At 41.3% G+C, this 114,665-nt stretch overlaps 5 protein-coding genes and 1 long non-coding RNA gene across 8 annotated transcripts; 4 read left to right on the forward strand and 2 right to left on the reverse strand.

The window, feature by feature from the left end:
• Nucleotides 1-348: 348 nt before the first annotated feature.
• Nucleotides 349-5,889, forward strand: LOC136714385 (mediator of RNA polymerase II transcription subunit 26). Its single transcript, XM_066691865.1, has 3 exons — nucleotides 349-552; nucleotides 1,867-1,941; nucleotides 2,302-5,889. Exons 1-3 carry the CDS (start codon nucleotides 472-474, stop codon nucleotides 3,724-3,726), a joined length of 1,581 nt encoding a protein of 526 aa, XP_066547962.1. The 5' UTR covers nucleotides 349-471; the 3' UTR covers nucleotides 3,727-5,889.
• A 129-nt stretch (nucleotides 5,890-6,018) lies between these two features.
• stil (STIL centriolar assembly protein) lies at nucleotides 6,019-18,502 on the reverse strand. Its single transcript, XM_066691864.1, has 17 exons — nucleotides 18,251-18,502; nucleotides 17,226-17,314; nucleotides 16,712-16,819; nucleotides 16,427-16,542; nucleotides 15,936-16,123; nucleotides 14,568-14,815; nucleotides 14,126-14,209; nucleotides 13,726-13,812; nucleotides 13,270-13,417; nucleotides 12,744-12,853; nucleotides 12,201-12,315; nucleotides 10,792-11,844; nucleotides 10,352-10,520; nucleotides 9,992-10,184; nucleotides 9,529-9,682; nucleotides 8,750-9,015; nucleotides 6,019-8,128 (listed from the first exon to the last, which is right to left on the reverse strand). The coding sequence occupies exons 2-17, from the start codon at nucleotides 17,309-17,311 to the stop codon at nucleotides 7,351-7,353; spliced, it is 3,903 nt and encodes a 1,300-aa protein (XP_066547961.1). The 5' UTR covers nucleotides 17,312-17,314; nucleotides 18,251-18,502; the 3' UTR covers nucleotides 6,019-7,350.
• Nucleotides 18,503-28,528: 10,026 nt separating this feature from the next.
• kiaa1614 (KIAA1614 ortholog) lies at nucleotides 28,529-66,554 on the forward strand. 2 transcript variants are annotated; one of them, XM_066691860.1, is made up of 10 exons: nucleotides 28,529-28,950; nucleotides 35,733-36,695; nucleotides 40,736-40,805; nucleotides 46,594-46,737; nucleotides 50,459-51,981; nucleotides 55,559-55,715; nucleotides 56,697-56,919; nucleotides 57,188-57,312; nucleotides 61,094-61,266; nucleotides 63,287-66,554. In XM_066691860.1, the coding sequence occupies exons 2-10, from the start codon at nucleotides 35,759-35,761 to the stop codon at nucleotides 63,478-63,480; spliced, it is 3,546 nt and encodes a 1,181-aa protein (XP_066547957.1). In that variant the 5' UTR covers nucleotides 28,529-28,950; nucleotides 35,733-35,758; the 3' UTR covers nucleotides 63,481-66,554. The 2 variants fall into 2 exon arrangements, with proteins under 2 accessions (XP_066547957.1, XP_066547958.1); XM_066691861.1 differs by having other exon boundaries at nucleotides 46,597-46,737.
• Nucleotides 66,555-77,187: 10,633 nt separating this feature from the next.
• On the reverse strand, nucleotides 77,188-94,210 carry stx6 (syntaxin 6). 2 transcript variants are annotated; one of them, XM_066692608.1, is made up of 9 exons: nucleotides 94,029-94,210; nucleotides 89,735-89,904; nucleotides 88,353-88,447; nucleotides 87,356-87,418; nucleotides 85,601-85,729; nucleotides 84,375-84,481; nucleotides 82,456-82,550; nucleotides 81,977-82,021; nucleotides 77,188-81,140 (listed from the first exon to the last, which is right to left on the reverse strand). In XM_066692608.1, exons 1-8 carry the CDS (start codon nucleotides 94,061-94,063, stop codon nucleotides 81,978-81,980), a joined length of 738 nt encoding a protein of 245 aa, XP_066548705.1. In that variant the 5' UTR covers nucleotides 94,064-94,210; the 3' UTR covers nucleotides 77,188-81,140; nucleotide 81,977. The 2 variants fall into 2 exon arrangements, with proteins under 2 accessions (XP_066548705.1, XP_066548704.1); XM_066692607.1 differs by lacking the exon at nucleotides 81,977-82,021.
• Nucleotides 94,211-94,259: 49 nt separating this feature from the next.
• LOC136714960 (uncharacterized) lies at nucleotides 94,260-114,172 on the forward strand. Its single transcript, XR_010805072.1, has 2 exons — nucleotides 94,260-94,363; nucleotides 113,120-114,172. It is a non-coding gene; the product is annotated as an uncharacterized LOC136714960 (long non-coding RNA).
• ier5 (immediate early response 5) lies at nucleotides 99,965-102,002 on the forward strand. The gene has a single exon (XM_066692204.1). It carries the CDS (start codon nucleotides 100,345-100,347, stop codon nucleotides 101,248-101,250), a length of 906 nt encoding a protein of 301 aa, XP_066548301.1. The 5' UTR covers nucleotides 99,965-100,344; the 3' UTR covers nucleotides 101,251-102,002.
• Nucleotides 114,173-114,665: the final 493 nt, after the last annotated feature.

Below are 114,665 nucleotides of genomic sequence, written 5' to 3' on the forward strand. Positions count from 1 at the left end.
TTTAAGAAATGTAAGAAACAGGTTACTGTACAATGTAAGACAGTGCATTTCGGTCATTATTTCATATGTAGACGTTAACTTTAAATTCAATTTGAGAATGTTTTAAATAATGAATAACATTCGAACTATCGAGTCTACCCTTCGTCGTTGGTCGTGTTCGTGTAGCGCAGATGTCAGCAGATCTGCGCGGCTCCACCAATGGGATCGGCGGGATTCTACAAATCTGCGCAGAACTGCGGGAATCTGCGCTGCGAGAATGTGCCCGTAGCTCTTGGCCTTACTGGACCGGCCCTGGGAGGCAGATGACGGCGCGTACGTACGGGGGGGTTATGGGCGTGGCTGCGGCGGTACGGAAGTTGTTTATGAAACTGTAACAGTGGACTGAAGAGACAATTTCATGGGTGACGGCAAGTTGCGCTTTATTTTTTTCCCCCAAGTTTATTTCTGTCTTCAGGTTTAAGACCGAGTTAGATGGCCATGTTGACGAGAGACTGCTCTTCTCCCCAGCAGATGAAGGATCTACTACTTCAGTCCATAGACCGGGATGCAAATGTAAGCTCACTGGGGGTTTCTGAATATTAAAATAATGTATTTCCAATTTAAGTTACGCGATGCTTTACCTGCTGATATTCAAATAATGTTGAATCACACATTATTTTCTGAAGGGTAATCTTACGTGATGCAACTACTTATACAAACTCAATTATTTCAGACCTAGGAAACACGTTGTGATACGCTTACCTCCATGTGTCGAGGAAGCGAATTCAAAAATACTATTGAAATAAATAAATAAAAGTATTAATCTAAGCCGACATTTAACATGCCAAGGATCACATTAGTTGACCTTTCTTGCTGATCATAACTAACTTATTTTTAGTAGGATTAGCAAATTCAATTTTCTTTGATGGCTTCCCTGCTAATGTACGTTGTCACAACGCTGTGGCAACGTTGTGTGTTAGCTGGGGTACTGCCTGTGGTTGGCTAAAATACATTTGCATTTGTTGTGAAATTGAATCATTGTGTCACATTATGTGTAAAAGTTGGGTATGTTATCACTTTGAAATCAACTTAATCTACCGCTCTTTCTTAGCTGAAGGTGGGATTTAGCAAGACAGATATTTGTCACTAATAGCATCTAATGGGACATTTCTTTATCAATACACATGCATACAATTGTAGTAGTTTGTGTTCTGTAACTATCTCTAATTGATCATGTTTGCAACACTGCATTCTGGGACAACATTGTGCAACTAACATATGGGACATTAGTAGCCATAGAAATGCAGGCCTATCCGTTTATTTAAAGGGTGAAACTGGAAGTGTAGGCTCAATTGTAGAACTCTGCTAATTGACTATTTTAAGTTAACCCAACCCCCTGAATTATACATTTGTGTTGCAGACACCGGTTTTATTTTATTTTTAAACAATTTATATATGGCTGTTTTTCTTCTCTGTTTTGCAAGGCTCACATTTCAGTATTTTTATTATACACACTCATTGTAGAAAATATAAAGATTAAAATAGAAGAGCTGAAAAATGAATTGAAGAGAGGGATGTTGAGGGTGTCTTAATGGAACAGTTAAATTAGTCAATACAGATCAATACAGAGAAGTGGCAGATTATAAAATCAATTGGTCAATTAATAAATTATGTAAAGAAGGAGGTCACAGACGAGCTGGGATAAAATTATTAAACTTTGGTAAATTATGTAGAAAGAATCACACAATGTTTTTATGCAAACTGGTAACTAGAGACTTCAAACTGGGGTCTAATTTGATTTCAATTGTTTGTTCTAAGTAGGGGCTGTTGGATTGACCAAACACTTTCCAGTGCATTCTGCTTATAATAACAAGATCTTTCATTTAGGTGATCAACATGGAGAGGGTGCTAGAAGTTATATCAGTGCTGGAGGATTACCCAATCACCAAAGAGGCCCTCGAGGTGTGTTTGTGAGGCTGTGGCTTTCCTCTACCAACATTTTATTCCTTTATCAATGTTGATAAACTTTAATAATAATAATAAAACATCTATTGAACCACTCAGAAAGCAAGCCAGTACATTTGAAGTTTCACCTTCCAGTATATGTGCTTTGTTTTGTGGAAATAACTTAATTAGTTGTTTAAAAAATCTGGCATTTAGAATGGAAATAAAAAGAAAGCAAACCTGAATGTACAAGGACCAACTATAGTACCAGCCTGATCTTGTATCATTAAGCAGCTGGAAAATAGTGCCATAGCATTTATTTAATTTTTTTCATGATTTTATAAAGTATCAATTTGCATCACATCTTTTTTCAAACAGGAGACCAGGCTGGGAAAATACATCAACAACTTGAGGAAGAAGACCCTAAACCAAGAACTATCGAGAAGAGCAAAGAAGCTGGTCAAAAGCTGGCGTGAGATAGCCCTGACTGAGCAGGAACCTGCACCAGCTGGGAAAAAGGACTCTTCCCAGAAGCTATGGGACAAAACAGTTTTAAGAGGGAAGGAAGCATTTTCAAAAAGCCTTGCTGAAGCCCTTCTGAGCAGGCCTGTGGACTCGGACAATCGCAATGTTCCACCTTCGGTAGCCGAGACACCCCTCGTGTCACACCATGCCTGTGTGAAAGTGGAGGAAACGGGAGCAGGAAGCCTGGATGTCATTCCTAGTCCCACCCCCAAGTCCACCGGCCTTTCGAGCTACAGGCATTTTGTCCGAGAAGTACCTCTGCAAAGGGATGGACAGAGAAGCCCCAGTTCGGGTTTCTCAATTCCTCGCCGGGAGAAACCTCAATCACAAGCAAAGGTTTATCACGAGCCAGGCAGCTTAGAGACCATTTCCCCTGCCAGCTGCAGCACCCCTCCCCACAGCCCCACCACAACCATGTTGGACTACTCCCCAACACACAGCCTGCCTTTACCAGCATTGCCCGTTTCCCACAACCCAGCAGCTAGCTCTCCTCAGATCAGTACTGTAGGGCAACAGAGGGTGTGTGCGTTCCCTACAGAGATTCACAGCTCTGCTAGCCCACCTACAACCCAATCAAAGTCCCCAGCGCTCTCACGGTCTGGCTCTGTAGAGGAAGGAAAGTCTGAACTAAAAAGCAAACCGAAAAGGGGTAGGAAGAAGGGCAGTAAAGGCCGTAAAGACTGCAGCTCCCATCTTTTAAGCCAGCAGCTGGACCCAGGGCCTGGGAAGATCAAGGAACGACGAATAACGTACGATGCGCTGACGGGACAAATTGTGCTGGCCACACCCAAGAAGTCTGTGTGTCCGAGGGCTGAGCCTGCTTCATTGCCCCTACAGGGCACTGACAGCATTGCTGAGCTCAAGGAGAGGAACCTCCAAATCTGGGACAGCGTGAACAAAGCTGACTGGAAAGAGCTAGCCAAGAACAAAATCATTCAGAAGTATTTTAGTAGCCAGTGTGAGAGACTGTCCATTTCAAGACTGGAGACTCAGGAATACATTGAACAACTCCAGGATATTGTTCCACAGGACTCCTCCACTTCCAAGGCACATCAGCCTTGGGTTGTCCTGCCAACAGAGCCCAGCTCCCGTTTATCGGGGATCCACCAAGAGGCGTCCGCAGAAGATCTGGATGCAATGCACAATCGGTACTGGCCAGGGGTTAATGGCTGTTATGACAACAAAGGCAACTGGTATAACTGGGCCCAGTGCATTTCATTAGAACCTTACCAAAGTGAAGGAAAGCTGCATATTTTACCTTATGTTTGCTTGGAGTAAGTAATCTTTCTCTGTATTGATGATGTAAAAATCTGAAGACTACTTATTTTTTTAAGTAGGCTGCTGAAGCACAAATAATCTGGAAAGCTTGAAAATTACTGCAGTGGCACTTGCATTCTTGGGTCAAACATGGTCTGTAATGTGATCAACTGGGTTCAGTGGGATCAAGTGAGGTGATACTGGCTGCTGGAACTGCTACAGCACATTCTAGCATAATAAAACAAAGGATATTTTAATTTAAAATTCTGTAAATAAATGAAATGGAGCAGGGTTGGAAATATTTCCTAATGTATGTAACGTTTAGGAAAACTTGTATTGCAATAGTTTTCTGGGTAAAGACCAGATTCATTGACTCTTATTTTGAAATAAATACTGTGGAATGTAGTTATTTAAAGGCTTACAGTGAGGGGAAAAACTATTTGATCCCCTGCTGATTTTGTATGTTTGGCCACGAACAAAGAAATGATCAGTCTATAATTTTAATGGTAGGTGTATTTTAACAGTGAGAGACAGAATAACAACAAAAAAATCCAGAAAAACAAAAAAGTTATAAATTGAATTGCATGTTAATGAGGGAAATAAGTATTTGACACCTTCAACTTAGTACTTGGTGACAAAACCTTTGTTGGCAATCACAGAGGTCAGACGTTTCTTGTAGTTGGCCACCAGGTTTGCACACATCTCAGGAGGGATTTTGTCCCACTCCTCTTTGCAGAACCTCTCCAAGTCATTAAGGTTTCGAGGCTGACGTTTGGCAACTCGAACCTTCAGCTCCCTCCACAGATTTTCTATGGGATTAAGGTCTGGAGACTGGCAAGGCCACTCCAGGACCTTAATGTGCTTCTTCTTGAGCCACTCCTTTGTTGCCTTGGCTGTGTGTTTTGGGTCATTGTCATGCTGGAATACCCATCCACGACCCATTTTCAATGCCCCGGCTGAGGGAAGGAGGTTCTCACCCAAGATTTGACGGTACATGGCCCCATCCATCGTCCCTTTGATGCGGTGCAGTTGTCCTGTCCCCTTAGCAGAAAAACACCCCTAAAGCATAATGTTTCCACCTCCATGTTTGACAGTGGGGATGGTGTTCTTGAGGTCATAGGCAGCATTCCTCCTCCTTCAAACATGGCGAGTTGAGTTGATGCCAAAGAGCTCAATTTTGGTCTCATCTGAGCACAACACTTTCACCCAGTTCTCCTCTGAATCATTCAGATGTTCATCGGCAAACTTCAGACGGGCCTGTACATGTGCTTTCTTGAGCAGGGGGACCTTGCGGGCGCTGCAGGATTTCAGTCCTTCATGGCGTAGTGTGTTACCAACTGTTTTCTTGGTGACTATGGTCCCAGCTGCCTTGAGATTATTAACAAGATCCTCCCATGTAGTTCTGGGCTGATTCCTCACTGTTCTCATGATCATTGAAACTCCACAAGGTGAGATCTTGCATGGAGCCCCAGACCGAGGGAGACTGACAGTTATTTTGTGTTTCTTCCATTTGCGAATAATCACACCAACTGTTGTCACCTTCTCACCAAGCTGCTTGGCGATGGTCTTGTAGCACATTCCAGCCTTGTGTAGGTCTACAGTCTTGTCCCTGACATCCTTGGACAGCTCTTTGGTCTTGGCCATGGAAGAGTGTTTGGAATCTGATTGATTGATTGCTTCTGTGGACAGGTGTCTTTTATACAGGTAACGAGCTGAGATTAGGAGCACTCCCTTTTAAGAGAGTGCTCCTAATCTCAGCTCGTTACCTGTATAAAACACACCTGGGAGCCAGAAATCTTGCTGATTGATAGGGGATCAAATACTTATTTCCCTCAATAGCATGCAAATCAATTTATAACTTTTTTGAAATGCGTTTTTCTGAATTTTGTTTGTTGTTATTCTGTCTCTCACTGTTAAAATACACCTACCATTAAAATTATAGACTGATCATTTCTTTGTCAGTGGGCAAACGTACAAAATCAGCAGGTGATCAAATACTTTTTTCCCCTCACTGTAGTTTCCAGTACCTTTATTTATTTAAAGCATTTTTACAAGTGTTCTTAATTGCATTTTATGAAATAGCTCTAAAGTATAGTACTGGACTTGATTTGTGGTTTCAATTAAAGTTCTGAACAGGTGCCATCTTTATTTATTGTTAAGCTCAATAAACCAGTTTGAGTTTTACCCATCAGTCTACTTCAGTTTGCTTTAAGTAAAAAACACTTTCCAGTTATGTAATCCTATTTTATAAAGTCAATTATTTACCATTGTATATACCATCAGATTTTTCATATGAAACATGTCAAGTACAGATAAAATCAAAGATCTTTATTATAAAAAAAACAAATATATATAAAAAATAAAAATGTCCAATAAATCTGTGACAAACCCCCAAAACCAATCCAGGTTAATCTTTGCACACATTCATTGTCATTTAAATAAATTCAGCTTTTTATAAATTAAATATATACAATTTAAATCAATAACACTGATTTTGTTCAAAACAACCAGATGCAGAGGAATGAACAGAGAGATGAAGCAGAAGAGGATTGTTTCTGTAGATTAGTTACCGTTGTCAAGATCGTTTACTGGGCTTGCCTGATGAGTCATGTTAAATTACAACATATCTGAAACAAGAGAACCACTTTGCATACAATGCCTTGGGGGTTGTGCAAGGAATGTTTGAGGTCATGGGTTAAAACCATATTTTAAATAATATTTAAACTGTGCACATGTGAATTAATCTCAGTGGAAATACTTCCTGTCAGATCAGGGTGTTAGGATCACAGCTAGGATAACTGAATGACTACTAAAACATGCGACTACCTGACTGCTTCACCTACTGCAGCACAGTGGAAAATTGACACAGATAGCACACAAACAATCGAAATGCACACCACACCCTAGACATTAAGGCACACAGTGGGTATTAAAAGTGTTGGAAGACTACAATTGTGACCATATAACCTTCACTGAAAACATTGGCTTTCCTCTGACGAATCATGTTTTGATTGTCTGATTTCTCTACATTCTTAAAAAAATATATATATCACAGGGTAAAGCTCTCTCTTATTCTATTAAGTGTCATAGAGAGTCCAGCAGCCTGCAAAGCATAAAATAGCCTTAGTATGAAGTAACCAGGTGATACAAATAGGGACTACACAGAATACAGCTGTGAGTAGATTTGTTTTTGGTGAAAATGTGATCGGAGCCTGTTTATCTGGGCTATAAGTTTTTTAAATCTAGAACTGTATTAAAAAATATGATGCAAGTCCATAACAGGTTCCAACTACTCTTGTGGCCTTAGACAACACAAATATATTTATGTTGTCTAACTAATCACTGTCCATAGTAAACACCCAGGGAGATCTTACACAGACCTATAAAATGAGGTACTGAATTAATGAAGCCCTGTAGATCAGAGATTTTAAGTTTTTATGTCTTGTGCACTGTATCCTGAATAAAAACTGCATTGATGTTCTCTGCGCAGTCACAAATAAAATCAGGTGCAATACTTCGGAACCTTAAAGCAAAAGAAAGTTATAAAAATATTTGGAGTTAACCCAAGATAAGAAAACTTTGTTATTGTCATTGCACACAGATGCCACACTCAGTTCCTATGGGAGAGAGATGTCTTTGTCCTTTTTAAAACAGTTTGGGGAGCTGGCGTAACCGACTCACATCCAAGAAATTCCCCACAGATTCTTGGGTGCTGGGCCTCAACATTTCGGACAAAGCCGGGTGCAGTTTCTCGGGAAAGAGCTGAATGCCATTCTCCTTCTCGCGGTTCTGGGAAGCCTGATCAGCCAAGAGCTTCATTTTGGGTCGGAGTTCCCTGAGCAGCTGGCTCTGGGAGTCCTGGTTCAGAGTCTGGGGGGGATGTACCTCGTTGGTGATGTTCTTAAGAACCTGACCCCCACTTCCCTCCCCAGTCGGTCCTGAGGCAGTAAGTCTGATCTGGGCATCAGCTGTGCTCTCCAGGTTCTCAGCCCTGAAGCTCAGCCTTCCCAGTACGGGCAAGATAAACTCATTGTCCTCTACCATGGGTTTTCTATCCCACTGCCTCCCTTCCTCCTCCACCTTGTCCTCCTCCTCTTCACTACTGTCCCCTGCCTCGATGAGTCCATACCTCTTCATGTATTTCCTGGTGGCGATTGACATGTTGTTGGGCGACATGACACTGAGTCCCACCATGCTCCTCTCAGCGTGGCTGGGCTGCAGGAGGGCAGCAGGCAGCGGACCGTCTCCTCTCCTCACTGACAGCTGAGTCAACTGGGAGTCGCTCAGGTACTTCAGGGCAATGGCATTGGCCTCCAAGCTCAAGTCTGGGCCACTGGGGCAGAGGCCACTGGCTCCCACATTGCTGAAGGACATGTAACTGAGTCTTGGGATGACCGCCTCTGGGTTTATGCAGGCCAGTGTGCTGGGAAGAGAGAGAAGCATAAGTTAAGGCTGCAACCCTTACTAGGAGTAAGTTAGATCCTGCTTATGCTTAATCATTTGCATTTCTATTCAGCAGCAACACAAGCATCGCTCGGTGAAGTCCCGGTGACAGCAACATACATAAGAATTGCCTTAGGCTTTACACTCTGTAAGTAATGTAGAGTACTGAGATTTGATACTGTGCTAAAGCATATGCCAGATTTGTGACAAATTCTAAAACAGGATTTATAAAGGGCAGCGATAACAAAATATACAACAGTATTCTCTGGTGCAATCCATAAAACCAGTATAATCCGATTTCTGTTAAGAAAGAATAAATGCACACCCATTTGCTATCCCCCTGCCTCCCTTCCTTAGGTTTTTCACCAAGCTATGTGTTGTAGTTCAGCTTATTATCTCACACACAGAGGTTGGCAAATAAGGTCAAAAGTCAAATGTAAAAAAATTAAGAAAGAAACATAAGAGTCTAAGAGTTCAATTGGAACAATTTCTTATACCCAGTGATGTAAGTCAGCACTTTAAAGTGAGGGATTGGTAGAGGAAGCCCGTACCCAAACGAATGAGGTTCATCGAGCTGAGGCAAGCATAAAAGGGCGATTACCTGGCGCTCTCCACCGTGGTCTTGGTGGCCTTGCCTGCGAGGGAGCCGAGGTCCACTGTGACCCCCAGCTGCTGCAGCTGTCTGAGAGTGGCCCGGAGGACGTCATCCTGCCATGGAAGTTGCTTGCTGCCCGAAGGCTTCCTTCGGTTGGTGTCACGAGATGCAGGGGGGGACTTCGGGGGCAGTGAGTCTGGAAGGGCAGCCTGTCTCTCTCGCTCCGGCTCAGCTTCGGGGACAGAGGCTTCCAGACGGCTGTTCACCTGGCCCTTGATGGAACAGAGCTGTGCATTAGGAGAGCTGTGGCACTGTTTGCACTTGAATATAAGAGTGGGAATGACCTGCAGCACCAAGTACAGAGCATGTAGCAAGTGGTAGGGGAAAAAATAAATAGTGCCAGCCATGTGATCACTTCTTTTGATTGTTTGGGGTTAAATCACTTGAGAAAACATCTGTTGCATGAATACATTTTGAGGTATGAACCGAATGCTTTCAAGTCACAATTGTTAATTGTGTGTGTGGACATACAAGCCAAGGATTTTTCACCCTGATCATAGCTTTGTATGTCAGTGTTTATAAAACAATGCCTCTTGTAAATTACTTAATATTATTTATAGAGGCAGTGAAAAACCTAGGCAAAGGACTTTAATTTAATATTATATACATTTAAACACAAGCAAACTTATATCTCCTCAGGCCTATTTGTTCACAGACTAGAATTGAAAAGGTATACTAAACAATAAATGAATGAATGAATGAATGAATGAATGAATGAAACTTACCAATAAATCTTGATAAAACTTCTGTTCATCTTGCACACTATTGATCTGCAGGCAACTGTCCTGCTCAGTTATTTCCAGATGGTGTTGACTAGCACCGCCCTCCTCAAGCACGGGGCTTTGAAATAATGTCTGAGGCCGGGCTCTTGGAGGTGAACTATATAACAAACAATAATAAATAAAACAAAAACAAACCTTTCTAGTCTCTCTTTGGCTATGAAATCAAATTAAAAATAAAAACATAATACCCCACCATCCTCTTTAAAACCTTTACATGTATATATTAAAAGCTTTACAGCCCAGGAATATTACTACATCCAATTAAACACATTGTGAATGGCTGCATTTTGTCAGTTGTTTACTGCCAAAATACTACTTCCAGAAAAGTTATCTATGGTGCTAAAAAATCAGCAAAACCAAAGCCTTGTGCTGGTCTCTGAAATAAAGGAGAAATAGTCAGGCTCACCTGTGCGTGTCTGAGGACAAGGTGTCTTTGTGTGCCGTGCTCTCAGAGTAGCTGGGGGCGACCACAGGCCTGAGGGAGGAGGCAACACTGTCCTCTTCTGTGGAGGTGGAGACAGCGGACACAGAGGGGGTCTGACATTCAGTCACCTGGGCTTCCTCCTGCTCTGAAGATGGGCTCCAGAACAAGCTAGCACCTAAAAACAAACCATTGGCAGGAACTGTAGGTAAGGGATCATCTAGTCAAGACTGCAACACTGAGGCCAAAGAATGGCGGAATGGAGAGCCATGTGTGGAAACTGCCATGAGCTGACAGAATGACAGGTGTGAGAAGAGGACTGGGGCTGGGGGTTAGTTTACATACCTGTGCTCACTGCAATGCTGACACTCTTCCTCAACTGCACACCAGGGCCCATCTGAGTCTCTGTGGCCACCACCTCCACCTGCGTCTCGGATTGCTGTGGAGGAGTGTGTGTGCAGGGCCCTTTAGAGGAGCACTGGTGATTGCTCTGGGCCTCCAGCAGCTTCTGAATCTGAGAAGTGAATAAAACAGACTTGGTGAAGACAGATAGCACAGAAAACGATTAACTGAAGCCTCTCAAGAGCCTGTTCTATAAAATCCCATTTTCCTGAATTCAAGTGGGGAGAAACAAGCTTAACAGAGGCTTGGGAAGGGCAGACAGCAATAAATAAATATTTAACAAACACAAGAGAGTTGAATATTCATACCTCCCCCTTTTAAGCTGCAAATACTTTTCTCCCTGTACCACTGCCAATGAGCCACACAAAACACAAAAAACAAACCTGAGCATGCATTAGTTTCAGCTGCCGATCCTGCTCCACCAGAATCCTGTAAGCATCAGCTGGCAACAGCCCCACGGCATTGTCCAGAGGAGGGCAGGAAGTGGGCACAGCCCTGTAGCTGGACTGGGCCAGGCAGCAGTGCCCTTTACAGGGACTGGTCTTCTGTCCTGCGGGCAATGCCACAACACTGGGTTCCTGTACAGGGGGGCAGGTCCCGTGGTTTGGCTGGTCTACAGGACTGCTGGTCATGTAGACCGGGCCACACTGCCCCAGGGAATGGCGGCCGACACCTTGCGTGAAAGGAGGGAAACTGCAGTCTCCAGTGCTGTCAGAGGGGCAGCAGGGACCGGGACTTGCGGGCACAGCACTGGGCTGACCTTGCCATGAGTTTGACCGATAGTAAGGACCACTACCATGTTGGGGTCGACAACTGCAGCCGCTGCCAGGGTTGGGGCCAGGATACGGAGTGTGAAAGTTGGCCGCCTGGACATGTAGGTGGGGGACACTAGCACTGTGCTTAAGGCCACGACAGCCAGGGGGCTGGGCAGGAGAGGGTGGTCTGTGGGTACTGGGCTGCCCCATTCTGGCCACAGGAGAAATGCCCCTCTTAGAGGTGGAGATGGGCGGCTGAGATCTGAGCTGGAGAATGGAGCTGTTGGGAGATGGTCCACTCCTTGGGGTAGAAGAGGAGGAAGAGGAGGATGTGGATGAAGCAGAAGACCCCGAGCTCTTTATGGCGGGAGGGCCTCCTTTCCGGCTGGTAGGCAAATGCTGTCCAGGACTGAGTCGCCCTTTGCAGCCCTTTTCTGTCAGGATCGCAGGAGTGAGTGGCCTCCTGATGGCAGGAGGGCCTGCGAAGGGGCCCTGGCTGGGCAGTTTTGCCCCTGGATGAGCACTGTGGGGCGGTGGTGGAAAAGCACCTTTTGCAAAATGGGGGGCTGTAGTGGGGGGTGGATTGTTTGCAGGAGCCTCTAGCCCCACTTTTCTTGCTTCGACAAAATTACCATCAAACACTAGGGAGAGTTCCGGAACTGAAGGGTGAATCCGTCGTAGCTGTGCAAAAACAGATTAATTCAATATTAAACACGTTTTATATATTAACTATAAAATGGAGCTCTAGGTAAACAACGCAGTAAAGCAAAATAAAATGGGCATTTTATGTAATTTTAACATTGAAAAAGCTACACAAAGTTAAGTGGCAATTATTTCAAAGAGACCTTTCAATAATTTAACCTTAGATTTAATTATTAGTTGCAAGAACAAGGTACACATGCAGTTTGCATTTATAGTACTTTAAGGTAGAATACTTGCAGCAACATCCAAGGGGAAGGGGGGGTGGAAATGACCTATGTTTGACACTATGAATATCAGCAGTACAGCAATAGCATTACAACTGAACCCTGGCTTACCTGCTGGCTGAGGGGATGTGGGCTGGGGGATGGTCTTGGAGAAAGATCTTCATCCTCCACACCTGAGTCTTGGTCAGTGACAGAGAGCTTGTTCTGCGGAGAATTCACACCAGCGCTGAGGGAGGAACACACGCAGGTTGTTAGCTTTTCCAGGATTCAATCTGCCTTCACCTGTGGAGTCATGGCCAGCATTCCATTACCCTGCAATTAAAGAATGCAGCAGCAACCCAAAACCCAGATATGGCTCATCCTTTTTTCAGAAATACTTCAACAAAAGTCTAATAGATGTACAGAATGGATCACTTGAACCTTTTACCTCACTTGAACCTGTAATGTGTGTAAAGATGGAAGGCAATGTTTATAAAAAATAAAAATAAAAAACACTAACATCTCTTCCTTGGTTAAAACTAGCTAATGAATACTTTGTAAATGACATGAAGCTATGCTGTTAACGTGTTGCTTTTGTTCACAGGTTGTTACTCCTGGACTGTGACTGTAATCCGCAGTGTGTTGATGCAGCATGACACTCCGACCCCTCCATACCTAGAGAAGGACACGCGTGATGCAACCTCCTGGAAGAACTCCCTCTCCTGGTTCTGGCTTTCTGCACTGAGCTCGAACTGTAACGGACGGCTCTCAGATGGCTCCACGTTCTTCACAGATTAAAAAAAGGGTTAAAAACTGACAAATGACAGACATTTTCCCTGTGTCCGCATCCCAGGGCTCCATTGACAGCATTGTTGCAATTTAAAAGGAACCTCTTATAAAACGGAGTATACCCCACCTAAGAAGCAGCATACTCTTAGATAATAGCCAAAGATATTACATTTTTACAGTTCAAACTCCATGCAACTCTATTGGTTATTTTATCTTATTCAAATCAATTATGCATTTTTATTTCACACTGAGTCAAAACTTAATGCTACTAAGCTATTCTTGGTTAGTTTACCATCATGCACATCAGTCACGGTAAGAAAATACTATCTTATGAACTTATATCTCAGGTCAGACTTCACAGAACAGTGTTTCTGCTTTCGAAATGACTTTCCTGAAGCCACAGACAGCACACCTTATAAAGATTGATGGACTCGGTGCTTGTGAGTAGCTGGAAGCCCAGCTCCTTCTGTCCACTGTAGAGCTGACACTGGTAGAACTCGGGCTCCCTGTGCGTCAGGGAGTACAGGACCACGAGGAAAGCGCCCCTCTCGGACATCACCCTGCAACAGCAGCCATGTCACTTCCCTCCATCATGTCAATACACATGGTTAAAAATAATAATAATATAGGCATTAATCCTTTTTTTTTTTTTTTCCTGTGTAGGACTAGAACAGATTAATTCCCAACCCCAAACTGTACAGATATGAAAACTCAGATCACATTCCTCGATGGTTCATGCAGCTTGCCGACTTATTCATGGTTGACGGTATAAATACAAATACATTTTTTTTTTTTAACTAAAACTATAAAGAAGAGCCTTGAAGACCACTATCATAGCAATACTTAATGGCCTCAGCACTTTCCTCACCTGTCATGCAGTGAAGAGCTGAACAGGTACCTCAGACAACACGTCCACACCTGGGGGCTATGAATGTGTGTGATCCCACTCAGCCATCTGTGAGGGGAATTGGGAAAGAACAGGAATCAACAACTGATACCAACACACACTTATCGTGGATTTAACATCAACAGAGGAAAAGTAAGAAATCAGTCAATCGAAAGTGACTATCATATCTATCCTTTAATCCCTACGAAATTAGTTATACAAAAGATATGATCAGTCTCAACTTTAACAAAGGCAGAGCCGTACTAGGCTTGGAAATAGTTGCTAATGCCATTCCCCACAGTGTGAAAGTGTTTTAAGGCAATTGCACAAACGGCTTTGATGGCACTACTCATTTATACAATTTGAATAAAAACTCACTTACATCCCTACAAGTGGTAAAGTGTATGCTTTAGGATCAGACTCCAGTATCAGGAGCAGTTTGCGCGTCTGGTCCATAGTCAGAAACCTGCACACAAAAAGCAGTGACAAGATAAGCAAACGAACAGACACATCTTCCAAGATAAGCAGCCTTGTGGAGATTAAAGGAATAGAGGCACCAATTACTTTACGGAAGTTTCTAAACAATCAGGTGCTCCAAAATAAGAGTGCCCTGCTGAGTGTGTAGAGAAAAGGCTGGGATTGTTAACAGGCATTTACTTAGGCCAAAACATAAATCAAACAAATGAAGAGTTTTAACAGCTACATTATAGTCAAAGGCTTAATGCAGACAGACCTGATAAAGTAAGCTAGTGCTTCCTATTGAAATGTAGACAAGTGAAAAGCAAACAATGTCTACAAGAAGAAGGCTAATAAAATCACCTCACCCATATTTGCAGGTGTTTTGAACCTGTGCCAGGCTCATTGGGCTGGATAAGTTCCTGGCCAGAGCAGTGGGAATGACGGGCACTGGTCTGATGGGGGTTGCGTCCAGAGTGTTTGCGAGTGTAACAGCGGCCCAGTGAAGGTTGAGGCGCACATTGTCCATGTGCTCTGTGCAGTTCAGATGCACTTTCATTGTAAGAAGTTTGGAGGACTCCAGAGGTTCTCTACTACAGCAGCAATGTTGAAGCATCTGTTGGTAAAGAAGTAGACAAACATAGACAAATAAATGGCTCATCTTAACCCAGACCCATTCAAGAGAAACAACAATTAATCCAAGGACTCATTACCATGTGAACACTGAAATAAACCCTACAGCAAAGGTAACATAAGATAAAGACAGGAAACAGGTTTCAAGCACCCCCCCCCCCAACTATGAATATCATAAACAGATGTAAACAACAGAACAATTTGAAATTGTAGCTTTAATAATTGGCCAGGATAATTCAAGTTGTGTGCAATATTAAGCTCTTGCTAACTGAGGGTTGGGTTAGACCATCTGCTGGTGACAGGCTGGAATAACGGCTGTGGAAAAGCAAGTAAAGCCTCTTCAGGTTTCCCTGGAGACAGAAATAACGCACAATGAGCAGTGTGGTGTGCATGTTGTGAAGGGGAGGGGTGGAGGTACAGGTTTTACACAGGTGTTGATTAACTTCATGCATAGGTGGGTGTTATGGGAGTTATAAGCACAGACAGAAATAAGTTATTATCAGGAAAAGGAATTATTGGAAGGGAAACCAGAAACCTTCAGGATTGTAAAACACAACAAGTGAAAAATCAGTTTCACAGAATTTAAATATACACTTACAAGGTATTAGTAAACCTGGCATAATTTACCCTTGTGCAGTAAGCAAAAGCCTATTTACAGTTTGAAAGCCACGCTGAATATCACCTAAAAGTTTTTTGTTTTTTTCAGGGAACATCTGTTATTCTGTGCTTAAGTTACTGCAAGTTAATGGCTTATATTTGCACTTGCAACTACTATAAATTAAGAACCTCCTTATTGAAATCTGAGTTCAATATGGCAGGGATTCATAATGTTAATGTGCAATAAACACCTATCATTAAGGTCGACAATACTTTACAAGTCTTGCACATTGATCCAATAAATCTGGATGCGTTAGTGGGTTTTATTTTACAGTAAAAAAACAGATTAAAACCGATGCTTTAATTTGCTTATCAGACTAAACAGATCTGGGGCAAAGTGATCACAGCAGATGGAGATTTGTTAAGGACAAATCCTTTGAAAAACACCAGCTTCTTATACAGCACAAACAACCTTGAGGAGCAGAGTTACACTTCCCATGCATTACCTTGAATGCAATGTGGAAGTCTTCTGCAGAGTGCACAATGGTGTCTGCTAAAGCTGGGCCCTGGGTGCTCACTGTACAGGGTACCAAGAAGTCACCAGGCAAGAGGGCAGTGGGTACCTTCCCGGGGGAGCCCTGCCCTTCTCGCCCTGGATCAAACCGGTCCACTGTAATTGTAACACCTTCCTCATCTGCAACACCACACATGAAGAGCAGGGAGAGGAGAATTAACAGTATTAAACACCAGCGGAAGATCATTACTGAAATCATTGCTGAAAGGTCAAGAGGGTTTAAGACACTATGGTAAAACCCCAGCAGGGTTAGGAGTATTTTTCATGGATCTATTTTTTTTTATATAATTTAAACAATTATAAATCAGCACTTCATAGAGAAAACATTGGCATGTAGCAAAAAAACTTCAGTTATTTTCATTTTGTGAATATGACAAGTCTGATATGAAGGTGAAACTTGGGAAGGCTATTTGGTACTCTTACCATCATCCACTATGACTGAACCCAGGAAGAAACAGGAAAAGAGGGGTTTGTTGTTTTGTCTAGCGTGGCGGTGAGCCAAACGAAGTGCTTTCTCCAAGACCAGCAGTCTAGGGTTCCTGAAAACACAAGAGAGGCAATTCGACTGTTGTACTACCACAGGCCTCAAAGCTCTGGTGCTCATGATACGAAAAATGTGACTGGTTCCTGTTAATGTATGTAGTGATTCCAAAACAAACTGGGAAAGATAGCATTTCCTGGTTATTCTGATCCACATAATCCACATACCTGTAATAAGAGAGATGGAGACTGACAACATCTCCAGTTGGTGTTGGATCCCACAGTGCAATTTTGGATTTAGGAAAACTGAGTCGGGTTAGAACATTCTCAGGAGACCTGGGACAAAAGCAAAATATTGATTCCATTACACCATACAAACTCTTCCTGTTCAGACACAAAGGATTCCCAGGAGAATCTACACTTCCTTTTACATCGTTTCCTGTTATCCAACTGTACGGTTAAGGCTCTATGCCGTTTCTTCTGAGAGTTCTTTGGCTGTTTAACTCAGATTCCCAATGTTGGTAACTAATCCTACATTGAAGAAAAATGTTTCAGAAAAGCCTTCCATATCAGAACTGTGAAAACAGTCATAGCCAACCCAGAGAAGCCATACAATGACATTAGAATATGTATATGATCGGTGTCATAATCCCAGTCTACAACAATCCGCTTTTTTCAACAAAGGGGTGTGTGTAGATATATTGTTAATAAAGTGCAATTGGAAAACGTTTGCTGGTATTACCTGTTAACCCTTTGCTTGTCTGTTTTTGTGCAAGTACTTTCCATCATGTGAGGAGGAAATTTCTTGAAATTCACTGCAACACTCATTTCCTGCAATTAATAACAAGATGACAGTTCAATCGTTTTCATTTATGAAGTAACTCATTACACAAACCCATAGCACTACATAAAACAATAAAGGAGAATACAGGTTCATTGAAATCGAATAATTGAAAAATGCATACAATTTTTACAGCAAGTAAAACTCACAATGACTGACTGAAATCAAGAAACTAGAATAATCAAGAAGAATTCACGTCCACAGTTTTGTATCATTTGAAGTGTGTGTGTATATATATATATATATATATATATGCGCAAGGGGTTTTTCCTGTGAATGCAGATCCCGAACATTTATATGAATTGATCATAATTATTCCAGGTGTAAGGGGTATCTTTTTAAATTTACACGTATACAATCAGGCACATTACACTGTTTAATGCACCAAGAACTGTCTGACAGAATATTACCAGATTATATAATCAAATTGATGTACTTGTTTTGTCATAAGAAACTCATTACGTTTCTTATTAAATCATTAAACACAGCCTACTACTACAATTACTACTACTACTACTACATTGTAATAGCCACCACATCGAGGCATGTGTAAGTATTGAACAATGAGTACATTGTTGTATGTTGTTCAAGGTCCACCTCATACAATTAGAAAATAAAGAAATGCATAAATCACTGGTGTATTGGAGAGCTTTACAGAAACCTGCATAGATAACCTCAGTGTTTATTGGAAAAGTTTTTATTTCCTTAAAACTGCAGCTGCCTGTAGTGTAGTATAACATAAGTGATACTCCGAGATCGCAGGGTTGACGCTACCATCAATGGGCTCTTTAACACATCCCCACGCAATGAACTTTGAATCGGTCTAAAATTAGATATTTAAGGAGAGCTTTAACAAGCATCCACACGAAAACACGCGTAAAAACAAATAATATATTGGATTAACTCAAAAAGAAAGCCGAACTTACTCGCTGATGTCCAGTTTAATGCATCCCTCCGACGCTGCAGGCTATGCACCACAGTTGGTATCCACAGTTGCTTTTGCACCCCGCCGCAACAAAAAAAAAAACGGGTCCACAGTTTACCTGAGACAAAGACACGGTGTGATTTCCCACCAATCCGTAGTATAAGGCGGTATGAGACGCGGCAGGGTTTTGTTGACTAAATTGCATTTTAATCACATGGGACACTCCTCAGTCGGGTCGTACACAACATGGAGATTTCTGGGAAAAAGTCAAATGTAAATTCTGGCGCTGTTTCCAAGTTGCAAGGGCGCGGGCGTCAGCCAATGAGTCTCCAGCAGCGGCTGCCTCTCGACCAATCAGCGTTGCGGATGTAACCCTCCCGGCCCACCCGGTCTTTTCGAATAGGGAGGCTAACTGTCATCCCTTCCAGGTGCGCATGCGCTCTGGAGACCTTGTGCTCAGGTTCTTGTAGCGCAAATTTCCGCAGTTCTGCAGGATTCAAGCGACGCCATTGGTGGCGCGGTGCAGATCTGCGCAGAGCTGCGGGAACCAGCGATACACCGACGTGGCCTGTGCTTCCTGAACAGCTGTAGCTCAGTTGACATCATAAGTCTGACGCGGCTGACTGTTTAAAGGGCAGGTAGGTATTAACTCAGGTCTGAAAGTGATATTATATGTAGCTCACTGCATCGCCGGAAAAAATAAATACATTTTAATAATCCCAGTAAAGGTTTTACTACAAAATATTGGAATACAGAAGATACATTACATTTACACTTATAGATTCTCAGTTAAACAAACAAACAAACATGAAATAGTTTAATCATACAACAACCGCCAGAATTGAATGTTCCCGTCCCTGTTAAAAGCCGGCAGAAATAAATAGGTGAACAGGTGTTTCAAGCGCTATTTATATTAACCATCGTGGGTTTCTCAAAGTCCTGACGGCTTAGCGCTCATAATTATACCCAGCGTCGGTAAAACACTGCCGAGACAGTGGATGAAACTGCCCAGACAGATGGCATTCAGCTTAGAAATATGTAAGCACAACCCCACACATAACCACATAACCCCAGACTCAAAAACGTAGATCTCTATGTGTGAGTCTTTCCAGTGATCTGATGATGCATGCTGCGACTGTAAATTGACTGTATATTTTAGTTACATTTGTAAGAAGATTGGCATATTGGCACTCTCTCCTGCACCGATGTAAGTGTGTACCTCCAGTGTAGATATAATCGATTATGTATTTATTGTTTGTTTATTTATCTATTCCAAGTTTGGCTTGATCGCTGATTTGTGGGGGGCTTGAAGGTTATTTTCCCCAGCGATGCAGTGAGCTTTGACACCCATGTGCAGAAGGTGTTACAGAAAGAAGTGAATGATACAAAGTTCGGCAGGTCTGCGCTGCTCCGCGAATGGGATCGGTGGAACTGTGCAGATCTGCGCAGAACTGCGGAAATCTGCGCTGCGGGTTCAGCACAGCATACAGCACACCCAACATGGATAGTAAACTCCGTCACTCCACTAACACGAGAGGGAGCTGTTTTATAATAATTGTGAGACTGGGTACAGGGAAACAGATTAGGCTTTCAACCCGTTCTGATTTTACTGGGATTGTTCTCTTTTATAGGCAAACACTATGTAATATGTATGTCCGGGGAAATATGTAATATTGTCGGGGACATTAAATAATCAGTCTCCCAAGTTCAGCATCCCTTAGTTGTTCTTCACTCTTCGTGAAACTTTGTAACTATTCTGTTACTGCTTTGCAGAACTTGACATCTGAGGATATGTTGATTGATGGTATGTGTCAATTTCTTAATGTTTAGTTTATGCTCCTTATCGAAAAGTAATTCATCATGTCACCATGGCTTCTTTGAATGACCAGAAAGCGTCATCATCACATCGCCAGGCATGCCGGTCTGCAGTTCATGTAAGTGGTCTATATCATTGTAATAATTTCCGAAATACCTTGTATTTAGTAAGTGTATAGTATTAACGTAAGTAAAAAGTTAGTTGTAACAATCCTACATGTATTTTAGGGAAATCGGTCAACAACCTGAATAAACAACAGTACTTACTAAATATAGTATAAGTATTAATATACTTATATAAATACATATATGAGTATTCCTGCAAATGTAACGTTAGACCTTTTTAAATAAGGTTATTCATACACTACTATATTTATTTTTATATTATTTTACGAAATGGCTCTAGTCCTTTTTTGTGTGTGTGTAAGAGGTGCCAATGCAAAATGTTTTTGCACCCTTTAATCGCTAAAGAAATTGTCAATTTCGCTGGGAAAGCCACACCTCTCTGGAAAAACGTAGGACTCTTCATGTATAAAACACTGTTTTTATTTTTTATTTATTTATTATTTTACATACAAAGTGATTTTTCTGAATTTATTGTCACTATTGTCCAGTTCTGCAGTCCTACATACATCGTGTTTGTTATTTGTATGTGTTTAATTATTAGTCTTTTAAAATCTTTTTTGTCTTCACCTTTAATACCGTTGCATGTACGATGCAACATTACAAAATAAAAACAAATCCTTTGGACATTTGCGCAATTGAAGCCTGATCCGCACACCTGAACATTTTGATCAGTTAGATAAGCTGAGTGTCAGTGAGCCAGATTGGAAATATTGGAAATTGAATTTTTGCCTTGCTGTCATTTCCACTTACGGTGTCTGTAATTTTATGTTTAGTTATTTTTCTTTAATTGTTAAGTCATTATATAAGACTGACTAAGAATAAAGAATTACTGTGCAATATAGCAATATAGCACGATCACATTGAGAAATCATGATTTTCCCATCCCCATAATTTAATAACATAAAACAACATAGGAATGTAGACAAAGGTTAAACAAAAAAAAATAAAGTTATTATTTTGATTGTATTATAAAATTATGCATATTTTGCATATCTTATAGATTTAAATGTTTACAAAAATACTTCTAACTTTCTAAGTTATTAAAGTGGAAATCCAGGACTTATTTTTAAATTATTTTTCAGTACTATGTGATCTGTTGTTCACTAAGGTGTCCTACCTGTGTGTTTTCTCCTCTTGTTTATGTAGTCAGATTAGTCCTAATCAAGCAACAAAAGAATACAGCCTTCAGTAGTGCAAAATGTAATTATAATACCATTCTATTTTCAGAGGTTTAAAAAGGTTAAACATATAAGCATCACTAAGGTACACCTAGGTAAAAAATATTATGAAAAAAGTACATGCATTGTATAATCTCTATAGGGCCGGGATTAACACAATAATGTAAATCTGCCCTATTTCTGAGCCAGGATACATTACAAATACATTTTCATTTACTAAAGCCCATGAGATTTATCTGCCATAGATTCTCCATCATTACAATGCCTGCTCAGAGTCCTGACCTCAATCTCATAGAACACCTCTGGGTCAGCTGTGAATACCCTGTTGAATTTCTGTCACGGGAATGTCATTGGTTAGAAAAAGCTTCAGTGATACATTATGAGTATCCATTCTCAAAATTCTCTGACTTTGTGTTGCTCTGGCCAACTCTCTTTGGCTTGATGACACGTTCAGCTGTACCAAGAGTATTCCCAGAAGCTCAAACATGCCTCCGAATGATCAAATTTGCCCTGTTTCTTTGGCGTCCAGAACCATTTGTGCACCGGACTACCAGACCATGGAGGTTTTCCACCTCACACCTGGCAAGTTACTTACATTCCTGGAACAGGGGCCACAACTCCCAGGCTCTGAGTGTGTGAACAGACCTGCATTCAGGGCAGAATCAGAAAACAATCCTGTCAGCATGACATTTGGAAAGGTGTAGAAGGTGGCAACGGGTGGGTGCATAGTTAAACAGTTACATTGTATTCATGTACTTTTTTAAAGGATAATTATAAGGTTGGCTTTAAGGCCTATATAAGGCCTGTCCAGCACCAGAGTTGAAGACCACTGAAAAAGGAAGTGGGGGGCAGAAGGGAATGAGAATTTTAGCAGATTGAATTGTGATTCTCTACCTGTGGGCTCCAGAAAGAGCTATGGGAATTGCTAAAATGATTATCTAAATCATAAAAGTCCCTTAACACAGAGTTTATGGGTATTTTAATATGTTTATCTGTGTAGGCCTATAGATTGAAGATTTATTAGATTGTAATTTCAGCGTGTGACTGCTCAAGACTGACTGCGTGTGTCTGTCTTGTCAAAAGAGAGAGTGAGCTTCTGTCTCCATTGTAATCTGTCCAGCACTTTAATACACAATTGCAAGAAGTTTTCCTCATGCTAAAACAGTCCCACCAGAAAGACAGCCCATCAGTGTTTACATAAACCCTCACCCACTCTCCACACTGGTCACATTGTTCCCCACTCACAACCATACCTTGATGCAGTGCTGTAAAAGGGTGGTTTGTCATGTAAAAAGCTCTGGCATTGTCTCAGTACACATGAGAAAGGCATGCTGGGCCTGGTGTGAAGAATCCTCGGTCCACGTGCCAGTGCCACCTCAGGATGTTATGGAGGATGATGTCAGGGGCTGGGATGTACTATGGGGTGGCTCATGGCCTGACACACTCCTGCTGGCTCAGGAACAGCGAAAGGATCCCAGATTGCGAGGATTTATGCAATTCCTGCAGCACTGTCCACTCCCAGAGTTGAGTGGAATTAAACCGCCGTTTTAATCCACCTGATTTTGAAAGGATTAACAAACCAATCATGAATATTGAGAGGGAAAGGGTGAAAACGCAAGTTGGATGGAGGAGATAGTTTCAGCAGAAACCACAGACAGCCGGCTGCTTTCAAGAACCAGATGCAAAGTTGCGATATAGTTGCGATATAGTCGGAGTCTATATGCCAGACGTGAAATGGACCGTGTTGCAGAGGTACTGTCGTGACAACCTATGAGACTCTTCATATATTGCTGCCTTAAACTGAGCCGGGAAAAGATAGGGTAGGTGGTGACCTGTTTTACTCTCTATGCCAAGACTACTCAGTGCTCTTACCTTACCAAGTGGAGAAAGGCACCATATTCAATAGCCTGACAAGTAAGTTACTCCCTTCTTACTAATATGCACAATATTATTTGTTTATATTTCATAGAGTTCCATTTACAGAGCTATAGTTGATCCTTAATGTTCTGCAGGTCATTGTACGAATTCACAGGTACAAAACTAGTAATTTATCATGTTTTATATTTAGGCGGACTAGAACATAGATCAGGATAATTAGATTAAGTTTATTTGGAGTTAGAAAGAAGTTGAAACTCTTAGCATGACAATATATAAAAATAATATTGAAATTGCTTGTAGGTGTGCTTACAGACTTGGCACCCTGAAAGAGTTAAGGGACACTTTGCAATGTCATTGGGTTTACTAGAGAAAAGGCATAAACTTAACATAATGTCAGGGTTACTGACCCAGTCGCTGGTTTTCCTGGAGGTCCTATAATTACTAAGGCTTCTTGAAACCTACTGGTTTCAGAAATACTGTGTACTGTTGTCAAGCAGTTTAACAAACAGATCATTCTTCTATCTGTCCTCCACCTGTTTTCTAAATTGTTTCTCCCTCACCTGCCTAAAGATCTCTTAACACCGACTAAAAATGCAAAGACACAGATGGTTACACATATGCATAATAAGCTGTGTTCGTTTTTCTTGGGTCCAATTTGCCCAAATTGTTGACACCTGCCCATGGAAGCAATACACTTAAACAAAGTGAATTCTGCTATGAAGCATTTTAGTTAATGCTTGTATCTAACCACAGCCTTTAAAGGGTGGAAAACATAGGAAAGGACTAGTCAAGCAAGAACCTCAACCTAACAATTCTAGACGCAATCTCAGTGGGAACAAAAGTCAGGAGACACAGACCCACTTTGAACCCCTGTTGAAAAGCCAGTCCTAGAATGTTATACAATTGTATTTTGTACATTGCTTTGTCAGAGCTACACATTACTGCTTTTACTTCCTGCAGGGTTATTTTTTGTAGTAAAGACATGCAAAGAAACATGTATACTAAGATACAATTGATGGTATGAATTTATGCAGTCTAGTATTGTCTGCAATCAAGTGAAGTAATCTTTTCTTCCAGTAATAATGTCAGTTTCAAAAACTGGCAAAAACTACAGATTCTCTTGACATACTGTGGTGGGTTATATTTTAGCTGCTCTTGTCACCAGTTACTTCTTGCAAAAAATACCCCAAAAAAGTAAATTTTACAAAAAGCTCCACTGGACATTCGAGCAAACAGGTGCAGTTATCACGGCCTGACCTATATTGATGTAGTTTCAGAGGACACCATTCATATTTAAACAGTTATACTTTTTAAAACATATATATTTTTAAACATTCTGGGAGGGATATCTGGTCATCTGAAAATAGCTGCAATTCTGAATTGTATTCATCCATTCAGTGTGCCCATACATTTTTGTCATTCCAGGGAAAATAAACAGAACAACATACATATCTGCAGTTGATAGTCTGTCTTCAGAATGCTACAGTTCTAGATGACACTCTGAAAGCCTATGATCTGATGTGTTTTTAGCTCTTTAGCTCCATATTGACAGGCTGACGTAATCTGCCCCTACAGATTGCCTGCCTCTCCATCTTTGTGCAAGAGCTGTACATTGTGTCATTGTGGGCTCAGCAGTGAGTGGCAAGGCAATTGAACTCAAGAAAGCTTGAATTTTGGCACTCAGGGAGTTTTCATGACCTGTAGCATTCCAGTCTAGTAACCCTGACTGTTTTACACACAGAACCTGTTGGAATAATGGCCTATTTTTTTATAGATTGGGATAAGAAAAAAAAAACAAAAACACTTTGGCCCTCACAAAACAGTCGATAGTGTAATTTTGTGAGAATATTCTGATTATAGGATTATTAAAGTCCTGTTACATGTACTGTAATTGTCTCCAGTTGAATGAACGGCTTCTTCATTATTTCAGTGATCTGTGTTGTCATGTTCAGTTCTTTCATAACTGCTTAGTACACATGGATTCACCAATTTGAGGATTTGTATATATGGGCAATGTGATTTATACATGCTGAAATAAATAGTTGTGCTAGGAGCCCTACATAGTACTGTCCATATGTGAGTGGGGATAATACTTTGTGATGTTGCCCTTTACCATATGTAAGGGAGCATAGTACCAACACATCGTGGCCAAACACAGCAAATCCTTGTCTACGGGTCTGCAGCCCACCCCTGGCACAAACTATATTGGGGAGTCCAGGAATCAGATTTACTGACAAGCAGGGACTGTCCAGATGCATGCTGGGAGGTCCAGGCCTTGTGATTGGCTGGGCTGTGGTAGTGGTAGTGCCTATTTTAGAGTCAAGTAAGGCATGGGTCATCTGAAGATAGAAGGAAAAAAAGATCAGAAAACATTCCATTGTTTAATCAAGAATATGTAGCATGAAAATGACAGCTGAAAGGAACAGGCCTGCACACTCCGGACCCAGTATAGTGTTCTGTGTTCTAAGCCGGCTATACAGGTGTGCTGCCGATCAGGAGATTAGGGGAGTGGTTGTGTAATATGATTTCACATTCTGTTCCCTTTCTTCCATGGGACCAGGTTTTTGATAGCATTAAAACAGCTGATGTCTCTCTACACATTCACTGGGATTTTGTACTTAAGCCTTTGCAGTAATTTCCTGACAGACATACAGTCAACAGATGAACATGTATACATTTTGTTTGTTTTTTTAGACTTTGAAAAGGTGCCGGGATTCAATTAGTTTAATTTTGAGAGGGTTTAATTCATATTTGTGTGTGTGTGTGTCAGTCAGAAAGTTATTTGTCACCCACAGCTATAATATTAATAAGCTTATTATAGTGCATATCCTGCAGTGAAATTAAGTATCTTGCTGTTTTAAATAATTTTCCTTATCAGTGTATAGAAGGAAGATGTCTTTTGGGTATGGGACTGATTTCAAGAACGTCTATTATTGAAATGTGGCTTAAACCATGATCAGAGGCTTTAAAGAGAAAGCATTTCAGACATCACTGTATATTGTTTCCATTATTATTATTATTTGTAGTAGTAGTAGTATCAGTATTATGTTGATGATTGATTACTATTATTATTTTAAGTAGTAGTTGTTGTAATAGTTGTACTGATTCTTTAGCAGCCCTTACTCAGGGTGACTTACAGTTGTCGCACAAAATATTTATCAAAAGTATTACATTATATGTTATAATACAATAAGTACAACATACGACAATATGCTGCATAAGTCCTATCTGATGCAAGCTCAGGACAAGTACAGAACAATTTAGTTTTCACTTACTCAATTGTAATACCTCCCACCCCCCAACACCCTCCAGGCAAGAGTCAAATCACAACTGAGAGGTGTGAGAGTCATCTTGAACAAAAAAAAAAAGTGCAGGCAACTCTTTTGTAATGTAACCTAAACTAATATAGTATATATACATCTCATTAATAGAATATGGCAGGATTAAATTTACAGAGTTACCATTATAGATTACAATAGTCAGTGGTGAAACACACAAACCACTTTCAAGATGCACATAAATGCTGAAGCAACCATACATCCCTAAAATTAATTAATTAAAATATCATTTGGCTGATGCTTTTATCCGAAGGGTACCCATTTACCCTAGCCACTATTCCACAATGCACCCGTGATGTATGAGTACTGAGATTAGAAGCTATGAGTTGAGCTATGATGGACAGAACAGTCAGTTCTCATTTCAGCCAGTGTATCTGTATTTCTGAGAGGCTTTAATCCTCCACTTTAGTTCTCCCTACGAGGAGGCAGCTGCACTGTCCAATTTGTTAGCATCTATCCTGCAGTGCTTTCGCAAAAGATCAAACGAAAGAGGAGCACCACACGATACAGTCAGAGGGAGGATCCTCTCAGGCAGGTACAAATCTAGTGTAAAGCACATAGAGGGGTTTTAACTTTTGTGCCACTGTGGTTGACGGAAATGATCCACCCATTACTCGATAGAGCCTGGTATAAATAAGTAATCGAAAATAAATCCCAATTTCTCAAGACTCGCTCAATAAGGATATTACCATTGAAACAGCACACTGACAGGTTTTCATGTAGGTCCCTGTTTTAGCTGTATTGTGATGCTATCGGGCTCCGCCTTCCATTGAAAACAAACTCAGATAAGCAATCTAAACAAACCGAGGCAAGCAAGACCCATCTACAAACATTCTTACCCCATTTCCGCAAGCCTATCTGTTATATAAAATGGCATTGTATCTGTTTCTTTTAAATTATTTCCAAATTACCTAATTTAGCAATACATCTAAACTGTACAGAATGAAGCGTTTGCAAGTCTGTCTAAATGTACAATTTCAGCGTTACCTTAAACAGCTGCTGGATTTGGGCTTTGATCTGACATGCCTTCATTCATATTCTATACATTTATTTGCCTTCAGTTCTCTAAAGTTTAATAACTCTGTATAAATCCCTCTATGGGCAGAATCTTTGGTCCTAATTTAGTTTCTTTGTGCTTTTCTGGTTTCTATGATTATATTTCCTTGTCATTCAGTGTTTATGTACTAGTATATAGAAAACTTACAATATATAGGACATATTGTTGTGTTTAGTTTTTTTTACAGGCACTACATGTAGAAGCAGTTTGTTTCTCTACAGTAATGGTATACAGTCCAAAATGAGTGTCATTAACATTCTAGAAAAAACACTTTACAGATTTCAGTTTGAATTTTATGAGTCATGCTTCCAAACTTGAGGATGACCTGGTGTTTTTCCTCTTGGTGTTTTGACAGGTTATTTTTGTGTCCTAGTTTAGGCATGTGCAAAGTACTCTTGCTGAAACAGTACTGAGCAAGAAACATCTTAATTGCTCACTATTTCTGGCCTCTTAGGGTATCTTACATTTCCTTCAGCACTGCTTCCAAACAGTCCTAAATTTTTTTTGAGAAAAATAATCCCCCAGAATTTTAAAAATGGTCTTAATATGGAGAACCAAGTGAATTGATTTGTTGTTTTACTTTAACTTCGAAAAATAAGGTATTCTATGGAGTTGGATCATAGTGGATGAGAATTTAGCGAATCAGCCATTTAAGAATCCACAATAAACAAAGGAAATTCCTGGGCTGCTGTAAAGTGTGCTTGGAGACTTCTGAACTTCCTTTTAGCCGTGCTTTCGAGATTCCTTTTTTCTTTCTTTCTCAAATTCAAGTATAGAGTTACAAAGACCCTCCCTCTAGGGAAGTCCAAACAGGCTCTCCACCAGTCAGACTCTTCTTGTGCTCCAACAGGCACTTTCGGGTAACCAATCTGGTTCGGCTGCATATGCCTGTCTCCTGGGCAACCGTGAGGGCTCACACATGTGGATCACCTTTTACAGTCAGCTGCCTTTAGCTTGTGGGAGATGTTTTTTGGAAAGGAATGGGAGGAAAGGAGACAGTAGGGGGAGGTTGGTGTGAAGCCCAGGTATGCGAGAGAGCCTAACACAAGCAGTCCCCACTCTGCAGTGCTCAAACACAGCTGGAGTGGAGCGGAGAGAGAAGGAAACTGAGACTAATTGAAGGCATACAGCAGAAAAGTTATGAGGCACTCTGCCTTTGGCTGCGAATCGTGTGTTCCAATGATGTGCTGTAAGAAACAGGAAGCCGCAGATGGAGCCGTGAAGCTGTGCAAAGTTTGGAATCACTGATCAAATCAGTCGTAGATGGAGGGATCAGAGGAGACTCGGCTTCTGTAGTTGGGAGAGAGTGGTAAGAGCATGCATTGTCATCTAAGTTTTGTTTTTTTACCGTCTTTTTTGTTTGTTTCGTTGGTTCATGTCTCTTGGCAGCATTTCCAGAATGGGATGAACAAATCAAACCAAAACTGGGCTGGCCAGGAATTCAAAGCCGTTTCCCATTTTAGTTCAAAGTCTCAAACAGATTTGGTGCTGTAGCAGATGTGGATAACACTGGCTTGGAGTAAGGGGTTGGTACATAATGTGAAGTTAAAAGCTTGCTAGGGCAGCATGATAGTGTACGTTTCAGCCTTATTGAATTCTGCTGTTTTCCTTTTTTCCACTGTGAAATACTATTGGCACAATAGAATGCAGTAATCAAGGATGTTTTGCAAGTTTTGTAAGTCCACAAAACACACTCCAACACACACACATAGTTGTCCCTACCTATATTCCTCACTTTGCATCTCACAGTATGTGAATCCCGCCACCAGATTGGGAAAGACTTCCCACGAGCAAGAAGTTAAAAAGTGTGCCTGAGTTAATTCAGACCTATTGATATGAGAAATGCATCACTGGTTCACTTCAAGGCAGAGGCATTCCAGACTACTTGCAGCAGATCCCACACCAAAAACAGTCGGCTCCGGAACCACACAGGCAGCGCTCAATCAAACACCTTCCTACACTTTCCTATCATTGGGGAGTTTCATAGCCCCCGTTCAAGGAAGATTCTGCAGAGAGTGTTTTCTCATTCGTTGGAGATTCGCCCTTTCTGTTCTCCAGGCTCAGCTCTAAAGGGCAGTGTTTGGTTCAGTCCTGGTCTTGTTAATTTGTAGGAAAGAATGTCAGAGCAGCTGGCAAAGCAATGCTCCTAGAGGACTGTGCAGAAATTAGGAAATTTTCAAATTCCTTGGGTGCGGCTGGGCAGCTGAAAAATAAATACAGCCCTTCTAAGCTTCTAGAGCAATCTGGTTCGGTTTATAAGAAATCCCGGACTGGTTAGGCATTAAACTTGCTTACATATGGTACGTGCTTTGTGTGTGCTGCTAATGATTCAGAAATATCCTGTTCGCATTCTCAGAGAACTTCAAGAAAAGGCATCATCCAGTAGCAAACTGGACGAGTGTGACTGGCCATCCCTGGTTTGTCACTTTTTGATTTATGTTTTAGATGCTTTATATAAGGGTCTAGAGACTTGCAGTGAGAAGAAGCGGCATGTGGGGAGGTGAGTGCTAAGTGGGTGTTCCAGAAGCATCCAATTGTCCAATGAGAGGCACGAATCTAGTTATATGCCTTTCTTGTCTTTTATACAGCCTCTGTTTGCACTGTTTCCCCTATCCCTACCTATATTCCTCACTCTGCATCTCACATGCATCTCTGAGTCCCACCAAAAGATTGGGAAAGACCTCCCACGAGCAAGAAGTTAAAAAGTGTGCCTGAGTTAATTCAGACCTATTGATATGAGAAATCCATCATTGGCTCACTTCAAGGCAGATGCATTCCAGACTACTTGCAGCAGAACACACGAAAAACGGTGTAGTAAATGTATATGGACCATTTCGAAAAAATGATTCCTGATATTTCAAACTATTAAAACTATAATTGGACTGAGTTCTGATACGCCTTCCATGTTCTTGGTACTAAGCATGATTGGTCTGTGCCTGAACGATACTAATTTCCAATGGCTACCAATTTCTGGCCCACAGTAGAAAATACCAAGACTGCAGTTTTCCATCATCTTCAAGGACTTTGCTTGGGAAAAGCAGGGCAAGGTCTCGGTGGGTTAATTTTCCATGTCATTAATTAAATGGGGGAAACAAAACACACAAACAAGCCAACAATTAATCTGATTTGGAATGAAGCAGTGAGAGATGACAGAATGAAAGCCCTTAAGCTTCTAGAGCCACAGGAGACGAGATGTGATCATCGGGATTTGAGAGCGATGTTTTCTTGCATAATCTTGACTAGGATTAGCAGACACGTTAAATAGGAAATTTGCACTGGACTCCAATTTTAGATGTTACAGCACATTAGGTGTGAGCACATCATTTAACAAAGATCAGTCTGAAGTTTCATTTTTGTACCTCACAACTTTGCTTGATTGGGATTGATTGGGATACTGTTTTTTTCCACTATATATTTCATTATCTGGGAATGGGATTTTTTCCAGTAATACTATTTTTTCTTATATCAAAGAATGCTTCATTTCTAAGATAGTTGCTACCCTGGCTAGGTGTGTTGTTCTTTTGTCTCTACATTTTTAAAGATTCACTCCCCAAAAACATGTCTGTATTTGAGCTTGCTGTGTTGGACAATCTGTGCTTTTCGAAAGGTGCTCCTGGAAATTTAGCCAGGAAATTAGGACATTCTGAGAAGAAATTTGTAAAATCAACTCACTGACCAGTTACACAGCTGTTGGAAGAGAACAAACAGACTCAAAAGCAATTCTGCATCCTCCTTCCAAAAGCAATACTCACCTGCTTTCTAACACAGGATGCACCATAGATTGAAACGCAAATAACAGTCAATTGACATTCGACAGACAATCAAACAGATTTGCATTGAATAATGGTGGGACGTATTAATTTGGCTGAGATAATACATCAAGACAGAGCCAAAAAGTAATGAGATGAAAACAGTTTATTCAACTAGCAAAATCACAAGCCACATTACTGAGTGTCCGAAAAGGACAAACAGAGTAAACAACAACCACAACAAGAATTAATAATTCAACAGCAGTCAGTCATGAGTAATTTCAAATCAGTTTAGGGGATTTACTTCCTGAAAATGCATTCTTGACAAAGTCCTGGTGTTAAAATGTTCAACACAGAGAACCATGCTGGTGTCAAGTTTTATTTCACACAAACAGCCCTGAGGTCTTATGCTGGTTCCACAATCCAGACAATAATGTGTGTGTGGGGAGTTCACTATAATAATAATAATAATAATAATAATAATAATAATAATAATAATAATAATAATAATGAGAGAGAGCCTAATAATAATAATAGAGATAGAACTTCATCTACCCCATAATAATCACATGCCTGACTGGAATGCAATTGAATTTATGTGGTCAAAGTCAACATACAGATGGTTAGATATTGTTAATTTATGTATTACAAATATTTTAACAAGGTATATGTAATCCAGGTGGAACTGGTGAAAGAGTAATGTGGTCTTATTACCACATTTTTAAAACATTTGTTTACTGAGAAATATTTTTTATGGTTGGTATTTTCCAAATTAAGTTTAGTCCAAGCTACAGTCAAGAGGTTCCAGTTCGTATAATTCAGAGTTTATGTAGATATTACAGACAATGCACCTGCACTTCTAGTTTCTGTCCTTGTTATATTTTAGTATTTTTCATAAATGACGCACAGGATATTAAATGACCTGGAATGGTTTGGTTTGTTTGCATCCCACAATGTGTCTGGGGAGACTAGGGAATGTATGTTCCTGTATCAACTCTTGAGTAGTGACTGAGCTCATAGTAGCGTTTAGTCAGCCATCAAGAGTAGTAAAATTTGTGTCAGACTTGGAGCAAAGGGATCTTTAGCTCAGTTCAAGTTTCTAGAAATAATTCCACCAAGTTGGAGACCACAGTTGCAAAAAAATGGATAAAGTGGAGGGTTCATTCATTTGAATTTTCCGTGTTCGAGATATCATGTTCGAACAAGGAAGTAAAACTCTCCCATTTTCATGGCTGTTGGCACCAACAGACCTTCAGTCTGACCTCAGCTTTGATCACAGGGAGCAGTAATTAGTACAGAGTAGTGCACTGTACTTATTTGCTATGTAGACTTAGAAAGAAGGCCAAACATATATTTTCCCAGGAAGAAAGATATATACTTTTAAACAGGGAATTCAAATACAACAAAATAGATATACTGCTCATAAAAGCATTATTTTCATTCTTAAATATATTCTATTTGTATAGCAATATGAAAGCCTTACTTTGTTAGGTAGATTCAGAAGTGAAGCAAGTTATTTGTTTTATTTTTTAGTGTAGTTCTTCATAAGCTTCGATAGTATCATTTGACCATGAAACAGAAATGCTGTTTATTAAAACTAAAGTGTAAATACAGAATATTTCAAAAAATGCCCCTTTGTAGGATCAAGATATTTCCTTTCATTCTGTAAAGTTGACTGTTTATTCTGCAAATCACTTTACCACCCAGAAGTGTGGTCAATGCTATCCAGTTTTCTCCATGTCACTTCGGTTTAGTAGGCCAAATCATGAGAATCAAGGCAAATCAAGGCAACTATCATGAGAATCTAGTACAACGAGCAATGGACAATGCACAGCCTATAGCCTACGTATTTCTGCTTAAATCTCAGCCAGTTAATTTACTTCCAGTTTCGGTCTCTACATATCTGTGATAGATATTGTCGCTAGCAAAAATGTTTACTAACACTGATATGATTTCAATAGATAACATATTTACATTATTAATCTTTCAAATTACCGTTATAGTGAGTCATCATGAGTTTCAGAAAAGCTGTGTCCCATTGTGTGAGGCTTCCTCTGTGTTGATCTTTCATACTTGCCCTACCATGGAAGACATCGCAAAAAGTGGTTACGAAATATTCGGCATTCGAATTCGAATTTCAATAGGAAGATTTGGTCGAGCCTTCAACTCCCACCGTCCTGAATTAATTGTTCAGCTTAATGCACATACAATAATAAGATACCTGATATTCTGTACAACATGAAAAACAACAGGTAAAAAAAAAAAAAAAAAAAAAAAATATATATATATATATATATATATATATATATATATATATATATATCCACTGTGCCGTCACCAATAAGAAAGTTTACAAACGAGAGGAGGCCATTCGACCCATCGCGGTGAAGGTGACCTGAACTGGACCGCATAATCAGTGGGGCAAAACTGTATTGTGCTCAGTTGCACTTCACCTGTCATAGTCTCCAGTGCACAGGACCGCACAACAGCTGTCTTCCTGCTCTACGTTTGTCTCCTCTGCCTCAACTCCACATGCTCACAAATGCATAGAAGATCAGTTATATGAATGAACAATGATTAGCCCTGTTAATGCTTTGTCTTACAGTGCATAAGAGCGCACTCTCTTCCCCGCATCCTGTCCATTTAAAACTCCTGTTAAAAACTCTTAGCGCTGTATTTGTCTCAGCTTCAGTTGTATATGCAATGTTATAAGTTTACAGCTGAAGATGAACAGCATCCTCTATTGGAAATAAATACCCCTTTCACTATATACTGCTTTGTCCATTATTATCACTAACAAACTTACAGGTTTTTCAAAACATTTGAAAGCACTATAATTTCAGAATAACAAAAAATACATTCTTAGAATCAGGAAAGAAAAGCTTAACTTTGTTGCTTTAATAAATGTTTTATAGGCTTTTGCGTCATAACCGCAGGAAATGCAATATGTTAGAAATAACCACCAGAACTCACAGATATAAGGATGTATGGAAGTGTTTTTAATCTTATAATGAATAATGATCTTAATCTTAAACAACATGTAATCACAGTTGGATGACCCCCAGTAACACCGACTATTTTAAATTTCTCCACACTTTTCTGTATAGGTTTTGGTATTTTGGTGAGCCGATCTTGAATCCTTTTTGTTGATGAAGCAACAGATGACGCTCTTACATACGATGGAAATCATTCACCGTTATCCCGGGGAGCTTTGTAGGCAATGGGTGTAGAAACTAATTTTCACTTATACTGACAGCAGTCGCTTCTAGCACTACATCGGAACTTTTGGGGCTAGCTGAGATCAAATTCGGAAGTGGCTGTGCATAGAGCCTGTTCAGTTGAAATTGCCTCAAAATACTTTCTGTCATCATACAACTTACTAATTATAAAGTAAGTTGGTAATTTAGACTTCCAGAACATCTGAAGTGTAGATGATGTGGGTGTACAGTATCAACTAAAAACATACAAGGTATCAGAGCTGGGATTGGATCAAAGAGGCCACTAGTTTTAAAAAGCAGTCAGAACCAACTAAGTCATAGCTGCTTCAACTCTGTATAAAGTTTTCTAGGCATGACAAGTGTGGCCAGTTCAATGTCAAAGCAGCACAGATCTTGCCCTCCAAATACCATCACCCCAAAACCCATTTGATTACAAGGTACAATAAAACAGAAAAATAATAACTGATACAGTACAATACAGGTAATACCAGTTCTAAAATACAAATAATAACAATGTGAATACAGAAAAAAGTGTTCCACAGTGTTCCACTGCCTAGTTATCTCCATCCAATTTATATCAAAGAGCATCTCCACTGCCTTCCCATGGCTTATTATGTTTACAAGCCAATGCCCTGACATTATATGCTCAGTATATCTAAAAATAAAGTTTGCTACTCAGAAGGTCAGTAATAGGTGATTGGGGGAAAGAGCCAAGTTTTGAGATTCAAAGATTAGATTTGATTTAAGGCAAGGAGATTGGCCTTTGCTTTCTAACCAATAGACCAATAACTCCCGAGCTGTAAGTAAACACATCTGTGACTTGTTGTCCAGCTAAAGTTAATCCTAGGATGTAACAAGTTCAGTCATGTAGAGTTTAAATACCCTGGTTTTTACTATTCATTTTCTGTGGAAGCCAATGGTCTTTTACATTCTGTGTGTGAATAGGTGAATTTCCTGCCTGAACCATTGCTTTGCTTAATGAATTCAATTATAGGTTAGTTTCAACAGGATAGGATCAATAAATGGTTATCTTTTATAGTTTGAGGTTATGTGTAGATTTAATTTTCAGTCAAACACTTCTGAATTTTAATTCAAATAGATGATTTGTGGGTACTCTCTTACAGGAGTGGTCCTGGAGTAGTGGAGCAGCATGGAGGAGGTTGCTGTAGCTGAAAGCATCTGCCCATCCAACGTGCCGCACAGGGCAGGTGTGTGGAAGAAATGTGATGCTGCCCTGCCACTGGTGGACAGCAGCCCCTCCCCGGAGCCTGTGCTGTGTTCCCCTGTCCTCCATCAGGCACCAGGCTCGGCCGTATCAGCACTGCAGTCTAAAGTGAAAGCCCTGTCTGAGCGCAGAGCTGCAGGCAAGGAAGAGAAGGGAGCATCACTGTGCACACAGAGAAGCCACAGCGTGGCCCCCACTGGGCGACAGGTTCCGGGACAGCAGGTCTGCAACGATGAAGAGGTAGACCCCAAGTTCCAGGTTCACACCTACCTGACAGACAACGTCCTGCACAGCGAGCAGGAGGAGCAGAACAGGGACTCGGACGAGATGGGCACTCTATCCAGCTTGGCCCTGCCCAGAGGCCTGGGGGAGGGGGCCAGTCTGGAGAACCTGTCCAATGGGAACGGCCTCCTCGAGGAGCCGCCCACCAAGCCCTGGGCCCCCCCTAAGGGCTTCTGGAAAGCCACCCGGCCAGAGACCCTCCTCCTGAGCGATAGCCCTCAGAAACCCAGTGATTGGTCTCTCAGTGCCGAGCCTCAGGACCAGCTGTGGGGGCTCTCTGGCCACAGGAAGCCCCGGCCAGGGGGACCTCAAATCCGAAGGGAGCTGCAGAGGTCTGACAGCTTGGAGAGTCACCTGAGGAGGGCTGTGAGGCAGGGGCCACCGCTAGGGGGTTTATGGAGAGCAGACAGCTGGGAGAGCGTGTGCAGCAACAGTAGCGCACTGTCCCTGGCTGAGAGGGTGGAGATGAACAGGGGCATCCTCAAGCAGATGCTCAACAAGCCAAAGTGCAAGGAGCCTGAGACTGGGCTGCACAGCCCTGAGCATAAGGTCGACGATCTTTCTGAATGCAACGGAAGAGGTAAAAATAACATATCTGGGGGATTTCTGGGATCATAATGGTCCCCCAAAATAAAATTTCTAAAACCTTTACAACCAGGATTCTAGTGCTAGAGCACTATAATGCCTCGGTTCCACTGGTTTAAGCGTCCGTGCCGTGCCGGAGGCGTCCGTCCTCAGACGCGTCCCAGAGCTTTTTTTGTTTGTGTTTCGTTTTAAAAACCGAGACAGGAAACACTACGAGCGACACAGTATGACGTGGAGAGCACTTTTGTGTGTGTTTATTCTTTGTGCTTTACATGATTTTAAACAGCGTAATAAATACACGTTTCTGCTAAGAGATATCAGGAAGAGCTAAACGTGTATAGACAACATTATATTCAGACAAGCACGTCCCCATAAGAATACGTTTCCATGCGAAACAATAACAATAATGACTCCCTTCATTTATTACTCTTACTACAGATTTGTAACTGCAAACGATACTATTTGCCGTATTATTTATAATTTACTTATCAGACGTCCTTAACCAGGGCAAGTTACAGTTGAAACAAAATACACATGTTTAACGATTAATTATCCAGCTACAATATAGCAGGTTTAATTTAACTAAAGAGTGCACGTCTCAGTCATGGCGTTTATGGACGCATTTATTAAACCAGTCCTTATGTTTTAGAGGGAAACCCAGATCTGCTGTATTTATTTATTCATTAATGTATCTTGTAAATTTATCACGTTAACTGAATCGTGTTCGCCTTCATACTGACTGTCTGCGGATTGTCCTGCACACCATTCACACAACACAGCCTGAAACACCGTCCAGCTGTTCATAAAATATTAATAACATCGGCTGCTATGATGCGATTATTATCCTTCAGTTTATTTTTTAACTAGTCCCGGCACTGCACCGGTCCTGTGAAATCCAAGTGTTTAATGCACTCGGATATTAACTGTAAGCAGTCATTGTTTCTGTACGTGGATTTCACTCCATGCTGTTAATAAAACTGCAATTTCTTCGTGATCGCACACGGCACTTGAGATTATATCTTCCGACACAATGTATCTGATCTCTTCCCTGTGTCTGCAAGTCAAACACACACCTCCTATTCTGAAAGCGAATCATGTCCTCAGTGGGCGGGACGGACGCTTACGGACACGTCCAGCACCAGAAAGTTAACCGTCCAAAAAACACGGACGCGTCCGGACACTTAGCCAGTGGAAACGGGGCATTAGAGTAACCATGTAGTCAGTAACCATGGTACTAATGTTCCTTGTATGTTACTAAGCCCTGTATGATATAAACCAAATGCAGACTGATTACATACAATGGCTCTCAAAAGTATTCCTCCCCGGGACTTTTCCACATTTCAGTGTGTTACAACATGAAATCAGAATAGATTTAATTGTGAATGTTTGCCACTGATCAACACAGAAAATGTCCATAATGTCAAAAAATATAATCTGCAAATTGTTCTAAATGAATTTGAGAGCCACTGTATGCAGTCCCTTTGTAAGTTGGTTAATAGTGTGATAATTATATATTTAGAAATTACCACTAGACTAAACTAGTGTTGAAGTTCAGAACAATTGTACAGCAGTAGTGATTTGTACTCCTATAACTTTCTCTTTACAAAACCCCCCTGAAAACTTGTATAAGCCTAGGCAAAGATTAGACAAGAAAAAAGTTAATAAACAGAATAAGAAAATTACAGAAAATAGTAAATAGTTTTACAAGTTTACGAAACACATAATCTTAATGCATTTTGCCCCTCTGTGCCAGGTTTGCCTAAAACAGTAAAACAGACCGTGGCCATAACCTTTTGCAATCTGCCCGTGCTTCCCTTATTGCACTGTGCAGGTTGTCTTTTCCATTGAATTTCCAGGACTGTTTCTCTTGTCAATTAGCTTAATCAGTCCACACTACAGCAGGTCTGGGCACATCCTTGGTGCACATTACAACACCCACATGTGAAGCTGGGAACATTTAAGTAGCAGCTGACTTTCAAATAAACACATGAGTAATTGAAGGAACTGTTCAGACTGAAGCCTCACAGGAGCAAGATTGCATGTTAACAGAAACCAGTATTATCCTACAGTTAAATGATTTACTTTTACACAGGATGTAAATGCTTTTGCAATCATGAAGTTAAGAATGTTTCCACTTGGAGATAACAATCCATTTCAGGTTCCTTGTGTACTAAATTTAAATGCTTAGTTGCATGTAGTAAGACAGGGAATTCGATTTTTTAACTAAGGGCCCTAAATATTATTCTGCTCCTATTTCAGACACTACTTTATAACCACATCCAAACCTACCACGTTCTGGAATTTAGGAACCTCTAAACTAAATAGTGAACATATGGAAAATGAGTTAGCTACTGAATAATTATTAACTTGATGAAAGAAAAACATTGAACCTAAGCCTACAGGGGGAATAGTCCTTTACAAAGTCTCTACCAGGGTAGGCTGTTCAGATTGGGCTGAGGGAGAGCAGCCCTCCAATAAAAAAAAACATTGCAGGTAATACAGGGACAGGGAACATCAGCCAATCAAGTAAACGTTGAGATTGGTGTTGTAGGTTTGTTTCTTTCATGATCTCTTAGGGATCAGCCAACTTCCTCTGTAAAACTCCAATGCAAAATGTATTATCCCAGTGGACAGACTGGTCCACATAGATCTTGCAGGAGCAGCTCCTATATTCTCAGTGGGGACTGTATGAGGAATGACTGGCCTATCTGTGCAAGAGGTCCAAGGTCTTGACTCAATAGGCAATAGGAGCTAGGCAACCAGAAGACAGATATAGGCCTAGCCAATCACCCATGGGGGATCTGTATTGGACATATGTTACGGTTACATCACAAACTACCAGTTTTCATCATCCAGTGGCTCACATGTCATGTCTCTCATCAGAGGGCCTTTCTATAAAAAGAACAGAAAACCAACAAAGATACTGAAATTTTAATAGCAGTCAGCGTTTTGAAACCTAAAATCTGCTTGCCTTCCACCTTCAGGGGTTACATAATGGTTGCGCATGAATGAACTGATGTTGATTTCCAAGGGTATGTTAAGAGGTTACTGGGCAGCTTGTGGCATAGATGTTCTGTAATACAAAGGGCCGAGCTCCACACCCATCCCAGAATCTGTCTTTAAAGTCTGGATTCATCAGATTCAGATTGTCCTTATTTCATACCCCAGCAGTTTTAGAACTCTGCAATTGCCAAGCCATTTGGCTTGGTGCAGCAACCCTTGTTTTAAAACAGGAGAGATTCGGAAATTAGCACTCAAGGCATTCACAAGTGCCCAGTGAGCAATGGCAAAAGTTTGCAAAAGCCTGTTGCACATGCCTGAAAGCTCAGGGGGGATAATAACATTGAAAAAGGCTCATCATTGACAATGTGGCTCCATTGTCACTGGGATACTTTGTGGGATTTTAAAATCGCCTTGAAGTTGAAAGCCATTAAGGTGTAAATGAACCATTATACAGTTGCTCAATTGAGTATTGAGCACTGCTTCTTAATTACCTTGTTTATAGTATGTATGCACTGAACCCTTTTAAAATGCATTTTATTTTTATTTTTTATTATTCGTTAATTACCCTGCACAACAACATCAACAAATAATAATGATAATAATTACAATAATTAATAAGGGCTTATAACATTTGAATTACTGAATATTAATGTGTACTTATTTTTGCTGTGTGCAGACATAAAAACACAGAGGACGAATAGGGATGTTGGATAATTCTTTCACTTCAAGGCCAAGTTGAAAACCACACCCTGTTGCACAGAGTCTGTTTGTATATGGTCACCCTAAGGATGAGCTTTGATACATTTGGCATAATATGTATGGCAGGAATTCAGCCCTCAGAGTAACAACTGGCAATCCCAACTAACAACATATTGCACAATCACAGTAGCAGTTCATCCATAGAATCAACATCATTCTTTAAACTCCAGAAACAGCTAAATATCTGAACTAAAAACTAAACAGGCCAAACTCTGTTTTTCATGTTATGTATTGTACAGCATGAAGTGCAATCATGGTGTTTGTGTCTTACAGGACTGTGTACTCTGAATGACAGTGATTGGGACTCTGGGATCTCTCTGCAAGATAGTGAGCAAGGCCACAGGTAACCAAGCCTCCTCCCCTCTCTCTGATCCCTTTCAATCTCTCTCAGCCTAAGAGACAGAGGAACTCTTAGAGTTTAGGCATCAGTTGTGGAAGTGGTCAGCCCTAGAATCCTTCAGAAAACATGTGGATGATATCCTAGGATCAATCATTAACTAGTATGCAACCAAATTAACTAGATGGTCCTCTTTCATTTGTAACCTTTCTTACACTCATAAATAGTTAATTACTAAATAATAATAGTTCTTTGGAAGGCACTTTTCACTGAGATTGTCAAGAACAATTTGTTGGAAAGTGAATTGCTTCTGATTTATCTCGTCTTGTCCAGGTAAAACACTAGAATCATTCAGTGTATAGTAGGCAGTTGTTCATCTCCAATTGTAACCATGTGAAAAACATGACCCAACCAGGTTTTTGGTACATGAAGAAGAGCATGCCACAAATACCATGTGGTCCTACTGGGACCATTATACAGTGGGAAAAAAGTATTTGTTCCCCTGCTGATTTTGTACGTTTGCCCACTGACAAAGAAATTATCAGTCTATAATTTTAATGGTAGGTGTATTTTAACAGTGAGAGACAGAATAACAACAAAAAAGTCCAGAAAAACACATTTCAAAAAAGTTATAAATTGATTTGCATGTTAATGAGGGAAATAAGTATTTGATCCCCTATCAATCAGCAACATTTCTGGCTCCCAGGTGTCTTTTATACAGGTAACGAGCTGAGATTAGGAGCACTCTCTTAAAGGGAGTGCTCCTAATCTCAGCTCGTTACCTGTATAAAAGACACCTGTCCACAGAAGCAATCAATCAATCAGATTCCAAACTCTCCACCATGGCCAAGACCAAAGAGCTGTCCAAGGATGTCAGGGACAAGATTGTAGACCTACACAAGGCTGGAATGGGCTACAAGACCATCGCCAAGCAGCTTGGTGAGAAGGTGACAACAGTTGGTGCGATTATTCGCAAATGGAAGAAACACAAAATAACTGTCAGTCTCCCTTGGTCTGGGGCTCCATGCAAGATCTCATCTCGTGGAGTTTCAATGATCATGAGAACGGTGAGGAATCAGCCCAGAACTACACGAGAGGATCTTGTTAATGATCTCAAGGCAGCTGGGATCATAGTCACCAAGAAAACAATTGGTAACACACTACGCCGTGAAGGACTGAAATCCTGCAGCGCCCGCAAGGTCCCCCTGCTCAAGAAAGCACATGTACAGGCCCGTCTGAAGTTTGCCAATGAACATCTGAATGATTCAGAGGAGAACTGGGTGGAAGTGTTTTGGTCAGATGAGACCAAAATCAAGCTCTTTAGTATCAACTCAACTCGCCGTGTTTGGAGGAGGAGGAATGACCCCAAGAACACCATCCCCACCGTCAAACATGGAGGTGAAAACATTATACTTTGGGGGTGTTTTTCTGCTAAGGGGACAGGACAACTGCACCGCATCAAAGGGACGATGGACGGGGCCATGTACCGTCAAATCTTGGGTGAGAACCTCCTTCCCTCAGCCAGGGCATTGAAAATGGGTCGTGGATGGGTATTCCAGCATGACAATGACCCAAAACACACAGCCAAGGCAACAAAGGAGTGGCTCAAGAAGAAGCACATTAAGGTCCTGGAGTGGCCTAGCCAGTCTCCAGACCTTAATCCCATAGAAAATCTGTGGAGGGAGCTGAAGGTTCGAGTTGCCAAACGTCAGCCTCGAAACCTTAATGACTTGGAGAGGATCTGTAAAGAGGAGTGGGACAAAATCCCTCCTGAGATGTGTGCAAACCTGGTGGCCAACTACAAGAAACGTCTGACCTCTGTGATTGCCAACAAGGGTTTTGCCACCAAGTACTAAGTCGAAGGGGTCAAATATTTATTTCCCTCATTAACATGCAAATCAATTTATAACTTTTTTGAAATGCGTTTTTCTGGATTTTTTTGTTGTTATTCTGTCTCTCACTGTTAAAATACACCTACCATTAAAATTATAGACTGATCATTTCTTTGTTAGTGGCCAAACATACAAAATCAGCAGGGGATCAAATACTTTTTTCACTCACTGTACATCTTTTCCCAGTAGGAAAAGCATGAGGGGATGAGTACATTTATGAAGTGCTGGTTGTTTTCCATTCTGTATTTAATTTTTGTATTGCTTAAGGCCTAATCCCAAAGACAAGCTAGCATCCAGCTTTCGTCTGCTTCATTCATGAGATGGGTAAGAAATGTAATCTGTGGGTGATGTCACAGCTTTTCCCAGAGCTGATTACATGAGCCATGGCACTGAGAGCTAAGCCAATAGGAGCATCCAGCAGTGAGTCACCAAGCTGTTCATCAACAGAGGCTTATGATTAATGCACACTTTTCATATCCGTGTTACATAAGATGCTTTAGATAAGGGGAAAATGTATAGTCACCAGGGGTGGAAATGACAGGGTTAATCTTTCTGCAGTCCTACTAAGAAAATACAAATATACAGTACTGTGCAAAAGTTTTAGGCAGGTGTGAAAAAATGCTGTAAAGTAAGAATGCTTTCAAAAATAGACATGTTAATAGATTATATGTATCAATTAACTAAATGCAAAGTGAGAGAACAAAAGAAAAATCTAAATCAAATCCATATTTGGTGTGACCACCCTTTGCCTTCAAAACAGCATCAGTTCTTCTAGGTACACTTGCACAAAGTCTGGGATTTTGTAGGCATATACTCAGGTGTATGATTAAACATTTATATCAAACAGGTGCTAATGATCATCAATTCAATATGTAGGTTGAAACACAATCATTAACTGAAACAGAAACAGCTGTGTAGGAGGAATAAAACTGGGTGAGGAACAGCCAAACTCAGCTTACAAGGTGAGGTTGCTGAAGACAGTTTACTGTCAAAAGTCATACAACATGGCAAGACTGAGCACAGCAACAAGACACAAGGTAGATATACTGCATCAGCAAGGTCTCTCCCAGGCAGAAATGCAGACAGGGGTTTCTAGATGTGCTGTCCAAGCTCTTTTGAAGAAGCACAAAGAAATAAACGTTGAGGACCGTAGACGCAGTGGTCGGCCAAGGAAACTTACTGCAGCAGATGAAAGACACATCATGCTTACTTCCCTTCACAATCGGAAGATGTTTCAACATCATCGAGTCTGTCTGCGATTACATGAAGAGAGAGAAGCAACTGAGGCTGCCTAAATCCACAGAAGAACTGTGGTTAGTTCTCCAAGATGTTTGGGCCAACTTACCTTCCGAGTTCCTTCAAAAACTGTGTGCACGTGTACTTAGAAGATTTGATGCTGTTTTGAAGGCAAAGGGTGGTCACACCAAATATTGATTTGATGTAGATTTTTCTTCTGTTCACTCACTTTGCATTTTGTTAATTGATAAATATAATCTATTAACATGTCTATTCCTGAGCAATACAGGCAACTGCGCCACTTTCTATTTTTTTTTAATGTGAGATAGACCCTAAATCACCACAGTTAACATCTGCAGCTTGCATGTTTGCTGTTTGAACTGCTCACAGCTCAGCCACATCGGTCTTCACGATATAGTTATGCATTATTTGAAATATTTTTCTAACATTTCACCTTCTGCTTTTCTCCAATAACGCTATATATATAACCCTATAAATATATATATATATATATATATATATATATATATATATATATATATATATATATATATACACACACACAGTGGGTGAAAAAAGTATTTGATCCCCTGCTGATTTTGTATGTTTGCCCACTGACAAATAAATGATCAGTCTATAATTTTAATGGTAGGTGTATTTTAACAGTGAGAGACAGAATAACAACAAAAAAATCCAGAAAAACGCATTTCAAAAAAGTTATAAATTGATTTGCATGTTAATGAGGGAAATAAATATTTGACCCCTTCGACTTAGTACTTTGTGGCAAAACCCTTGTTGCCAATCACAGAGGTCAGATGTTTCTTGTAGTTGGCCACCAGGTTTGCACACATCTCAGGAGGGATTTTGTCCCACTCCTCTTTGCAGATCCTCTCCAAGTCATTAAGGTTTCGAGGCTGACGTTTGGCAACTCGAACCTTCAGCTCCCTCCACAGATTTTCTATGGGATAGGCTATTAAGGGATATTAAAGCCACTCCAGGACCTTAATATGCTTCTTCTTGAGCCACTCCTTTGTTGCCTTGGCTGTGTGTTTTGGGTCATTGTCATGCTGGAATACCCATCCACGACCCATTTTCAATGCCCTGGCTGAGGGAAGGAGGTTCTCACCCAAGATTTGACGGTACATGGCCCCGTCCATCGTCCTTTTGATGCGGTGCAGTTGTCCTGTCCCCTTAGTAGAAAGACACCCCCAAAGCATAATGTTTCCACCTCCATGTTTGACGGTGGGGATGGTGTTCTTGGGGTCATTCCTCCTCCTCCAAACACAGTGAGTTGAGTTGATGCCAAAGAGCTTGATTTTGGTCTCATCTGACCACAACACTTTCACCCAGTTCTCCTCTGAATCATTCAGATGTTCATTGGCAAACGTCAGACGGGCCTGTACATGTGCTTTCTTGAGCAGGGGGGCCTTGCGGGCGCTGCAGGATTTCAGTCCTTCACGGCGTAGTGTGTTACCAATTGTTTTCTTGGTGACTATGGTCCCAGCTGCCTTGAGATCATTAACAAGATCCTCCCATGTAGTTCTGGGCTGATCCCTCACCGTTCTCATGATCATTGAAACTCCACGAGGTGAGATCTTGCATGGAGCCCCAGACCGAGGGAGACTGACAGTTATTTTGTGTTTCTTCCATTTGCGAATAATCGCACCAACTGTTGTCACCTTCTCACCAAGCTGCTTGGCGATGGTCTTGTAGCCCATTCCAGCCTTGTGTAGGTCTACAATCTTGTCCCTGACATCCTTGGACAGCTCTTTGGTCTTGGCCATGGTGGAGAGTTTGGAATCTGATTGATTGATTGCTTCTGTGGACAGGTGTCTTTTATACAGGTAACGAGCTGAGATTAGGAGCACTCCCTTTAAGAGAGTGCCCCTAATCTCAGCTCATTACCTGTATAAAAGACACCTGGGAGCCAGAAATCTTGCAGATTGATAGGGGATCAAATACTTATTTCCCTCATTAACATGCAAATCAATTTATAACTTTTTTGAAATGCGTTTTTCTGGATTTTTTTGTTGTTATTCTGTCTCTCACTGTTAAAATACACCTACCATTAAAATTATAGACTGATAATTTCTTTGTCAGTGGGCAAACATACAAAATCAGCAGGGGATCAAATACTTTTTTCCCTCACTGTATATATATATAGGGGTCTATGGGAAATAGATTTATGATGGCTCTTCAGGAACCAACTAGGTTTAAAAAAGTTGTCTAATTAATCAATTTATTTTTATTATTTACTCCCAAGTTGTGAAAAATAACACATTCTCACAGAACAGTGATTTACAAGAGTGTGAAATGCACCTTCAAAGCCTATTTTGCTCCGATTAAGCATTTGCTATTCTTGCCTCCAAATGGACTCCAAGCCCCATGAACATTTTTTTCAGGCCAAATTTGTCTCTTTATATTCTCAAACCATGGGGCAAAAAACATTTTTTGGGGAAAATGGCTTTGATAATTCCCTTTGAAGGGGCAATCACTGACAAGAATAATATTGCCTCAGAGTGGTATACATATTTGTGGGCATCCATTGACAGCCTCTCTCTCAGACACATTGTCAGCCTAATCTCTAATCGCAGTCTGTTTGCCTAATCCCTCTCTGACAGTCTCCCAAACGCACACTAATGTGCGCCTGCCTCTCTTTCCTGCAGCAGGGCCTTTGTTTCCTGTGAAGAACTGCCGCTGAGCCCCCGGCATGAGCAGGCCAAGCGGCTGCTGGAGAGAGCCCGAATGAAGGCCCGATCTCACCCTCTCAAAGCCGACCACAGCATCCTGCCTGTCCAGAAAGACACCCTGTAAGTCAAGCTACCTTCTTCTGCTGTCTCTCTTCTCTTGACTGTTGTTATTGTTTGGAAGGATTTAGCCATCATATCACGCATGCCTGGGCCAGTCTAAACGATAAACCAAAAAGGGTGGAAAACAGCACAGCTTGATTTTTCTCAAGAGAGACAGGTTGCGAATACAGTGAATACTCTTGAGTGTGTTCAGGTTTTGCCCCCTTGCAAAAAGCTACAGCAATGCAGAGTAGTTGTTTTTTGAGGGGGTTTGGTATGTTGTTATTTATTTTATCATGTCTGTTTCTGTCAGCGGTTTTGTTTCATTTTTTGGAATGCTCGTTCAAATTCAGACAGCTTTAAAATCAGCACACTTGAGACCAGCATAAGTGGTAACTGCTTATTGTATCAAGTGTTTGGTGTTTGCTTCCTTTTACCTTCTAAAGTGTAAATGATCTAATTGGCAAGGAAGGAAATTTAGTTTTTGTAAAATCTCTTTAAAAGAAAGCCTCAAGGATGCAATTGTTTCCAGTATATTAAAGATCATCTTGTAGAATATTGTACATATTGTGGTATATAACATGTTATATACATGTAAAACAGATATCACTCTAAATAGCAAAACAGCAACAGGTTATTTGACAGTTATAAGAGGTTATTACTTTTTATTTTACATTTTGTGTAGTTAATCACTTCTACATTTACTACTATATTACATTAGTAATAATTTCATAATGATACTGTGTTAATTTGCATTGGCAAGGTTTTAAACCTTTTAAGAAGGCTATTGCAGTGCACAGCAAATGTAATTAAAAACTTACTCCAGCTACTTATTTCATACAAATTTTAGGTTATGCAGTATTCTTTAACTGTTAACACTCCATATCCATACACTAACATTTTGATATACTCCTTAATCCAAAATTGAATCAGCATGTAGATTTTTGGATTAGTAGATTTTTTTATCTTTCATTCCTACAGTATTTGGATAAACTATCTACCAGGCCAAATCTGCACACTTCTCTCATTCAGTTAGATTTATTAAAAACAAATTAGCTGTAAAAATAAAAATATGAGCAACAATATGAATACAATTCGATACTTTTTGTTTAAATTCAAGAGTTTCTAGCCCTGGTTGGACAGCATTGAATGCAGCAATGATCCAGCTTAGTCATGTCACATTGCATGTTGAAATACATTGTAGAAGGTTCTTTAACGCTATCCTATATTTAGCATTAGATAATGTTTTCTTTGGAAAAGGCACAAAAAAAAGACTGACTAGTAGATTATATAAACGAATTATATTATATCCCCTTCACATATGTTTAATTCCTCCAAAACCCTACTAAAATATCTGAGGTTTCACCCATTACATAGTTCAGCAAATATTTTATTACACTAATGCAACAGAAATGTACACTTTCCCAACAATAATATTTTAACTTATGTTTCAATACTGCGTGTCTCAACAAACAGGCCTGAATTTTTATTTTTTTCCCCACATGCATTTCAAAGATATTTTCTAAAACCCTGTTTATCTGCTTTGCACAACCACACGTGAATGACAGGCCGGGTGGACAGCTTTCCTTGCTTTTGCCCTTGTCTATTTCTGACACACAACCGTTATGCAAGCTGGACTTACGCAACAGAGGAGTATAGATAAATGTTGTTCCCACTGTTCTCAAGCACTTCGGTTCGATTACTGATCTTGCCGAATCAGGATGGTGCCAAAGCTTCCCCACTGCTCTGAATATTCTTTCCTCAAGCTGTACATTACATTTTTTTTCTTTTATCCAAAGTGTATTTTTTTTCTTAATAATATACCTCCTTCCTAGAAGCTTCCTGGGCATTTGGCATTTTCCTTAATCACATAATCTATTTAATTGAATGCATATTTTATTTAACTGCAAACAATAATATGTACAGTATAAAAAATATAAATATATATATATATATTATTAATTATAATAATGATGATGTGTGGTATAGTGGTTAATGCTGCTGCCTCACAGCTCCTGGGACCTAGGTTTGAATCTGGCCTTGGGTGCCCATCATGTTGGGCTACAGCTTGCTGTGACTATGTACTGGATAAAGTGTTTTTTGAAGATGGATGACTGGATAATTATAATAATAATAATGAATTACTGTGAATTTAAATTCAGATACAATTGTGTAACATATCCTGAAATGTATGTAAATGTTGAAATGTTTTGTTTGTTAATCATAGGTCAAAAATTGCAGAATTAACTGATTGACCTGTAAATCAAGAATTTGGTATTTGTGTAATGCAACAGTAATGGCAGAAGCTTGTACACTGCATGCAAAAACAATGGTCACAAATGTGATTGAATAGGTATATATTAAAATGCCCAATCAGAACATGTTTTCTGTATGCAGAACCTCTCTAGCCCAGTTCAACAACCCTGCTGACCTGTACATAGAAAGTGTTTTTGTCACTGCAGTCTCATTAAGATATGCCAAAATTTGAATGATGAGGCAGCAGCATTAACCACTATACCACACATCATTTGAATATGCCAAAACATTTAAACATTTACATACATTTCAGGATATGTTACACAATTTTATCTGAATTTAAATTCACAGTAATTCATTATTATTATTATAATTTGAAATTTGAAGGATAAAAACAGAACAGTCTTCTTTCAAATTCTGTTTATTCTACCCTCCAAAATCACAACCTTGACAACTTTGATTGTCCTTTTTAATTTGATGCTTGGAAAGTTTCTTTAGCGGTCCTGCACCCGTCTCCCCACCTCCCATTCCCACATTCCCTCCTCATCACGGTGCTGTCACCTCCTCCAGCTGTTACCGATCAGATCAAAGCCCTTAGAAAGATTCACAGCGCGCAAACAGATGCCAGTTAGCTGCTCGCTGGGCTGTTTCACACAGCGCATACTGCTCCGCCGGGGCAGGAATCACCGGAGCGATGATGCGAACTCTCAGTTCGCTCACGCAAACGTCCTGCCACTTGACAGCTTACACTGGCAGAGTTAGCTGCGTTTGCCAGTGAACTCAACCGAGCCGGAGCTGCACTGGAGCTGCTGCTGCTGCTGCCAAGCTGCGGTTTACAATCAAAGGAGGCTTTGCAAGAGGAGAGGGCTTCTCCTGGAAAAGACAGATGTTATGGGATACATACTGGCACCACTTTATTAGTCAAATAGATTGAACTGCTAATGAGTGTGGGGCAACTGAACTGTTCTGGGGTTTCAGCTGGAGATCTTAAGTCTAATGAATCATCCCTATGGTTCGAATCCGCCATTAAGAAGACATTGATGAATTAAGACTATACTGGCCTGATAATAATAGGCAACATTTGAGAGTAGCAATTGGTATCAGAAACACGTCTTTTGTTTCTTATTTCCTTATAAGTTAAATGAGCTTTATTTCCTACTTTGACCTCAAAACCCCAAACATACATATATTTATCTGGGTTACTTTTTGGTGAGTCTAGACTGAATAGCTGACAATGCCCTTCTGAGTGTTGTATTATCAGAGAGGCATTCTGGGAATGTAGTGCTTAAAATGACTAATAATTTGTAACATGATAGTGAGAGGCAGTATTGCAAAGGAATTTTGAATCCCCATAGAAAAACTGTCCTTAGCTATGTATTTGTATATATGTATGTATGTATGTATTTCTTAAACAGTGGTATGGAAGAGATTAGACAGAACAGCTCTATTAATCTTTGTGTTGTGTGCTGGTGTTTCTCTCTTGCAGGGAGCCATCAGGGAACAGTCGTCTGCGGAGGGGACTGACGGGGAAGGAGGGGTCGGCGCCTGCATGCGGGAACCTCAGTGACTCTTCCAGCGGAGACTCGGGCTGCGGGCCCCGGCGGCGGCACGGACAGTCTCCCACCAGGGTGCGTTTCGAGGACGAGTCAGCGCAGGACGCGGAGGTGCGCTACCTGGAACGGCTTCAGCAGAGGAGGAGGGCAGCCGAGCGGGGGCAGGGCCTCCTGGTCTCCAAGCCCCACCTTTCCTCCTATATCAACGGGGTTCCCACCAAAAGAGAGGGTGGTTCGGGCAAAGCAGAGCGAGGTCGGAGCCCTGAGGGAGCCCCTTTATGGAGCAAAAAGACCAGGAGGAACCATGAGGGGAGTCACGCCAACACAACTAGCTCTGACAAGGCTGGCAAGAAGTGTAACTCATGCGGGTCATTCCTCGAGGGGGCAGATCAGAGTTTACTGCTGAGCAAGCAGGGTCAAATCCACCTCTCTAACACTCATGCCCTGCTGCAAGAGGTCTGCCCCTATAAACTGGAGTCCACAGTAAAGGCGATACCGTGCTGGGTGCCCCCGTCTCACCACCGCGTCCGAACTGAGCGCATCAAGGAAACATACATTGGGGAAGTTACCGCTATTGATGACATAGACTCCGGGAGAGAAGACGGGACTTACAGACCAGCAGGTGACACCGACCACATGAGTGTATCCGGACAGGCCTTGTACAGGCAAGAAGGGAAGGGAAATCTGAGCAAGGACTGTTTGGAAGAAACACCAAGAAATGGCACTGGGGAAAACTGCCAATCTCTGAACAAAACCAAGAAGAGATCTAAAATTATCGATGGGGGTATTGGAGGCACGAACAACTACGGTAGAGAAGTTGCTGCCATCAATGACCAAGACATGGCTCTGCCTCAAGAGAACCCAAGGCCCAGTCCCAACGGAGCAGAGAATGGATCTCCCAGCTCCAAAAGTACAACATTGCCTCCCAACCCTTATAACACAGAGCTGAATTCTCATGTTCCTTCTCCAAGCACAGACGAGGTCCCAGTGCCGCCACTGGTGGAAGTGCCAGTGTGTAACACCCACCCTAACTCTGACCTCGGCCCCTCTTCTATGCAGCCCAAGAAATCTGCTTTGAAAAGTGGGTCCAAGAACAGGCCCAACGGTCAACGCGTCGTGAAGGTCCTGCCCTCTCTGCAGTACCGCCTGATCCACTTAGACACCGAGGACCAGGATTCATACTTTTCTCAGGGCGGGGACCCCCAGGGCAGTGACCATCATGCCAGCCTGAACTCCCTCCACCATTCTCTGGACGAGCACCTGTGCGCCGTGCTGAGCTACGGCTCGGAGGAGTTGGCCAATGAAAATGGACGTCGCCAGCCATGCGTTTCCACTAACAACTGCAACAACACCCACACTTCCAGACCGGCCTCCTTGAAGTGTGCCGCCACCAGAGCTGTGGGCGACCAGAGTGTGCCAGCTGCGCTGGAACTGAGCAACACTGCCTCTGAATCAGGTAAGCATTCTGGAAGGTATTGCTACAAAGGTAGATAGTTCCCACTCACACTACCTTACAGCCTGCGTGGGACAGCATAGTGTCTGTGTAGGTTGTCACAGAAGGCTCAGAAGTTTAAAGCAGTGATTGCAATGGAATACATGCCACCCCAAAAAAGATCTGACAGCTCTGCAGTGTACAAATGACTGCCCATTTTCTGAAAATACATTTGTTTTTAAGTTTTAAAGTTACATATCTAGCAAGGGTAACAACAAAATAGAAAGGACAAGTGACGTTTCAGCTTTACAACACATAAAGTAAAGAGTCAGTTTAAAGGCAAAAACGATATATAGAAGTTGTGGAGAAATTGGCAGTGTTATTTTATTATTTTTCCATGAGAGATTGAACTCCCTACATTTAGCTCCAGTTGTGTTGATTTTCATTCTAAAGGTGCTGTCTGGGTCATTACATTAATTGAACACTTCATTCTTTGAAAGGCAGGCTCCAATGAAAGGTCCTGTACCCATTGGGATTAGAGTGGGTGTGACTGGACTGTGAGATCCAAGAACAGGCTTCCATCTCAACCCTTTTGAGACGTACGGTTTAGAAATGCAGTTCAACTCCTCAGCTGGGAAGGAAGGAATAGAAAGAAGTTGTACCTCTAATACAGATGTTATAGAAATTATTTACACCCTTTATCTGAAGTCTCTTATGGCTGAATCAGTATTCAACAAACTGACAAGATTAATCAGTATGAATTAACAAACAATTCGAATTAAACCTAGTGAATCACTGAATGACCTTGGCTGAAATGAAGAGGGTGAGCCATTTTGACTACTACTGTACTAAATAATTCAACATGGCAGCACAGCCCTAATATCATTTTCCAATGAGGTAACCAGTCTTCTATGGTAGACACATTTTCCATCCATCAGTAGCAGAATGTTATAGTCACATATTTCAGTTTTAATTTCCATGCCTCATTTCGACTCACCTGCTGCTGATGACTGGATGTGTTGTAGGCCCTCTGGAGGGGAACTAGGCAGTGATGAAGAACTGTGTGAGAGTGTGGCCGCTGCATCCACAAAAACACAATGCAACTACCAAAGACACCTGATAACACAGGCCCACTTTGCATGCAATTCTCAGTTGCCTCAAACAAGGGCGCAGCGGGGGGGGGGGGGCGTGCATCGTGAGACCGAGGGGTGGGGGTTCCCATTTGGGGGCCCCCCCTCAGCTCGGGGCCCCAGGCAATTGCCTACAATGCCTACCCCCTTGCGACGCCCCTGGTCAACAGCAGAATGTAATGATTGATAGATACAACCTTTTCTTTGTTGTTCAGATTATTTATTTCCATCCCTTTTTTTGTGAACAAGAGAACTTACATGGAATCAAAGGTCACCTCTGTCTCTGTAATACAAGCCAAACCAGTGTGCCTGTAGCCAGTGTCTTCACCCATGCCTGAGGATATCGTCTGAGTCATTGAATTGCTTTCAGTCCAGTTGAATCATGTCAGTACATAGAAACAACTGAGATGTGTTCTAACACGCTTAGCCCACAAGTATGGTAGGTTAAAACAATAATTTTAGTTTAGTTTTTGTGCCTGCAAAATAGTACTACTCTAGATTATTTTATATTTTTACACTGTAGGGCCTTGGCCCACCTAGTATGGACTGGGAGCATGCTTCATTTATAATCCCATTCCCAAGTGTAGCTAATCTTGTTCTCTGAATTAGTCTTCAAGAATTATTATGATTATTATAATTAACCTATTGATTATTTATTCAAAGCCCAGCAAAATTCTTTCCTATACACTATCCAGATCTAAGCTAGAATCAATGTTCGAACACAAAGTGAAGGCACAGTAAATTAATGCATTGCAGTGACTGAAAGGAAAAGGTTGCCGCTAATGAAAATAAATCATGTTTTTAAAGCATTTCTGAAGAGAGCAAATCGGATCATAACCAACACAAAGCAGGTATTCCAAAAATGTTATTACTCTTGGTTTGTGTTTTTACAGACGTTCTGCCAGTTTTGGTCCCCACTTTTGTTTTCTGTTAAAGCAGCCCAATGGGACTGGATGTGCTCTGTTTTGTCCCTGACTACTCATTTTCTACACATCCCAGAGTGACATCCCAGACACAGAGATCACAAAAATCATCCAGTGCTGGCCCACAGTGGTTTTAGATACTATGTTAACTGGGGCAGTATTTTTTACTGCCTCCCATCCCTCTCAATACAGCGGGGTCCTTATTAATAAGTGTCTTGAACTGTGCTCATCTTGTAAGCTGACAAAACAAAGAGAAGATAATATTCTCAGAGGAGAGGAAGGCTGGTGACAGTCAAAGCTGTCCTTCATCAGGGGCTTTTTGACACCTCTGCCAATGCAACAGGGAAATCAGAGCTTCAGTAAACAACTCATTAGAATCTCTGCATATTAATCTAAGTTGGGGAGATTTAATTGCCAATCGTGAACTAATCAGGACGTGCTTCACTCCCCCCTCCCCCTACTGTGCAACATGTTAGCTTCTGTCACCCCTGTGCCCACACTTATTAGTCATAACTGAGCTCCAGGCACGGGTATAAGCTAGACAAGATAGAGTTGATTTTAAACTTTTCAACTCCCCCCCTCTGCTATCCCTTGAGTGCTTTCACACATGTGCTAACTCATATTTCCACTCTTAATTTTTAACCCCCCTCCCCTCCAAAAAATAATGTAAGCAGGAGATGTTTTCTAATTTGCTTGGAAACCACTGGCACATGTTAATCGGTGGCTTTTCTGGAAAGATAATTTTTTAACCAAATTGTAGAAACTCCATTTTGGTTGGACTGTGTGTTACTCTTAGCCTTCAAGATGTTTTTCAGATTTCTCTCTAGTTTCTGTACACTGTCCAAGAAAGTATCAAGACTAGATAATAATGTTTATTTTTGTATTTTAAGTCTCTTGTGGTGTGTCATTCCCCCACATTTTGTTTTATTTTGCTATTGATGTGAAAATCTTTTTTTTTAAGAAATTAGTAACCTTTGCACACTAGTTCTTCTTAAAGTCCATTTCTTGATTGCAGGGTTTCACGATTCCTTAAGTCTCGAGGATTATGGTCATCAGCCTTGCAGCTTAAGAGAAACTTTCTAATGTCCTTTTCTAATAACTAGCATCAGCTACTGCTTTTCTTTTAAATCCACATGTTTATTGAGATTTTGAAAGTCACTAAGTAGTAACATATTTTTTAAGTTCATTTTTTGTTCTTTCTAGCCTCCTGCCACACCGTGACACAAATGCATCTGCAAGCCAAGTTTAGAACAGAAAATGCGAGCAACCCATAGCAGCTAACACTTTTGTTCTGGCAACGATATGTGAGGTTGCATTTTGGTTTTTCCAACATATCCTGGCGGCTACAAATGTGGGTTTCCACAAAGTTATATTCACTTTTCACTTTATTTGAAGGTTGCCACAATGTTATTTGATTAGCTGGGAAGCCAAGGCCCTTGACAAATTAGGATTTAAAGACGATTCACCCAACCAATTCACCATGCACTTTCCATTGCTAGAATCCCCTGCATGGAAGTGGGACTGAGCCCGTCGTTTGTTTTCCTCCAGGTCACCAGCTGAATGGGAGTTTCTACCACCTGGCAGCCAACACTGTGCAGCTCCCAGAATTCCACAACACACGTTCTGAGCCGCTGTCTAATGGGGACTCGAGACACAGAGGACCTCTGAAAGCAGAACATACAAGAGAAAGCACCGCTGCTACTGAGTAAGTGTGAGCCTGTTTTAATCCTAAATATGAGATGTTTAATATCAGACAGAAGTCATACAATGTCTGATAAAATCCCTGCTCTGAGACACACGTCTGCCATTCCGAATTCACAGTTACAGTCATCATACATGAGGAAAGATTGTGCCTGGAAACATGTTTTGTAGTGCATACTGGCCTTATTTCAAGCAGCGGGCTACAACTCCTGCTTGCTACACTGCCGGTATTGTCTCAGACTGCTAGTGTACTCGGTGGTGCAATGCTGCCCTCTCTTGGGAACAAACAGTAAATGACTGATAAAGGAGTTTCATTATTATGTATCTGCTTTAGTTCAGTGTTATCTCTACAGATGTGTGCAAGAGTACAGCTTGAGATTTCAAAACTGCTTATAGGTAGGTGATTATAAGAACAAGAGTCACAGTAGTTATAATAAAGGGAACTGCTCAAGGGACAGCAATTTAGATAATAAGTGGCTTTAGTTGAGACTTCAGGAAGGATAATAAATGAATAACTTTAAATTCACTAGGCATTGTTGGATTGCCATTTTTTAATGTGTTTTTTTGGTCACACTTTTCAATAATAGGCAATAATAATACAGTGAAGTCCAAGATAAGAGCTATGAGCTAAAGGTAGGGGGCATGGGAGAAATCACAGTGAACAATAGGAGATCTAATAATGTAAGCAGAAGTATAAAGAAGCATAGTTTCTTCTGTGTATGTACTGTGTATGAACTGCAGTGGTCTAATAACACTGCTCCAACATTGCCAGTAAACCACCCATCCCATGGTGTTTCCACAAGAGTAATGAGAGAGCCAGCAGCCCCCAATTCTTACAAGACTACAGATAATATTACACCAACGTTGCTAAATTCCACAAAAACAGGAGATGGGGGAGGGCCATTGGTTTGTCCCAGTGTTGGACCCAATACCTGTGTGCTTGGGCACTGGAAATGACCCTGCTCTTGTTCCTGTGTGTCCAAAGCTCAGCGAAGAACTTGGAGATGCGGGAGGGTCGGCCCAGGTTGTCCCTCAGGAGGTTCCTCTCGGCCATCAGCCAAGGCACCGTGGGCAAGCTGGGCAAAGGCCGCTCCAGCAGCATGGAGCACTTGAGCGGCACTCCGATAGGCAGTGGCAGCCCACCCTGTGCCCCACACAAGCACAGCGGCCAGCTGAAGAAAACGCCTTCCCTGCAGTCACTGCGCCTGGTGAGTAGTCCTGGCACAAGTTATGCTTGTAGTATCCGATTTTCTAAAGTCGGTATGTGATATATTCATGAGTGAGGGCAGAGGAAATTAGTCTATAAGAATACAACACTATACTTTCAACAGATTTCAACAGTGTGACTTTAAATGATCTGTGTGGTTTATAATAGCGAACGTACTGGTAGGTGTCTGAGCTTTGTCACTGTCCTGGGACTAAATCTGTCTGCTTTTGCATCACCTGACAACTGTCACTTCACCTGTTTCCCACCAGGGGTCTCCTTTCTCCCAGCTCCGCAAAGCCTCTTCGGTCCAGAGCCTCCAGTCACCGAAGAGAAAGGGCGATCGCTCCAGTGCCTACCTGGTGGGGGAGCCATCCTCCTTCAGCCCAACACACAGGTATGCACTCTGACTGATGGCGCTTGCATCACATGCACAAGGATAAAGATCGAGTCTGAGTAACGCACAGCAAGAGTGCTGGCAAGAAGGGTCAAATGCCCTTTCGCTAAAAAACGTAATAAGGGTAGCTGTCTTTTTACCACGCACCATCTACTCCAGATTTTCAATAAAAGAAGAAGTAGATGTTGATTTAAGACATTGGAATGAGGAAGTTTTCCTTAGTTACAAGTTGTTGAGTGTGCTTGTTGCTATGCATGTTGTCTGGCTTTTTGGTCATGTTACAAAATAAACATACAGAGTGACTTTAAATGATGACATGAATATTTGACATGCATATTTGACATGATATTTGACATGAATATCAACTCCATTTGTTACTGTACACACCAGCTCTGTTAACTGTCACTTTTCAGCTTCACGTCATCCTGTGAATCTTTCTGTCCCGTTCTGATGCAAAGGAAACCACAGCATTGAATTAACCCTTCCTGCCTGCTTGTCACCTCCTTTTGACCCTCCCCCGCTAGCCCCTGTCTTCTGTGTGGTGTGTGTGTTTTTCTGTCAGCCCCTGGGTATTTAGAGGATGTTGTGGAGGCCAGCACATTTAATTTTCACAGCCCTCTCACACCTCAGTAGTTTCCTCCTTCTGGAGACAGTGCGGCTGCGCGTCTCCAGCGTAGACCCTCTCTTGCGTGACCCGAATGAACCCTTCCTCTCAGGGAGCAGGCTTTTAAAGTGCAGTGAGAGTGCGCTTGGCTATGAATGGCATGTGGAAAAAGCCGGGTTGTGCAACTCCCAGAATATTTTCGATTTGCCTTGGTCGCAGGCTGTGACTGCCTGCCTGCAATAAAAATAGCTCTGCCTTGCCAAAAGGTATAGCATGTGCAAGGCTTTCGTCTGTCACAACAACATAGGGGGTAGGACCTCTTCCATTGCACACTGCGGATATAGATGAAAATCCCACCTGTGCAGACAATCGCTTTGTTGACACACACTCACAAACACATGCATGCACGTGATAAAAGCCTGAGAGAGAACGAGAGGTTTCCGGAGCTCACTGTGATTTAACAGCTGATAAGTCAGTAACCATTAAAGGCAGCATGAAGAAATGCAAGTCCCCCAGAGGACAGATTCAGTCAGGTGCTCCGGGCCTGCATTGAATAAATTCATGATTTGGCAAAAGGATAAACATGGCTACTTCTATGAATGAGTAGCAGTACAAACATTTTTTTTTCAAGTCATCCTTTTAATCTACTAAGCTTGGTCCTAGTGCTATCTAAACAAAACATGTTCCCCTTATGCCAATATTACTAAACACGATATTTGATATATATATATATATATATATATATATATATATATATATATATATATTAATATACAGTACTGCAGATAGAAGCACAAAGAAACGGGCAACGTTGAGGACCGTAGACGCAGCAGATGAAAGACACACCATGCTTACTTCCCTCACAATCGGAAGATGTCCAGCAGTGCCATCAGCTCAGAATTGGCAGAAAACAGTGGGACCCTGCTCCATGCTGTTTTGAAGGCAAAGGGTGGTCACACCAAATATGGATTTGATTTAGATTTGCTTTTAGAAATGCTTTGCATTTAGTTAATTGATAAATATAATCTATTAATATGTCTATTTTTGAAAGCATTCTTACTTTACAGCATTTTTTCACACCTGCCTAAAACTTTTGCACAGAACTGTATGTATACGAAATTGATCATAACAGACAGCATTGCTTTAAGAGAAGGTATGGGGTTGCTCTACAGTTTTCAGCAGGCGCAATGGCCCCTTTAAAGGCCCCCCCAACCCCTGCCCCAGCCTTTTATCAGGATATCAAAACACAGACGACAGCTTCCCCCAGCAGCAGCAGCGTGTCACTGTGGTGACAGTCAATTACTCCTCCAGCTTCACTGAAAAACCTCAACACACCAGCGGCTGAGGGGGGAAATTCCTAGCCTTCTGATTGGACCTGGGCTTACATCACCACACACAAGAGCCAATGAGCGTGCCCGGTAGTCATGGGATGTGGCGGCTATAAATGGCTAACAATAAACAAGGCAAGCAGTGCAGAGAGGCAGTTCGGTCTCTCAGCCTGGAGGGAAAGAGGGCCAGCTCCTGTGTAACTGCCCTCGTCACACGCTTCCAAATCACCCCTTCACTGCGGCATGTTTGCATTTTTAACCCAGTGGCTTCCAAACTATACACTTTAGGGATTCAATTCCCTGATGTTATTTTGTCGGACTTCATCTGCTTATTTTATTTTATTTACCTGAAACCTCAATGATTTATTAAACAAGTGTTCCATATTCAATTAGACATAATTTCAGACCTGAGCACAATAAGATAAATCATTGTGAGTTGTCAAGTGCTACAGATGCGTTCCATTTTTATTTATTTTTCTCCTGGGTTGATTTGATGGCAGTAGAAGACTATAAAAATAGGACAATGCCTCCAAGCCCCCCTCTCATCCTTACACCATCTCTTTCACATACACACCCACACAGGCAGGCAAGGCATACACACACACACACACACACACACACACACAGCTGTGACTCCTTCTGTGACATCACTGGCTTCCACCCCCATTCACATCAGAAAAACAACCAATAGCCAGCTGCCTGTTCTTAACCCTTTCATGTAAAACTTGCGTGGGGCCTTGGCTTACATTTAGATTAGGAACATGCATTACGTTCAGCTGTATTGATTCATAATTGTATATATTTATTTTTTGATCTCCTGGGCTTTCTGCTTTATTATCATCACCACTTTCAGTCTCTATGGGTCAGAGTGGGGGCGGAAAATCACCTATTAGGAGGTGATAGCCACCAGCCAGTCTGAAAAAGCCCCTCAGTGAAGGAAATGACAGCATGGCTTTCAGTGGCTTTTTAGTTTTTTTCAGTTTTTGTGCTCTAGTGCAAATGTTCTCAGCATAACAACATAGCAAATCAGCAGACCAGTACACTGCTAGCCTGACGGCCTAACCGAACTCTCAAGACACATGTATGTTAGTGTAGGGAACAGAGCTCGAATATAACACACATGCATACATTTTTCAGTACTGAGCTAATGTGTTTACGAAACCTGGTTTGTACTGTGTTCCCCTAACACCTCCTCCTTGACTGCTCTTCCTTGTGCTATATCCTTTTCCTTCCCAGCCACTGAAAAATTACACAGCATGGAATGAAAAGTTAACATCCACTTGATGGCTGATCTAGGTGGAAGAGATCCCACCTTCAGAAGAATCAAATTAGCAATGGAGGGATATTAATGAACCAAAGATTGTAGAGACATTTAATTCCAATATTGGTGTATGTGCATTTTAAAACATTTTAGGGTAAGAACAGGTATAATCAATAATAATACATTTTAATTTCTATAATAATTTCTATAATCCTCAATGTAAGGATTTATAGATTAGCAGTAAGATCTTAAAATCTATTCAGTATTTCCCTGACAGCCAGTGAAGAGAGGCAAGGAAAAATATAGGCAGCATTGTTGTGAACATAGTGAAACCCGGGGGGAGGGAACTTACAGAGCAATTACAAAACATCTGGAACAAATGGTAATTATGTCCAATTAAGCTAATCATTGAATTCATTAATGGACTTAAGGGTTTTTACACCACTCCTGGACCAGGGTAGCCTACCACTGTTATAATCTATAAACGCCCTTGGGAGAGAGCCCAGCATGCAAGAAGCCCATCCAAGGTCCGTTCTGGTCATCACATCTCTCTCTAGCTCTGACTGTGTCTGCATGTGTTTCCTGCAGGGGCCTTCAGCGGGCTCTCAGCGTGGAGGACGTAGGCTGTCCCAGTGGCGTGCGGGCAGTGGGGCGAGTGGCACAGGCTTTTGCCGATGGGACTCTCCTCTTAGAACTCAGCCACCCCGCCAACGGACCTTTCGGGTTCGTCATCTCGCGGGGGAAAGGAAGGCCTGACTCAGGTAACAATTTGATAGTTGACCTTTTTAAATATATTTTTTTCCCTCCAACCCTCACCCACCCCCCTGCACTGAATAACTCTTTCTACCTTACAAAAAGAGACATTTTTATTGATACCAAACACTTGGCAAACAACACAAAAGTGAAGAGTACACATGGAATTAAAGAGAAGCTTTAATTTAATTTAAAAGGAATTTGGTGCCCTTTTAAGAGTATAAAAGGGAATTGTCAGCTTAAGGGGTTAAATTTTGTTTAACAAAATGATTCCTTGATTTATTTTTTATCTCCAATTGTTTATTTGTTCTATGTTTTAATTCCAGAGTACATTGAGACATTAAACTGTGTATATTTCAATAAAAACTAGAAAAATGGAGGTGCTCTAAAACTTTTGACCAGTAGTGTATACCCCAGCTTCTCATGATTATGATATGATCTGATTTTTCTCATATTTTTGCATCAAGTTCAAAACAATTTTGGCGGTTCTCTTGTATTGCCTCCAGGGATCCCTACTGATTTAATAACTTTGGGACCCACAGATATCGAAGTGTGTTTCCTACAGATTGACAGCTAGCCACAGACCAGGGAGATCAGAACATGTTTGCTAGTCTATAGGAGCTAATTCTCTCAGGAGCATTATAGTCTGTGACCTGTGAGGCAAAGGTTGTTTTGTCTTGACCCATTCAAACAGCACCTGCTACTAACACTGTGTGTGCTGTGATCAAGACTCATTTCTGTGTCAAAGCTGAGTAAACTGTTTATATTTCCTCCTCCCTAATTTTTTTTTTTTAATCAAAGGCAAAGGCTGTCTATTTATTTTGATATATTTCAACTCAATTACATAGCTACCAAACTGAACAGTCCCATTACTTCTGTGCCCTATTCCATGTTCACAGCTGCATTGGAGAGCACCAGAGCAGAGTGTATGGGATGACTCTCACTCAGACAATGCCAGTGCAAAGCATCTTATTGAAGCCATCACTAGTCATGTCATGTAGTTTCCAAGACAGATGCATTTATCGCACAATGTATTTAAATATGTATTGCTGGCTGTACAACGCTTCCCACAACTGAGACCTCAAAGATCTAAGACATCACTCAACCACATGTGTCCACTTTGCTTTGGATCAATTTTTTAAAACCCATTTAACCATCTGGAAAGTCAAGGGGATTTTCTTTCTAGTCCCCTTACAATATTGAGGGATTTGTACAAGCATTTTTTGCATTACAGATATATACATGAGGGATATAGGTTTTGGATGGCCATAGAACCTGAGCTTATGATAATAAAGCACTGTATCTGAGGCTTACAATGATAAGAGATTCATTTTCTGAACTACAGAGAGATGAACACGAGGATTACAGATTTTGAATTGTTGGGGGAAAAAATATAATATATACTGTATATTATCAGGAAAATAAGTGAATTGACGCAATTTCCCCCAGTCCTGTTGAGCTTTCTGGTTTTCATTCCAACCAAACTCTTAACTGCTCTGACATGCTGAGTCCTGTGGACTGTTTTCTTAATTACCAGTTCTATTTGTTTATTTGCTTAATTAGCTCTCAGCCTTTGGTTTCACAAATACCCTGGTTTACAGAACAGAACAAACGATGGAGTTGCCTGTCCCCAACTGGTGGTCATGAACTCTTTTCATCTTAAACCCGTCTAAAGAAGTCTAACAAATGAACAATACACAGGCACCGGTGCTAATGACATAGTATTACAAATTGCATTGTTAATTCATTACAGGAGCAACTGGTTAAATTCCAGACACCTGGTCAATGAAACATCTCACCTCATGGTAGATATGAAACCCAGCACTTGGTACAGGGTTAAAGCAATTTGTGTAACAACGAATTACTGAAGAGCTGTTAATCCAGTTAAAGATCTGGATAAAATGTAGAGCCTTGGTGGTGTATAAATCAGAAGACACAGCGGGCCCTGAATTCCAGGAATGGGAAAACACCACTTGAAATCATGCACAAAATAATAGATATTCATTGCTGCCTCTTTCCTTTCAACAGGGGTGTACGTGGACGCGATGGGAGACAGCGGCACTCAGAAGCTGTACGCAGGGCTGCTGGGCGTGGGGGACGAGATCCTGGAGGTGAATGGGGAGAAAGTTGCTGGGCTGACTCTGGAGGAAGTGACCTGGCTGATGACCGAGCACAGCACGGCCGCCATCCGCGTCCTGCGCCAGAGGAGGAGCCAGCGGTAGCCGGCGGGTAAAGGAGTGCGAAGGAAGGCCATCGCCTGTTGGGGTGCCTACATCCACATAAGTGTGCAATCTTCTTCTATTGGGAAAAGGGGTCTTTTCCTAGACCTGCAGACCACCATTCTGTGGAGTAGGATAGTGTTCTTCAAATCCAGTCCTCAGGGGCCAAAATCCAGCAGTTCTAATATGACTTTGTAAAATCACCTGCATCAGACCCAGGACAGGAGGAAACATTTGTCCATTTGAGCAGAACATTTCCTTCTTAATTAAGGAGGATGAGGTAAAATGAGAAGGAGAAGCACTCCAGCCCCTGGGGGACGGGTTTTTCAAGAACACTGGCCTTATTTTGGAGTCCAACATGCAGGCCATTCACTGAAGAAATGAACAAGGAAAATGAGCAACCCAAAACCCTACCTTGCCTTGCTTGTTCCTTTCCTGTAGTATTGCTATATGTGACACAGGTATAGTGGAACCTAATAAGGTGTTCCCTCTATTCCAACCCTGACTGCCTGACAATCTCAATCCCATTGTTTTCCCAGGCTCCAGCTGTGATTGGCAGCTGCAGTCGTTCAGGATCTAATTCCTCGCAAAGGTGTAGGCACCCTTTTCAATGAGCAAAGTGGTTAACACCTGAGGAGAACAGGAGATTCCACTTCTTTGCCAAGTTATTTTGAGGTGCAGTTACATCTGGGGAGCCTGCAGGCCCAGGATACTGGAGTTACCCACCCCATGGCTAACACATTTTGCACGCAGCCCCAGTTGACAACTGCCGTGTACTGGTCTGTATAGGAAAATGGTGCAGTTTTTTATCATTTCTGCTTAACTGCACGCAGCCAGATACACAGAAAGCTTGTGTTCACACTTCACAATTCTTTTAACAGGAGCTGTCCAAAGATGGTTTTGCAGAAACAAGGTGGCAAAAAAGAAGAGACGAAAGATTAGCTGTATGTATCTCAGGTCTACCAGCCATTGGAACATTCAGACCCATTATTTACTCCATAACCTTTCATTGTATCTATGTACCTAAGACCCAAGGATTTTGGCCATGTTTCCTTAAGATTAGTATAGTTAATTATCCTTTATATTTCAAAGATATTTAGTATGCATTCAAATTAAAATACAAAAGTATGAGTAGGTATAGATTACCGTGAGATTTTGGAAGGGTCTAATGGTTTTAAAATCACAAAGATACATGACATAATACTGATAATGTGATGTTTAAAATAAAAAAGGTTCGGAGTCTGGGATGTGAAAAAATGAGACTAATCATCCATGTGTAGGAAGAACATACTCATGACGATCGCAAAGAGGGATATTATATTTGTGATTTACTCAAGTGTCCACATTGCCAAAAAAAAGTATTTCACAAAAAGCATCAAATGGTGTTAATAGTTAGAAATGTTTTGAAGTTTTTCTGTGTTACACAATAATTGCAGAATGTGTCAAACTCTACAATGAAGTTTTTGGCTGTTGATGTTTATCATGATATGATTATTTTTGCGTTAATGTGTACAGATAACTAAGATGGCTCCTTTTCAAATGTTTTCTTCTCGAAGGGAAAAATAAGTCATCAAAAGTTTCACTCCGGTCCTTTCTCCAAAAACTGATAAATGATGTTACAATTGGTTTGTAAGGCTTCTGCTATTTTAGCATGCTGAGTTTCACTTTATTCCCTTACAAATAAGACCATGTTAATCCTGTCTGGCTCGCTCTTGGCCTGTAATCAGATGTGACAGACCTGTATAATTTTGTCTACCCACAGGACACCGTTGAGCACAGTGAGAAAACTGTTGCCAACAATTATTTGAATCTATTTCACAGAAAAATGAAATCCCAAACTGTGTAACACATAGATGTGATTTATGTTCTTTTTCCCTCTACAGTCTTCCAGAACTAACGTTTGTGGAAAGAAAAATGTAAAGGTATAATTTACACCAGCTGGATTTTCACATCAGTTCAATTCTTCTTAAATGTGTTGCGTCTAACTATTAATTGTTTCTGTTGAAACGGTTGTGTTTTGGACAAACATAGCTTCTGAGACATGTTTCTCAAAGCTGCTCGGCATGAACTTGCCGCTGGAAGATAATTGGTGTAACACAATGGGATATGTAAAATAGTTGCAAGAGGCAGACATATAGCAAAACAACTCAGTTAAAATAAGAACACAGCCATCAGTGATGTCACACTCAAATATGTCCCCAAGGCCACACCCTATAATAATAATATAATAATAATAATAATAATAATAATAATAATAATAATAATAATAATAATAATAATTGTTCATGTCTACTGCTTTCAAACTTTAGGATAATAATATATGAAACTACAGCTCTACATTGATGTTATCTGTAGCTTTCCTTTGGGGATGTTAACAGCAACCAAAGGCAACACAAATTAAGAAGATGGGACGACAGTTTTCATGTTATCTAACAGCCTGTCTTAGATCTTTAGTCAGATTCACTCTTCGTGTCTCTTGCAAAGCACGGCGAGCTGAGGCTTGTGTAATGCCGATATAGTTCCCTTTGTCATTTCATGGACTTTTAAAATGGGAGGACAACCGCAATCTCAAAGTAGCCAGCAGCCCATGCACATTCCCAGATTTCATTGCTTTGCATCCCTTCTCCGCCCCAAACACAGCCTTTGCAGTGGCTCCTTGCCTCATTCCACACTGTGGTGGTTCTGATGGCCTTGTCCTCATTGTCAGGTCATCGTTCCCACAGTATAAATAAATTGAAAATGAGGCAATGTGTGGATTAAAATTGATCTATTTTTGTGAAGAACCAGTTTCTTCTACTTTTCTCTAACGAGTGCTTTTCTGTGACTGTGTAGACTACTCAGCTCCCTATCGCTCGAACCAAACCCACGGGAACTCTCTGTCTCACGGCTCGTAGTTCTGATAGGTCTGTAATAGCTACAGAACACATCCGTTTGTTTTGCACAAAGCTCTGGTGAAGAACACCTTCTCAAAATCAGTATTATCATAGAAAGAAAACCTTTGTATCTCTCAGTTTCACTGTGTTTTTTTGTTACAATTATTTATATTTACAAATAATAAAAATACGTCTTGTTATGTTTTCGTGCCGCTGGTTGAGTCTTTGACTGTCCAAAAACCTGGCTGGGAAATGTACCATGTTAACATACGTTTACTAACAAAGGGTAAGAACTTTTATCCAACATGCTTGCTTGTCTGCTTGTGAGACTGAATGGTCCAGGCGTTTCTCAAATGAGTCACAAAGGCAAGGAACAGTAAGCTGACTTGACCTGTAATGTCCTGCAGGTAGAATTTTGAAGATACACTGGCCAAGACTACAGAATCTTGCTGTTGAATGTTGAAAACAGTGCTGTAATTCTGTGAGGTCAGGGGTCACAGGTCACACCCTCATTTAGCTCCTGACAGTAGTTTGAAAACCAAACAGAAGAACCAACACCTAACAGGTTTCCATCACATTTATCCTCTTTCCTGGATTTATAGTGTCATGGCAACCCTGCAAACACAAACTGATTAAGTTTTGCTTTTGCATGCGTGTCCTAGAGTGCAAGGCCAGGTATGCTTTCTTTGTGACTCTTGAAACATTTATATTTTATATTTATATTCAGAGACATCTGCTCATGTCCAAATCTGGGCATTTTTACAACCCAAACATGTTGCAAACATCTGCTGTTGTCAACGCTGTGACTGACCGATCCCGCCCCACAGGAGTGTGGGACAGACTGGAGGAAAAATCGCACACTATCTGATCAGGAAAGCTGATCAGGATGGCCTCTCGTTATCCTCCTAAAACCAACTTGTGTTAAGGTATGGTGTCCCATAAAATATTCTAGTGCTCACGGGCTGTAAAGCTCCACATTTTAATTGGTCTGTTGAAACTTGTTTGTCCAGCACATCCCACAGATGCTCGATTGGATTGAGATCTTGGGAATTTGGAGGCCAAGTCAACACCTTGAACTCGTGATTCATCAGACCAGGCCACCTTCTTCCATTGCTCCGTGGTCCAGTTCTGATGCTCACGTGCCCATTGTAGGTGCTTTCGGCAGTGGACAGGGGTCAGCATGGGCACCCTGACTGGTCTGCGGCTATGCAGCCCCATATGCAACAAACTGCGATGCACTGTGTGTTCTGACACCTTTCTATCAGAACCAGCATGAACTTTTTCAGCAATTTGAGCTACAGTAGCTCGTCTGTTGGATCGGACCACACGGGCCAGCCTTCGCTCCCCACGTGCATCAATGAACCTTGGCTGCCCATGACCCCGTCGCCAGTTCACCACTTTTCTTTCCTTGGACCACTTTTGATAGGTACTGACCACTGCAGACCGGGAACACCCCACAAGAGCTGCAGTTTTGGAGATGCTCTGACCCAGTCATCTAGCCATCACAATTTGTCCCTTGTCAAAGTCGCTCAGATCCTTACGCTTGCCCATTTTTCCTGCTTCTAACACATCAACTTTGAGGACAAAATGTTCACTTGCTGCCTAATATATCCCACCCACTGACAGGTGCCATGATAACGAGATTATCAGTGTTATTCACTTCACCTGCCAGTGGTCATAATGTTATGGCTGATCGGTGTATATACACTCACCTAAAGGATTATTAGGAACACCTGTTCAATTTCTCATTAATGCAATTATCTAACCAACCAATCACATGGCAGTTGCTTCAATGCATTTAGGGGTGTGGTCCTGGTCAAGACAATCTCCTGAACTCCAAACTGAATGTCTGAATGGGAAAGAAAGGTGATTTAAGCAATTTTGAGCGTGGCATGGTTGTTGGTGCCAGACGGGCTGGTCTGAGTATTTCACAATCTGCTCAGTTACTGGGATTTTCACGCACAACCATTTCTAGGGTTTACAAAGAATGGTGTGAAAAGGGAAAAACATCCAGTATGCGGCAGTCCTGTGGGCGAAAATGCCTTGTTGATGCTAGAGGTCAGAGGAGAATGGGCCGACTGATTCAAGCTGATAGAAGAGCAACTTTGACTGAAATAACCACTCGTTACAACCGAGGTATGCAGCAAAGCATTTGTGAAGCCACAACACGTACAACCTTGAGGCGGATGGGCTACAACAGCAGAAGACCCCACCGGGTACCACTCATCTCCACTACAAATAGGAAAAAGAGGTTACAATTTGCACAAGCTCACCAAAATTGGACAGTTGAAGACTGGAAAAATGTTGACTGGTCTGATGAGTCTAGATTTCTGTTGAAACATTCAGATGGTAGAGTCAGAATTTGGCGTAAACAGAATGAGAACATGGATCCATCATGCCTTGTTACCACTGTGCAGGCTGGTGGTGGTGGTGTAATGGTGTGGGGGATGTTTTCTTGGCACACTTTAGGCCCCTTAGTGCCAATTGGGCATCGTTTAAATGCCACGGCCTACCTGAGCATTGTTTCTGACCATGTCCATCCCTTTATGACCACCATGTACCCATCCTCTGATGGCTACTTCCAGCAGGATAATGCACCATGTCACAAAGGTCGAATCATTTCAAATTGGTTTCTTGAACATGACAATGAGTTCACTGTACTAAACTGGCCCCCACAGTCACCAGATCTCAACCCAATAGAGCATCTTTGGGATGTGGTGGAACGGGAGCTTCGTGCCCTGGATGTGCATCCCACGAATCTCCATCAACTGCAAGATGCTATCCTGTCAATATGGGCCAACATTTCTAAAGAATGCTTTCAGCACCTTGTTGAATCAATGCCACGTAGAATTAAGGCAGTTCTGAATGTGAAAGGGGGTCAAACACAGTATTAGTATGGTGTTCCTAATAATCCTTTAGGTGAGTGTATATGTGTGTATATGTATATGTGCATACTGTAGACATATATACTAGCAACCAAAAACAGAGTGCAAGTGGTATAAAAGGTTTTAACAGGACTGAATGAGTGAATTGGTTTTCTGATCATGGCAGAAAACATGGTTACGGATTTTAACTGGGTCTGGATTCTTAGTGGGGTGGGGTCTCACAAATGACAATGTCCACATTTTCCCTTTCATATAGTCATTTTGTGTAGATTTTCCACTCAATACATTGAGAGAGTAATAAATAAATAAATGCTATTCTACTCAACTCCCAATTGTTATGCCCATCTCAGCCTGTGAACTGGCCAAGGAAAAAGCACAGCTTTGAACCGTGATTCCCAAAGACGCACAATGGATGGCCAGTAAAGGGGGATCATTAGAGGTAAGCTTGACCCGTCTGTGCTGTGTATCCCCTCAGGGGTCTGCATGCCCACTCCTGGACTGGAAGCTCATTAGCAGTGTACGTGCAATCAGCAGTGGAGGGGAAGGCAGACTGTGGCTGTGATCTTAGCTGTCTGGAAACAGGGTGATTATTACTGGGTGCCCTTAGTGGGGGAAATGCATAATCGGCAAATGCTACACAATTGTAGAGCTAGGCAATTTGATAGCACTGCCTAGAACAGAGCTTACCAAAGCTATACAAACAAATAAAAATAAAAATACTGTACACTGGACTAGCTGAACATGTAACGTGTAACAAGGTAAATTAAGGGTTTGTTTTTAGTTCCTTTCTTTTTGTATATTTTATATCCCCCCCGGGGAAAACAAATGGAAATTGAGCTTCAAGGCATTCAAAACGGAAAACAGGAGACACTTCTTTACACAGAGAGTAGTCACAATCTGGAACAAACTCCCCAGCAATGTGGTAGAAGCTGAAAGTTAGGGAACATTTAAAAATAGACTGGATAGGATCCTTGGATCACTTAGATATTAATGGACATCAAACGAGCATGATGGGTCGAATGGCCTCCTCTCGTTTGTAAACTTTCTTATGTTCTTATGTTCTTATTTATTTTTTCCCATACATGCAAACTTGTCTACACACATACTAACACACACACCTGATGACATAACTATATCTGTATGTATATTAATGCACATCTCCTGGGTTTGCATATGTACCCTGCCTTGTTACAGCCAACACCATTTTTGAGTCACAGAGCTAGCTGGATAAGAAGGTGGCTGCTTCTTTATCTACGGATTAACACAGGGGGGAAGGGGGGGAAGGGGGGGAAGAGCCTGTAGAGACCTGGGGTGTGAGAGGTGGTGACAGATGTGTGGGGGTCTCAGGTGTTTCACATAGCTTGTGGAGACCACTGGGAAGAGGGGAGCGGGGAGAGGGAACAGGGGGCGTTGATCAATACCAAGCCTGCCTCCTAGTCCGACATCTCGAGGTGAGAATCGCATTAGAAAACACATGTGCCTCATCATCGGTCTGCAAAAAGGGACTTGCAGAAAAACTGAAGCTGGCAAGGCAAGGCTTCTTCTCTTGATGGATGATGGCATTTATTACTGCAGTGACAGATTGAAAATATATATAACAAGCCATCTAACAGATAAGCACACAGAGCAAGAAGAGTGTCCCAACACTGAAGTCTTTTGAAATCCGCAGATTTTATTGTTCCATTGTAGGCTACAATGTTGTGGAGTAGAATAGTGCAAAAAGTGCTAAGCAGGTGTTTCAGTCAACAATTGACCACTAAATATAAATATAGAGCCGTAAACAGCATCGATACCTGCTAGCACTGCACAGAAAAGAAAAATACAGGTGTCTTCTTCAGCAAAGTTAGCAGCTGATTTTCTGCTCTTGCCACAGTGTGTGTGTGTCCAGCATTTCAAACTGAACCATATCATTCTTTATACCAGTATTTTACTTTAGAGAATTATGTTCCATTACGAATTTTTGGCCCATACCTTCTATCCATTATGCACATTTCACATGGGTTGCCTGCAACACAAGGCAAGCACAGGAGCAAGTGTTATAAGGGGATAAGACAGATGATTACTGCAGTGAAGATGGTTTCTACACACCCACTGGCAGATGGCTTAAGAATGAAGAGGAACCAATTGACCATTAAAGACCCCCCCCACCAACACACACACACACACACACACACACACACACACACACACACACTCCAGCTTCAAACACACAAGGGTATTTCAACCTAGCAGGTGTGTAAAATTGTGTTTTCCTGCATGAAGAATGAAATTCATGAGCAGCAATCTGACAGTGGTACACAATTCTGTAACTAAATCAAGAGCTGATTTTTTCACCTTATTAGTGCCCTACTTTCATAAGACCAATTCCAACTCCAGCTTAGTAGCACTGATACTTATTCTGAGGAGTGCTCAGCCCTAAATGCCCTTGTCACACACATTATTTTTCAGGTAGCTGCATTTTGTTGTGGCAAACTTTGACTACACACCAGCTTTCCATATTCCTCCCACAAAGTGTGTCATGTCTCTTCATCATGGCTCTTTGTGACAACCGAGCAGAGAACAATTAATTCATCGTTTTTTTTTCCTGTAGTGTGGTCAAGTCTGCGTCAACCTACCTCCTTGTATTGGTGTCACTATAACAGCTTATCGCCTCCATCTGCAAAGGATATATCCTTGACTGAAACACTGGATCCACAGCTCTGCTTCTGTCTGTATGTGACTGTGTGTTATATGTAGAGCCGACCTGTGGGCATTAGTGCTTATGCTTTTACCCCAGCCTTTGACACTCCCGTGTGCGTTCTGCTGTTTGTCAATCTCCCCCCAGCACAGCATTTGTCCAACTGCCTTTCACTGTGAGGCTGTGTTTGACTTTGTGAGAGAATGTGTGTGGCTGGGCCTCCATCGAAGCGAGGGCGCTTCTCTCTGCCTAAAAGCCAGTGCATCCACAACAAAGCTGACTGTGTAAAGGGGTTTGCTTGTGCCAGGATGTTACCTGTGCAAGTTGCTCGTGCCTCCGTGCCTTTGTGTCTGTGCCTACGTGTGCATGAAGGGTTAAGGCCCCAGGCAGTCTGCCTCCCTCTCTTGTTTCCCAGGCCCTGCATTGCTATGCTAATTAGCCCAGCTGTCTAGGCCAGCTTGTGCCTAGGTCCCCATGAGAGCGTGTGCTCAGCTGTCTTTCGGTCTGCTTTTATTTTTTTTTCCTTCCCCTGCTTTCTTTCTCTCCCCGGATAAAAGGCCAGGCTGGGAACCTGCAGGCCACACCTGCTGCCACGCAATCCGCTCCCTCTCTCTTCCCCCACCCCCACCATCTCTCTTGCAAAATAATTAGCCAGGACTAGCCTTTGTGCAACCCCCTCTGTCCCTGACTCCCCCCCAAATCTCTGTTTCCTGGGGTGTTAACTCATCACAGTCACAGAGATTAGGAAGCAAACTCCAATTTCATTTCTCTGACTGACTGGACTGGCATCAGGACTGCACAGAGCAGCACTGGACCACACTATGTTCACTTCCGTCAGAGCTACCTGGGTTCACCGCATGTCAGTTCACATCAGTCATGCGTCATGCAGCTCACAGTTTTATATGTCACTGTTCTGGCTTTTGTACACCTAGTGTAGGCTTCTTGTGAGCAATGAGCAATGATGAAAGACAAAAGAGGACAAATTAAGTATTTGTTAGGGTCTAATGTTACTAACCTTTTTGGGTTCTGAGCTGCACTTTTGTCCCACTCACATAGCTGCTTCACTTTTTGTAAAAGAACGCCCCAAACTAATTCTCACCCGACATCTCAAAAGAGGGGCCCTGTGTTTCTTAACATGCTGAACACACTGGCGTGACATTTACACTTTTAAGTTTTGAGATGCGAAGTAAAGACATTCAGAACTGCAGAAAATAACATTCTGGTGCATGTATGGGGCCTCGCTGACTAATCGTACACTTTGGCAACAACAGACCCCTTCATAGCACCACTTCTCCCGTCTTCTGCTTCCAAATTGCAATCCCAATTCTGTCAGATTCCTCCCAACCTGAAAACAATGCAATGTGAAAGTGGGCTGCGTCTGGAGGCCAATTAAGCATCACCCACGCACTTTTTCCTAATTCTACTCGAAAAGGGCCGTCAGATTTGCCTTGGGAGGGGGAAAAAAAACGTCCAAACAGGGAGAGACTAGTGACTTGATTGGGACTGATCGGGTTGTGGAGTCTCTGCAAATATTGAATTACGAGGAAGGTTTGATATGACTGAACGAGGCAGTGAGGGAAGACAGAAATGTACATACACACGTCCCAAAAGCAGCCTGTCTTAAAAAGAAAGAAAAAAAGTCCACCCAAATAAATGTCTACTGAACTGACTGATAGATGGGAAATGTAAGCAAATGTTTATGTAGGGCTGTTTGTGTCACCTTATATTCACATATAATGTTTTGTTTTGTATTTTGCTTTGGGGCTAATCACAAATGGATCTCATGAATCCTGTAACACCAATCAGTGCTGCATTGTGTATAGGGTATATTGTCAAAAGTGTAGAATTGAGAACAAGGGCAGTAATGTTAAGACTGTACAATGCACTAGTTAGACCTCATCTGAAAAACTGTGTACAGTTCTGGGCTCCACACTTCAAGAAAGATATCGCTGCTCTAGAGGCAGTTCAGAGGAGATCAACCAGACTTATTCCATGTCTGAAGGGAATGTCCTACTGAGAGACTGAGGGAACTGAACCTTTTCACCCTGGAACAGATGAGACTATGTGGGGACTTGATCCTAGTCTTCAAAATCATGAAAGGCATCGACCACATCAAATCAGAGGAGCTTTTCCAGATCAGCAGGGACACACGGACCCGCAGACACAAATTTAAATTGGGCTTCAAGGCATTCAAGACAGAAAACAGGAGACACTTCTTCACACAGAGAGGCGTCACAATCTGAACAAACTCCTCAGTGATGTGGTTGAAACTGATAATTTGGGAACATTTAAGAATAGACTTGATAGGATCCTTGGACAACTTAGTTATTAATGGACACCAAACGAGCACGATGGGGTGAATGGCCTCCTCTCATTTGTAAACTTTCTTATGTTCTTATGTGCAATCCTGACCAGAGAGCAGCTCTTTGGAGGTCCAGAGAGCCCAGGCTTTAATGAGATTTGAGTGCTAACACTCCACAATGGTGATGTTCCTTGAGATCCTCACTGGCCAGAACACACAAACCAGTTCATAGCCAAGACAGCCAACAAATACTCTCAGAAGGCTACACATGAGGTCAGGCACCAAGACTATCAGAGCCGAGCTGTCGTCCCGAGTTGGGCTGCTGTCACTGAATTGAGAAACGGGAGCTGGCAGAGGGCTGGGCCTGGAGGACAACAATAAATCAACTCCGGTGGAATGCAGACACGTGGCCGTCTGTGCTGTACATTCCACACAGGCCACAACGAAACATTAGACTGAAACAGGAAGATCTTTCCCCTCTTAAAAGATAATGCATCTAAATGAGTTAATACCCGTTCGTTAGAATACTGGGGCTCAAGTGGTGGCAACTACAAAATGCAACGACAGGAAAATATAAAAAATATAAAACACATCCTAATTCACGTACAATGGCGAGATCTAAAATAATGCAATACACCAAAATCTGCAAGCGATTAACAAACAAATCACACAATTCCAATGGCACTTTAACAAACAGGTACCAAAGAGCAAAGTTATTTCTGACTTTTAAGTTGTGGCGTGAAGTATCACACATTGTGGATACAGTATTTTCTGTCCAGAGAAATAGGAATTCATAAAAAAAAACTTGCTTTAGTTGTGTTCATCTCACTCTATCATCAAAACAAACCTACCTAGATGCCTATTTATAGAGCTGCATTTTTACTGTAACTGTTTAGGTTAAGCCCCTTGGTCAACAGGAAGGCTGGGAGTGGGGAATGGATTGAAGACAGTATAGTTACCATTTTCACTTGTCATGCAAACAAATGAAAGAGCCTGCTGTAGGGGCGACCGTTAAAGGATGGCTAGTTGTGCGAAAGTCCGAAACAAGTCCTAAACAGCAAATAGGTGGGCCCCTATTACTGTGGGCAGACAGAGTCACAGCAGTGTATCTGGTCCCTGCCCTGCCCTCCTGAACCCTGGGCTTTGAAATCCTATTGATTCCAGCTCTCACGCCAGACCCTCACCCGCACTTCCCCCGATGCGGTCGGCAGGAGACGAGAGAGACGTTGACAAAAGGTTGCTGCCGCTCAAAACACCCACCCCTCCCCTGTGGCGCTGCTCAGTCCCCTGTCAGACAGCTCAGCGCCTCTAATTGAGCTCTGCGCCACAATGCTGGCTGAATCGATTATTCCCGTCTGATAACGGTGCCGCCACTACATCAGGGCGCCTCTCGACAAGCGCCACTCTAGATTTTCGGCACCTTCTCCCCGGGGCCACGTTTGGTGCGTCTTACGGTTGCGCCCGCTACATTTTGATGTTCAAAAGGATAACCGGCAGCGAATGTCCTTATTTTGTGTTTTCTTTATGCTCCGGCTCAAACCACAGACTACAAAGACCAATGCACCAGATCATCACACACACATACATAATATACATATAAATTCACCTGTCCTGACTGCGATCACCCACTCACGGGGTCCATGTAGGCCAGACTGTTAAGGATGAGACGGTTTTTAAATCAATATTCACAGAATGAGCAGATGTCCCCCGGCTACTGTGCTTCGATGAGACCGGCGGTTTAGCCTGACCAGCCCCCAGTTTGTTCTGTCCGCGAAACAAAGCTCCCTAGACTGGCACCACAGACCTCACCTCACAGGCCTGCTTTGTTCTACTTTATCTTCACAATCATTTTCTTTTCCGGTTTTGTATTTTTTCTTTTACATTAAAGATGCTATACAGAATCATCTTATTATATATTCATATTTAGATTACTGAAAAACTCAGCAAGTAGTTGTTAAAATACCAGTTAACTGAACAGAGTTTAAACAGGGCTGTAATACTTCTATTGGGAACTCCACAGAAAATTATCATAATTACTAGCAGCCCCCCAGATCCCAGACCATTTTCCTGCTATCTTTAATAGCACATGTACTTGACAGAATGCATGCTTTCAATAAACTATTAGTAAAATAAGTAGAATATAATACACAATGTTAATAAAATAACAGATATGTGAATAACATTGGTCAAAATTAGAGGCGGCAGGACTTTTACTTTGTGAATGCAAATATAACAGCAGTAGTACTTAGGCTTCTGGCTGCCTGAGTAGAAAGTTGTGGGTTAAATCCCAGGTGGGGGGGCCCCTGCTATTGTACGCTTGAGCAAGGTACTTTACCTAGATTGCTCCAGTGAAGACTATATAAATGGGTAATTTATGTGTATTTTTTTTATAAACAATAATATTGTGATATATTGTAACCATTGCTAGAATGTCTACTAAGAAATAAGATATCTGGGTTGTCAGTTGATCAAACAAATAAAAACTCTTCAAGGCTGTATTCATGGTGCTCATGGTTGTTGCATCGCAATGAAATACTGCTTTAGTGGTTCGCTTATTTTCAAGTTTACTGTAAGTCATGATTGCATTAAGATCGTACATAAGGGTTTCATTGAAGTAATGTCTAGATGGAATTCAGATCAATAAGCTTCCAGCACACAGACCATTAAGAGTAACCTTTTCTCACCTTCTTCTGTCTTTATGAAGTCTGCATTCTACCATCAATGAGAAAGAAAAAAAAACTGGAGACGGCCGGAACAGCTCTAATATGCATGTCTCAAGAGCCGCCATTCATGAAGTCTAAAGGTCAACCTAAACCCTACGAAACTCACTCCCTTCAGCGATAGAAAAGTCATGTGCTTTTGGAAACCCCCCCACCACACACCCAGGCAGCCAGCCAGCCAGCCAGCCATCCATCCATCCATCCATCCATCTTTATAAGCACTGCCCTAAAGAATGACACCACACATTTCAGGTCTGCAGCGTTTTTGAAATGAATTAGTATGATTCGCAGCAACTGCTTTTATTTAGGTCAACTCAGGCCTGGCAGTCAGTGAACCAGTCAATGATGAACCTCACAGTATGACAACGGTGGGGGTCAGGCAGAGCAAAGAATGATATTGACATACTCCAGTAGCATCAGGAGCTGCATACCCCAAACAAGAGTAGCATACAGTAGTTCAGCACAGACATCAGTTTATAAATAGGCACAGCAAACAGCCTCCTTCCAAGATCACTTTTTTCTTCTATTCACAACCCTGAATGGGACAAGTGTTTGATTGTACAATAATGTGCTTCACATTTTTATTTCATTTTTTTTTTTTTTACATTGCATAATGGGCATGTTGATTCTTACACAAGAAAATTATAGATGTCTAAAGAAGGTTATAGAAACAATAGGACCATATTTTATACATTAACATTTAGTTGGAGTGGTTCTTGATCCTTTATTTTTTGGATTTCACACTTCAAAAACAAGAGCTCAAATGCTGTAAGGCTGGATGGGTGCTGCTCTTCGATTACATTCTTATTGAATGTACAGGGATTCTAGTTTAGAGGCTCCTCTTAAAACACGGGGAAAAGACTTGCATGAGAAAGGTCATGTAATGGTTCCTTCACAACATCCTGCTTCATTTCAACTAGGGTATGGGGTTGCTAAATGACACCCTCCAGTCCAGCCCCAGGAAACCTTGAGTCAACTTTTACACACAGCAGTAACTACCACCAGAGTAAACAAAAGTCAAGGTATTTGTTATGTACGATGTGCTAATATTATGCGTTTAATATTACATAACTAACATTAGCACAGTAACGTTATATTTTCATTTACTGCTATAGATTTATAAGGCCTGTATTGGTTCTACATTTGACCGAAACAAAACCGCATATTATGTTTTCTGTGGTGCAGAGGAATGGAAATTGGGGTTGGACTGTAGGTGGGGGGGGTTGGGGATTACCAAGATTGGAAACAAGTCAGCTCTTGGGAACTCATCTGGGTCACTGCTCATCTACCCTAGCTCCACCTGGAGTTTGTGAGATTTAAATTAGATTTGTCCAGCAAAGGAGAAAACTGATCATTAACTTTAAGAACAACAAAAATCCAATTAAGCTGTCTGGATCAAGTGGTTACAATCTGGGCGTGCAAAAGACACGATTTGTCCATGATTCCTGTTCTTGTGCTGAGGATATCTATTCACAAGCTCTGAAAATGTCAGCCGGTCAGGAACGAAGCCCAAAAATAACATGTAGGATCCCACTGTTTCTCCTTCGATTGCAGTGAAGGGGCCAAATCTAAAGCCAGGCCTGGTCAACTACCTATGCATACATTACCAATGGAAAATCCAAAATTGCTTCCTCACACAAGAAAAGGAGTTTTTTCATTTTTTAAACAGGAAGCTGGCTAGTTTAGTCATTTTTATAACCAAGTCGACTTTCCAAAATAGCTGCAACATCCAAACTCACTGTCTGCTCTGAAAAACAGGTAACTTTACAAGAGAATGAGACACTAAATGCTGAATACTGATAATTCCCTCATTATAATATTATATCCAGACACACTCCCTTTCTCCTGTCACTGTTTGCTAGTCCACAATATACTGAGCCCCTATATATAATGATCAGCGAAATCCAGCAAGCTCATTGGTCAGAAGAATTTGGGCCAAGTGATATTAAAGAGATGCTCTCACTCCGATAGCTTAAAAAGCATTAAACAAGCAAATGTGCTACAAAATGAACAACAGGCCATGGTTTCAGTTTATGGGACATAATTGCCAGGTGGGCTGTTAGTTCCTAATTGGCTGTCTTGCATGAGACGTTAGTTCAGTAACTGTTCACTATGGAAGACACCCTTACTGGACATCACGTTTGGGCACTCCAGGTGCAAAGGGATGGGCATGAAAAAGAAGGATTGATTTTAAAATAGAACATTGACTTTAATAAAAAATTAAATTAAAAAAAATAAAAACAAAACTAACAAAAACGAAATAAAACCGAAAAGAACTTGGTTATTAAGTGGGACACAGACTCAAGCAACAAATAAAATGCTCAGCGTCATGCGTGCGGCTATAGCAATCACAGACATTTTTTTTTAAGCTGTTAACACTGTGGATAAATGGCAAATTACAGCAGTGTTATTTCCTAATAACAATGTCAGTGGGAGATAAATTCCAATACTAAATGGTACTGAACAACCCAGAAAGCACCATTTCACATGGCTGGAGAGTGGTAACGATCGGAAAAATTAATGTAGTTGCTCAGTTTAGTGTTAGTGCTGTAACTGTAAAAAGCTACTTAAAAATACTTTCTGAAATGGTAAGAGTTCCAGTGTTTGTTTTCTTTAACACAGCATCTGTTAATGTATTTAGAAGTACACACAGGCTGGAATACAGTATTTAAAAGACACACAATAGCAATTAAAACAAAACAAAAAAATTCCCCCAACAGAGAGACAGATCTGGAATGCAGTGCAAATTACTGTAATTCAAATTAGAGAGTAGATGCTCTTAATAAGTGGCTCATTGTTGGCAGTACTGATGACGGTCATCATATTTTAATTAATCTCTAATGACCATTTCCTTATTTCAACTGGATCTACATTCAAAGCAATCGTTCCTCACACCCTGAAGATTAAAAGTCTCCACGAAATAACAACCAACAGCTGTGATCATCTTAACTTAACTGGGTCCCTGCATTATAACTGGTGCTCAAAAACACTTGGCCAAAACTGACAAATCTAGGGAGTCCTTTTGTTTCTGCTAAGATGTACCATAATAAGTAAAACTTGCAAACCAAAGCAAACCCATTTTAGCTGGAAAACAGCAATGCATTAAAGCACCTTAAAATAATGCATCACAAAACCCTTTTAAGTCAGGTTTTAAAAACAGTCAGCTCATTTGAATACAATGCAAGCGTCATTGTCCCAGATCTGCTGTGGAGGACAGCAGTGAACCGGGGGTTACCCATTACAGTCTCAGCCAGGGATTTAGTGATCACCCTGCCAGGAACTGATTATTCCAACAGCAACACAGCGAGAGAGAAGGTGCCGAGAGACAGGGGAGCACTAAAGGTTTGCAGATACTGGCCCTTGACGTCTACTCAGTCTGCAAAAAGGAGGAACTAAACCAATCGACCTAAGCCTCAAGGGGCTTAGTGGTTTTCAACCCTGAATTCTATGTTTTGAGGGGAATACAGAAGTTGTACATGGGTTAAAGAGTCATGATTGGAGTGAAGAGCTTTGCCTAATCTTTTAAACACCAAGACCACAGTCATATCAGACAGCAAGGGACCACTTTTTGACTTCCCAAAAAACTGGGAATTTCAGGAAGGGAAGGTAACAACATTGTGAAAACGCTCTCACAATTCACCAGAAGGGGCTTCCACTGTCTTTGCAAAGGGATGCGGGCCCTTCCAAATGAAACGCTCAATGCAAAGACAAATTCACTGGGGGAATCGAGTTGTTCAGGTGTGTCACAAAATCTCTACTTGGGCTAGTGTGAATTTATTCAAGGGTATCTACAAACCAAACTACACAGTGCTACGTGTAGTTTGAGGCTAGGCTTGCACTTCTGTTAAGATTAGAACATCACATAAAAATAAGAAAATAGAAAGAACCAAAATAAAATGAAAAAAAGAGGGAGGGGGGCGGGGAGAAATCTCAGTGTTATACTTTGGTGGTTACCAAAAAATTGAGACGACTGAGAAAACACTCAAAAGCCGTAAACATGTTTCTCTTAACATTACAAAAGAAAAACATAGCAGGAGTGAAAAAGGTTCTGCCGTCTCTTCACTGTACAAGTCCAACGCTCAGGGAGACCGGGTCCTCAATCAGCACAGTCTGAGGGAGCTTCAACTGATCACAGGACGAAGAAGAGAATCAGCACTACAAACAGGATGGCCAGGAGGATCCCGATGGCACACCACTGGCGTCGATCTGCACAACACGGAAGGAAAAGCGAGACAGTCACTCTATAGCACCGATCATTGTGCGTCTAGCCCACAGCCCACATTGTACAATTGTACATTTCCTGAGAATTCAAAAATCTGAACTGAAACTTACATAACATAAAACATTTGAAATGCAGGCTGGAAGAAAGGAGACGGGGACAGCACCGAACTGATCAATCAGTTTCTATGGTTTGTGTGTTTTGTTTGTATGAGACAGTGAAAAACCCAAGTGTGAGAAGAAAAAAAAAAAAAAAAAAAAAACTGTGTCAGAACAGTGACAAGTACCAAAAAGGTGGCAGGATTTCCTGGAAGGGAAACATTTTATCATGCTTCCTGTCTCGGCACCAAACACTTCCTGTCGGCCCCTAGGTTAAGTCCCGGGGTTTGAAAACAATGCCTTATTAGGAGGTGCCACCATGAGAAAGGCCCACCTTTCCTTCCCCTCTGAAAGCTCCAGTTCACCTCAGGAAACCATATCAACACCTACCTGTCAACAGGAAGTGGTTAACTATAGCTGCTACTGTTCACTTCCACCTTAAAGGAGGTAACACAGAAACACTCCTCTTTGTTCTCATAAGCAGGGGCCTGTTTCATTTTCATAATAGTGGAATTTCCTGCTTGGGTTTCCCCCCCCCCCCCCCCCCATTTTCTACCTAGTTTCTAATTCACTGTTCTGACTTCACCACAATCGAGTGTGAGTGCTAATAACGAAAATCTATTTTCATCTCTTCTGACTTAGAAAAATTAGTAGAAAAATCAATCGCCTGGCCTTACAGCAGACCAGCATAATAAGAGGTGATTAGATATTTGAGTGGAAATCACCTTAAAGGAACCGGGGATGGTTTCCACTGTTGGCCAAGGGAGCTGCTGCAAAGTAACATGCCCACCTCCACTGTCAATATGCCTTCATTCACCATGATAAAAATGAACAAACTTCACGGCAGGTAAATTATTAGTGCCTTGTTCTTCTTACAGTGTATAAGTAAAGGTTAAAAACTTGACAGAGAATGTGAACCTTCTGTAATGTAGCCCAAAAAACAAACATGGATTGATTGCAGAATACAAAATATAATTACAAAAACGTCCCAAGACACAATCAAACCTCCAAAGAAGGACAGCAAATTAATCTATTAATAGTAGCCTACAGAATGACCTGCACTGCAATAAGGGGACAGAACAGGATAGGGTACAGGACACTAAGAGTAAACTGATTGGGCTCATTTCAAGAGCAGCTCACGTGTTTAAAGCTCCTATTGTTCTTTCCTGCTATGCTGAGGGGGTTGTATGCAGACAGGACTTACCACTGGTCATGTGGGAGACTTTGGCCAGCTTCTTCATGACGTTGTCCAGCCGGGATTGGGTGTTGTCCATATCGTGAGTGAAGTCGTCAAGCATCCTGCAGGAGATGGGAAGGAGATGAAGTAAGGCCCCAAGTGCATTAACTGAGCACTGAAGTACCTTGGAACCCCCCCTGGAAAACTGTGATTTCCGGAATCTCTATTTCCTGTATTAGCAGTTTATATAAACATGCATGTGCACTCACACACCGGTATCAAGTTACACTCAAAGTTTTCAGCTTATGATACATCATATGACCTTTGAGGCCAGTGGGTGAACTCGTTGCATCCAGCTGGAGTTCTTGCTATGAGGAGCTAGCAAGCGAAACTGCAAAACTATTTTCAGCTCTATCTATGACAGTGGCTCCCAGATTAAAGATGACCCTAAAATGCCACAGCCCGTCACAGAGGACTCTGTGCTTATTTTTATTAAGAACACCTGAGCCCATACACAGACACGGAATAATTAGTCCAAGTCATCATGAATACAAATCACCACTGTTCTTCAGCATTTCCTGTGGAGCACATCTTAATTTTTCTGCTTTTACTCTTTTCCCCCTTCCTGAAACTCTTCAGAGTCTGCTGGGAACAGTGTTCAGTTTTTTTCTAAACCACGATATAAATAGTTTTCTGTGCTTTTCACATTATTTGCATACTACAAACACTGTTGGCTGCCTGCTGGTGTGAAGCATTGTTTATTAAGAGTACACCTGGCCACATACAGTAGTAAGTATGTCATCTGGCTTCCCAACACTCTTCCAATCTAATTTTATTCCCATGTTGTCATTCATTACATTTTTCATCCAGTTACGGTTTTCTTTTAAAAAAAAAAAAAAAAAAAAAAAAAAAATCTATCTTGTTTGGATAGCATAACAGAATTAACCACGAGATCACAACAGACAGGCCTTTCCTTATGTACAAAGTGAGTTAAGGATTACATTAAACTAATCCATTGATACATTAAGGAAAAATGTCCAGCTCTACCAGGCACAAGAGACATTTCTCACAGGGTCTCATCTGTTTTGGGTAAATCTGTGGTTCTATGTATTAACAACATCTGGCTAGGTCCCTTTTCTTCCCCCTATGAAAATAGACTTCTACCAGTGATTTTAAGTGGAGAAAAGCCATATCCCTGTCCACTGAAATAAAAAAAAGCCATCGTCTTTGAGAACTTTACTTCACCTGCCAGCTCGTAAAATCTCATTGGCAAGTCCAATAAATTCAAAACTGACACATACATAACCACACATTAAAGGCCTGCTAACTATGTACTGTATACATCATCTAATCACAGCTGCCGTGTTTACCGTTAATTTAGAGAGAATCATTTTTCAGTTGTAAAAACTTTCCACAGGTGAAATACAGCCAGGTCCACCATAAAGTGGTTTTGAACTTTAAAAAGCTACATCAACACATGAGACTGAGACAGAGCTGTAATTGAATGGCTACTTATGAAATCAGCTCCATGCCTGACAAACACTTAAGAACAATATTCTTAGGAGACAGATGCACCATTCCTCTCCCTTGACCACACATTCTAGCACTGGGTAGCAGACACAGTCCAAGCTAGGAATGGAATATGAAGCAGTGGGGTGAATGGAACTAAAAGTATGTAAATTAAAGCGACCGCTCACGTTAGCTTAAGGAACTGCCTACCACACAGTGTGGTGTTTGAGGAATTCAAAAAGGGGGACGAGAGTTATTCTGGGCCCCTTCCGAGCCAGTTATGCATCCTAATATAGAACAACCATTCTGTGGAATAATTCTATGGTCTCACAAGTTGCTTACACCTCAGAGATGCCCACCAGCAAGACAACAGCTGCACCGCCCCCCCGGCCCGGGCACAGCCTTTTCCAGCACTTGTGGGGTTGTGCATTACTTACACAGCCTGCTCCTCCAGCTCCTGGCCAATGCGCTGCGACATGTTCTTCAGTACGCCGATGCTGCCCGATACCAGCTCCAGCTGATCATCCTGCTGCTCTGCGATGAGCTGAGATCACAATAACCTACATCAGCACCACAACTCACACATGTACACACACACACAAGTCCTGGAACATTCTCTCACAAGGCTACAACCTGCAACAGGAGCCACTGTATTATTTATTTATTTATTTATTGGCAGACACCACAAGCATTACTAAAGTGCACCAGTACAATTCAACACAAAATGTGTTTGCTTACATAGAAACGCACAATTTCAGAATTACAAAAGTGCAGAAGTACACTTAAAAAATACAAAGCAAATATCCTAGTTCAAAGAGGTGAGAAGTGAAGATGTGATGCACTGAGGTAACAGCTAAGGGAGGGGGTGAGAAATCACAGTGAACAACAGGAGATCTAACAATGTATAAGTAAGCAGGAGCATAAAGAAGCATAGTAAAACAGGCATGCACACAAGTCTGCACATTTTTGTTTATAACTCACTCAAAATTTAAATCATTCATTACACTACAATAAAGAGAAACGTGGCAATAATGTCATGAAAAGAAATGCCACAATACAAATAAGCACTTATAAATGGGAAACGTCTGCTGCAATCAATAAGGACCTTGACCCTTGACCTTCCTGTGACTACAGAAGGAGAGCTGTCTGATGTTTCCTTTGTTAGCAAGCATCCAAAGTATGCAGACAATGACACCAGCTAGAGATCGCCTGAGAAAATCTGCAGGGTTCATGTTGGTACAGTGATTGAGAACAGAGCTTCGAAGAAAAAGCTTAGAAAGAAAAGTTCTGTACTGATCAATAGCTTCACAGGGGATACAGTGGATTTAAGAGGTTGAACCAAAGGCCGAACATTTAGGCCTAAATGACATCATACTCAATATAAAACAAAAACAATAACAGATCTGATAAGTTGTTATTATTATTATATCTCTTAGCAGACACCATTTTCTAGGGGGACTTAATTGTTACAATATCACATTATTGTTAGATACAATTACAGCCCTATCCCATAGGTTCTAGGACTTAAAGGGGAGGGGTCCTAACGGAGTTCTTCACTGTAAAGAGAGAACTGGGAAAGGTAGTTATCAGCATTCATTCTTCCTGTGTTTTTCTCCTGTGGACTTTGCAACTGTGGGATGTTTGAACTGCTGGGTGTTCCTACCTGTTGTTGAGCCTGCTGGTCATCTATGAACTGGGAGTTGGCAGATTGTAGCTCGCGGTCCAGCCGTGTGTATTTGTTCCCCCCAGCCTGCCATCCTGGAGCTTGAGTCATGTTGCCTCCCAACAGAGCCTAGGGGCCAGAAAGCGACATTAAGAAAACTGGGCAAGCCCCTGAGCTAAAGCATAAAAATCTCCGCAGCCATAACAACACTGAAGGAGTGTTTAAAAAAAAAAAAAAAATCAATATGCAGTTTCTGCACCTTGACGAAATAGAAATGAAGAGGTCTTCTTACATAAAACCCCCAAGTTAATATTTTTCCCCTTTTCAAAATCATGCTGTAAGTGTCCATAGTACCAGTGCAATGTTCCTATTCCTATGTGTATTTGCATGAGATTAACAAGCAGTTATTCATGCTGTGTAAAGAATAACAGTACAGCACCCGATAAGACATTAGTTTATCAATATTTTCTATTTCTTATGAATGATTTAATTAACTGACAGTAACCAGGCTCCTCCAGGCCAATTTTAAATACATGGTATTAAGACTAAATGAGGACTCTCAAGAGATAATCTCATTAATAAACCTACAGAGCCTGCCAAAGTCTTCTGAGACTTGTGCAGGACACTGCCACTAACACTTAAGGAAGACATTGTAAATACTGAGGGGGGAAAAAATATTTATATAAAACATTTTATTGTTAATAATTTCAATTTCAAAGCTAAAAAAATCATGGGTATGAAGCAGTATGTTAGAACCCATTACACGGTCTGCAGTGCAGTGTGTCAAAGTAGGCCACAGTAACTGCAACTCTATAGAGTCACTTCAAAGCTCAAGTGCTCGAGGTGTGATCAGAAATTATAATAAACAAGCAGAAAAAGCATCCTCTAAACACAAAGAAATGTGGATATACAATTTGTAATTTAAAATAATTGATATAAGCTAGGAATCAGTTACTTAGTGTGATTACAGTGGGCAAAACCAGTTCCTTCCCTGACTGAACTGTGGCATCTTTCTCTTGAATAAAACCAAACATTAAAAGGAAAGTCGTTTGTTCAGTACTCTCTATGATGTTCGAAAACTGGACAGTATGTAAACAATGTTGACCAAAACTATATGCATGACAACCTCTACTTCGCCAGCTGTTATAACAGAAGCTGCTGACATGGTCAAAAAGGGCTTGACCGTGAATTCAAATTACCCTTCAGAAGCACAGACCAATACTCGAGAGAGAGAGAGAGAGAGAGAGAGAGCTGTGACAATGTTGGATAGACCAACACAGTGGCAGATGAGCACACATCTTATTGCCTATGACCACTGTTTGAGTAATTTAACCTATACCACAATGTCAGACCACAAGATATCTGAAACTGGGAGTCAGGTGAACAAGTGTGACAAACACTTCAACATCTGTTAAGCTCTGTAGCAAATTTGTATTGTTATAATGCATAAATCAAAACCACATCTTGGGCATAAGGCTGTTTTGTGTGCATTTCCCTACACTCTGCCACTAAAAGAGACACACACAACAGCCACGAGAATATGAATGAACTTCTCAGCGATCAAATATTCAAGATGAGATTTCAGCTAAACCCATGTCAGTTAATCTGGCCCGAGGTTCATTCATAATTCTCCTAATTGGGGATTCTACAGTTGCTTTGAAGATATTTCTGGATTTAGCTTTACAAAGCAAATTAAACAAACGCAACACACAGAATTAAACATTCCCGGCAACCTAACCAAAACAGCCCACCTACCTGTCTGTTTTTACGCTCTGACATCGCCTGTGCCATAGGGCTAGACATATGGTCCTTCATTTCCTGAAAAGGAAAATTACATAGAGATTATTCATAAATACTAAATTACAAAACCAAGTTCTGGTATTATTGTTCATCGTTTCATTAATGCTAACACTGATAATAAGGATGACACATTCATTACATTCAAACAATCCACAGACACTTGGCACAGCTGTGGTACTGCAGTTATGAGTCACTCACAATCTCTTTGGGGGAACAGCATTGCACATCAAAGCTGATGTTTTCCCACAGCACAGACGGCAGGCTTTTATGATGTACCAAGGAAGAACAAAAGTCAATTGACAAAACAATGTCAAAATGTCATGTGGCGCCCACAGCAGAACATGGAGGTGGTTCAGATGGGGGGTTGGGAATGTTTTGCAGGAGATCCAGCACAGACACTGCATCATTTCTCCAGCCCTCAGCTTCATACAAGGTGACTTATGGGCAGATATGGCAAAAATTTATATGATATGGGCCACATTTAGTGTAACTTAAGTGTATCAGAGGGAACCGCAGAGCATATTGAATTGATGTGCAGGACTTACAAGTGATATGAAAGGAGCTTCAATAAACAGACAATAGTTGACAGTATTACACTGCTAAAGCATGACAATAGCCAGAGCATCAAATGGTATCCTGTACAGCAATAGTAAACATGCCTTCTATTGGATTCTCTTAACAAGATTTAACACCTTTTCATGGGAATACATTTTCTTCTGATTGTTAAGTCTGGTTGTAAATATGAAAGTTGAGATCCCTTAACACTGACTACCAATAATAAAGCAAATTGTCACTAAGTCCTGTCACCAGGTTTTAAGAGCAGCAATGGCAGTTAAAGAGATCGCAGAAATATTTTGATCCATGCAGTGAAAGGACGCATACTGAATCTCAGAAACAAAGCAAACACCTTCCCCAAAAAGCCCTTACGAGCAGTTACAACCGCCACCCTTACCTTCACAATCTGCCGTGTACTGGTGATAAAGGCTTTCCTCTTTGTCAGCTCCACGGTGTCCAGGTTGAATTTCCTTGGGTTGGACTCCACTATACTTACACCAGATTTAAGGAAGACACCTTGACTTTTCTGGGGTTATAATGAGTCATTTTGCAAATATTTTCAACAGAACCTCCAGGTTTGCATCGAAATTTGTTTGTTTTTACATATTTGTCTGAACAAATTTCAGTCAATGTTCGGCCAATAAATTACAACTGTAAATTACCACTGTATACAAGCATTGGGATGAGAAGGTTGGTCCAAATTTTGTTTGAATACAGGGATGCTCTGTGCATCATCAATCATGAAAGGTCTCTTTCAAGGTACAAAGGAAAGGCAAATGACCTCAGCTGCAATTTCATTTTATCAGTGGAAGATGTTATATGTCTATCAGTCTTGTTTAAGCTCTGAATTGAAGACCGGAGCAGGGGGGACCTGACTAGCCATATGATAATACCCAACTGTACAGCATTTGAAACGGCCCTTACTACAATAAGGCTTACAAAAGATTACCACTGGACAATGACTACAAATAATCCAGCACAGGTATGTGATGCTTAGATTTCACTGCTGCACCAGGTGTGGCCACACTCTGGCTCTTGACAGCTGCAACTGTTTTTAGATAGTTAACTAACAGTGCATCTTTCCCAGGTCTTCAGCACTGCATATATACCTTCCAAGTTCAAATGTACTTGCCTAACAACACAACACAATGTAAAAAGAACTTGAAACAAGTAGCTGGAAATAAAAATAAAAACTATTAAGAAATGCCCCTTAGTGTGCAATGCACAGTCCCCATCACCACAATCCTCCTCACTGATCGCTTCTGCCTCATGTCACCCTGCCTGTCACGTAGCCCCCCACTCCGTTTCTCACTCAACATCAGTCAGGGAATCACCCTGTGCAGTCAGAGAGGAGCTAATACAAATTGCAGCCCTTCAATTTCATTACAGCTGATCAGCATGGGACCTGAATATCAAGGCACTGAGTTAGAAACAAAGGAATCCATCTTAAAATATTTCAAAAACACATTTATCTACTCCTTTTATTTGGCAAACAGGGCTCCGATACACGTTCCAACACGTTCCTTAACAGAAGAGCTTAACCGACAGAGTCCGTCATGGTGTGCGCACAGCCCAGAGCTGTCTGAAGACAGGAGTAATCAGATAATCCCATCTCTTTGAAACCAGATATTCTTCCCTGCAACTCACATCGCCCAAGCACTTGTTCCGTTTACCCCTATACTCCTGTATTCCCACGGTCATTTGTCCAACACCACCTATTACTATGCTCAGTCCCCCACCGCCGACTGCCTGATGACAGGACACACAGCAAGAGGATATTGATGGTTTCATCTAGGTCCTCCAGGTCCCACTCAATGGAGCGCAGGCTGTTGCGGAGCTCGTTGGTGGTCCAGTCCACCTCCTCCTTGGTGGCTCCACTGGGGTCCTGCAGGAGCTCGCTCCATCGCTGGTACAGCCCCTGTGCAGTGTTCACTGCCTTCTGCACCTCCCTGCCAAAACACACCAACAATGCAAGCGTCCTTTAGACCATCAGCCCAGCCTGGAACACTCCAATAAGATTAACATTCTATAGCTGTGGTCCTCAAAATGATGCATACGTGCCGTTGAGCCCAAACAGCCTAGCCACCACAAGCTTGTTGTTTTTATACATTTTGGGAATCTACGATCAGTAAGATGTGGGGTTTGCTATAACATGTATTTTTCAATTTCTGTGTTCATCAGGGACATGACTGATACACTGGTGGAATGAGCTGTCCATGAGCATTCAAAGTGAACATTGTCTTGCCTCCTTTTGACAACGTGTGTTTAGACAACAGCTGGACACCACTCTAATATCTTCATTTAAGTCACTGTAATGTGTAGTGTTTTAAATTGGAATGTTATTTCCCCTTCTATATTTGTGACGGCATAGAAAATTTTAAAGTGTCCAAGTCTGAAAGTTCAGACACAAACCAACCCCGCAAAAGGCTGGCATGCCTCTCCTCCGCAAACAATGCTGCTGCTATTGTCAGGAGTATTGGAAGCATTAAAATGGCTCCGTACAGATTTCTCAAAACTGGTGGCATAAAACTGAACAAGGGAAGCAAATTTGTATTGTATGATGCGAAGTTAGGTAGCCCATTTGGGAAATCGTATACATTTTCACTCGTTCAAAAACGGTCTACATCCTGATGTTGTTGAATTAATTTCATTGTAAATATACAACAGGGAACACCCTACCATGTCCGTTATGAAGGACTGTTGAAAGGCAAAAATGTATTATATGTTTAGTTTGATGGGATAAAGGAACAAAGATTAAGATCTTACAATGGGGTTGATGGGCAACTCCCTCCTGATATTAATCAGTGTTTCACTCAAACATTTGCTCTTTTCTTGGGAAATGTCTGGCAAATAAGAGAAAGAACATCTATTCTTTATTCCCCAGATACAACCTTGAAGGTTACACAGGTGAAGTCAAACTTTTACAATGGATGTGTGCCTTAAAGATGGTTTAGTCTATATTGACTAAGGGCTGTACAAAATCAAAACTTTGATTCGCAAATTACAAAACTGTACCCTGTTGCGTTTTGATATAGGCTATCAATAGTATCAAATGCCTTCTAACAATACATTTAACCATGATAGGGTACAGATTTGTATGTTGCGATTCCCGGGCATAATTTATATCCCAGATATTGCTGAATCTTTAAAGACTGAAGGAGGGCTTTTCATAAGTTTTTTTTTTTTTTTCCTCGACTGTAAGAACAAAACCCTTCATTAAATAACCTCTGGAAACAACACCATGAATTCAAGCAATTCACAAGTAAAAGGATAGGGAATAACAGGACAGACCTAAAAAAGCAATAGTAAAGTACACATTACAGGAACTGCTGTTTAATAATTGCTTTCATTCTACACAGTTAAGGAATAAGTGGTTTTCATGATTGAGCTCTGGACTGATTTGCCTCAGTTATGTACCAATTAACCTCAGGTGTTTATCAGTGATTACCCACCCTAGCTGATTCTGCACCTAGCCTGCCGAAAGGTAGCACCTTGCTAAACAAGCTAAACTCCATATCGAAATTAGCATTCTGCTAACATATGCATGCAACTATGCTAAAGTCATTTAATATAACACCATATATTTTTCTAAAGAACAGTTTTAAGTTCAGGTGCAAAAACTGAGGCAAGTGTATGTAAATAAACACATTCCTAACTATATTAATCACCTGGGCCCTGTTCCTCGTACCTGGTTTAACTAATTCAGGAAAATTAGCCTGATTAAATTAATACGATAATTTAAGTTTCCTATGGTAATTTACTCAGCTGGACTTAAACTTGCTTTGAGGAACTGAAAAGGCAGACAAGGAACAGGGCTCTGGGCTCTAAAAATGGTATGCCTTGAACGACGTTGCTTGAAAATAGCAGTTAACAGAATCTCAACGCACCTGCAGCAGAGGTGGATGACGGGTTCTCTATAAATAGCGATCAGGGCCTACAGATTGTGAGGCCTTGGATGGATTTCAGTCTTGGTGATTTCCCATGTAATTCCCATAGGATGCATTTGCAATCTGCAGCGATAACTTTTTTTTTTTTTTGTATGCAGTAATACTTAATCATTCTAAATCAAAATCATTCCATCCACCAAGGCAAGAAAGAAGCCAATGAGGAACACCCTGCAATTAAATAACCATTCACTGTATCTGCAAATTACATCTCCTGTCCCACTTACACCAGAGCTACATATAAGGTTTCCATTCAATACAGGCAATGGTGTATGTATAGAACTCAACCTATTGAATCACTACAATTGAATGATTAAGAACTGGAAGTAAATGGGGAGGAAGGGAGGGAATCAAAGTGGAGCCATTGATTCTGGCCTGATCTATGAACTGATTAAAATCCCAAATTGGTACCCCTTTCAGAGTTTAAAGTAAAAAGAAAAAATCCCATCTACTAATAAAACCATAAACATTTCTGATTAATAAAACTAGGACAACACTGCATGAAATTAACCAGGTTCTCATCGTTTATTAATTTCTTTGTATGACATTTGCCCATTGGCCCAGGGCTGCAATTATCCTGCAACACACAAAATACACCATTTGCTACCTGAATCAGAGTGTTTTACTTAAGGTTGATAGAAGTCTCATATAGTACAAATACATAGCGATGTATACATAAATAAGATAGGTTTCAATCAGAATTCTCTAAATGTCAATTAAATAACTTAAATCAAACTAAACAATTACGGACCAAATCAACACTTGACTACGCAGATCATAAAATACGTCCTTCTACATTGATGGGCTGGGGTAAAGATGTAATCCGATAAACATAAAACTACAGCAGATGGTGCAATGTTGTCTTTGAAGGGGGAAAAAACAGCAGAAGGGAAAAAGACAAAAGAGGGCATCTATACATTTGTTTGCTTTTTTGAACAGATTACTTTCACTGTGCTAATCTCCCTGGGAAAAACAATACAAAAAAACAACAGACAAACCAAAGCCAAGTTGATCTATCAGACATGTGGTTAACTGTGTATGTGTGTGTGTTGTGTGTGTGTGGTACTGTAAAATGTTTACACAGCTTTGATGGGCATTTTCATAAAGCCCATATATTATTACAATGCACTAGTAGTATAGTGTAGGGAAAGTTTGTATCTGATACAGTGTTAGATTGAGGGTATTGTTCATCACAGGTTGTGAAGTAAAAATTAAAAAAATAAACATCTGTGGTAAACTGTGATTTCAAAATATTTTATCAGTGTTTATTTTGCATTAGTCAAATGGATTATAGGCTTCCCCCCCTTTGTCATCCTTGTATGTGTGTATTTTCAACACACACATCTCCCTTTTGTTTAGCTAATACTTCTAATGCAGTTAACACTATGTTTAACAATTAAACGAGACTTATTCACTGAAAACATTGTATTACATAAACAAGCAGAAGAAAGTTAAGTTTAGCCACAGTGTTAATTCCTTTCTATATATGCATGCTGGTTTAAGTATGTGTATAAGCAACTAAAATTTTTGCCAGCCACCTTACCCCCCATTGTTTTTTTTTTGTTTTTTTTAAACACTATATTGAAAACCATGAGTATCGTCCAATTAAATGGGTGCTATTTATTTCGAGAGCTAACAGAGCAGAGTGATTGAGTAATTTAATTGAAACTAGGTGTTATCCAAATTAAAATGTCAATTACTTGTATGACACTGAAAGACGTTTAATTCGACACTTTCAATCAGGCGATCTGGATTGAAACATTTTCTTAAATTGTTTTGTCTATTCAGATTTGTCCTAAGCAAGACTGACAAGAAAACTTAGTTAAACCAAGCTTGGCATCTACTCGCTTATGGTAGTACCCATGTTAACATGTATAGGTGGGCATCAGCAGTAGTTCAACCCGTTACTTCTATTTGCGACACTGGACAACATAACCGAACATTTAAACGATGTATACGTGGTTTTAATGTTGTATGTATTGTATGAAAATACAACTTTAAGGCGACACCGAGACGATTCAGCCGTCTAGACATGGGCTCTGGCGACGCGGTTAACGAGCCCTCGGCTGCTCTAGGTTTGATAACAATCCACCATTGTTCCAGCTCAGCACAGCAGCCTGCATCCTCACCCCTTCACCACGAAAAACGGGTCCTCCATCGACATGCTGCAGCTGTGGTCGTGCTCATCAAAGTCTGGGCTCCCTCATACTCCAGTAATCACTCGGTAACAATAATGATGAGGTCTAGATGGTATTTTCTGTTGAGGTGCAGAAACTCGACGCCTTCCCCTCTATCGCCATTGCTGATTTGATCTCCATCCGGGTCGGAGGTTGCGGAGTGGGCTACGCATGCGTGTGTGTGAGCCGGGCGGCCGCGGAGGATTGTTGTGCGACGCGGGGGGTCGTGACGAGGCTGAGTCGGCGCTTCCAGATCTTGGCTCGGTGAAGTGAAACGGACGTGATGTGTAAGTAGCTGTTTTCATGTTCACATATTTGAAGACGCTAAACCATTCGGTGGTGCAAAGTGCTTTCCAAATATACTACCTTCCTTATATTAAATGTCCTGTGTAAGTTTCAATGTAAGATTATTGTAGGGAAGGTACACTTCATTGTGAAAAGAGTGTTCCATTATAAAGAAGTGAATGGCTCTTAAGCATTAGAATTTCAGCTAATATATATACACATCAATCCTGTAAATACATGACTCCAACTGTTCAGCAAACACCCCCCTCCACCTTGTATTGTGAAGCTTCAGACTGTTTGGCAATCAGGAAAACACAGCAAAGTAGAAAAACATGATCAAGCCATCATTTAGGCTATATGATCAATACACAGGGGAGATTTTTTTGTAAGCTTTTATCTCTGTTTTAGTTGTAATTACAGTTGGATGTTCTCTATCTCAACCTCAGAACCCTTTTGCCAAAGACCTATCTTGCACTTGCATAATACTCCCCCTTGTATTTGCATGAGTATAATTAGTAAAATTATATAAATACTTTCACTGAAAATATTACAGAAGCTATTAAATACCCTCACAACTGACAGTTTCTATTTGCCACTGGTAGATTTTCTCTCTCTCTGGCTATATATAGAAGTGTGAAATATGTTTGCATTATATATGCTTTATACAGTGGCTATACCTGTTATACATGATACTGGTCTGCTCACTATGGAGCACATCAATCAGAAATGTCTCGTGCACATTCCACTGCAGTCAGTCCCCTTCTCTGCCCTTGTGAACGTTTCAGTAGATTTCACCCCCCACCCCCATCCATATCTACGCATTATGAGAGTGTGTCCTGTGAACGTTTACATAACCATCCTAGCGGTGCCTGGGGATCGTCATAGAGAACACAGGAATTGCCTGTCTGTGCTCTGAGTCTTCCCCTAATGGCTCTACTGTGATTATTAATGCCTTCACGGCCAGACAGAACAATGACTTTCTGCTGCCACTATGGTGTGAGGCTGTATCTCTTGCTCACTGTATTGACTTCCTCCTGATGGTGGTTCCATGAAATATTAATGCTTCCTCCTAATTAGAAGCAAACAGTGGGGGTGCATTCCTATGTGTCAGTTTTCTCCATACCCTCTAAGTGTCTATAGGGCTAGAACAGCTATATTTCTTCCTAGGTGTAACTGTGGGGGTCATGCACCATTCAATTAAAGTCACTCTAGTCCAGGCATGTGGACAAAAATATAATTTTAAGTGCAATATAGTGTTAATCACAAAGGCAATGAGTGGAGCTCCCTGGATGGTATCAGATAGTTAAGGCTAAACACCTTATCAGTTAGGAAAGAGGGTGACTGAATATGAGGAAGAGGAGCTAAGTAAGTCGCACCATGCAGTCCAAGAAAACTCTCTCTCGAAGGTTTTGGCACATTCTGTATATAACTCTTTATTAGATGTACAGTAATCCTATGAATAATAGATAATTAGACAATCATATTACCAATCCTGATAATTGTGTGGTTAACGTGATCTGCAAGCGTGATGCTGTTTGTTACTAGTCTTCTGAAAGAGGGTGTAGCTGATGTTTTTTAAAATTATTATTATAAGGTTCAGGGATATATCCAAATGGGTTTTGATTTGAACAATCTAGGTAAAGTACCCTGGTCAACAGTACAATAATGGCTTCTCTCACCCAGGATTTGAACCCACCCACCTTTGGATACAATTCCAGAACCTTAATCACACGGCTCTCCATTACATTTTTAATTATATAATTTTGGTGTCCAATAGAAACACCGCAGTCTGTCCATACTGGAAAACAAATCTCTGTCAAATTCACAATTAACTTAAGCATTGTCTGAAGGATTTTCTTGGCACCCACTAGTGCAGTGCCAGGCCATTTCCATTGTCAATTCAAGACCCTGAGCAAGAAATCTTGGCCATGATTCTTAAATAGACCTAAAAGGAGTTCAGGTGGCAATTTTACAACATTGTATTTGGAAATTCAAGGCAGTGTGAGACTGAACTTCTCTCCACTTCATTAGAGCAAGGCTGTAAACACCCTTTGGGCCACAATCAAAGCTCCACAGAAGAACCTGAGTCTCATGTTCTTCATCGTTAGTTAATTGCCATTAATTATTTAGACAGCTGCTGTTGGAAGCTGAAGAACAACAGGGGTGATGGGGTGTGATGCCTGCCACAGAGTGTAAAGAGATACACAGTAGAATAAAACTCCAAGCCCAGGATGCTAACAATTTCAGCAGGTTCATTTGGAATAGCACATTTACTGACCAATAAAGATGCAGGCATTTTCTTGTTATTAATGAACACTGAACAGTATTATTGATAAGCAGAAAAATACAGAAATGGAAAAGTATCTATCAGTCAGCTGGTTTTGCTTTTGTATTTCTCCTTCCAACCTAATCTGGCCTATAAACCTTGGTCTAAATTAATTAATTAAAATAAGAAAATTGACTCTTGTATTTTCCCAATGGATCTGATATCATTCTATATTATTACATCCAAGTAGAACCTCATTGCAAATCAGATAGTATGGACACAGAGCTACATCGCTCTACCTCTGTGTGGCTAAACAATCATTCTTTACATTATATAGGAGCCATGAGCATACTTCCAGTGTGAATGCTGACAAGATTCAGATTTATTAAATTGGAAGAAAATGAAACTCTGACAGAAGGAATAGTGTGATGAAAGTAAATGGCTTTCTGCACATCAATCCCTAGTCTGTTTGGCAATTTTTCAATCTTCCTTGTTTCATAAAACCCACTGTTTGCTACATCATTATTAGCTTTGAAAGTTAATATCATACTAAAAAGAAACAAAGAGCCACTCATATAGTCACACTAGAGACACTTTTTCGATTTCAGTGGAAAAAGACTGTCCTGGAATCAGAAATTAAAACATAACGCTTTTAACATCTACAACTATTGTACTCATCCCAAAGATAAGTTATAAAGCTATACCTAACTGACCTACAAAGAAACATATCCAAATTAATGACATTCACAAATGTTCTCTCTTTTTGGAATGTATTCTGTTAGCCTGTGAATTAGGTTAAATGCTAAAAGATGCATGTTCTTCAAAAATACAGCTAGATACAGCTTGACCTCATTCCGGCGCTTACTCAAGACGCATCTTTTCCGACAGTACTTGTAATATTAGTCCTTTTATCCCCGCTAGATAGCACTTCACAGTTTTATTATGCTTCTTGTGTTTTCGATTTGTTTTCCTCCTTGCTCCCTTTCCCGTAGCCCTTGACTGTGACCCTACATCTTGACAGCACTTAGCTTTTACCGTCCAGGATGTAGGACCTCACTTACTGTACTTGCCTGTGTAAATTGTAAATTGGAATTTGTAAAATGTATTATATTTTGAATTGCTATGTTTTAGTTAAATTAAATTTGTAATGATTGATGCCTTTTACTTAACTGTATTTTTTCACTTTGTTTTGCACTTATGTTGTAAGTCGCCCTGGATAAGGGCGTCTGCCAAGAAATAAAAATAATAATAATAATAATAATAATAATAATAATAATAATAATAATGCTCATGTCAAAAATGTTAACTGAATTGCCCATAGAAGTCTAGCAACATAGTGGAAAGTGTGTTGAAAGCTGAAGTTGTCAGTTAGTGACATCGTAGTTTTTTTCTCGCTAATCTGTTACACAGGGTTAACAATTGCTCTGTGACCTTTGGACATGACCGGTTTTAGATACTTGCATTTACTATACACCATTAACTTTCCCTCGGTGATTTGTTTATATATGAGGGCTTTCTCACTTTGAGATGAGATAATGTGAATGCATGTGGTCATAGGTCAAAGGTGAAATGTTTTGAATTAAGTTACTTATTATTGAATTTGCTGAATATGCAGGTTGTTTAAGATTGTAAACCGTAAACTGTAGAAAAAGCAGTACAGATTGAGGTCTGGAATACCGCCGCCCACGCCCCCCCCCAGTGCCAGTGCTTTTACATTAATTTCCAAGAATGTCTGGAATCTGAGCGTTTGCATGTGACTCATGTAAGAGAATCAGTGCACAATGTGGACAATACATATTGTAGAATTATATGATAAAAACATTAGAATATAAGACCAATATTAAATAGAGGAGCTAATTTTCATTATATGAGATCACAAGTACAGTCAGAGTGGTGAAGGAAAATAGTGCCCTTGAATATCGAGCATATAAAATCAAAAATGTAAAAATGCGCTCTGTGATCTGACGTTCGCGTTCCTTGTCTGCTTGGATCCGCAATTGCAGTTTGTTGGAAAATTACTGTTTCCCAGAAAATGGGGAGGGGGGGGGGGGTAAAGCAAACTAATGTGTACTTGAAATCAGACCAATTGTCTCATGATGCACCAATATGTTTGTGTTATGCGAAGCTTGTTGTCTGGCCGATTTGTTTTCTATCATTGATATATCGGAAATGCAAGAGTTAACAGAGCTGCTGTTAATTGGGCAGATAAAAAAAAGATCAACAAAGCAACTCCCTGTGTCGATAGATTCAGATTGCTTCCTGCCCTTTTGCTTCACTCCGATTCCCTCCTAAACGGGTATTTGAGAGTGTGGCTGTGACGTCACCTTTCGGCACTCCCAGTGTTTTTATTTTGTTATTCAAACATCAGTTTCCACGTTTACCATCCTGGTATCCTCCTCCTCCTCCTCCTCCTCCTCCTCCGCCTGCCCATCCAAAATACGCGATCGCACCCCTCTCACGCCACGGGGTTAATTTGGGTAAAGCATTTCACTGATGCTTTAATGGCTCACAGTTGTCTGCCGCTTCGGAAAATCTTCCCAGACCGATTTCATCACACCATCAGGAAGATTGGATTTCAAGCCGCCCATCCCCCCACTCGTACACTACAGCCTGGCGGTAACACAACACCCCTCCCCCTGCAACCGCTCCATTCATCTACACGGCCCAGACTCCTGATCTGTGTCTCATTTGCACAAAAGCCTCATGTGACTCGCCCGAAACAGACGAGCCATTACATCAGCCCAAGCAAGCGGCACCAAAATACAGCTACTCTTAAAAGGGCAAGCCCACAAGGGAATGTACATTCATATAAGTTTGCTTACACACACTCCCATGTATCCATGTACATATATGTCTCATACATATGACAGGGCTCATATATATATTTAATAGGCTATCGCTAAATATTGCGTTTTACTTGTTTCCATTGATGGTATGCTCTGATACAACGATCATTGATTGCATGGTTCAGTACTGGATACAATTCATAGTTTGCATACATCTGAAATTAGCTCAGATGTTAAAGTTGCAGCCTAGTGGTTTATTAAATGTGAAACCCGATAATTACCATTTTCACCAGTGATTTAAGAAGCTATTAGAGTATATATTGTGACTGCTACACGATTGCGAAAGTTTCGCGCCTGTTGGAAAACGCGTTGCCGATTTAAGGAAGTCTCCCACGTTAGAATTTCAATCCGGCCGGTCTCCACCCCGGCAGCCCATTGGTCAATCCAGACTTGGCGGGGCGGGATTCGTCACGTTTGTAAGTGAAGCTCCGTGTTTTTATTGGCTGCCGCTCACATCACGCCGGGGTATATATACGGGTTATAAATAGCCACAGCCTCATTTCCTCAGAAGAGCGCGTTACTACAAAGTGATCACATGCGAAGGTCGTGTTTATTTTGTTAAGTTTTACTAAGCGAAGATCGCCCTTCACATTATAAGCCACTACAGTACTTTTTGTGCCAAGGGTGTTTGTTTTAATTGATAAATTCATATTAACCGCCGAAATTGCCGAACCTACGGTTTAGCTACAGCGTTGCAAAAAAAAAAAAAAAGTTTTGCACCTTATGTACTCAGTACTTAAGAAACCCAGGCAATCCTACGAGTAGGGGGTTTGGTTTTCATTGAACTCAAGGCCCGGTTCTCTGCACGGCGAGGAAAGGAGAGGGATCGATACGGGAGAAAGGGTCACCTTTGTTCCGGCAAACGCACGACATGGAATATAAAGTGGAGGCGCACCGGATTATGAGCATTTCGCTGGGGAAGATTTACAACTCCAGGGTGCAGAGAGGTGGGATCAAGCTGCACAAGAACCTGCTGGTGTCTCTGGTGTTGCGGAGCGCCCGGCAGGTCTACCTCAGTGACTACTACCAGGGTGTCTGCTTAAACGCCCAGCAGTGGACAGAGGGGGAGATCATGGACTCGGATCAGGACAAAACAGCCGAGACGACGGGGAGCTTCCGCGGGTCGGCGGACAGCGAGGCGCCGCTGCTCACGGAGAGTCCCCCGCTCCTTCCAGCCGCGGAAAGCCCCGCCACTGACCGCCAAGACGCGGCCGCGGAGATCGGCGAGCAGAGCGCTGAAACCGAGGGCCCCGTTAAAGACTGCTGCTGCCCGGTGTCCCGTCGAGTGGAGGGGGAGACCAGTAGTGAGACGGTGGACGTGAGCTGCGCTAAGGACGTGTCCAAGCCGGCGCAGTGTTCGGGGACAGAAGCGCAACCCGGGAAGGCACCGAAAGCGCCCGGAGACCGCGAGGGCGGCTGCGGGGAAGCAGAAGTCCGGGGTGGCGAGTGTGACTCATCCGAAGCCACATTAAACCACTCGGCGGCTTCCTGTTGTAGGAAAAGAAGCGCGGAGAAGACCTCCCACGCAGAGTCCCCCGTCAAGAAAACCAAGCGGGCCTCCGCCGCCAGCGACGCCGACAAAGAGGAGGAGATGGACACGGGCAACGTCTCCAGCCTCATCACCATCTTCGGCTCCAGTTTCTCGGGACTTCTGAGCAAGGACGGCGCGCAGGCGGAGCCCGAGGCGGGGGACGCGGACTCCAGCTCGGGGCAGATCTGCTGCGATCAAGTGCTCAAAAACATTAACTCCTGGAGTACCGCGATCGTGGCGTTTTAAACTTGAACACGTTTTGAGAACAGTTAGTTGTGAAAGGGGATCTTCTAAAAGCTGTAATGAAGTGGTGAGACCAGAAGACCACCTGCCCACCCAGCCCCCACCTTAAGGCTGGGCCTGTAGGTGCGCCCAACCACGTGGAGCGCAGACGGGGCTTCCCCTGCGCCGGGAAACTTATGCCGAGTCCGGGCTCCGTGCGCTATGTCGGGGCATGTCTCTGATCAGGGATTCATATGAAAACATGGTGGTATTACACAGGATCATAAGCTTAACACGACCTACAATGGGATGAATAATTTTAATTAGAGGTGCTGAAGGAACGTTTTGTTTTAGCTCAAAGTTGTTAAATACTACCTTCTACGTTTCCTTTGTTGGTAATATTTTGCACTTTTATGACTCCATGCACATTTGGATTGAATCAAGGCAACGGTATATTGTGTTGTGTGTATCTGTATCTAGATACACACGAACACAACAGACTCGTTAGAAGCTGGTTTTAAGTTTTGACCAATGCAATGTTCCTGTCTCACATGTAATACTCAAAGAGTCGGTGCTAAAGCCAGTTGTAGCCACGTCTTGAGACCGGGTCGCAATGATCTTTGAACAATGATGTCTTTGTTTTATAAAGACTTGTATATTTGTATGCATCTGTACAGAATGTTTCTCCCTTAAATCTCTGTATTTTGGTATTTGAGCTCTTATGACATTGTTTGTTTTTTGCGTGTTCTACACGTATTAAACGTTTATGAAAATGACGTCCTGCTCTCTACTCTGGTTTTTATAATCCTTTGAATTGAAGTGTAACCTACCATTGTCGTTACGTGCTGCGGTCTGGAATGTGGTTTCCTGGTGGGGGTGGGGGGGGCTCCCTCCTGAGAGCCGTGAAGTTGAACCCCCCCAGATAACACACTGATGCGGCACAAATGATCATTTGATTTGTGCGGTCATGGTTTTGAAGCTATTGTTTATTTTAGACTAGTGACGTCATACACCCCCCCACACAACAAGCGAAGCAAAGTACTAATTAATTACGGTGACCAGTTGTGTGTTCGGGGCATTGAAACCTTTCATTACAACGTCTATTAATACTAATAAACATTAATAACCTTGTATGCTTTTAACTGGATTTTGTACAGATTTTTCATCAATGGAATGCATTTTAACAACTGAAGCATTAAGAGTTGTTTCCCATACACTACTACTGTTTACCACACTTGCTTGTACTAACCCATTGTACATACGAGCAAAATCAACATTGTACAAATAGGATGTTACATATGGCCTACAGTTTAAACAGCCATGTGCTTTAATGTGTGAGTTAAAACTATTTTATCTAAAAAAAAAAAAAAACATTGATAGTGTTTGCACAATTGTTTGCTTTAATCTTGCATTTTCTGGAAGCAGACCCCAAGTCGAAGTGTTATCTCAGTGCCTTACCTCTATATGCTTGTCCATTTACTGGGCTCTGAGTAAAAGAAAATGTGTAGTAATTCTACATAAGCTGTCAAAGATGAGCAGAGGTTTATTTCAATACATACTCATTTCATACATCATAAAAGGCACCAAAACCCACAATTTTAACTGCCAAATATAAGAAGGTTGGCCATTGTTAGTAGGTGTTGCAGTCAGGCCACATGTTGCACACAATACCCCAATGCTGACAATTTCTGCCCTGTTGATGTTTACACCCCCTGTCCCAACATATGCTTCTTTACTTAAGGGATGCTGTAGGAAGACGTCATAGCTAGTCTCTAAATAGCACTACAATTAGATGTAAGCCTATATAAGGAATTCTCAAATCATGTTGTAATATTGCATAGATACACTATAAAAGGAAAAAAGAACACTGCAGTAAACTTGTTGATTTGAAATATTAGCATTAAAATGTATTACACACTTTTCAACAGCCCTATTCCCGTGTATACAAGAGTCTCTAGGGCCCTATGGGGTTTGTTATTCATAGGAGTTTCAGCAAAAATCAATGTCGTTACACCTTTAAAACTAGAATGGATGGAGCATTGGCTTCACTGGCATACACGAAAAACAAGCGTAAAGAGACGAATTTGTTTTGATTTGTGACGTCACTCTCCTAAAATAAATACACGTTAATATATTCAAAAGCATAATAGCACAAACATGGCACATGCGTCTCAATAATCAATAATCTTGTGTGTGTGTGAACAGAAGTGCCAAATGTAGTGGCTTTATCGTGTGAGGGCAAAGGTCACGCTGCCGCCGAGCTCTACGTTCTGTACGTGCCAACGTATGCTAATGAGGAGGACAGCGAGCAGAGGGAGATTGCCGGAGGACTACGTCAATGGTGTACGTTTGTAAGGGTTGCAAGTCTTCAGTAAAAGGCCTCAAACACAACGAGGTGTAGGTTATCTATTTAAATCGTTGGAATATATCGCCTAAAACAATAAAAAGTAGTTTTCTAGAAATGCCAACAGTGTAAGAGAAACGTTTGTCAATCGAACTTGCACTAGGACATTTGCAAAATTAAAGCATATTGAAAAGGGGTTGATTGATTTCAAACATGTAATTTATACAAGGTCAGGAATGCCATGTGTTTCTGTTAACGATAATCCCAGACTCTCCTATACATATTAATGTGTTCTATTGAAGCACTTTAGTAGATTCATAAATGCTTGATGAGAGCGCTTCTTGCGTTTTTCAGGCAGAGTATAAAAATAGCCTTGTCTGGACGCCTTGCTTCTCTTGTTTTTATTGGCTGGGAAGAACTGACAGTGAATTAATTAATCACTAGATTTTTTTTCTTCCTTGTGCTGCTACGTCTAAATGCTGTAAGGGCGACAGTGAGAAACGATCTGCTCTCTGTGACGTCATTGCGAAAGGCTTTTTTTCAGTTAATTGATAAATATAATCTATTAACATGTCTATTTTTGAAAGCATTCTTACTTTACAGCATTTTTTCACACCTGCCTAACACTTTTGCACAGTACTGTGTATATATATATACACACACACAGACCTAGGGGATCCTTTTGCATATAGTTGATTTGAAATTCTAAAATGCAAAGGTGCCATGTGTGAACTGCAGCTTTAGTGGAAGTGAGGTTAAGTCACATGGCACGTCTGTGCCACAAAGACTGAAAGTGAAAATGAATCCACACCAGGTAATATTTGTTCCCCACTTTCCCAAAGTTGTTTATTTGCTATTGGCATTCATCAGTGGTGTAGATGTAGGTGCACCCATAACTTCAACTGACTGAAGCCCTCACTGCTGTCAATGGTTAGTGCAATCAGTTACTGTAAAACCAAAGAGCAGTCTAGAAATGGAACCGTTCAAATGTGTGTATGTGTGAATACGTTCTAAGTAATCTTCAAGTTTGTGAGCACAAGGCTTTCGCAAGCCTTGCTATGATTTCCCCTTTGAAGACTGTTGATAGATACAGCAGAGCAAGATGGAGTGTGGTGCCAATTAGATTTGACACACATGCACATATGATGTGGAAAAATGGCTGAAAGATGAAAAATAATTTAAAAAAAAGGACTTTCAAGTGAGTCAACACTCTTATCTAACTGTGTCAATCCCTCTCTCCACCTACTGAGAGCCGTTTACAATGACTAGATGATTGGAACCTGTCTGTGTTTAAAGTGCAGCAACATTTCTGTTTTTCTAGTGTTTACCTACATGAGTCAACTGGTTTTAACTGCCACGTCACCCTCGCCTCACTGGACATGTATTGTAAACTATAAGAAGGTCACAGACTTGCACAACAGCTTCATCTGAGTGAGATGTCCCACATTATCTTATTTCTCAGTGGTTTCATTCACTAAAGTAAGCCTTTATGCTTAATATAGGTAAGTATTCATATGCATTTTACCAATGCTTAATTATAGAATTTGGCTAAATTAATAAATGGTCATAACTGTAATTCTGTCTTTATACCTTCAACTCAATCTTTGAGAGCAGGGTATTAACCCATTACATGTTTCTGCTTATTGGTCACAGCATTTTACTTGCAGTTCAGTTTGCTCTGTTTTTTCTGGAAAAAATATTTGGGAGAAAAATATTGTTACTTATGGGGTTAGCATCTTTTACTTTTTATAGTTATTTTTACATCATTTTGACATATTATTATTTGTGTTAGATGCCCTTATCTATGGCAACTTACAGGTTACACAATCATTACAAAAGTGCAGTAATACAATTCAATTAAATTTAAGCTTTAATACAAAGTACAAGTTAAGAATACAGAAGTGTAGAAGTACAGTTAATAAAAGCATACAAAGAGATCAAAGAGGCCAGAGTGCAGACATGATGCAGTGAAGTCATTGATAAAAGCTAACAATGTAAGCAGGAGCATAAGTTAGCATAGTTACATACAATGCAAAATTACAGTTACAAAAAATGAGTGCTGAACAGCTCGGTACAGTCTGAACAAATGTGTCTTGAGTAATCATCAGAAAATGGTCAGGGACTGTGCTGTCCTGACCTCAGTGGGAAAGCCGTACCACCACTTAGGGGCCAGGGTTGAAAAAGGGCAGACTCTGGAGGAAGGGGAGCGGAGAGGGGCAAAGTTAGTCTTCTGGTGCAGGAGGACCGGAGAGGTCTGGAGTGAGTGTATGGCAAGACAAGGGTCTGAAGGTAGCTTGGTGCAGTTTGATCGAGACAACGGTAGGTAAGAGTCAAAGTCTTGATCTGGATGTGAGCCAAGATTGGGAGCCAGTGAAGGGAGCAGAGTAGTGGTATAATGTGCAAATCGGGGCAGAGAGAACACCAGATGAGCAGACGAGTTCTGGATGAGCTGGAGCAGGCAGGTAGTAGTTGCAGGCATGCCAGCCAGGAGGGAGTTGTAGTTATCCAGGCGGGAGAGGACCTGGTTCTGGACGAGCAAATGAATCGAGTAGTCTGTGATGAAGGGTTGGATTCGGCGTATGTTGCTAAGGAAGAATCTGCAGGTGTGTGTCCTAGATTCTTAGTGGAAGGAGAGGGGGAGAGTGTGTAGATTCCAAGGGTATTGAGATGGAGAGATCAGTAGAGAACAGGAATCGATAACACAAACATTTTCTTATTCAGCAGAGCCATGAATACATACATACATGTATACATCCATTAACAAAAGGTATTCTCAATGTACTTATGGACATTTAGCTATTGGCCAAAGAAAACCAATCAAATGTGAATGAAAAACACATAGAAATAAATGGCTGTTCAGTTTGATCATGTTATTTGACAAAAGCTATATAGACAGTTAGCCCATTCAAATTGCCAGGTGCAACAGCATGCAAATGACTGATAGACCCATCTGTTTGGAGCTCTTATTGATCAATATCAACTCCCTTTGGTACTTAATATCCTCCACTCCATAAGTGTAAATTGAGAAAGCTTGCAATCGTCTGTGCAGTATACTGGTAAAGGACACTAAATATATTGTTTTATGCTCTGTTTTTACATTGTATATTTTGGTTAGAACACTAACTGCAATGGTAACCATTGTCACAGAATCTGCACCTGGTGCATTTGTCCAAGTGTAAGACCTGTATTGTTGGTACCAGAATAAAAAAAAAAACTCTACTGACCTCTGTTAAACGGCTACATGTTCTGTTGAGATGAACTACAGTGCTCTGTATTTGTTACAAGAGACATTTTCAATGAACAATTGAAGTATGATTTACCTCATCTTAAGACATGTGGTACATTATTAAAGCTGCTGAATGAGTAAAGTAATTCAGGCTACAAAAAAATGGTGTCGGGGAGACAATGATATGTATTGGTGAAATGGAAGATTTCAAACTGTCAGATGTACAAAATATTGTAGCATCCTGGGGGTTCTGGTCACAGCGAAATTCGATCCCCGGTTTCCTGCGCCACCGAGCAGTGACCTTACCACATAACTAAAAGGCCCAGACCCCTTAGTGCGGCCTCAGGATCGCTACACAATTATCATATCCTAAATAAGTGATATAATGTTACCTTTATGCACTAAGGGGAAATTATTTTTTTCCTTTGTTTTTTGACAAGGGAACACTTCACTATTTCATCAAAGCTTAGACCACAGCTGTGAAAAGCTACATTCCTTCTGTGATCAGTGAAAAACATACTTGCCCACACGTTAGAATTTCAAGTTTTTGCTTAAGAGAAAAACAGACGCAGAATGCATTCGAAGACCTGCACAAAACAATGAATTTGGGACACACTTCTCACCTGAGCTCCTCAACACCTTGAGGCTGTTATAAGCATATTCTGAAACTGCACAGTCAAAGGAATTTCAGACAGAAACATTCCTACCATTGCCCCTCCCTAAAAAAACAGCTAATCCACTCTGCAAAAGCTACTCCTGTCCAGTCTATATATGAAGTAAAAGCAAAGGAGAGAACATAATAAAGGTAGGGGGTGAGGGGAAGGTGTTTAAGGCAGGAATCCAGGCTGCCTTCCAGGCAAAAAAAAAAAAAAAAAAAAAATGCCATCACCAAGCAAAATAGAACAGTATCCTCCTTTTTGATGGTGTTTTCCATGAAGCATGAGTCACTGAGCTCTGGGGCATGCAAGGCCATACCACGGGGTTTGTGTAAAACTTTTGCACTTTGACTAAAGGCCATCAAACAGTTGTCTGCAAATTTCTCTTCTCGTTTGACAGGTTTTACTTGCCTCATTAAAGAGCGCTTTGGATGTTACAAAACAAAATCTTTACCTGCACTTAGTGACCCAGGAACTGGAGGTGCCTGAAGTAATTGAGGGAATTTTAAGTATGCATTTCCCTGAAGTTTCTATGGAAAAATAGGGTAAATTTAATAATAGTAAATATTAGCTTACTGACTAGGTAAGATGAGGTGAAATTAATGCCTACTGCTTAACAGCTAATACTGTACAGTGATCCCTCATTGAACTTAAAGGTAGAATCATTTGACCTTTGTAAACATCAATTCATTGTTGGTCTGTGGAAATTTCCATCATTCTGGACTAAACAGTTGTGTGATAGATGCTTCTTTGCATCATTCCATGCCAGCAAAGAGAATGTGGCAAAGTGGATTTAGGGGCTTGCTTGGGGTGAGTATCCATAGCAACTGTGACAGGAAAGCAAATACAGATAATTATCCATTTGTTGCAACACTCGATCACAAAAGAAAAGGAAAAGTAAAAATTTTCAATGCCTGAAGAACATTTTGACATTGGTCTTTCTCAGCGCGAAGAGCAGGGGCTTACAGAAGATCAATCTGACATAATGGCTGCCCCACTAACGTACGTTTTCTTTGTTTGTAGACAAATGGACAATTCACAGACTCAACACCACTTACTCCACTATCAAGTCTTTATACCTTAGTGTAGACCGGGAGTTTCCTTACAAGACAGAGAATTAGTGTTGGTTTAAAGATAATTTCCTGTAAAGGAAAAAGATGGTGAGAACCAGCTTTTCTTGTCAGTCTTCCAGTTTAGAAATTCCTTATTTTAGGTATTACCTGTTGGGCAGGTATGAGGTGATTCTTTGTGACAAAAAGAGCAGTTAACAAATGTTATCATTCAATGCATTTATTCTGTATATTGTATTAGGGGAGTGGTTTTGGGATGGCAGGTATATACAGTGAGGGAAAAAAATATTTGATCCTCTGTTGATTTTGTACATTTGCCCACTGACAAAGAAATGATCAGTCTGTAATTTTAATGGTAGGTGTATTTTAACAGTGAGAGACAGAATAACAACAAAAAAATCCAGAAAAACTCATTTCAAAAAAGTTATAAATTGATTTGCATAACAGCAAATACTTATTTCCCTCATTAACATGCAAATCAATTTATAGCTTTTTTTAAATGCATTTTTCTGGATTTTTTTGTTGTTATTCTGTCTCTCACTGTTAAAATAAACCTACCATTAAAATTATAGAATGATCATTTCTTTGTCAGTGGGCAAACGTACAAAATCACTGTACATGACACACACCACCCGCCTTCTCCTGGACTTCCCCTATATGCATATTGAAAAGTACTTGCACTCACACACCACCACCTGGATTCAGATAGGTGGACCCAGCTGAGGTTCGTCAGACAAGTGTACAAAAGCGATACACACACAGTGATTCAGTGTATTGTACCTACAAAGGAAGTGCAAAAGAGTGAAGGTGAGCTTTAAAGCATGGCAAAGAGTGTGCATGGTGATTTGGCGAATATCCCCTGCTTGGACTTTGATTAATCCATTTGTATAAGGACCCCCACACTGGAAATGGCTTCATGCACTGGAGAGCCTTCTGATCTAACTGGTCTGGGAAACGGATGAGTGGCCCGAAAGAAGCCATGGAAAATGGAAGAAAAGTGGTAGTAAGCACCTTCACCGGGGCTAGGTATTATTTTCTTATTTTCCACCCATATCAAGGTGAACCCTGCCTCTGGCTCCTAAACAGAGTCATAGTATCTGTGGCTTCCATCCCAGATCCCCACACACCCGTCCCACACCCCACACTCCCCCCACACGATATATACATGTAACGATCGCATGACTAACAGATAGCCTATGTCTTGTTTTCTAATTCTTTTTTTTTTTTTTTAACTTTTCTCCTTCAGTCATGTATGAATTAGTCTTAAAGTGCTAATTAAGCACAAATTAGTCATACGTAACTAATGGGCACATGGAGGGGATCACGATTTGGGAAGTGCCAGGTGATCACTTGTAACATTTGAAACATGCCTTACGTGTGTGAAACATGTCTTGTGGGGTGCTGCTGAAAATAGTTTAAACTGTCACGTCTCTTTCCATAATTTATCATCTGTATGGCATTGTGTGGGCTTGGGAGCTAGGAGTCGGAGCCAGCAAAGCAGTATCAATTTATAAACCTTTTAAAATGTGAATTTCTAGTGACACACCATGCAGAAGGCATCAACTGGACCAAGTGCCTGGTCAGTGTGGCCTCCCAGTGACACTGTTTACCAAGAAAGTTACCCTGGATTAAACGTACTGTACAGCTTGGTTTTTGATTCGACCTGAACCTGAGTTTTACAAGGGAAGTTTTGTCGGATGAAATCAGGGGAGTTACTGAAGGTCTGTTGAGTGCTGGCTGTGAATGTTCTTTAAAAGAGATTAAAACACATCTGAAATAAATCCAAATATCTTTTATGCCTTCACTGGCCTTCACCATGATTTTCCACAGTGAGCATTTGTAGAGGTGAAAGGTTACTTCATAATTTAGGACTTTTTGAAAGGTCTAGTTTACCAGTGCACAGAAATCATGACATCAAAATACCCTAGTGTTTCCAGGGGGGCATACAGGAACTGGTCCATTATTGACACAAGGTGTGAAAAACACTATGGACAAACACTGTGACTAAATCCAAAATTTTGAATTTGCCTGCTGATCGCAGATTTCAAACCCAGCTCCTGTTGGTGGCTTCTTGTGTTCACCCTATGGGCTTAGAAGAATTTGGCACGGGCTGGTGTCTGAGGTTTTGGCTGAATCACACCAATTAGGCAGCCACTCTTCTGCACAGAGCTTTGGCAGGCTTTGGCAGGAAGGTCTGATTTATAGGCGGCCTGGAGGAATGCAGACGCCCCCGTGACCCTGGCTGGTTCCTCTCTCTCGCTGCTTTGCTCTTTCACATCTGCATCCTCTGACCAATCTGCACTGACATACAGCAGCCAGGGAGGCCAGCGACGCCTCCAGCACTCTTACCTTCAGGGAAGTCTGGCTGGAGCATATCTCTTCATAAGCAAGCCTCCATCCTTCCTTTCTCACACACTTTTGTTCGCAGACAGCCATGTCTTCAGGGCGCCTGCTTTCTGAACTGGGAAATATGAAGCCCTGTTAAGAATAATAAAAAAACAAACAAGCAGTAAAGCAGTTCATCCACCACTCTTCCATCTGAAAATCATTCCATCACATAAACACATTCTCAGCCCAGGATATTAGCTAGGGCTAGTGGGTGTACCTGAATGTACATGCATACACTTTTCACAGTTGGACAGTCTGGTCATGCTTTTATGAGGCCGTTTGGTCTCCAGATTATTGTAAAGTGTGCATTGCTCTTGGCTGCACTAGGCCCTAAAAGTGTGCCAAATATAATATAAATAAAAGTGAGTCACATTGTCATTTTACAATAGGTAAAGGTGACAAATGTGACAAAACACATCTGGATGTGGAAGTGTGGCTTTTGCCATCAGGATATTTCCTTGCAGACTGTCACTCAGAGAACTGACACTTCCCAGTTCTCCTGAGTGCTTTTACTTTACTTTTTATTGTCTTTTTATCACATGCAGATGCAGTTTAGTAATGTCGCTGGCATTGTCACTTATTGCTTTTCACCGAGTTTTCTATCTGCCTCTTCCCCCATGCAGCTGCTCTTCTTATGACTTTTCCCTGGCTACTTGTCTGTGGTTCACACCATCCATCTTTAATGGCTCTTTTCTCCCTGTATCCCCTTTCATCCTCTCTTCACTCTCTGTGCTGGCCGTTTGGTTGTACGTTGTCCTGCACGTTCTCTTTCCTTGGCCCACAGTGGTGGAACCAGATGTATAGAAACAAACGGACTGGACTATCTCTTCCTGCCTTCCCACATCCTGAAAACATTTATAACAAAGACCAGATTGAGCCTAACCATGTTAATTGAAAAATCTGAGATCAATTTGGAAAAGGGAGAAAATGTGTTCATAAATATGTATTGAAAGATCTAAATAAAGGGGGAGATCTGACTAGCAAGATGAATAAGTGAACAATGGTGTGAAGAGCTGTGTCGTTTCAGTTGTGCAATCCAATTCATTTCACCAAACTGTGGGAGGGAAACACTTATTTTGATCTCTGTGTGAAATAGGTGCTTATGCAGGATTGTCCTCACTACTGAGAGTTCTTCACGTTTTGGACTTGGCCTTGCTGCTGTTGGCAGGTTCGAGAGCAATGGTCATTCTTAAGATGTCTGTAAGGCAACGGACACAGATTCATCAAATCGCTCGGTACTGCTTTCTGTAAAATGGATTTGCTGTCTACCGACTACGTCCTGCTGCATTCTTTCACACAGCTATTGATGTTATTTATAGTTACGCTCCTTGGATACAGGCCAGCACGCTAAAGCTGACAGATCTCTCCTGTTTGTGTGAAAAATGTGGGTCACCCAGATTCAAGCCTTCCGTGGCAAGGGCAGGGTCAGCTGACTGCGAGGGTGCTGAAGCATGACAGAGCAGCAGGGGGTGGTGGGGGTGTTGATGGTGGAGGGGGGTAGAAGCGAATGATCCTTCATAGGATAATGACGCTGTACGTAAGCCTATAACCCTCTCAGCTTGTCTCTGTCTGCTCCTCTCCACAGTAAACATGGTTCTCATAGAGGTTTCCCTAATGCAATGCCATGTAGGCCTACAAGCAGTGAAGCCTTTTTATGAGCCCTAGATCCACACAGATGCTTTGATGTTTTATCATCTAAAAGCAAGCCATTGCTTTAACTCTTTGAGACAATATCACAGTAATCCACCAGGAATCCCCTTTAAGTAAATGTTTTGATTGCTGTACTTTCCTTTTAGCTCCTCACCAGCCCATATTTGCATCTCGAGTGATACTCAACAGGAGGTTGTTAAGGTTGAGAAGGTTTTTCAGATTAATAAGCCATCCACAACAACAGCAACACACATGGAGCTAATATAAGTGCTACTATTATGACGTGAAATACTACTTGAAGGCATATAATAAGCACACAGTAGACTTATACCAGAGTTTAACCCACATCTTTCTGGATTTAACTGAAAAGTCCCTGAATGGAATGTCAATATATTTGTCAGGAAAAATATAGTTTTCCTTTAAAAATAAAAGTGGACTTAAAATTAGTAAAAATGCTTTAAGAATATGCCCCATGTTTTTGTTTGATGAAATGTGACCTGTAGTTAATTGCAAGACCGTAAATACATAATTCTACAAGTTGCATATTTCTCTATTTCAGATGACAACAGCCTTCAGGAAGTGATGAAAGGAGAGTGAGCCCTTAGAAGTGAGTCCCGAGGAGGCTTCCTGCAGTGAATTGTTATACTTTGGTTCTTACAGTGTCAAAGTGATGTCTTGTTTAAAAATCATAATCTCCTCCAAATTACCCTCTATGGGGTGATCAGTAACCTTTCCAGTTAAAATGACTCCTGTTGCAAACCAAAATACACTCAATGCAGCATATTGAAACTGGAAACATACACCTCAAGGGGGCATAATTGATGTCCAGAATAGTTTAATGTAGTGCCCTCACTATTAACAGAACGAGACATTATAAAACAGTAGGCTGGAGATACTAGTCCTACAGGTTTTTAAGACCCAAAGCTGGTTCGCTTATGTAACTGAGAGCTCAGTTGGTATGAAAGCCAGAAGACCTTGTTACTCTCCAAGACCAGAGGCTGATGACCCCTGATTTTAAAGGATGCTTGCTTTCTTCTCAAGCTGGGATCTCAAAGATATGGACAGCTTGTGAAAACATGCTTGAAACACACACTCAAAAGTTAATCTGAAGAAAGCCATGGATATCGAAAAAAGAACAAAGGGGGCTCGTGAGAAAAATGATTTAAGGTTGTAATTGGTAAGGGTGCCATTAAAAAAATATTTTTGGAAGATGAGCACACAGGCACAGACTGAGCAGTCCACTTATTTGCACAACTTCTCATATGTTCCAAACTACTGGAGCTCCCTGCTAACAAATAAGCAGTGAAAAGGAACAAACAAACTCCATGCTGTGTGAGCAAGCCTGTGCCGAGAGTGGGCCGATGCAGCTGTGAGCTGGCTGCTCAATTCCCAGGTGCCTGCCTTCCGATGGATTGACTCCCGAGAAGAGGAGAAAGCAGTTATGAAACCATTTCCTGGCCATCCGTTCTTTACGCAGTGAGAATGCAATATGTTGTAGTGTTTAACTGAAGGTGGCCAATGCAGGCAGGGGAATAGTTATTATTGTAAGTCACCCTGGATAAGGGTGTCTGCTAAGAAATCGAGTAATAATAATAAATAATAATTAGTTGTTGTTGCTTTCCTTTTGTTATTTGGAGTAAAAGAATCTGGTAGGCTGCTGTAGAAATGTCTAATGCTTCAGTCATGCTGTGAGCTTTAAGCAAAGGCAGACTATTGGTTGGGAAGTGTACAGGGGCTCCCCTCAACACCTGGGGGTATAGAAGAGTGTGTTCAATAGCAACACAGCATAAACCAACACAATTGTACTTTCTGAAGGAGTTGAATGTAATGTTCTCCATGGTGGCAATCTTCTCCCCCAAATTAATATAACTAAATTCTAGACACTTTGACTGCAGTCCTCCTCGGGGTCGGGGTGGGGGTTACACAAAAAGCTGTTGCAATTAACAGAGATTAGAACTGCAAAATACTTTTCTTCATCTGTAAATTAAGTTACGCTCGGTTGTAGTTTAAATGATCCCTACTGGAAAGGAGCGGGCTTCAATTACAGTACAGTTATAGCCTTGGAAAGTAAGGCTGTTACTAATTAAATAAATGAATTAACTAGC

The sequence above is a fragment of the Amia ocellicauda genome, chromosome 19 (assembly GCF_036373705.1).
Source record: "Amia ocellicauda isolate fAmiCal2 chromosome 19, fAmiCal2.hap1, whole genome shotgun sequence".
NCBI lineage: Eukaryota > Metazoa > Chordata > Actinopteri > Amiiformes > Amiidae > Amia > Amia ocellicauda.

Coding starts and splice junctions, on each gene's coding strand:
- LOC136714385 (XM_066691865.1), top strand. CDS start 472: ATGGCCATGTTGACGAGAGACTGCTCTTCTCCCCAGCAGATGAAGGAT. Junction 553..1,866: donor CCATAGACCGGGATGCAAAT/GTAAGCTCACTG, acceptor TCTTTCATTTAG/GTGATCAACATGGAGAGGGT. Junction 1,942..2,301: donor TCACCAAAGAGGCCCTCGAG/GTGTGTTTGTGA, acceptor TTTTTCAAACAG/GAGACCAGGCTGGGAAAATA.
- kiaa1614 (XM_066691860.1), top strand. CDS start 35,759: ATGGAGGAGGTTGCTGTAGCTGAAAGCATCTGCCCATCCAACGTGCCG. Junction 51,982..55,558: donor CAACACTGCCTCTGAATCAG/GTAAGCATTCTG, acceptor GTTTTCCTCCAG/GTCACCAGCTGAATGGGAGT. Junction 55,716..56,696: donor GAAAGCACCGCTGCTACTGA/GTAAGTGTGAGC, acceptor GTGTGTCCAAAG/CTCAGCGAAGAACTTGGAGA.
- ier5 (XM_066692204.1), top strand. CDS start 100,345: ATGGAATATAAAGTGGAGGCGCACCGGATTATGAGCATTTCGCTGGGG.
- stil (XM_066691864.1), bottom strand. CDS start 17,311: ATGAGTGTTGCAGTGAATTTCAAGAAATTTCCTCCTCACATGATGGAA. Junction 14,210..14,567: donor CAAAACACCTGCAAATATGG/GTGAGGTGATTT, acceptor TTTTGTGTGCAG/GTTTCTGACTATGGACCAGA. Junction 13,813..14,125: donor ACTTTACCACTTGTAGGGAT/GTAAGTGAGTTT, acceptor TTCCCCTCACAG/ATGGCTGAGTGGGATCACAC.
- stx6 (XM_066692607.1), bottom strand. CDS start 94,063: ATGTCGATGGAGGACCCGTTTTTCGTGGTGAAGGG. Junction 88,448..89,734: donor GGACCTAGATGAAACCATCA/ATATCCTCTTGC, acceptor AATCTGGTGTAA/GTATAGTGGAGTCCAACCCA. Junction 85,730..87,355: donor CAGAGCGTAAAAACAGACAG/GTAGGTGGGCTG, acceptor TCTGGCCCCTAG/GCTCTGTTGGGAGGCAACAT.